This window comes from Notothenia rossii (genome assembly GCF_949606895.1).
Source record: "Notothenia rossii genome assembly, chromosome: 2".
In the NCBI taxonomy this organism is placed as follows: Eukaryota; Metazoa; Chordata; class Actinopteri; order Perciformes; family Nototheniidae; genus Notothenia; species Notothenia rossii.
The window spans coordinates 9,999,546-10,118,139 of record NC_136904.1 but is presented as its reverse complement, the minus strand read 5'-3'; the positions used below and the strand labels follow the sequence as shown (position 1 = coordinate 10,118,139).

The window sequence follows — 118,594 nt, the reverse complement described above, 5'->3', positions numbered from 1 at the left end:
ATGTAATTTGTTATAAAAGTACATCACTGCAATAATCCCATCTCCTGTGTGTAATGTTTAGTTATTTACTTCCTCAGCAATAAACTTGCACAAAATCATTAGGACATAATAGAGTAAGGCAATGCACTCAATGACAGTTTGGGTGGGGGTCAACATTAACTGTCACACTTTTTTTATCACTAATAAATGAAAAATCATGTTTTATCCCCCTTTCTGTTTCTCACCCTTCTCAAATCTCAGATTGTTGGTCTTCTCTTAAACCCCAGCATGTAATTGGGGCTGTTTTTTTACTGAATTATATTAAAATAATGGGGTTATTTAAAATCACTACTTGTTCTTGACACTATCATATTAGTTACACACAAACATTCATTTCCGACATTTGTCCTTGAAACTGATTCAATTCTGTTTTTTATTCAACTCGAAATGCCAATTTATGATATAGTAATCATAGAGCATTCGGATCAAAATGTTGTTGTTTATTTGTTTCTCAATCTTACAAACGCATATAATTATAAGCAAATTGGGTTGCAATGTTAACTATTGTTTGTGTTTCTTATAATGCTCTGAAAACCATCCTGTTATTCACATATTTGTACACTAGATGGCAATGCAGCTGCACATTATTTCTAACCGACATTACTGATTATCATATGCCATCCTTACAGACACTGCTTGTTCATTTGCTCTTATTTCCCAAATGTAAAGTTATGCTCTTTAATATGCCATCTTTTCTAGTTGAATGTCTTCATTTTTAAAGAAGGTGTGGCAGCAGCCACATAAGAAATTTATTGATTTAACAGTAGTTTGGTTAAACCACTAAGTCCGACAACGCCACCCCGGGAATTTCACCCAGGGAAATATAACAAGTTTTAAGTCACTAGGACACAGAGGTTCGGTTACTCATGAAACAAGAGACGTGTTTCAATTATCAAAAATAGAACAGTTTATTTGTGTACAATAGTAAACATACAATTTAAAAACAGTCACACAGAGCTATATCCACAAGGGAGAACTAACAAGGGGGCTGAGGCTTACCAGTGGGGAAGAGGGTCAACGAATGAGTGGAGGGATCCCGCAAAAACAAACCTACGTCACCCCGGATACACGTGTCCACAGTACAGAAAAGATCCAAAAACCCGGGGGAAGCACAGCACACGGAAAGGGGGAAGCCACCACCTCGGACACCAACAACACCACCTTCAGCTCTCAGTAACTAAAACAGGAAAAAAGGGAAAACACAATAAGTGGGGGGCAAAAGCACAGAATAACTCAAAATGAAATTAGCCAAAAATTAGCCGCAGCCATAGGCCTATACGGGCAATCATGCGGCATAAACAAAACTATGCAAAAAGCAAAGAAAGAACCTAAACAATAAACAAAAATGAATTGACCAAAGATATATCGACACTAGATGTAAATAAGCCAAAAGTAAAGAAAGAAAATAGGAATAAACGAAATAAACTATTAATGAAAAAGAACAAAGTAAACAAAATAGTTTAAATTGGTGAAGGAAATAATAACTAGACAGAGGGAGTTAGGCCAGCAGTCCAGTCACTAGAATCCCACTAGGGGAGCGGACCTACAGAGTAGGCAACGCTAAACCGGCCCAACCACAGTAGCCAAAAGCGAACAATTGAGGTAGCGTCCAGCAGCACAGGATCAGGTGATGATACTGCCGTATGCAATGCCAAACCGGACCACGATAGCCAGAAGCAGACAATTAATTAGCACTTAGCAGCACACAGAATCAGCAGTAGGCTACAGGTGATGACCCTGCGTCAGAAACCCGTCTTTTTCGGTGCAGCAAAACAGAAGCGGTTCTTTAAAGCCGGCCCTAGATTCATAATAAACTAGGGCTGCTCAATTAATCGTATTTGAATCGCAATTAAGATTATGGCTTGCAACGATTACGAAAACAACGTAATCGAAATAAAACGATTATTATTTTATTATTAGCCTACTTTTTTTTTCAAATGCATTTTATTTTTATATTGGTTTTTCAGTTGAATTATACTTAAAGTTCAGGGTAATCAACTGTTAAAAACATACTGTTCAAAAAGATTTTCTCCAATAAATTGATGTTTTCAAAGTAAATGGATAATCGTTTTTAATAATCGTGATATCAATTATTGACCCAAATAATCGAGATTATGATTTTTGCCATAATCGAGCAGCCCTATAATAAACACACAAGTATAATATTAATGTTCAGAAAAGGTGTGGTGAATGGACTCAACAAATCGCCGTACATACCGATCAGGCAGAGAGGAGAGAGTTTCATACTCTCTACGTTACGGCCACTTTGCCAGGAAGACCCTCCGCTATACAAAACGAAACGTGACTACACGTAAGTATGATGGAGAATTTGCGGAACTTTACCTGAAGCCAGCTATTCTCCTTCAACATACCTACGCCGGTGGCGGAAGCAAAACACGGCAAGAACGGAAGTGGGTAGGTCTCTGGGGCTGGGCACCAACGAACAAGAGGCCGCCAGCTAGAAGCCTCTGCCCGGTGCGCCCTGGCGTGATAGGCTTAGAAGAAAATGCCTTACAACAGCATTTACTACTCATCCTGCTACAAAGGCAATAGAGAGGCGAAGTCCCGCCCTTCTACTTCCGCCCCATTGGACCTTATTTCATAAAAATTATGTGTTGTAGTGATCACTGATTGACATAATTCACTCATGGAACTACGGGTTGGGGGTATTGTTCCGCACGGACACATAGTTGACTGTACCTACTGTGTGCCCTCCTTTCTTCTTCTCTTCTCTTCCCGGGCTTGAAGCCGACAATATGTGTGTTTCTGATGCTCAATAAAGCTAACTTTGTTCCTTCGATACACCGCCTCCGACTCCCGTCTCTCGGCACTTCATTGGTGACCCTGACATATAAGTCTCGCAGAAGTATCCGAGACTGAACCGAACATGGCAAAAAACGTTTTTCTCGAACTGCCGGAGTTTTTGGGAGACGTCTGCGGCTGCTTCGTTCGCACCGACTGAGCCTCGTTTCGTCCTCCGCGGAATGACCAATGACGACACACGCTATTTCCACATCGTTTCGGCACTGGGAGACAGCAAGCCTTCCGACCACATGGGGATGATGCACGACCTGCTAGGTAGGGAAGAACCCGACTTCTTTTTCATGCGACCGCATGTCCAAACAGCGCTCGCTAACACGGCTTGTGTGGAGCTCCGCGCTTTAGCCGAAGAAGCTGACCGGTTCTTCCTGGCCGCCCGGTGTTTTACCCCTGAGATGCTGGCTCCGACACGCAGCGGCACCTTCCCTGGTAGAGGCACGCCACCTAGCAGAGGCTCCGGGGCCGACGACAGCGACTGACGGCTAACGGCTTACAGCTAACGGCCGTCGACAACGACTAGCGGCTAACGGCTAACAGGTCACGGCTAACGATGACGACTAGCAGCTAACGACGACGACTAACAGCTAACGGCTAGCAGCTAACGGCTAGCAGCTAACGGTTAACATCTGTTAACATCCAACTGTTAACCCTTTTTTTGTGGTGCCGGAGAGGAGGTTCGACCAAGTCTGGTCGGCCTTGTGTGGATCCTCTCACAATTTCGCCCACCTGTTTTCAGTAGTGGACAGGACGACCCTTTTGAGCTTTTTCTGGTGCCTGAGAGGAGGTTCGACCAAGTCTGGTCGACCTCGTGTGAACCCTCTCACTGTTTTACCACCTCGACGGCGGTTTCGGACGTCGCCCGCGCTTTCAACGGCGACTGGGTGGCGCACTTCTGGACCCCGTCTCCCCTCGCCTCAACAGCTTCGGACGTCGCCCACGCTTTCATCGGCGCCTAGGTGGCGCACTTCTGGGCCCGTCTGGCCTCTCCCCTGTCCACGGCTCCTTCCTCCCGGGGATACTGCTCCTGCCTCCCGGGGATACCGCTCCTTCCTCCCGAGGACTTCGTGCCCGCCGCCGCTGTGCCTTCGCCTGCGGCCGGGCAGCGCTCCTTCCTGCTGGGGACCACCGGGATATTCATGCCCGTCCCCACGCAGCACTGCGATCCAGCTTTCTACGGTGGTGGATGTTGTTTTAATTCGCCTCGACGCCTACCGCGGCCCCCTTACGACGGCCCCCTTACGACGGCCCCTTACGACGGCCCGTTCCTTGGCCCGCCACCGGTGGGGATGCCCTCGCCCTTGTTGGGGCCCCTGCCCGCTCCTGCGGCCCCCTTCCGACGGCCTGTTACATGGCCCGGCCCTCGCCTGCGCCCCCACCCTCCTCGGCCCCTGTGGTGCTTCCTCCCGGACGCGAGGATTGTCGATGGTTGAATTCTGGGGGGGCTTGTGTAGTGATCACTGATTGACATAATTCACTCATGGAACTACAGGTTGGGGGTATTGTTTCGCACGGACACATATGTTGACTGTACCTGCTGCGTGCCCTCCTTTCTTCTTCCCTTCTCTTCCCGGGCTTGAAGCCGACAACATGTGTGTTTCTGATGCTCAATAAATCTAACTTTGTACCTTCGATGCACCGCCTCCGACTCCCGTCTCTCGGCATTACAGTATTGAAGTCAATGGAGAGAGAAAACGTATCTTTCTATCCCGTTTGAATTAATTCAAAATTCATTCAAATGCATTTAAATAGCCCATTAATTTAATTATCTATATGGCGCTGGTTTCACTCAGAGTTCAAGGAATAGACGATAGGGTTAGAATTTAGGAGCTGATTCTTGGACTATTCGACTGCCGCCCTTGTTTGGCAAGATAGTAGTGACGACCATCTTGGTGACGTGTGTTGTTGTGCGAGACCAGAGATGTAGTTCATTGAGCGGTTTCACACAAAAAAAGTATTACTTCACAGTTTTACGGCAAACATTTTTTTTTTATTGAAAAATTATCTTTTAAATTGACAAAAATGTGTAATTCGTGGCACAACTCAAACGGGATCAAAACGTTTCTCTCGCCATTAACTTCAATACATAATTTTTCCGAAATAAGGTCCCATGGAGGTCCACCAGAAAGGGAGGGACTTCGCCTCTCTATATGATTGGACAGCCAGTAACATAAACAAGTAAGTTGCAGAGATAAGCTTTATTAACATCCACTGATATGTTGCTTGTCAGGGTGTTGTTTCCACTCTTTAAGCCCCATTCCCCCCCAGCCTTGTTACAGAATGCTACATTTGCTTTGTCTGCTTGTCTCCCATCAGGGTATTTTGGGGGAGGACATATTGCGGGCCCCCCTCCGCTACCTAACGTTCTCCATTTACAGTAATTGCCCTGCTTAGTTTTATTACTGCATCTGTGAATGTGACAGCTCAATCAGTGGATTGCCCTTTCATGAGCACAGCACCCAAACAGCGCTTTGTGTCCGTCTGTCCCCATTACTGCTTTATATGCATGCACACCTGCGGGCAATTTCCACCTCAAACTGCCTCCAAGGGTATTTTAAAACCACAGCTTTTCCACTGTGCTGAAGGAATCAATGTCAACAAACAATAGTGAATAAAAGTGCCATTGCCTTTCTAGTAGATTAAAAAGGAAACTGCTTGCCAAGATGAGATGGTATTTCAAACCAAGCAGGAGAAGAGTTTTGCATTTCCATTTAGACTGTGAAGTCAGATGTGGTATGTGTTGCAGCATACACACATGTTGGTGCTACTGTTTTCTATGCATATCACAAGCCTCGTAACTGCAGCTTCAGGAAGATTCGCCTTGGAAAATGATGTGAAGTTGTCATGGAGACACTACGATATGCCGTCACACATATGGTATAGAAAAGCTGTTATTGCACACCATATGTGGGTCCCTTTTGTTGTCAACTGTGAGAGGAGTATTGGCTATATATAATCTATTGCTTGAGATTAAATCCTCTACTGTGAATCCACCCTCACGTCAACATATAACTGAAATTGCAATACTCTATATCAGGGGTGTCAAACTCAAGGCCCGGGGGCCGAATCCGGCCCTCGACTTCATTTTATGTGGCCCACAAGAGCTTGCAAAGAATGTAATATGTTTATATGGTTACATGCTACTTTACAGTATATCTATATATGTTCATTTTAATTAATTTCTTATTTTATAGTTATTTATCATTTTTTTTTATCTTTGATTTATCCTTAATTTTATTAATCTGTGTGAATCTGTGCTGTCCTGTTTTTCAATCTTACCCTGTTGCTGTTAAACTACTGAATTCCCCCACGGGGATTAATAAAGGTCCATCTTATCTTATCTTATCTTACAGAAGCATGTTGCCCATAAACTATATGTCCCACCATGCATCTCATTTTGTGACATGCGCACTAAAGAGACTTGCAATTATTTGCCCTAGACTTCTGCTTTCAGATGTAGTTAATTATGAAGTTATTACCGTATCCAATAAAAATCCAATGCAGAGGCAATAATATAATATAATACATTATTTCAAATATTATTTATTTTATATAATTACAACCGGCCCTTTGAGTGCAAACATAATGCTAATGTAGCCCATGATGAAATTGAGTTTGACACCCCTGCTCTATATGAACTGTTCACTATTGTTTGCAACACTCTTTCAAAAGCTGTTCTTCAGTGTACAACCTTGCTATTCAAAAAGTTTCTATTTACTATCTTTCTTTGGAAAATCCAACACGAGATAATTATTTAGAAGTTTGTATCTGTCTTATTTAAATGGTGCTGTATGACACCCATTGTAGGGAAGTCAACTACTAACTTTGGCAACCTCAGAGGGAGTGGAATCAGTGGCGGTTCTACGGGGTGGCACGGGGTGGCAGCTGCCACCTCAGAAAAATGCCTTGCCACCCCAGCTGCCACCCCAGTTGGCAGCTTTGTTTTGAAAGAAAAGTTGTGGCTCATCGGACATTTATGAGAGAAAATCTCTAATGTCCGAGTGCAAGTGAATGCAGCACAAGACGCAAGCCGTGTAACCCCTCCCCCCCCTGGCGCGAGCTTGGAAATATGATTGGCGGCGATTTCATTTGAACGGGAGGACAGTGCAAAACGCGAAGCATTTCGGATACAAGTAGACAGAAGGAAAGAGGTATTTGCGGTCAGGGTATGACTGGGGTAGGCTACAGCCATACCAATAAATGGCTTAGCCCCACCTTAGCCCCACCTTAGCCCCACCTTGAACAATGATGTTAGAGTAAGCTAAATAAATTCCGCCAACTCGCGGAGTAAATCACACAGACAGCAGTTAGTCAGATTGATTTCAGAAGCCACTTGTCTGGAAATACCGAAGACTAGAAACGGTTTTGAAAACTTTTGTCACGTAGTGATCCTCTTCTCAATAGAACATCTTTGATAATGTCTTCTGGCCAATCAGAATCAAGATAACGGCGTGGTGTTGATGCAGGAAGTCCCGACGGAGAATACTTTTGCTGTCGTACATCTCTATATACAGCGATACAACTATAAGACCCCACGGTTTGATGATTGATAGGTGTGTGGGCTGTCTTTCATTTTGACACACAGAACAATGGGGGCTATCCACCCTTATCCACAAAGTAAAGTCATTCACACAGCCCCTTCCCTCTCCTCTCTGTGAGGAGCAGCAGGTTCAGCTTTCAGAACAAAGTAACAAATAACTAAAATGGCATTCATTTTTTTAAATATGTCGTGTAGTAATAGATTTATTTATTTTTCTTCTCAAGAGAGTACCAGAATGTGTATTTTATGTTAGTATTTCAAAAAATCTCCTGGGGGAAAATCCCCCCAGACCCCCCTGCAGGGGTTGGGTTTTCAACTCTCTCACCTGAGGGGAAATTGCAGGATTGGCTCCAGGTCGCCCTTTTTATTTACTACAAGACAAATGTGCCTTTTTATTTCATCCAGTTCAATTTGGATTGAGACAGGGAAATAATCTAAACCTCACGCGTGGCGTTTCACTGTCAAGGGGGGCGTGTATGTAATTACATTGCAAATACTGACTTGAGCCCCCCCACTGTATGGGTTAGCCCTACCATAGATTACCCAACACAAATACTCTGGAGCCACAACTGTTTGCGGTCTACTATGACAGAGAAGAGCCTGACAGTGTGGCTGTGCTCAGCATTGAATCAAAACGCACCATAGCTTTAAATCTTAATAAGTTTGTGGCGTTTTGCTGATCAAGATGGTAATCGCCACATTCAGCTGTTATAGACATGCCAACTTGATGCTCTGCTCACGGATGAGTCGATGAGAATAATAAACTGTTAAGATGATGACCTTACATGTGTAAATATATGTTTTTTCTTTGTGGGGGTCCCCCCCCAAAAAACAGTCTCAAGTCCTGAGAAAGTCAAATCAGACGGTGTGTAAAACTTCACTGCCCAGCCAACAGAAAGTAACCACTTTGATTTAACTAGGCCAGTAGGTAAGGACTCTCCACTGGATCATAACTGCAGCGATGTATGTTTGAGCTGAATACAAGTTTTTAACCCTAACTGATGCAGTTAGTCATTTCTTTAGTGTTTGTTCTTTCTGATGTAAAGTCAAGGTTGTAACTGTTTGCAGTAAAGTCATGGGGCGCTGAACTGTTCCTTTGATTCTTTTGAATTATGATAGTAATTACTGGTCTTTCAAATTTGAAGGAGGGTGAGCAAGCATCTTGAGGAACGTTCATCATTAACTCCTCCAAAAAATATAATTTATTTAATAATAACACTGAAAATGTGAATCATAACAGTGATTGACAGCTGATAGGAATAATTGTTAATATTATCATATTCATTCAGACACACATCGATGAGACAGTTAATTAATGTACTTATTGCAGCAGTCTGCATATTTGGTACCCCTGCTGGTCTAAGAGTTAAACCAACTCATTCAGTTAAAATTCATTAAATTATGTCTGCCACCTTATATATTTATATTTAAGGCTTTACTGATGTGCCACAATAATGTCACCCAATGTTATTGAGTTAAAATATCAATATTGTGGCTTTCCAAGTTAACATTGATTGATATGACTGCGATTAAATCAGCATATACTTCTGCCAGGGGATGCCACCCCTCAAATTCTCCTGCCACCCTCTGGCCACCCCATGAATATTTGTCTAGATCCGCCCCTGAGTGGAATTAATATTAAAACATATTCTTATGTCTCTTTCTCTGCACCTACCACTTGATCTTTTGAAGATAAATATAGTCCCTCTTTATTGGGCTTTGTCACAGAGAATTTGAATAGCTGTAAAGAACAACATTATTCTCCAATGTTATGAGACTTTCTCTTTGTGTTCTTTAACACCTGTTATTATAATGACGCGTACAGTAGGCTATGTGTGGAAAAAAGCACTTTTGAGCAGGAACAGGAAATGGCTTAAACAACTGGAAATATGCCTTTATAATGAATAAAGTCTGGGGCTTTGAAGCTGGCACGAATCTGCCCAATCACTCTCACAGTGACCTGAGATCCAGGTAATGAGCAAGGTGCTGCACCAGCTCATTATGGGCAATATGTTAAGCCAATAGAAAGCATCAAAGCCAGGCCTTTAGAAGTGGTGTAAAAGCTCCTCTAATCAAGCCTTCACAGACAAGCAGAACAATGACAACACTATTCTCTCCAGATGAAATCCTCCGGCGTGCCAGTGGAGCAGGGAAGGAGAAAGTTGGCATAATGCCCTCAGTGAGCTTTTGTCTTTCTGAAAGGAGGCAACTCATGTGGTATTAACATAAGGTCTGTTACCTGAGATTGCTTTCTGACTGGTGTGAGCGGAATAGGAAATACGCCTCGGATGGACACAAGGCCTTTCTATCCCCGTGTGGGCCATTCATTGCTTTCAAGCCTTGCTTTTATTCTTCTTTTTTTCAGCACTCTTTTTCTCCATAAAAGGGTCTTTGATGCATTTAATCCCAGGTGCTTTAACCCTTGAAGGAGCTTCTCTGGAGGAGAACAGAGGTAAAGATCATGAACAAACCGGTGTGAGAAACTTAAAATAGCAACTTCACTTCGTCAGGAGATGTGGACTGGACTGACTTACTGTAGGTACAAAAGAGGAAGCTATTAGAAAGACAAGACATTCAGTGCATGAGCATGTGTCAGTCATTTCTTGAAAGATGTACACTGTCATTTCAAGAGAAAAGTCTACAAAAAAACATTAAAAATTGAGCAATTATTTGTTTCATTTGTACTCACTTTTACATCATAAAACGTGTGCTATTGCACACAGACAAATGTATCAGCAGACTGTCATCACATCCACATGAAAAAGTTCTCATTGCCTTGCTATTAAACTACTTGAGATGCAGTGAATGGTCAATGTTTCCTAACATCAACCCCCTGTGCACTTCCTGAAAGCCTGCCAGATGTTTAATGACCAGAAAGTGGTGTGTAAAAACTCCCTCTGCTGTTACAATGCAACAGCTCTAAGACAAGGCACAATATTAAGGAATTTAATGTTAAAATTGCCTTCAATAGACCTGAAGGCAAGCAGGTTACTTTACATGTAGCACTAACATCCAGTGTGTGATCGCTTGTTCTTTGTAGTGATGTGTCCGACTGAAAAGTATGGTCAGTCACAGAATATAATCGTCTACTTAAAATACATCGTATGGTTTTGAAACAACCAAACCAACTAAATTATTTTTGTTGATTTAGCTGGTATTTCAATATTGCATTAAAATAATATTGATTACACAACCTAGATGGCCCAAATGTGTTTTCAGGCAAGCACACAATAATACAAAAAGAAAAAGTATTCAGTTTTTACAATAAGTTATTTTAAATAATTTGGTTTAATTTCTCCTATAATCAATATCCAAGCCCAGGGTTATTCCAGTACATTTCTTGTAGACATATTTGACAGACCTATAACATAAAGTGTTGCTATTACAAATCAACACTACTTTTCTGTCTCCTCTGGGTTGAGATATCCTCTCAATGTGTTACTTCAGGAGATTACGTTCTGCAAAAGCCAAGAATAATATACGCTTTGCACTTCATTACATTTACAGTGTGGAGAAAAATAGCCTGCATTCATAAAATGCTGCTATAAACTTTTTCTTTATTGGACAAAAGGGCAGAGAAGAGATTCCTGGACGCAGCAGGGAGCCTACTTTTACTGTAGGAAATATGGACTACTGCAGCGCACTTCAGACGGAAACACATCGAGCAAATGCTTCTGGGATGAACAACGGAGTGAAACAAATAAATGGGAGGCTACAAAGTGCATCAATAAAGGACAACAAGTGCTGGAGTACTGGCTAGATAATAGCTCTAGCTCTCTGTCCTTGGTGCAAACAATGGTCGCTCTCCATTATGTGTCAAGGGCTTCACCATGGTTACTGGTGATGGTGAAGATACAGGAGCAGCCTTTTCTCTTACTAGTAATGATGTGTTTGAAAATAATAGAACTCAGACATTATATCACACATTAACTCATAAACCCAATTTTATTTATTTTGAACCTTGATGCCTCTTGTCCCCATACATTACATTCAGTATATACATTTGGCCATGAGGGACTGTACAGAGATATGTTATAGTAGTGCATACATACGTGGCACGGACATGTACACAAAGGAAACTCATACATGCCACTTTAGCACAGTAAAGTGAAACACAAGATACACACGGGGCTGATGGTTGCTCACACACACACTCACACTTCTTTATGCATGCACACAAGCACACTTTAAGACACTTCTGAGGGAGGAGAAGGGCTCTTTCAGGTTCTAATGATAGACATATGTGAAGAGCGGGTCTGCTGATTGCAGCAAATCCCCCCCCTGTCAGAACACCCTCCCCTCTGTCTCCCCTCCTTACATCCATTTCCCTTTCTCCATATAGCTAAGGCCTCTCTCGGGGCAGTGCGGCTGTCACACACAGGCTCTTTCCTTTTAGTAGAGTCATTTTCATCAGCAGCAGCAGCAGCAGTAACTTAAGAGCCTCTACTCTCAACCTTTGTTATCTTAAACAGGGAACACAGAGGATACATCACACATAGTTTATTTCATTTGCATTTCTTCTTAGGATATCTTTTATCAAGAAAATACATAGGTCCACTTCAACAACATACCGTTCCTTAATAAAGCTGCAGAGGATACTATCTGATGTCTGCTCACTTACTACACCAACTAAATAAACGTCTTTCTGCCGACTATTCTCTTTGACACATCAAACATTCTGCTGATAAATCTCTTCCCGGTGGACATCTTGTACCATCACATTTGTCATAAACATTTGGTGGAGGCACACACTCCAATACATTTCCCTTCAATGACAGCAGTTTAAAGTTGCATAGCACACAGCAGTGTCAATAAGTATTGACTTTGTATTTACAGTGGTCATGCTCGCTTAAGTCTGTTTCTTATTCATAGTGTCTTCACCTTGGATCAAAGCCCCCCGTCATTTTCATTGTAACTGGGATTTGCTCAGTAAACCACAGAAATGTGAAACTCATAAGACTGAAAAGGGTTTCCTGTGTAGTGCTACAAACATTAGGCCCTCTGCTTAGACTGAGCTTTTTGTTGTTGTTATTAGTCAGAAGTAGTATTATTTCATCAGAGAGCAGCCCACATAACAGTCCTATGAGTTGCTTAAATATAATGTGGTTGTGAAAGAATACAAGAGGCCATTCAAATAAAACGAGTCATTGGGCTGACTTCTAGTTTCTTGATTCCAATGAGGAAAAAATACGGTTCTGACAACCTAAGACTTCAAGAAAGGGCTGTTCCCAGTTTGTACCAGCAGGATTAAAAACACTGGAACTCAAAAAGTATGCGTACACATTCTCATATGCATACATAACATTTTTCATTTCATGTTGGACGGGTTGGACACATGCATACTCATCACATTCACACATGTATGCACATCTGGTAGTAAAGGGTAGATGATTGAGCCATTTTAATGCAAAGAAGAAGCATGAAAAGTTGAAGGTAGGCATGTTTTTTTTCTGGTTCTAACAGGCTGCGCTGTGATTGGTCCGGAGGAGAATATGCGATCGTCTCTCATGTGAGGTTTGACAATCCCCTTGGTCAGGAGACACCGTGACTTGTTTCCCAAAGTCAGGCCACTGAGGCAAACGTGCGTTGAGCAGAATTTGGAACCACAAAAATGCAAAGCACCACAGGTAAAGAGGCTGGAGTAGTCCCAAAAAAACACGATCACATCGTTACAGAACAATGAGGGCCAAGGGGCCGACGGGCCATCACAAAGGATTAACACATCAGTAATAATTACCCCAGAATAAATTACAGTCACAGAACAATCGTTAAAAGCAGAACTGGAAATCAGCTGATCTAGCGGACTGATTCGACCCATGCATTATAAGGCATTAACCAAACATCTGTTACTGACATCACACAGTTTCATATTAGTGACTACTATACATACAATTGCTGATCTGAAAAATCTACTTTAGTTTTTCATTAAAAAGAAATCTTGTATTTAAAAAACATATCCATAAACTGATGATGTCATTTTAAGGGAATTGGGAATGTCATAGGGAGAGCAGATCGATGTTTGAAATCCCATTGTACCTATTGATCTGCAGATGGGCGAATGAAATTGATTTTCTGAGGTAGACAATGCAGGCATATTTCATTCTCCAGATGCAAAGCCATTCTAAGAAGGGGCCGCCGGGCTAATTTGGTCCATTTGGACAGGCTCTGGTCTCTAGCCTCGGCCCATTGTACTGTGTCAGATGAGTTGACCCATCCATCATGATCTCCTGCCTGTCTCGCAACCATGGTACTTACACCGTCATTGGTGTGATACACCCCCTCGGTGATGGATAGCAGACAGCATGTACTTTGACAAGATAGAGAGATCAGCGTGCACTGCTCACAGGCCTGTTATTTCCACACAGCTGGGGACACACTATTCATACAAGGCCAGTGTATTCAATATCCAGACCGCTGTATGAGGCCCATGTGGACAATATCCCTCAACAGGCCTCATAAATGTTGCTTCCCTTACACGGCTCTTACAATCTTCAAGTCCTCTTACAAACAATTACAGAATCAACAGAGCCTAACCAAATGAGCATACACTATTCTTATGATGTGCACTCCTAGGATAAAACATTTTCTGAGAAAAGGTACACCCCAGTGACACATGTTACAATGTTGTACCTCTCTTTTTCTATGAGTGATAAGTGCTTAGGGAAATCAGCTGAAGAATCAGTGAAATGATGTTCATCAGGTGGTCAGTCTGTGATGTGATGAAGTGGGTGTCCGTCATAAATAAAATAAAATAAAATAATAAAGCCTTCTGCCTCTTTGAGTCTGTACAGCATGTGTAAGATAATATGCAGTAGGCCTTCAGAACAGGTCTGGAATCCGTCGGCTAGTGAGGTGAGTTAGAATCAGCAGTTTTGGGATGTCACTGTTCGAATTCCTATGAGCCTTCTGGGCACTGTCCAGAGGGACAGGAAGCGTGGAGCCACAGGGTTGCCCGGTGGGTACGGCAGGGGCCTGCCGGTGACCCGGAGCACTATAGTGTCCTGATGGCTACGGGGTACAGCAGGGACATGTGTTCGGCACCCTTGATGGGCAGCTTGCGGCTAGAGTAGAAATAGATGATCTCAGGCACGCTGTCAAACGGGCAGCTGTTCTGGCCCAGGATGTACTTGCTCTCCTTCGTCCGTGACAGCTTCATGTGCATGAAGCCCTGGCTGCTCCTGGGGACAGAAGAAAACAAAAGGGAGGGACAGAAAATATTTATTTATTATATCAAAACAAGACGAAGAGACTGCTTTATACATTATATTTCATTAAGTTACAGATTTCATCTTCAATCCGGCATGAAAACCAATTATTTGTTCAAACCAAGGAGGAACCAGACGGCTCTGAGACAGTTTGGAGAAAAATGCTAATATCAGCATCTTGTTTATATTAAAAAAGCGAGAACTGCAGCTTAAAAATACCCTGCGTTACGAAAAGCACTTTCCCCATAAACCAATATCAATGCCATTTATGTAAAACTTTTGACAGGACAAGTTCAATTTATTTGTTCTTACCTAAAACTTTCTCCGAGCCTAAAAAAGCCATGTTCATGTGTTTTATCATTCTAATGTACACGGCAGAACCACATGGGGGGGAGTTAATACATTATGCAATGGGCCACACAACATGGAACGTTTGCTAGTTAGCACAAAGTAAGCTAAAGCTAATGGGAATGCGATCATTTTCCAGGTTTTCATAAACACACAATATATACATCTTTATTGTAGGTGGTGCAGAAAAAAGAAAAGTAAAGGTATCACAAAACCATTCTTTGGAACCATGAATGTCTCAACAAATAATACTCTAATCCATCAAGTAGACATTTGGACATAACTTTGACGAGCTACATGGAAATTGAGGGGATTACAGAAGTCATAAGGATACATCCTCTAGGAAACATGGGCACAAGTATGCAATCCATTTGATAGCTGATGAGATATTTCAGTCAGGACCAAAGTTGTGGCCCAACCGACCATCACTGCTGTGCCTGGAGCCATGTAGCATGGCTCAAAACCAATTTAGGGAGAGAGGTATGTCAGGAGCCCGAATATATGGGGACTCAGCAGATTGCCCTTCCTTGACAGCTCCTTCCTCATTTACTCCCAGAGTAGTCGCTCCCTACAGTACGTGACAATGTTCTGAAAGCTGGATTACCTCTGATAACTTTGGAGCTGTCATGGGAGAAGACTAAAAGCCAGGTTGCTTAAGGTGCTGGGTTTCACATGCAGAGCATAAAGAGAAAGCTAATGAACCCCCAGGATAAATCACTTAAGCTACAGCAATAAATGCACGGCAAATTAAAAGCTCCTTGTGGATTTCTCGGGGCCTTGGATCGATACATTTTACAGCTTGCCAGTAATCTCCTGCTTTAAAATAGAAAATTACTTTTTTTGGAGTTAAGTGATGCAACAGTGAGCTTTAGCAAGGATATAATTGTCCCTATATCCTGCTGTAAACATATTGTTCTGATGATCTGTCTTTACAGAAACACATTAGCAAAATAGCTTTTTCAATCAGAAGCTAAGGCTTCCAGCAAGTGATGATTGCTGCAGGCTCAAATACTGTGGACTCACTCGCTGTGATTTGGCATTATAGCCAACAGTGTTTTTTTTCCACACCACTTAACAACTTATTCTACTTCATATGTGTGACTTCCTTACTCTGAAATGTAATGCGTGTTACTGAAATGCGAAATAAATGCCAAGAAGGAGGATAATTACACTCGAAGAAAGAGAGGAGAATGAAACCCCTCCTCTAAATCTTGCTGTGACATGCAGCCAAGAAAATCAGGTAGGCATGAGAGCTGCGGACGCATTGACTCATGGGACCACTTAGTGTTATCTGCACGACACATTCTGTATGTGTCAATGACGGTGTGGAACAGGACTCTCGTGAGGAATGTGCATACAAGGTGGTAACTAGAAGAGATAATATACATTCTATCAACAAGGATGTGGGAATATCGCTCTGACAGACAGAATATGCACGTATCTCTGTTTGGATAAGATAAGGTGCAAACACGGTGGTCAAGAGTGTTGATGAGGTCCCTCTCATGCCATGCTCCTCTCCTCCATGAGTATTTGTATCTGTTCCTGATCATCATGTGGTTTCATAAATAGTGAGTACATTACAAGTGTAAATAAACACACGTATTTGTGGATGTGTCCATTATCTGGCAGCAGCAGGAACTGGGCTTTAGGCGCCTTAAACGTAAGGAAGGTCCATTCTTACTTATCTGATAATTACATGTGTAAAGCCTGCAGATGTGTTCGCTCCCTGATGCACAGAGAGACGCCGGCACAGAGATAACGCTGAAGTGGAAAACAGCTCAGAATGTACAGGGTTCAATCCAGGGACATCCATCAGGAATAAGAATACAGGCAGAGCGATAAATGGGGATCATGTCATCAGAGGAGACCAATCCTTTTCTTAATATAAGTGTGATAAATACTATTATTACAGAAAGCCAGATAAAGCTATGATCTATCTGCTCTATGAGGTTTGAGTCGTAGGTATTGTTGATAGCAGATGAAGGAGATTTCATTTGAAATGCTCACATTATTTTTCATCTGCGAGCTGAAGAGGATAGCTGCAGGCTCGCTGGGCTGTAAAACTGAAGTAAACAAAACTATAAGACTTCTCCATTACCTTCATCGCTTTTGGTCTCGAGATTTATTTGTATCATTAACAATTTAATTATGATTTGAGGAGAAGAGGACACATTTTACTCGCATCCTTCTTTCACTCTGCAAGTGGTGCCAGGAGGGATCATTTAAAAAAAAAAGAAAAAAGAAAAAAAAAATCCTTCATGGAAAGTGCATCTGATGAGTCTTCACTGTTGGAGCGCTGGGACACAGGTGTTCGGTTACATAGAGCCACACTTAAAAAGGCAAACACATCAATAGCATCATTTTTAGATTCCCAACTGATTTCCAGTCGGTGCTCATGGCCGCTTATCACGTTACAGTCCTGCAGAGACCGGGTCAATGGAGCCATAATGCTGTTGATAACATAAATATGGGGTTCTTTTTGAGAAAGCAAGCCTTCGTGGTGTTATCATATCCCGGTTTGTTTGTTGATTAATCTCACTGGGGTTTATTTGGGTTCATGACTTTGACTTGAACCCTGTCGTTCTGAGAGCAGGAACAGCCTGGCAGCACTCACAGCTTATCTCCTTCAACATATTGGATTGCTCTATGAATGATGCTCTCAGCGTTATGATTCTGTGGAGAAAGTGCAAAGCCCTCCGCCAAAAGATAATGATCCTTGGCAGAAGCAATGACCTTTTTAGACATTACTGGTTATCCTGTTCGTCCATTATTTCATATGAGCACTAATTGAATGAGTCTACCTGGGAGGAGCCCAATAATTCACAAAACACAATCTGGCATCATATCCGATCTGGTTAATGGAATATATCATGATGAAAACATGGCTTTGATCGGCTAAATATGCAAAAAAAACACACAACCTTAACATTGTTTTGTGTTATATGCAGTTATTTGTGTCGTCTGCTCCACATAAAGGAAATCTCTGACACCATAAAAGCATGACATATCCTGGGAAGAGGAGTCAAATCGAAGAAGCAAATACGTTCGGGTTGTTCTTAAAAATGGGTATTTAGTTTCCGCTTGTCTGTGTTGTGGCATCAAACAGATTCTAAAGGATAGATGTTATTCTAGCACTAACTGTTTCTCTCCTCAGCCAGTGGGAGCCTGCTGTGCAGAGCTCTCTCGCGAGCAGAGGAACAGGATGACACTGTGCTCTGACAGACTTGTAAAGGGTTTAATATGTTTCAAATACCTAAAAGGGTTTCTCTCAGCGGAGACAGAAGAAAAAGAGCAAAAAGGAGTGGAGGGGCAGAGGGAGAGGGAACAGAAGAAAGGGGTTAGAAGGGCAAAAATGCTTTCCTTCAGGCCAGAGGACTCTGGGGGCTGCAGTTCTCTGCGACGGCTGTCTTTATCAATAATGCAATACACATACGTGCCACCTCATGGCTTTATACATTTTTCAGCAACCTCAGACATGGAGGATCTTCACCTTGGGTTTCTACTCATTTGCAGTGGCAACCTGGGAGACGGGCTTGTGTGAGAAAGCTGAACTCAGAGTGACCTTTGCCTGCAGTAAGGTGGCACCTGTCATTCCCACAAATTGGCCCGCTGTTATCCAGGCTGGATCTGATTGAGGCCAAAGGCACACGATATAACATTCTGTGACTGCTGGGAGCTGACTTACACAAATATACACGTGAGTCCAGCACAAAGCTTCAAGAAACATTCTATATTTAGGGTTTTGCGTACTTCTGCCTTTTGTGCTGATCAACGTTTCCAAAACTATCAAACTAGTGTTTGCCAGCAGATCACAGCTGAATACAATTATGGCCTCAAACAGCTGTGGGTAAGGAACAGAAACATTAACACTAGCTAGGGTGTCAATAAGGTGTCATCCAACGCCTTGCTCTTGGTTTTTGAAAAGAGAAGCCGGCAATTGGTAAGTAAGTACATTTGATGAATTAATGCTCATGGAGAATATGGTGAATAAACATGTAACTAAATAGTCCATTGGTAAAACCAGGTATAAAACTGTGGGATGTGAATTAGTGTGGCGACATGAATGTTATTAAGGCCATTCCTAAAATAGAAGGTTAAAACATTACCACACACTAAATCTACTCATCTCATCGTACCTGTCTAATGACAATAAAGGATTATATTCAATTCTATCAAGTGAAACTTTTATTTGAGATAATACCTTGTTCTTATTACTTTCTGTGCTTTCTGGACTTTCTCCCTCAAAAACGTTTCATTTAATTAATCTAGCAATTCATTAGGATAGGTAAAGCCCTGAGCGCTGGGTAATTTACTTCCTCACATAATGGAGGGACGGGGTGGATCATTTCGCTCTAGCTATACAAAAAAAGAATGTCTTCATAAGTTCATGCTGCAGAATTGAACAGTTGCTTATTGGAGCTGCTTTTATCACATTCATTACTTGTCAGGGACGTGCACAGGTACGGGCTAATGTTGCCCGGGCAACGGCCCGTTTGGCCTTCTTGGCTGACCTGTCCCTCTGGAGAGAGCGAGAGTTTATTTTTATTTTTTCTGTTGTGGCCGAATCAACATGATAAGCCCACAATTAGTATTGTAGCGTCTCGCTGCGGGAAACACACTTTGTCAGCGCTGTCATCTGCCGGTGCGTTAAGACCACCTCAGTGTCGGATTTTGGAAAATTGATTTTGAGTTGTCTCATGGCGCAGTTAGGGTATAAGGGACAAACCAGGGGACTTTACTTCCTCTTGATACCGGCGGTTATTTACAAAAAATGTAGGATTTATGCCATGTCTCTACCTCGGTTTGACCACCTCTGTTACTAAGTTATGGAATACTAAATAAATAAGTTATTAGATACTTTACTGTTACTGGCTGCGCTCATAAAGAATGATAAGAATAATGCGTATTGAACTGGTTTCATTAATTAGTGAGTTTATTTAAGGTAATTAGTTAGAGGCCCTATTTTATCAGTATGTCTGCACAGCAGTTACAATGGTCAAACTACATTAGAACAGAATTGTCCCCATTGTGTCTTTAATAGTTACCAACATTAGACATTTTTGATGAGATATGGACCGCAAAACAAAACATTTCTCTGGTTTTCTTTTTTAAAATCAAGTTACCGAATGCAAGTAGTCGCCTTAGCTTATTTTGTTATGAGATGTGAATTACTGTTCAATTTAGTTAATGTAATAATCGTTTGGTTTCTTTTACATTAAAAACAAGTTACAATTTTCAAAAGGTCTTGTGTTTTTTATCGGGGGGGAGGCCCTTTTTCCAGTTTAGAGCAATAGCCCCTCCAAATGTCTGTGCACGTCCCTGCTCCTTGTGCTATCACTAACTTTACCAGCATAGGGATAGCAAACTGTTTCAAACTTAAATGGAAATACTGTATAAGTCTAGTCCACTAAGACTTTGATATCTGTTTTATACTGATCATTTAACCCTGAACAATACTGGTGCTAAATCTGTATTTTAACTATTTGTGTATGTAGCTTTGAACTATTACTTTTGGTCTTGGTTTGCATTTCTTGATCATGTGTCCTTTCTTATATAGCGTGGCATTTTTAAATAAATATTGATTCCTACAGTATCTATGATTTTTTTGAGTGATATGATTACTATTAGATCCATTTGTATCTCCAAGGTACCTTCCTTTAGCTTCATGTAATGGATCATTTTAAGACAGTGTGTTCGGATACTTTAAAAACACTTTAAACATGTTATACAGTATTGTAGAACAGTCATACAGGCTTTGAGTTTTAGGTTTGTAGTCAGACAGAATGTCAGAGGGAGAGCACAAAAGGGAACCAGTCACACAAGCAAAATAAAATCATCCGTCACTGAGACAGTTAGACAGTCAGCAACAATAGCATGAAGAGAATTTGAGCAATGGAAAACATTATGTTTCCCTGCCAAGACACATAAGCCTCCAGCAAGAAAAGCTCTGCCGTAATAATGAAGGCTAATCAACGTCTCTGAGCATATTATACTTTCATCTCATCTGAAGACTGCCATTGAGCTGTGGAGATTTCTATAAATGTCATATGGATGAGCCTGCCAGGAAATGTAAAATTGACTTTATATGAAGGGAATGGGGAAAGTTACAAGGATTTTGAAACTGATGGCTCAAGCAAATTTACCACATTTAATCTTGGCAGGGCCGGTTGTGATTTTGCCAACTAGAACTTGCACTTGGCAACAAAATCATAAATAACCCCTCCAAAGACACACACTCCCGTCAAAACAATAGGAAGTGACTTCACCGCGGGGCCTTTCAGCTAACGTAACCTCTACCTAATGTCAGCCTGGACTAAACCAATCAGAGGGGCTCCTCTGGACCCTCTGCTGGATGCGGCAGGGATCATGGGTCGCTGATGGAGGACAACATTAACTGTGTTGCGGGCACATCAGCAAATCAAGTAGTGCACGGTGTCAGAGGGGTGACCGGGGGGAGGGGGAGGACAAGGGACGGGCAGGATGTAGCTGGGAGATAGAGGTCTGAAAGGTGAACATTATTACCATATTGAAAAGGTCGAGTCAGCAGAATATTGGGGGCAGGTATACAAGGACCTTTGTGAGCAAGGTGTTAGATGTGTCCACTATGTGCACTCCTGGCAAGCATGTAAATCTGCTAAAACCTTTTACACAGAGGCAGGGGAAATGCCTGTTGCAAATAATTCTTGACACTTAAGACAATGAATACGGAATTGTACACGTCATTTTCGTGACTCTAGGACCCTTTAGCAGGTGAAATCGCATTTGAAATTACTTTTGCACCCAGCTGTCATGTCCTCTTGTGCTTTAGTTTATCGTGTTAGTGGCTAATTGTTTTTCTAGGAAAAGAAAGTGTGGTCCTTACTTGAGAGAGAGGGAGTAGTCGTTCTTGCTGGTCTCGCTGTTCCTCACCAGGTAGCTGGCCTCCTTACACAGCCTGAGCAGAGACTCTGCGTCTGTCCGGCTGATCGCTCCATGGTACCAGCTGCAGTGAACAATAGGGAATAGGGAAGAGAAAGAAGAGGAACAAAGGAATGATGAGAGATGCTGAAGAGTCATCATATTCGTGTTCCTACCCTGGGTCTGAAACAGAGCTACTGGCTTTAATAGCGGCTAAAGCAGTCAAGTGCAGGGGTATTGATGATAGATACCATCTGTACCCTATTAATGAAAATGCCAGTGTTCTTTTCAGTAATTGACCGTGATCAGGGTACTACTGTGATATGTTGTGATGAATGGCCGAAGTGCTTTTTGGAATAACCCAATCTGACTCACAACTGGCTCTCCAGGGGCATGGTGGGGTCGATGCGCTCCCCGAGAGAGGAACCGCAGTGGTCCAGTGAAGACAGCTTCGTGTTGACCAGACAGTTGCTGGAGTGTCGCTGCAGCGGGCGGGTTTTCCCATCCTTGGTAGGCGACATTCGAGACTTCTCCACACTATCAAACTGGACTGTAATAAAAAGAAAATGAAACAGTTGAAATATTTGATTCTGGAAGAATACAATAAGACTCTTCACAACTCTGGTAATATAACAACATATTCTCTATGTACTGTATACTTCAGCTAGAGTTCAGGTCACTTGAAAATAATATATTGCTGTTAAATGTATCTGTTAAACTAAAACAGAGCAATGAGATGTGAGTGTGGGACCAGAAATCCAGGTCACACACACACACACACACACACACACACACACACACACACACACACACACACACACACACACACACACACACACACACACACACACACACACACACACACACACACACACACACACACACACACACACACACACACACACACACACACACACACACACACACACACACACACACACACACACACACACAGTGTAACTCATCGAACTGAAGGACATGTACACACAGTGGAGGCACACATCAATCCTTTCACACTGTGCACACATCCCAGTGAGACAACATACACACAAACTTCCTCCATAACATTCAAACAACCACAGGCATCCGTAAACACACTGCAGTCTGTGTCAGCAGTTTAAACTCTTTAACTGCACACAAACATATGTGCAGTCATGCAAATAAGCCGAATTGGAAAGTCAAATGTACAAACACACACACACACACACACACACTTGCACAAATCCCACGCACAGGTACTGCTAGTTAAACATTAAACCTGCTTTCCAAAACTCTCACGGTCAACTGTGGACATGATAAGCTGTCTTGGCAGCTTCACAGGGAAGTGTTTGATGCCGAGCGGGGGCTGGGGGTGACCTGTGCTCAGGACATGACTGCTGGAGGTCACTGAGCAGCTTCACAGCCAATCAGGACACAGAAAAACATTTACCGTAATTTACAAAAGCTAACACAAGAAGAAAAAAAAGGAGATAATGTCCACAAGGCCGAATGAAAGTGAATTCTCTCTTCTGTAAGAGGGTCATGGAGGCCAAAAGAATGAAACGTACTGTAGGGTGGGGGAGGATGGAGTCGTGTGTGTGTGTGTGTGTGTACATGTGTGTTTGAGGCATTTCCCTCCACAATCCATCACTATAATTGATGTCATAGCACTCTTCTCTTTGGGAAGGCCTATTACAGCCACTGTCGGCTTCTCAACAGCCACACTTATAGGGCAAGATATAGCTGGAGATCGTTGGCTACTTAAAGGTTTTAGATCTGAGGCTTCGAGGAAAGGAGTTAATGTTTTATGAAGGTCACAGCCACTGCCTCCGTCTTTCCAGCTCCTGCTAATGGTCGTTCTTACGTCTAGTGCTTAATTACCTGGGCTGAACATGGCAGGTACTGTCCTGACAGACGTGCACTGTGATCTTCACAACATGTCGATAAAGATGGGTCTGTCTAGACTTAGTATTCCAGTCAGCGCATTACATTACACTTTACAGTTTGTGAGCTCGCCAAGCGTTCCTGTATCAGACTGAGAGTAAAGGCTGACAGCATCGATCAATCAATTTGGGCTGGACGAGACAACAGCTTGTCGACAGATTTCATTGAGATTGTGGACGCTCCTAAGTGGGGCCTAACAGGAAAACGAAGGACCTTTTGCAGATACTGTAAATGGTTAAACAGAGATAATAGAATTAAAAGCAAGTTACATGATGATGGAACTGGACGAATAATTTCATTAACTCCAACTGAGAAAGTAACCCTGTACTAGTACTGCATCTCCATGAAGTACTCTATACCTGAACTCCATCACATTTGAGAGAGAAATATATAGAGTTTTTAACTCAAAATGTTTGACTTGTGGCCTATGTCGAAGGCTGCAGTACTTACAATAATTGAAGACGTTATAAGGGTCTCCTTCTCCCAATAATTCCAAAAGAAAAGTAGAAAACAAGTTTGTCGGTCATAATTAATAATCTCACTACAATTCAGATATAGCGTGTGACCCTTTGGAAGGGGTGTCAGCCCTAAATTAGGAACCACAGAATATATTATAGTTTGCTTAAACTTCCATGTCATCAAAAAAACATATACTATTTGAAATCATAAAACCATGTAATGTACAACACTTCATAAGCCAGAGGGCCCATTTTAAGTATGAGTTATTATGATACTTTAAGTAGATCTTGCTCATAATACTGTACTTTTACTCATATTAACCTTGATGCAAGATGAGATGCAAGACATTTTGAATGGTGTTATTAAGTTAAGGATCAGAGTACTCATTTCTATGGAGTATGATTTAACAGAAGGTATGAACATTGTCACATCGCTGCTGTTTCAGCTCTGACCACCAGGGGGTCCCCTTCATCTCCTCTCAACTCCACGTTGAACTCGCTGGCCTTGAGCTCACTGATGCATTTCCCTAAACATCATCTCATGGAAGTGATTATTCCAAATGACACCGCCTGCCGTTGTTGTCTTGGCTTCTGCCCTTTTGTCCGTAATAGGTCTGCGGCGAGTCTTGAAATGACAGCCAAATTGTACTGTTGCATGGCGGCTGGGGAAATTGTGGCTCTAACCTCAGACCTGGGGAAGACTATGATCTGTGTCTGCACTTCCTCTGGGTCGGATGCTCGGACTGTGGGCGGTCACATTAGGATCCCGTGTTGCAAATAAGTCGACATGAAAGAAACCATTAGTCCTCTACTTTTTCATAAAGTCCATTTGAACCACATGCTGGCTGCTGGGAATACAGTGCCAGTAGGATGCACATACAGTACATGTTTAAGAGTACAAAATAGCGTTTCCATGGAAACTGACCAAGGGGACAAGGGAGATGCATGTTTGCTCTGCTCATCCCTGTCAACGCTGACAGATCACAACATGAAAACGCAGCCAATTGCTATCTCTTTCTCTTCTTCGCTCTCAATTCCTCTCTTTCCTCTCCTCACCGTTTCTTTTGATCTTTCCATCTCACTGACTACGGTCCTGTCCGTCTTTCTGTGTTTTTGTTTATCAAGGACGGGAAAAGATAGTGGGAAACGGACTGTGGAGGAATGTCTGGTCGTCTGATAGAAAGAAAGGAGACAGAGCAGTAACAGCTTTGATCTGTTATCTCCACTGTGTGTGATGGACCTAAAGCAGGGCTATCAGTCACTCTCTGATCCTGCAACAAACATTTCAAACTTTCCATATGTACATTAAGGGTCCATATCAAAATTGGTTAACATACTTTGAACATGATTTTTTTCTTCAGGTCCCACACTGATCTTAACAAATGCTGGAAAAAAGTATCTGCTAGTGTGGCATGAGGATGGGTGTTGCTATCTTGGTTTTCCCACACAGTCCATCTCTCAGTGTATCTGTAGCCCACTCAGCCATCCGCCTGACCTCAGCTCTTCGCAATTTCAACATTCTCCCAGTGCCCCCACTAATTCTTCCCCTTCCCCTGATTTAACACAATCAGTGCTTTATTTGACCATGGTTAAACCCTTTTTCCTTCACCTGCTAGAAAGGGTTGAGTGGCTTTTCTCAGAGGAGCTCACCCCATCAACCTTACCTGTCAGAGCGGAGTCTTTTCCACAGACAGAGTGCATCGTTCTACAAAAAAGTATTAACCTTAAGGGAGGGACAGCCTGCAAACTAAGGAATAGCTATCGGTATATGTGCTCAACAATTAATTAACTCATGTCTGCTTTGATTGTCAGCCATGTTACCAACACTATAGCTTTAAATAGATGAAGAACTTTTTGTAAAGGCTGAATATCAGGGGAGTGAGCCAAACTCATTCCCCTTTCACTCTCTGGAGCACAGTCTGAGACATGGCGGACAGCAGATTGACGAGAGAATTGGCCCTGAGGAGAACAAAACCCCGAGAGGCAGCTTAAGAGAGACAACACACACACACACACACACACACACACACACACACACACACACACACACACACACACACACACACACACACACACACACACACACACACACACACACACACACACACACACACACACACACACACACACACACACACACACACACACACACACACACACACACACACACACACACACACACACACACACACACACACACACACACACACACACACACACACACAAATGTGCAGGGGCATCTGTGTGTGTTATCAGTATTGTTGCTTGGAAAGCAAAGCAAATGGAATCTGCGTATCAGATTGAACTGTCAGTCAGATGGTGACGGATGGCTGGAAGACCTGCCCCCTTTAAACACAAAGCTTCCTTTAGAAAGATCCATAAAACACAGCGGAGGTTTAGGAGGGAGAGTGTGTGTGTGTGAGAGGGAGCTGATTGGCTGGGACACAGATAAACACAGAGGTCAAAATGACATTTCCATGATTACACTGCAACCAATACACTACATGAAGGTCTGCAATGTTATTCAGCACAGCACAATACACAAGACGCAATAATGTCATAGGAATATAGACAGAGAGACTGATAGAGGCCATAAAAACACCGTAAAAAACATCTTAAATAAAGAAAGACTATTAAACGTAATGGGATTTTGTTCATGAGTGTTCGGGCCACAATATTAAAAAAAATAAAGTAAGATAAACATTTAAAATGAAGCTACAATAAAGGGTACATGAGGCTTTTGAACAGCCTGACTACACCTCTTCCTCATCCGCACACATCCCTGAGCAAATTTCTCTAATTAAGCTGGCTAATTAATTCTCATTTACTAATGGTACTCCTATCAAAAGGATGACTAGTCTGAAGGGTGAAGTGTGCCACCGACCGCCGTATTGTGAGGTGAAAATTAAGTTTTACAGCTAGGACGTGTGAGAAGATTATTGGTCTGCTTCTCATTAGAATTTACCGCACACTGAATACAGAGCTCAGCGTGGAACTGGCAGCTTTAAGAATCACTCACTTTTATGTTGATATTAATTATGTGCATCAGGAACTCAAATAATGATTTGTTGAAATTTATTTTAATAAGATATTTTTTTAGAGCCTCTTTGCAGCTGCTGGATCCAGTAAAGCTCTAATGATTATGCCATCTAAGAATACGCTTTCTTCTTTTACATAAATCCCCCCAAATTATCTGCTAATAAGGTTTCTCAAGAAAAATGTAATGACCCTGCAAAGTGACAGCTAGTTTGAAATTATATCGGGATAACTTTTAATTACTTTGTTTTTTTAAATCCTCTCAGATTAGAGGAAGGAGAAGGTAGGAGGAATGCTTCAAAAGCGTGGGATAATTCATTCATGTCAAAAAACAAAAGCGAAAAGCTTCTCATTATACTCAGAGAAAAGAGCCCTCCATTTATATGTAGATGTAATATCTGCCCTGTCGAGATGCATTTACATTTTGATAATGAGGTTGGACGGCTAAGCCAGATTTCCCTGAACTCTAATGGATATTGTTTTCTCCCAGTCTCTATTGGAGCACACCTCATACATACACATACATAACCTTAGCTATTTAACATGCCGAGCCAATCTGGAGAATGTTAGCAACCTGGATGTCTCAGTGTGTGTGACTGAGGGTCTGCCTGTACGACGAGGTCAAGAGAGTGCATTGTAACTGTATTCACCGGGGTCACGGAGGCCGCCCCCCTCCCTCTGTCTGCCACACTGGCCTTTGACCCCCAAGATGTAGAGTGGGGCCATACTGGCTCAGACAGAGAGAGGATCACTTTACAGCTGGACGCCAATCTTAAACCCACTGACATCACAGAGGGAACCAGAACCTTTCCCATGGATTTATGGATATAAATCAACTTCTTGCCCTGTCCTCGCCTTTAGCACACAGCGGTGTCCTCTTACACGGTCTCACTGCAAGTCTTCCCGCTCTTCCAGGGGGAAATCCCATTCCTGGCATTCGTTCTGCTACACGTCCTTCTTTACCCCGGGTAATTACAGCAGCCAAAAGTGTGCTTTCAAGAATCAACTGATGGCTCAATCGGTGTTGACAAAAAACACTTTGCGTTTTGTTTGTTAAGATGGTAAATTACAGTAAAAGCTGAGGTAAAGAGACTCAAGTCAAGAAGTGTTATGGACTCTAATGAGCTTCATTTTTCACATCATGTAGACCTGTGGAGAACATTGAACCAGGGGGACATCTGGGACAGTTATGAGTATGTTGACAAGAGGAAATGGGGGTCACAGCGAATGGCAATTACGCATGCAGAAGGCAGTTTAGTACAATTAAAACTAATGAGCCTTCAGCCCTAAAAACCTGCACAAGAATCAGTGATTTTCTGCCACATGTAATCCAGATGGAAGAGTGCAGTCATTACTGAGCTGCTACCTAAAGTCACGTTGCGCAGTTCTTCTAGAAGACTCTGTCAGAAAGTACAGTAATAACGGACTTTAGTGTCGGCGCATTAGACGTGAGAGAATTATCCTAAAAACTGTTTTGATTGTACATTCTACATTTATATATTCAGTTTAATATGTAATATTCCATCCCTCACATACTTATGCATATATAATAACTTGCTTTATATTTGTGTTTATTTTTAAATTCAACATGAATATTTTCAACTTTTTTGTTTGTTTCTAGTCTTTTTAATTGTTATTGTAAAATGCCACGTCTTGTAGGCTGCCGCAACACAAACATTTCCCAAATTGGGATAAATCAAGTCCTATCTTATCTTTGATTCCCATCCATATCACCTATTAATGCAATAATAGTATTGGTGATATTCTCCGCAAGCCAAATATAATGTACTTTACCTATATCACCAGACTGACCCTCGCTAATGGAAACAAGCAAGCAAATCACCAACATGACTTTTTAAAGAATAGGCCTTCCGACTCCCCCACCCCTCACAGAGCACTGACCATAACACACAGCCTCTGCCATCCCCATGCCTCAACCTTCACCCCTCTGGTTGCATTTACACACTACAGCTACTCTGCAATACAACTCGCTTTGGCAGAAGATTTGACCGCAAAGTAACATGCTTGTGTTATGTTGTTGTGATGTTCTTCTTGTTGTATACACCTGTATCTGCCAGTTATATGTTGTGTGTTTTGAGAGTATTCCGACAGTTAAAAAAAAAAACACTCTCTACAGAGGACGAACAAGAAATGCACAATAAAGAGTTCTTGTTGTTAAATTATTATCTACTTTAAATGCACGGATATGCAACACATTGCTGATTTATCGTACACATGCACACTCTTCACCAGTCAAACCGTTCCTCAGATTTACAGATAGATATATAATGACATTAAAGGGATTGGATGGATGGATGGATGGATGACTGGATGGTTGATGGATTGGCGGATGAAAAGGGTTGGGGGGGGGGGGGGGTCGATGATGGGAAAGACGCTGGACAATGTGAACACCAACACCCACCATGGTGGTGCTGGTCACAGCTGGTCTGTCCTGGCGAGGGCTGAGCCGTCTGCGAGGGAGACTCCAGCCCCTCCACCAGGGGAGGGCTGGTGTTGAGCTGCCCGACAGGGGGGGGCCACGGTAGGTCCTTGATCACTTTAATCTCTACTGCAAGTGTCGCCCCGAGTCACCAGAGGAGAGATGGAGGGAAGGAGAGGACAGCAACAAGAGGCATAAATGGACAACCACAAAGGAAGTGAGGAAAGGGAAGTTATGGCAGGAAACAAGGAGGAAAAAGAGAAAAGGAGGAAGTGAAAAATAGATAGAGCATTGTAGTAGAGAGCTGGTAATCCAAGAATCAGCAGTAGATGTGGAGTACACAAGGAGAGGAACACAACAGGACTGGAAAAAGATTCAAGTTAGTGTACGAGTAAGTAGGGTTGGGTTTTGATAGCAGGTGCCTTTATGGATTTCATTTTAGGCCGATTTCTAAAGGGCAACGGTGTAATGGTCAACTGGTATTTACTAAGGTTGAAACTTAACTCCTAGAAGGAATGTTAAAGGACTGAAAAACCAAATTTCAAAGCAGATTTAAATTCTATACAGTGCTAATAAACCCCAACCCTACCTAAAGAGTTCCCCTTTCCAATGGCTCTCACTCGACAATCCTCACAATCCAGACTGAGGATCTTAAGTCTCACCAGAGATACATTAGAAACATGGCAATGCACAGTTCTCAATTGCTACTCTTATAAGAAGTAATGCAAGCTGGTGCTGTATGACAGACTTACATAAGAGGCAGCCCTCAAGAATGCAATGCTGTACTTCAAAGTGCAGACTATGATATATAGGAATGCCTTGAGCTCAGCTACAGATGGTCACTGATACAGTTCAGCATACACTCTGCTCTTACTCTTTGAAAAGACCTAAGGCTTCTATATTAAGATAATCAACAATGTAGACAACATCCTTCACTGGAATTCACCTCACAGCAATCCATCCTGGCAGTGGACACTCCCCGGCTTTGCCCTTTAAATAATGCATGCCTCGTGTCCAGCCGGGGTATTACCGAGGTAAATTGAGCGCCCTAGCAAAAGCATATCTATCACTGAACAAGCCACTTGTTAGTAGCTGAGCACACTTTATAAATAGGATGGAGATGGGAAGGCTTTTCGTCATCCTCTGAGAGTTAAGTGGCCGGTTTAATTATATCATTATTTTGAACATAAATCTTCATACACTCATCTCCCAGTGAGAACAGTTGCAGTGATGTCACTGTCCATGGTGCTGGAGATGTTACTACAGTAGATCAAAGAAAATAGGGTGAGTGTGATTTCGTCAAAACAGTTTCTACTGATGGTAGCCAATGCCTTTACAGTATACACAAACAGTTGGAAGCTTACAAAACACTCCAAGTTTCCAACCAAGTTGCAGAAAAAAAGAACAACAAAAGAATAGAAACAAAACTACAACGGGGAAGGGACCACAAAAGAAAAACTCATAATAATATACCAAGAAAATGTGGTTTCAACCCAGGATAACTCTACAAGAAGTCATGGCCAAAAGCTCTCATTACGCTTGTTGGAGCCATTGAGTTATTATTTTCTAATAGTTAGGCTTGATGATAATATAAATTAGATTAAACTCACCGTCTAAATGTATTTTTGTGAGTCATACTATGGTTTTCAAATGTATTAATTTAAGGCTGACTTATTATTTGTTATGTGCGTCAGTATCACGTGCATGGCTATATGCCTATATATGGTAGATTGATAGGACACAGCTGATGTTGATGAGACGGGGAAACGGAAAAGTATTTTGACCGTGTTCTTTTTGTTCTGTTGGAGATAAGCTTTGAGTTACTATGAAGCGAAGAAATGTGTCCTCCTGTAGCCGTGTGGATCAATGAATAAAGCTCATCTGATTCAACTACGCTGATCCTTTGGAAACAAAGAGAGGCGCGTCAAAACCCACAACCCCGATAGAGGTGGCTATTAACATGTAGACAAGGATTAAAACGCCACCACAATGCTTGTTAATGAAACAGATAACTATGGGATGACACTAGCAAAAAAAGCCTTCAATGTTAGTCTACCCTTGTATCTGAAGTTTCTGATAGCTATATTGCACCTGGCAGCCGTGTTGGACGAGGTCAAATTGACGGAGAGTAGCAACAGATTGGCAGTTAAGCAAATCAGCAAGAACATATTAAATACAGGAGCACTTTGTGTCAATACAATCTGGAAAAAAAGTTTTCCCCCTATAATCTTTGTAGATTTGTTCAGCATTCATTGGTTAGAGAAACATACACGTACATAATAAAAAAATATAAAAACTTTGTGAGTAAAAAAAACACAAGATTGCTAATCAGTCATTATTTTCCACTGAGTATCACTTAAATTACAGCAATTACTTTGTCAGTGCTCCTTCAGTTAATAGGAACATAATGCATCTGTATTCACAATAACCATTAGTGTGTCTCTGTGTTCTAATGTTTCGTATAGAGGCTAGTTTTCAGTGCGCAGAAGAGCGTAATGTTAGAGACGTGTTTATCTTCAACCCTACGAGGAATTACAGCTGCAGTGCTACGGGACATGCTAATGAGAAGCAATATCAGCGGGTTGGATGAAGGGGAAACTGGAGAATATTCAATCCGACAAGCAATTAAATAGCTAGGCCCGCGGTGTCAGGGGGATAATCTGAAGAAAGGTGTTTGGGAGGAGGAGCTGCTTGCGGTCTGAACTGATGGCAGAGATGGGAGAGTTGTGGCTGGAGGCTGGGAGACGGAGACAGAAGGTCAGAAACTTTAGCAGCTAATATAACTTCCACTACTTTGGGGGTGAAGTAGGGGACTCTCTTCCTATGAGATTAAAAGCCTAATACTCATTTCACATTGCAGATTAGCGTGTAATTGTTTGGGGAGCAGAAGGCTGCCTCCACTCTGCAGACTCACTGTGAGACGATGTGGGCGAGTGTGGCTTGGATTCGCTCCGTGGCACAGCTGAATAATAGTATTTAGAAATGTGGAAATTAAGGCAGGCTGATTCAATATTCTTTTTTTTTTTTTTTAAACTCTAGGTGGCTGCATTCTCCCTCACCTTGCAACACCATTACAAAATGCTGCCATCCCCTAAGGTCTGGAATAATCATTGGCTTTATATGCGTAGGTGCCATATGGATGAGTGCTTTTTCACACCTGTAGCTATCTATCTGAATTCAGGACTTAGGCGACAACAGCAGATCAGTCAAGCTGATTCACACATCAATATACAAGCTATCATAATATCACACAACGGTTTACAGCTGTTTTAATCATACAGATTTCGACTATATATCAGCTCTGTGGATCAGAACAGTATTGGGTTTAATGCGAAGTATGTTTCTACAAGGAAGGAGGTTGCTTTGGTGTATAATGGTGCCAACATAGACAAAGCAAAGAGAAATACAAATGTATAATAAGATATAAGCATAACATAGGATTAAAATAATTGGAAATGACAGGGATGGGACTTAAGTCAAGTTGAACTGGATGTAAATATCAGTGGAAAAAGTTAATTCCACTCACGATGAATCTTGTGACCTTCTGTATTTTAATTGGTTGGTAATCTTTTCATTGTAAAGAACTTGAAGCCTAACCTATGTAGCACAATATAGCTGTCCAAATATATGAATATTATACACAATCACCCGGATTAATTTAATTATTGGCAGCAGTGTTTGTGCTTCCTTTTAATGAAAAGACACAGAAATAAGGTTAAGCCAAATTAATTAGGACCTTGTATAATAGATTTCTACAACTCTGTCATGTCATCTGACTGCATTTGGATCAATATGCCATCTCTCATCTGCATTATCCTGGATCTATACTAGTACACATCGCCTGCTGTTGACATAGGGAAATAGGCTGTTAACGATTCTCAAATTAGAACACAGTGTGTTGCTTTGGAAACGTGTGTTGTTAGCTGGATGTCACGTGGACTGGACACAGGTTGATCAGCAGTCTGATGGGAGGGGGGGGCATTCAGTCAGCTATAAACACACTGCAACTGATTAATTATTTGTTTCACAGCATGTGTGTTGACTACAGTTCATCAACAGAACCAGAGAATACTTGAACAATGAACAATGGACCCTTTTTAATCTGTGTTTACCTTCCCTTTGTTCTTCCAGGAGAAGATCTATTTTGAGGCCAGGTATTTGTTTACCAAGGCTTTTCATTAGCCCATGGCACTTCATCACGGTAAACAGTGCGGCACCATAAATCACCAGCTATGCTTGTTTCCAACAACGCCATTTAATTTAGTTCTGCTTAATTTGGTTGGCTAATTGCATGCATATTCAGAACAAGCTGGAAGAGTGCAATGTTTATGCTTCACATTATGAGCAGAAAACAAAACCAGCCTCTTCTGAAGATGTGTTTGTTCCACCCGGCGACACCCAAATCATCACAGATAACAACTGTGTAATGCTCCGGGGGAACTGAAATGCCACCTCATAATTCTCTGCATACTGTATCCGTCACATTATACGGTCCTGCTCTCTTTCAAAGCACAGATCTGTTTTGAAAGACTGTGTGTTTGTATTAAAAATCAAAAGTGGCCTTTGCCTTGCTCTTCTATCTTGAGATTGACGGAGGAGATGCGTTAGTGACGGCTGGGCAGCAGGAGCTTTCGGGAGGGGGGGGGGGGGGGGCTCGCTGGAGGAGCATCCATACTTTGTGAGGGAAGTTCACAGTGTGGTTGTGTGTGGCCAATGTGTGTGAGTGAAGATAAGACGTGTGGCAGCGCTGGGTAAAAAGAACGCAGCGAACGTTTGAGGCTCATGAAAGAAGTCTGTCAGGAAGGTTATCAGCAGGGTGTTGCTGCAGAGGCCAGGAGGACGACACGGGGCTGCTGAGTGACAGACAGCGTGGGGATGCAGAGAGAAACCGAGCCATGGCACCCACAAAACAGCTGGCTTTAGCCCAGGTGCAAAGCCAGCGCAGGACTGTAACTGAATCAATTATTTATTTTAGGACATTAGACTTAAGCCTCAGGTTTCTGGGTCGTTAAGCCCGTGAAGATTCATTAAAAAACCATAAAGCTCCCCAAGACCTGAGGGAGCGAGCCAGAGCGCTTTCTCTTATCTCCCGTGTTAAATGCAGGGTACCCGGCTGGCTGGGAGCCAAGGGAAAGGAGTTAGTAGCAGGTAACAGAGGGCAGGGAGATTAAGTGACAATGGCTCTCGATCCCAATCTTGCTGTGATGAGGCTCAGATTTCCAATGGCGGCCTGGCCATGTCTGGGACTGTGAGTGAGCGAGCCATATGCAAAAAGGGCTCACTGACGGACATGCGAGCCCACATGCGGGCTTCGCCATGTGGTCAAATTCTAATGTGTCTTCCTCACTCCTCATCCCAAGGCTCATCCATCACCTACTCAGCAGCCATGAGGGAGGAGGAGAGAGGCTGTGGCGAGTGTGGGTTCAGTGTGTTGGGTTGGGGGGACAGCGGGGATGAGTGATTAACCAAACCGCAAGTACACAACCCCCCAACACCCTAACAAGGCAGGGAATTTAAATTCCATTGCATACCTGTCAGTAGATAGCCCGGCAGTGAATAATAACGTAAGTGTTGTGAAGAGGCGAGTGAGGCAGCGATAGAGACGACCGAGGAAAAAGGCTGCATTAGTCTGCTCTCCTTCCTCCATCATTAATGAAGACAAATAGTATTTTACGCAGATGGTATTAGACTGTGGTGGGAGGGCGTAGGCAGCACTTATTTGATCCCCCACCCCCCTCTGAAACCACTCAATGGCTTGGTAAGGTTGTGCATCTTTTTTTATTATCAGCTAATACTTTGTTTGCAGACACTTTCATTCCCCACGTAATTGTTGAAATATAAACTGTGAACGTTTCTGATGAGCGCAGAATAGTGCCCCTTAAATCCAAACGGTGAGCAGTATCATTACTCATTGATATTACAGTCATAAAGCGCCTACACACATAACCGAGGGGAAATTGCTCTCTAGAAACCTAACACAGGGAGCTTTGGTTTAGTTTAGTGACTTTCTGCCTACAGAAGTGCTTCAATCAGCCTGAATTAGTTGCCTGAAAATATTTGTATATTCTAACTTAATTGCTGACATCTGGGGACACGGAAAAATCACCATATTGGAGTACATAAGGTCCAATGAAACAATAACGCAGCGTCCACATGGCGGCGAGCGCTGAAGCTTGCCGGCGGGCGTGTCTGAAACTCAACCAACAACCAATCACATGAATCTCCCGCCCCGGACACACAAGCACGCGGTTTGATTGGCTAGAGCTTGTACTGGCATATGATTTGATTGGCTGGCGCTTCCGTCGAAGCTTCAAAAGTTGAACATTGCTCAACTTTTGAAGCAAGCAACGCGAGCAAAGCGAAGCGACGCTCCCACAATGCAGTTCGGCAAAGTGTGACGTCACCCCATTCAAAGTGAATGGGCAGAAGCGTTGAAGCTTCAACGCACGCCGCCGTGTGGACGGGCTGTAAGGGCAGTCAGATAACCACACAGGTTGTCAAGAAATCTCAATGAACTGAAATAAAGGGTAAACAAATGATACACTAATGTGTTATCATCCATCATAAATAGGTGGTTTATGTTATATGTTCACATCTTTTTTTAATTTAATTGCGCTTTTGGTGTGTATCCTAAACCAAACTCACATTAAGCTTTTTTGGTAATAGTCTCAAAAGGGACTACTTTCCTAAAAAGGGCTCAAACTCCTAAACAACTTCAGGAAATGTATCTCTGAAAAAGCCTAACCACTAAATTCACTTAAATTGCCTTAATTTGAGAGACCAAAAATATCTAGTAACAGATGTGTCAACCGAAAGCAACTCTTAATCAACCATAATCCAATCCCAACTTGGATGTCACAACTACTTGGGCAAACATGTCCAGACCCATCAAGCTGGAACTTAAAGTAAAGCCTATGACCTCATGACTGCAGTCTAACATTTCATAAACCCCAGATAACCCTGCTTTGAGTTCGGATGCAAGACAATTCTATACTGCCCCTATGAGAAATGTGATACCAAAGACTTTCAAGTTTTTATGACATCAACTTCTAAATCAGAGTTGTGAAACAGCTGTTCAGCCAGTTTGTTCTTAATGGTTTCTGGTTGTTAAAGACAGGGACGGGTGAGAAGGGTTTGATTGGTAATCTGGGACTGTCAACATTGCTAAAGAACTGGCTCACAAGTGGACTTAAATGCTAAAGTAGTGTATAATTTCTTGACATTTGAAGGTAAGCTGGTTGCAAAGATCAGAGCCTCGGGTGCAGGCGCATATGCTCGAGCCTTGAAAGGTGGGAAACTTTCTCTAAGCCTCTTGATGTCAGGATCCAAGGCCGGTCTACACTGACACCTGCAACAGAAACAAGCCCATGTTGACAAGGCTTGTCCCAAAGAAGCCTTTCCCATCATCCTTCCTCTTTCTGTCTTCCAAATAGAGGGTAATTATGTCTGCCAGAATGAAACACAGAATGAAGACGTGCAATAAATCAAAAAAGGACTCGCGGCTTTCTTCTTAACCTAAATACGTATCTTCCCCGATTCCCAGCCAACACTTTGACATCGAAAGGAAATGTAATTAATCATCATCAAAAGAGGGACGCTATCTGTAAAAGAGGGGGTTGAAAGAGGGATGTGTTAGTAAACAGCGCCCTACACAAACTCTTCTGAGGGCTGCTTGACAGAAAAAGAATGAAGGAGAGGAAGAAAGCGATTAAGAATGCAGCGTCACTTATTTAGCTAATCATTGGCAGAGGCAGAACAGAGCGACTCATATGAAGACCTCACTGCCAAGATAGACACAGGAAACACAAATAAAGGGTGACGAAAACATTAGTAAAAAATAGAACAATGGTAAAGAATAGACAAACATATGATGTGTGCATTCAGAGAGATAAAGCCTGCTCTGGTTCTTTCCATCTGAACAATTATAAGATGACTGAGTCTTCAAAAAGGGAAAATCAAGTTATCTATTCTTGTCGGTTTTAAGTAGTGCAAGTATCTTTACGTTACGAGGTACGAGGTTTGTATAAAGCTCATCACTTGCAAGTATGCACTAAATACTCCCTTAAGCCTCCTGTTTTGTCTACACTAAATGAGATTGATGAGCTTGCTACCGTGTAATGCCACATAAGAGACTTCACACACATTACATCCTACAGTGAAGACCACCATATCTGCCTCTTTTCCCATTAGCAGCTAGCAACTGAAAGTAACAACTAATAAAACAATATGGACTCACTATCAACCTTCAAATCCAGCCTGAAAACACACCTTTTTAAACGGGCAAATTCAATATCTTAATAATCTTTTTCTAAACTGATAATTTGTTTTTAAGTATTTCTTTTTAAGTCTTGTATTACTGTGTGATCTTCTTTGTTGCTTGTTTTTAATTATGCTCTGTAAGGTGTCCTTGAGAGCTTTGAAAGGCGCCCATAAATAAAATGCATTATTATTATTATTAAAACATACACAAATTGAGAATTATAATCATAAGCCAGCTCAACAAAAGCAACAACATTTCTATCAGGGGAGCCAAACAATTAAAAGATCCAATTGTAAATGTTTGGATCTAAATACAAAATTAAGCTAAGAGTTGAGATTAAAAAATACTCATATTTAAATACATCACAGTGGGGGGTGTTTTAGTGTCCTTGAGTTGGTTTTATAATTTAGTGACTCAAGGATTTTGAACATTTCTCACAATATAATATAAATATTTTGGAGATATTACCCACCAATATGTACTATATTTATACAATGATAGATCCGACTACATCCAACTCACAATCAACACCTCTGGGGTTTAATCTCGCTCTCATCCTCTCTACTAAAACATGTTGCTTTATTAAAGTGTCACAAATCGACAGAAAACAGAAAGGGAAATTAAAGGAGACACACGAAAGACACAAACATGGAAATAACAAAACAATTGTACAGTAGTTAAAAAAATAATAGAATGTCATCAAAAACATAATGAAGAAAAATACCCATTATTCTCATATTGTGTCTTGCTCGGTGAGATTACATTTACACCTCGGAAAAGCGCAATTACTCTTCCAAAGAGTAAAGAAAAAACTAATCACAAACTTGGCAACTTATTTCCCCAAACGCCTCAGCTGTAATTAAAAAGAAAGAGTTCATTGATGGATGATTTAGTCTTCCTGGTGAGTTGAGCACAAGTCAGGTTTGTGTGCAGAACATCCCAATAAAAGTAAATACAGTTTCAGTGTTTCTTTAACTTAAGTGTTTTCTGTCCACAATAGCCTTAAAGTTAGTGGGGTCAAAAGTTCAGCGACAGCACCAAGAAGTTTTACTTGTTACACTTATTTAAAGAATATGCCTACACTTTAGTCATCTTAAAGCACTCGGCAATCACAGTGGAAGCATCCTGATAATGTCAATTCAATCAAGGCCATTTGAAGTGGCTGACCTTTTGTTAACATACTGAGCTGGTAGATTTGAATTTGATCATTTCTGAAGTGTTTAGAAAACTTTATAACGGCTTATTATCTGCTTTTAACATCAATTCTAAAAGGAATTAGTGCCGAGGATTTCAGTACAAAATAAACCTGAAAAAGCAAGATTCATCACGACCCATAAAAGGTGCAGACATCAAAGTCTAAGATGAGTAAACAGACAGACAAGAGACACTCCCCAGCCCCGTCTCCAATGGTACCTGTGAGGGGTTTAGAGTTGCAGTCCTTTCCTCCGTGGGGACCTGATCCAGTGCCACTTACAGAACCCTCGTAGCTAATGCAGTCATAACAAAGCAGAGCTGTTCAAGGATAAAAAGACAAATATAAAGAAAGAAGGGGCGATGAAAAATCGAGTCATGGGTTGCTGATTTTCTGTTGTTATATCAGTTAAAAGGCTCTGCTTTGTTCATCATTTGGGGTGCACTATTTATACTCCAAAGCCGTTTTCTTTCCAGGAACAGCCCTGTTTGATGTTATGGCTGTGTTAGCCATGCTGAAGCTCTAAAACCACAGCGACTACCTGCACCTACATGCACCTGCACCATGCCCCCCTGAGCAGTATCATCTTAGCTTAAACAGGCAGCCATTGGATCAAAACAGCAAACAGAAGACCGGACACCTGCGAGAGGACTTAGCTGGTGCTTTGACAGAGGCAGAGAAAAAGAAGCGTTAGCAGGGAGTGTAAAAGCAGCAGCAGCAGCAGAACCCTCACAACCTGACAGAAGCCAAAATTGAATTTGTTAGCGCTGGGAAAGCAGACACCTGGGTTAGTGAAGCAGAAAGTAAACTGTGTTAAAAGCTTGAAATTGAAAAAAGGCAACGCTTACAGAAATGCAGTCATCGCTAACATGAATCAGTTTACACGGTTATATTCGCTGTCTAAGCTTCTGACAAACGTACGGTACTTATTGTATGTAAGAGGAAGAGCTGAAGGAGTTTGCAACTATTTAAACTATACATGTGTTTTGATTGGGATTTAAAAAGCTTGTTATCTGTATGTTTCAAGAACAAATCGCTCCTGTTATGTGTGTGCATTATGAGCGAAGAGTGTGTTTTTTCTACAGTCATTTTGTTTTAGCTACTTCTCCTTAAGCCCAATCTCCCGCTGGAGAAATAAAGTATTTATACGATTTGGTTTCTTGTGTCATATATTATGTTAGTGGTTATTTTCGTACCTGCAAAAGCTTTGGAAATCCTCTCCTTCTTCCACTCCCAGGGCTGGTCGTACTCCTCGGGGGGTCGCTCGTCATCCTGGGGCAGCCGGCTCTCTCTGGGGCAGCGCACGTCCGGGTCAGAGTCCCCCCCGTTCTCCGCCGGCTCGTACGGCGTGTCGTACAGGGGCAGCTGCCGCACCGATCCTTCCTTATTTCCTCGCCCCCCAGATCGTATTTCTACAAACAAGGAGAAAGACTGGTCGTTAATGGTGGGTTTCTGTAATAAAACTTTATAGATGAAATGGCTCCAAGGGGCAGAACACCGTCAGCATGTGAGAAAGGAAGATTTATGATGGTAGATGCACTTACAGAACACTAAAGCGACACATTTTGCAAAGCCTGGCTTGCACATTTCTTGTAGCAATGTAGAAATGTATCTCGTAGAATGTTTGGTGATATTTCAACTGATTCGACAAAGGAGACCTAATGCCCAGAGATCCAGATACTTGCATGCTTGCTGTTCTGTAACTAAATGAACAGCCAATGACAGTTGTCAGGCTAAAGTGCACTAACAGCCTTGTGTATCTTAAAATGAGAAAGCAGCTGTAATCCAAGCAAAATGTCACTTGTTATGGCTGGTAATGAACATTTCCTGGGCATCGCGGAATAAACTGAAGAAGGTCAAAAGGGAGACACAACGTTTATAAACTATTAAATTGCAATTTTTTCGGCTAATTTATTTTGCTGAGGAAATTGAAGGTGGGGTAGGTAAGTTTGAGAAACCAGCTCGAGTGCGCTAGAATTTGAAAATACACAACCGGAAAAAATCTGCCGCTTCCTTCAGACTTCCTTACAGAGCCCCTCCTCCAACACACACGCACGTGCACATGACCAATGAGGGCACCAGATACGTTTGTGCACAGATGGAAGGCTGACAGGCAGGTAGGCCATCCAGTTATTTTAGCCGGGCCGGCTCAGATGATTGGTCGTGCTTTTTACAGCACTACGGCTTCCACAGATGACATTTTTTAATGGATTTATTGTCAAAGCACTTCAGATATTCATTGCTATCGGGATGTTACGAACATTCCATGGAATATAACAAAAAGTGTGTCTCGAGCCGGTTTCTCAAACTTATACCACACCTTTAAGTGTCCACTAACATTTTCCAAAAATGGCCAAGTGTTGAGCTGCATCAATGAAAAGTGAACGTGGACTGGGAACATGGACTGGATGCTTCACAATCAAACTATAGCCTAAATAAATAGCAAGGGATTTCAAATATTGATAACGACATAGGACTAAAGGTCCAAAGTAAAAGGTACAAAACCTTTCAGTAAAATGGATGTTTGGCATCTCTCACCCTCCTTTTATTTCTCAAATCCCAAACCAGCAACTGAAAGACATATCTATTCTACATGTTGGTTGGATGTTTGAGTGGCAGAGAAGGCGCCTCTTACATGAAGTGAATGATGGTGACAGTTTGCTGTTGCTGAACTGATGACAGAAGCGAAAGGCAGAAGTGAGAGTTGAAATAAAGGGGAAAAGACGGGGGCCTGCAGGGCTGAGCACCTGCAAAAGCACATAATGTAACCCCCCCCAAGTACAGGACAATCACACAACAGCCTGGCCCCGGGCGGCACATGCCTGCTGAGTCAGAACAGAGATGAAGAGAAAGCACTTTATGTTAAACTTGTTCCAAAAATATGTTGAATATAAATTCTCACCTGTCATGTTAGTAGTATTAATATGTTCAAGATATCAAATCAAGATAAACTAACTTGTTTCATGATAGCATCAAAAAGTTTCCCAAATCACCAAGTTCCTGTTAATAATTTAGCTTGTGAACTATGATACATTATGAAACATTACAAGTGAACACTGAGTATCATTCATCTTGCTGTATCAACAATCTGCTGTTATACAATATGTATGTATTCATTTAGTAGGCAATACATACTGAATGAGTATATGTTTTGCAGTTTGAACATAGGCATACTTAAGCCCTCAAGATGGACAATTTCCTCAAACCTTTACAAACCAAAGCCAGAGCTTAGAGATCTCTTCTACTGTATAAATATCTCATATATTCAACACAAAAGCTTGAAGTACAACCTCTCTGAAGCAGCTACTTAGCAGCGTGTGCCACTCAACCAAAGATGGACTGCAGGAGAGGACTCGCAGTGCCCGAACAGAAGTTGTTAGACGAAAAAGCTACTTGTATCTCAAAGTGACGAGGACTTCACCAACCAAAGCCCAAAGCCTACAAAAGGAAATGAGGGCATGATGACATTCACCTTGAGAAATCCTCACACCATGCTGAAAGGCTCCTCAGTACATGCACCTGGAACATTTCCACATCTCGAGTTTGTGTGTATTTGGACTTAATGTCAACTTTGTACTGTGAACATAATAAGAAAGACTGCCTTGAGGGATGCCTGGTCGCTGTGTGAAATATTTAATGTCATACAGCAGCCAAGCTTATCTAGAACATTTTCAAAGAGGCTGTGAAAATCATATTTCAGAGAACTAAAAAGTAAAGCACCACATTCAAAGACGTTTGAAAATGTCAAACTTTTGCCTGCATATGATTTCCTACATATATAATACAGAGAAATGGACTCACTAATGTGTAATATGTGAATGTATTCATGTTTTTGTATTCATGTTCTGCTGACTTAAACTAAGACGCATGCTTAGGAGTAGAAATAGACCTGATTCCTGATAAAGCACTGTGCCCTTGAAAACTTTCCTTGTCTTGATTTCCCTCCTCCCCTCTCCCCTTACTCATACAAAGTTGTTAGCAGTTTGCACCCATCCTCCTGGGCCACATGAAGCTGTTAGTGGCCAGCACCTCCATAGAGTAATGCAATGTGAAGCGAATGAAATATTATGCCACAGAACTGCATAATTGCCTCTTAGCCCAAGGGAGCTCTTGCGGAAAAATGAGCAATGCGTTGAGCCTAATGGAGCTACCCGCTGGTGGTGGAGGAGGCAGAGGGGTGGAGTGAAGTGGGGTTGCCAGGTCCCGTATCTCAGCGTAATCCCGCAACTCACACTCTCTGATCTAGCAGTTAAAAGACTTGGTATTACGAGATTCTGGCATGATTAGGCCCTACCTCCCCCGCAGAATAACAAATAGCTCTGGAAGAGGCTGAATGAAGCGAAGGAATGCTGCCACAAGATGTAAAATGAGAGTGGGATGGGAGGAGGGCCTTACTGGTGGTGCTGGTGAGTAAACCTTTTGGGAAGAACCCTTTAATTGGAGGCACGTTGCCTTCGATAAACTGCTGCGGTGGGTTGAGACCCCATGCTAGCTCCTTGGAATGAGGCACGCGTGTGCAGATAGGAGTCTTTTTACATTTCTTTCATCCACCCTTCCTTCCTTGTTTCCTTCCTCCTTTGCTCTGTCAGCTCCTGTTAAGGCCTGCTTGGTAAACTGGGCGGGGATACATCTGTCTAGGTAAATTACAGTGATTGGCATGACAGTGGGGTTGCATGTTGCAACACAGCTGCAGTCTATCTTCTGTGTTTGACCTCTGCCCTCTGTTCAGGGTTAGAGGTCAGACACCACACCACACCCTCACCCTCCCCCTCCCCCTCCCCCTCCCCGGATGTCAGAGTTCCTGTCCAGATGCTGCACTTCCTCTCTGATACCATTTGCCAACCCCTTCATTCATACCCCCAAGAGCTGGAAGTATTTAATTGAATGTCCCTGTATTTTACAAGGTGAAGAAAAGGAGATATTTCAAGACCATTTATGTAGCCAGAAAGCTTTTGCTCCAAAGTGTATTTCAAGAAACAATTAAACATCCAGAAAGTGTGCCACACTCCACTCGGCTTCAACAGTCATGTCGCAGCAGCAGCAGCAGCAGCAGCAGCAGCACTGACCACAACCATCTGTTTAGTGCCACTAGAAAAGATGTGTTTGTGGGGGAACAGTAGAGCATACTGCTGTAAAACCAAACATCTGCATTGGAGTTACAAACCGTTTTTCCCTAATGAGAAAAGACATGGCTTTCATAAAGATTCAACTGTAAAGCAGCAGCGGGTTGAATATAAGTTCCCACAAAATCAGGAGAAGCTCTGAAAGTGACAGATCCAGTCTTCCATCATCTTTCTTTCTGGTTCATGAACTAGAGAGATGTATCCTATAGGAGAGAAAAGAAAATGTCCATGCATTGAATCCAGGGGGGGTTACTGTCCCACTTACTACAAGATGTAAGATGAAGCCTTCTGGGCATGTTATCATGGCAGAGCGGGGGTAGAACGATAGCTCTGGATTAAATCAAAAACATTAACAGCAACCAACAAGGCAGCCGCATCCTGCTGCACATAAAGCACTGACCCATCCATTTGCCCTCAGCGTGCAGACCACTCTGATTCCTTCTCCATTATGGCCAACAAGTGATTGCATTTGAAAGAAAGTATCAAACAAAATGTGCTTTTATTGCCTGGCTTGAGCTTCAAATATGTAAAGGGAAAACACATTTATCTGCCTCTGTGGTTGAATGCCACCCACTCGTACTGAGCCAGAGAGAAATTGCAGCTGCAAGCGCTTGCAGAGACACAGGGAATATCTGGATTTGATTGAGGGGATCTTCTGTGCACTACTGAAGGATTACATGCGATTGACTTTACACCCCAGGAAAACAATAGCCAGAAAATATCCAGGCCTCAAGGATTTGCTCTGCCTGTTCCTCCCCTGCTCACTCACTCACACAATCTAAACCTGTGTATTGTCACTTCAGAGAGCGCGGCTATCAACAAGTTGGAACTCCATCTGAAGATAATAAAAAAGGGACATGGCTCAAGGAGTATAGTGTACATTAAAGTGCAACTGTCAATGTCTATCAAGTAAAGACTTAAGATAAATGCATTGGGATCTTTTTTTCTGATTCACACAGATTGAAATGTTCAGGAAAAAAATGACGAACCATAAATAGCAATATGATGATTTAGCAGTATTTTTGCATTATTAAAATGTTTTCTTAAATGTGTAGAATACAATTTGTAGACCGGGGCCAATAAACTGTATTTTGTAATATTTCTTCCATTATAATATAATATCAAATAATATATAATATAATTACCATTATAAAACGGACAAGTCAAATCAAGCAATCTGATTGGTTCTTAGCCGTGATATACTGAGCGTATACCACGGGTAGAATTGTAAGTTACTTTTCACAATAAGTCAGTATCCCTCCGCGTCTGAGAAACACAGTATACAGTTGGGCTGAAAAGCAAACTGCCTGCTTCGCGTCGGGCCGAACCACGCCCCTTAGCTGTGATATAATGAGCATATACCACGGCCTGTCGTGAGCTATTGCTTAAATATACAATACACTCGCTGCTATATATAACTATGCGCAATATTATATTATTATTATTATTATTAATAATGCTATGATAACGTGCAATTACGTAACTGCCACTACGTTTTATTTGTTGCACTGCTAACTACTAAATACTGCTAATAATTGCATTGATTGTGTGACCATCTATGTTTCTATGTTTCTATGTTTCTATGTTTCATGTTGTCTGTAGATATTTAATTGCTCTTTTAGTGTACAGTGTTGCTGTTGTGCTGCTGTGTTTATTGTATTTTGTTACTCTGGCACAACAATTTCCTTCGGGATAAATAAAGTCTTATCTTATCTTATTAACAAAATATAACAATATTACAATAATTGTTTAGCCCTATATTTAGTTTAGTTTAGTTTATTTATTTATTTCGAGCGTGTAAAACCAAAGAAAATACAAATGAAACAAAAGATGATACAGACATGATACAGATACAAATGAATGCAATAACAAAACAAAATATTTAATTAATAATTGAATAAACTGTATATAATGTATATTGCCCAGCAATTGTCTGATATCAATAAACAATAAAGCTTTTGCTAATTACACGTCCGAAAAGGGGTCGGAAGAAGTTTACACTTATGTAATCCGACCCCTTCTCCCTTTTTTTTAAATTTTTTTTTTTAACATCTTAATATATGTTAACATACAATATCAATGTATACTTAAACCTTCCCTAATTTATATAATCATTCATATAATATATACAGGCAAGTTAGGAGAATGGTCTCTATATATTTATATTATATATACATACACAAATTCATACAAACACAATATTAAATATTCAAAGCATTAATAACTGAACTCCTGCCTTGCTGCTGAGCTCCACATTAATAGTATTGTAGTAACCTTAGCTATGTGTGACTGTTTGAAGCATGTTCCATGACAAAGCCAAATGTTAAAGCAGGCTGCAGGGTTGATCAACAAAGCCGCTGCAGCAGGCTCATATGCGGCAGTGAGACGTTTTTATAGCTTTGATTCATTCTGTGTGAAGGCCCAGGTCTGTGAAGAGTGAGCAGAGCCAAACTCAGTCAGTGATTTGAGCCGTATCGGGGGGGGGGGGGGGGGGGGCCACCCACAGGTATTGTGTGTCAGTCTGAGATGCTGGCTGACAAGTGAAGGTGTTTGCTCCCTGACCCGTGGCGGCCTGCCGTTGAGTGGCTTTCTGCCTAGTGACTGGAGCCACGAGGAGGCTTTCTGCGCACACTATCCTCCAAAGACCACTGGGAGAATAGTGACAATAAGCAAAGACAAAACAGGCCTGTCAGCTTTGTGCTCAAATCTCGCCCCAATTTTGATTTCATTTTCACGTCTCGAGTGTTATGAAGGAACAAAAGCAGCAAACACAAAAGGAATGAATTAGCATGTGTGCTTTTGACATACGCCTGCATAATTTAGATGTTCCTTATTTGATATTTAGAGACAATTTGTACAAAGTCTGCAATTGCAGCTTAGATTTGTTGACACACTCCTGTCTTTCTGTCACAGGTTTGTCCATCTGTGTGTGTGTGTGTGTGTGTGTGTGTGTGTGTGTGTGTGTGTGTGTGTGTGTGTGTGTGTGTGTGTGTGTGTGTGTGTGTGTGTGTGTGTGTGTGTGTGTGTGTGTGTGTGTCAGTGTGCTGCTGCTTCTCCATCAGCCTCCTGCAGACAGAACAAAAGCAGCCACGTTGTTTGTTCTCTCCGTCTCCCTCTCCTTCCTGGCTCACACTGTGCCAAGCTCTCGTTGGGTACTGGGTACACTGCGAGGTCTCTGCCTGTCTGTCACATTCACACACATATTCGAATACTTTTGGGAAGCCTGGGAGTCAAAGCTCAGACAGTCTATTCATGCTTGGCCCAGAGAGGAGAATATTTTGGTCTTGTGGAACTATTTCTGGTTTGTGCTTTCTTAAAAAATGCTGTTTCTATTTCAGCTGGAAGCCGTTGTTTGTGACAGACACATAGCAGATATTGAAAGGCGCTTTTAGGCAGACCCAGAGAGCATGGTCTTAATTTCAAACACGCAACAAAAACGTATCAATTTGCTCAAAGACAGGATACAGAAACTAATTTACAGCCAGTTACACGTACTATCCTAGTAAATGCACTCGTGTTTGAGTAAATCTGCTGTTCTCCCAGATGTCCTGAGGGAAAAGAAGCTGAAGGGTGTCTTCCTCAATATGCTGACATGTATACGGATTCATTCCCTTACTGGAGCAGGAGTAAGACTAAAGAGATGACAAAACAAAAAAGAAAGAAGTAAGCCAGACAAAGTAACAGAGACACAGAGAGAGAGAAAGAGAGAGGAGTGTCGGAAGAGACTGCAGGGAGACAAAGAGCGACATCGAGTGAATTGAAAAAGGATGGGAAAGATGGAAAATTAGAGACAGGCAGGTGATGCAAGTTTGTCACTGAGGGAGAAATAAACAAAGACACTGTGACAGGAAGTCGAGGGGAGTGAAGGGAGGAGAAAGTGGGAGAAACAGACACACAAGGAGAGTGGCAAGAATAATAACTATGCACAGCAGGGAAGGGTCCTCCGTATCCAGCAGATAATGAACACACATCAGTGGAAAGCTCACTTCAGAGGAAGATAACTGTTACTTATGAGGGGCAGGACTAGCAGACCACTGCTTCTACGTGTAGTCCACTTTATTATATTAAAGGGGTGCTTTCAAAGTCTTTTTCATGTTGCAACACTTCAGTGAAGCCTTATTGGTTCTTTGTGTGATAACTTCTTGTATCTCATTCCTTTAGTAAGCGTAAAGCCATGCTAAACGTATGTACACATCAATTATCTTTAAGACTGTGTGTAAGCATGGTTCTTTAAAAAGGAAATGCCCAAATTAGAATGCTAATATGCTAACATGCTAACATGCTAACCATCTTAGTTCATGTTCGCCAGCTGTCGTCCGAATAGCAAATGCGAGGCGTGAGTCATTAGTTGTGCATTTACTTTGGTATAAACCTGAGTATTTGACAAACAGATATGTTGACCAGATCCTGGCACATAGTTGGAAGGTCAGGAGAACAATGTTTTTACAATTTGTACTCTTGGGAGCTTGAATGTCTATATCAAATGTCCAGAAAATAGATCAAACATTCACCATAATCAAGTATAGAGATGTTTCACAGGATAAGAGAACGATTTGACCTGCTGTCAGGGGATCACTAAAATCCTTTCAATCAATTCTCGAGGGAACTTGCATATCCCGTACCAAATTTCACGGCAATCCATGACATAGTTGTAGCGATATTTGACTCATGTCGACCAGTGGACCACCCCTCCCTAGAGAATGCCACTAGCTATAAACAGGACTTTTCAGAAAGGTATGAGGTAAGAAAGAAAAAGTTGGGATAGAATTTATTTTCCTGTTATCATTGAAAGGATTGCTAATGAACAAAGTCAGACATCCTGTAATGAGTGATTAACTGGATTTACTGTTTAACGGAGAATGATGTAATGCCCTTGAGAGCTCCCCTGTGATTTGATGCTGTCTGGCTGTGTAACACTGGCAATGCTTCACCTATGCAAATGCCTTCCCACTGCAGCGCCCCTGCATGGACGGTGGCATCGATCCTATGCGGGGCACACTCGCAATTACAGCTCGTTAGGATTGAGGTGAAAGCTCATTAATAGGAGATGAATGAGGACAGCTGCTTGGAAAGGTGCCCGTCTACCTACATGAATCACAAAGTAGTCCTGCCTTGCAGCTAACTTTCGCAACTCTGTAGAGAACAACAAAGAGACAAGCAGTAGATCAACACGAAGACAAGGCGACATAAGTACAGAGGCGATTAGTCATTCACCGCTGCCGTCAATTGCACTGCAGAAATAGAAATGCAATTTGGACGACAGTCAAACACACAGAAGCTGGAATCTTTACTCGACGCGCTGTGTGGAAGACTTAATGTGAAGCAGTGACTGTTGGATGCAGAGGGTCCCAGTGCCTTGTGGGAGTGGAGCTATTTTTCTGCAGGCTGTGGTTCTGAGCTGCGGCTATTGTTCCTGTGCTGAGATAAGACTGGCGGTGGATTAGAGGAGAGTGCAACCACAGTTCAGGTTGTGAATGGTCGCTGGAAGGGGAACACAGCATGGGAATGGGATTGGTTCTGGGAGGGGAACTGGGAAGAGGAGAGGAGATAAACAGAGGCGAGGAGAAAGGAAAGGAAGCACGAGTGAGCCGTGCCAGTGAGTGCCTCTTGTCCTGATGTCTAATCTGCGTGTGTGGTCGCAGAGGAGGGGGGTCTGATGACACGTGGATGTGGCTATGATGAATAGTCACTTCATGCCCCCACCCCATAGGGGGCAATAGCCCATTAATGGTGATAGGCCTTCGGCAAAGAACCACTTGCACCCCCACCACTTCCCTTCTTCAACCTTCAACTGACTCACTCACTATCCCTCAGGGGGAGTAAAGACTGCTCTTCTCTGTGGGGAAGAGAATTGAGAAAGATATGACATTGTGCCAATTTGTAGCACAAGTGGAGCGCTGTAAGAGATTTGGAGACATCGGTCAGACGGAGGTCATGTCTTATAACATTTTTTGGGGGGGGGTTTACCTTTCCTGTAGTGTGTTATATAGATTTGTATTGTAATGTAAATGGTCTGCAAAGTCTAAAAGTTCTCTCCCACGCAATTGTATTTGGAATCTTTCAGTATGAGCGCAACATCATCCTGGTGCTGGATCTCCAACGATTTCTCTCAACAGCCACCTGCAAAGCTAAGACTCAAACAAAGCCCCCACACAGCTGTACACTTTAATAGGTGTCGTGCTGAGTAGGGAAGAGTCTGATATTTTTAAGTCTATCCATCTTTTAAGTCATTTTTCCTTACTGTCAGATAATCTGATAATCTCTCCCTGCAGCACAACAATGCAGACACAAGCCGCAGCCGAGAAATCTGAGGGAAATTAAGTTCCATCACCTCCACGCTGAGCAGAGCTGACAGTCACTCTGCTCTCCTTGGGCTGCCTCTCATTAGCAGGGATGGATGCGTGCTCAAACGCTGACATGTTTTACTCACAAACTGGGTTAAAACCGAGGACAGCGGCAAATCCTTTTTTGTGGCAACATTACACAACCTGAACTGTGCATGACCTCAGTTTTACTATTTCTTCTACGCCAGCATGTCTAATCTCTCGAGACTCTTATAAATACACCCTAAGAGCACTTACAAAATAAAGCATGATGCCACTCATACTATTCCTGAACTTCAAAGCCATGGCTCATTATAAAGCATAACAAGAGGGTGAAACTGCAGCAAATTAGAAAGAAATAGTGTAACTAGTTCAACAGCGTCGCCTAAATATTAATTACATCCCAAAAAGAAGAAACGGTTGCATCTTAGGGCTAAAAGGGAACAGATACTGTAGAAAGGCGCTTGTTATTGATTTGTTCCCTTTATCCGAGAAGGCTACTTATGCTGGAGCAGCTTTGTGACCCGTTTACAAATCCTTCCAGTCCACAGGGCGTGCATGTCCTCGGGGAATCGTGCATTATAGGGCTCTAGCAATGCTAATAGTTACATAGCAGTGACCTCGCTCTCTGTTTTGACCTTCAGATTAGAGCAGGTTTTCAAGTAGGCGGTCCCCAGATGACTGTACGGGCAGTAGGTAAATACAGTAAGTGTGGATTACCACTGTAAGCTGCTAACAGTGTTTACACGACTGTGTGTGTGACCTGATCCCTGTCACCTGGAGTCTGAGCGAACAAAACCCAACATGACCGCAAACAGATTAAACAATGGGAACTCTGACACCCACTCATACCACAGGAGAGGTTAAGCCTCAACTGGCTGTTTCACAAAGGTGTTGTTGGGTCAGTGAGCAACAGATTTGTTGCCAAACATCTCAAGTACCATCATGTGGTTAATGTCTGCTTTTGCAAAATATGGCATTCAATTTTTTTAAATGGTAACTATGTATGTCCTGAAATGGTGCTCAAAATATCTTTGACACTGGAAATTATTTATGGAAGTAGAATTATATAATGGATAGAGTTAAAGGTGGGGTAGGTAAGTTTGAGAAACCGGCTCGAGATACACTTTTTGTTATATTCCATGGAATGCTCTTAACATCCTGATAGCAATGAATACATTAAGTGCTTTGGCAAAAAATCCATAAAAACATGTCATCTGTGGAAGCCGTGGCGCTGCAAAAAGCACGACCAATCATCTGAGCCGGCCCTGCTAAAGTAACTGGATGGCCTACCTGCCTGTCAGCCTTCCATCTGTGCACAAACTTATCTCGTGCCCTCATTGGTCATGTGCGCGTTCGTGTGTGTTGGAGGAGGGGCTCTGTGAGGAAGTGGCAGATTTGTTCCGGTTGTGTATTTTCAAATTCTAACCCACTCGAGCTGGTTTCTCCAAAATTACCTACCCCACTTTTAAGGTTGGGCAATATACATTATATAAAATATCACCATATTGTTTTATCAATACCTCGATAATGACATTGCAACAATATGTTAGGGTTAAGTATTGGTGCATTCACAACATATTTACAAAGTGCAATTCATAAATGATCATCAGTAGTGTGGATATAATGACTGTAAAGCAGCCTTAAAAAACATGAAAAGACAACACTATTGCAATATCATGATAATATGATCCATATATTAATATAATACCAACATATGGACCCGCCCTAAATGAAGGATATACATGTTTGAAAACCAAGCATTTCTCTGGTGCTGGATTATGCTTTTTCCCCCATCTTTGACACAATATATACCTCAATGCAGACAATCTATAAGATCGGCATATACAAATTGTATTCTAGTTGAGAATATGAAGCTAGACAAGACCCCAACTACTGTACATATTGTGAGACTGAATAAAGTTAATTTGTTCTGCATGTTTTATGGAATGTACTACATCGCTCAATGTCTGACATCCACTGCATCCAGTCATAATCTCAGATATGAGACGCTGCATTTGGCCACAGTCTAATTAAAACCTACTGAACAAATGTCTGGATCCCGCTTGAGGCTGTTTCGTTGTTTACACCAGCTTATCTCCATGTGCACAAAAGACTGAGAATGCATACTGATAAATATGATACACTTCACCTCTCTGCTGCTCTGTCTCAACAATATCTGCCCACTCTGGTCCCTGTTTTGTACCCGGTGACCAATAGTCTGAAGTGCTGGTGTGTGTGTGTGTGTGTGTGTGTGTGTGTGTGTGTGTGTGTGTGTGTGTGTGTGTGTGTGTGTGTGTGTGTGTGTGTGTGTGTGTGTGTGTGTGTGTGTGTGTGTGTGTGTGTGTGTGTGTGTGTGTGTGTGTGTGTGTGTGTGTGTGTGTGTGTGTGTGTGTGTGTGTGTGTGTGTTTCTGCAGTATGTCCTCTTCAGCCTCCATTACATCAGACATCCGACAGCCCGAAGAGAAGCTTCTTGAGTCCAGTCAGACCTCTCAGCTCTGTCCAAGCTGATTCAATCTGACAGCGCATAGAGAGCGGTGCAGGGGAGGCAGATGAAATATGACCTACCCGCAACTTTACAAACAAAACTAAACAAAGCAGACATAATAGGAAAGCTACTGATACTCAGAGAAGTAAACATATATGCATCTGCTATGAAAAAGCAGATTAGTGTTAAAAACATCAGGACATTAGACGGAGATGTTAATGTCGGTGAAGAAAATAAAAAAAGTCCTTGTGTGTCCTCCCCTGATTTGTCTAACCCACACGCCCACCAGTTGGCAGAAATATGCCAACCAAGCTCCATGCAGGTGCAGTTGAGTGCGAACCAGTACAGAGACAGACGGGAAGAACGAACACAGAGCAGCAGATGGTCATTTGCATTATTTTCTTCCGCACCAATGTGTCTCTGAGGACATGGGAGATATGCAGGGTATTGAGTTCAAGCTCAACTTTACACACTTTTAAGATCCATCGACGCTGAAGAAACAGAAAACGCCAAAATGAGTCGGTCTCGCCATAAAACCTTAATGCAGGCACCATGAGTTAGAAAAACCTTTACGTTCAGTATTTTAGCATGTTTTGAACTACTTCAACAAGAAGAATCAACATACAGTAAGAACTGTGTCCCATGCTGAATATTATATTATAGCATTTGTTCTCTGGATATAAACATGTATTGCATACTGCAGAAGGTCCATGAGAGGCATGTATTGAATTTAGTTTTTATTCAACCCTTCATCTCGTCATTCAATTCATATTATTTTCTTACCCCTGACATTTCATTGCTCTCATAAGCTATTTGATTGGTTTGTCACGCGGTATCAGAATCAAGATCCCTTGTTGGCATTTAAGTCAATATTTGACAACACGGCATGGGAAGATGCATCATTTTTACATGGGCTGCGTTTCTGAGATGTGTTCAGTATTTCACATGGCTCAGTGTTAATCAAAGGCTCTTTAAAATTCATGGGGAGGGCTTACATATCAATACTGCTGAGTACCTTTCCCTCAGGAGTAAACAAGACACAGTACGAGCAAAAAGAAAGGATGTCGCTTCGATTGTCAGGAATACGTTTATACTCTGTTGCGAATGTGTGTTGTTGTTTGGCCAACTGAGGCTGATATACGAGTAAACTACTTAACATTGACGCGTGCTTACGGTGGCATATAAAACAAAAGAGAACAAAACTAAAATCCCGCTCTCGTGACAGCATGTAACAAACATCAGTTTAGTTTCCCCCCGAATGAACTTCCTAATTTAAATATTTTTCAAATTTGCTTTATGCAGACTCTACAAAGAGCTGTCCAATAAAGGCAAACTCATTTTCCTTAATGAATCAACCACACAGCAAAACCTCCAAAAGACTGAACAATGAATGCAAATTGTCCCCAAGGGTGCCCTGTAGAAAATGAGCCCTTGTAAACAAAACTGATTACCCAGGAAAAAACCAGCTGCAATGTAAACCTTGACTAAGCTAGTTCTATTGCTGCCTAATGAGCAAATCCTTTAGCACCTCCCGCTGCACTGCTGTTCTTACACGGGAGGTTACTATGGAAGTTGATACACAGCAGGAGCACGACTGGTTTAGAGACTGCTGATTGATGGTTCTGGGAATTAGCCTTAAAGATTTTTGGCTTATTCCACAGTGACCTCGGGTCAAAGTAGTGATTTGCCAATATTAGCTTGTAATAGAAAAGCCATTGGAATTAGCATATTTAATTTTGAAGGCAGGATGTCTGTGATTGCTTCTGGCCATATGACATATCTGCAACCAAATTGTGATTACTGTCTTCTCTTTCTTTAACAGTGCTTATTTACACTATCGCTCCCTTTGGATAATATTACATAGAAATAGGTCATAACTTGGTATGTACTGTACATCTTTTTTAACTCCTACTTGTCACCTATATGAAAATGTTAACACTTGCACTAGTAATTATTGTCATAAGACAGCTACTTAATATAGTGTTAAGCAAAGTGGTCCTTCAACCAATAGGGATTGCACAATCCCAGGATTAAGTAGCCAATACCAGTTAAATAATAATAAATAACACTTTTTCTAATGTACTTCAACATGGATTCCTCTACAATCCTACAATTTCCATACTGCCATTTCAAAATGGGCCATCATCTCCTTTCTAATTTATATTTACATTTAAAAAATCTTCTTCAAATAACTCAATTTGACAACATTACATTTGAACAAATCCTGATAATGCTTTAACTGAATAGAGCTTGAACACACCATAACAACACTATGGAAACTCTGCTACTACGAGCTAACAGCTATCAATAACTAGCTTTCCACCGGCTGTATTCAGTTTTGTTGTTCAAAATGTAATCGTAAAATGTTAAGTCTTAAAAACAAATCCCTGCAGGAAAGACAAACTGATGCCTTCATTAGTCTCATAGCTGAACAATGATTACACCGTAGTATTACTATGTCAGTGTCTGCTGGGTAGGGCCGCATACCTGAGTTTTATGACGCCTCTATGTTGGCCGGGCCCCAGACATGTGGCTGCAGCGCGCCACGTGGGCTTCTCCACTAACAGCAGTCGCTAGGGAAACTCTGCCAAACATCCGTCAGCCTTTTATAGCCCAAGCCCCGAAAGAAAACAAAAAAAAACACTGCAAGAAAACTACGACTTTGTGAGAGATCTCTGCCAGCCCAGAATTACGGGAAAGTCAGAGTCACTGTTGCAGGACAGTCATAAACATCTGACTGGAATCTTGCTTGTTTGTCACGGAAATGTCCCATAGAGTATCTTTGGACCAAGCATTTAAAAAGTCAATTTCAATCCCATAAAAACACTCATGCCAATACAAATGTATGATGCTGAGTGAGTAATCTTTGCCTCATCCCCTTCCCGGATCCAATAACTTGCCTCTGCCATTGTGGAAAGAAGAATTGCAGTACAAAGTTGATAAGAGTTCCCAGCTATGGGTCAACTCCTGACTTAGCAGCCGTGGTTTATGTGGCAATACAAGTCAAAAATAAGTTGCTTAATAGTCATTAACTCATGACCATGCAGTTTCAAAATGAAGAAAATGTAGCAGGAAATCTACTTTTTGATGATTTTAAAGACAAACCCAGAAAAGAAAAGATAAAGAATATGACCCAAACGAGGTAGGTGAACATGCAGTGGTGATGTGCCCAACGAGGCTTCCATCTCTCACTGTATCCGCTGTTTCCCTCAGGAGTGTAATCATCCTCCATGTGGTCTGGCTGCATCCTTCAACCCCAGCAGGAATGCCTTCCTCAATGCCAAACCCTCTTTCATAAAATGTGGATGCAAGCAAAACCCAGCGAGGCTGACCGTTGAGCGGGATGAAGCTCATTCTGTCACTAAGGCAGAGAGCGTGTTATCACAGGGTTATGAGCAGCTGCCGAGCGTGTTTCGTAAAGGAATGCCAGTGTTGATTCAAGCCATCTCCCTCTACACGTCATGCTATACGAAAAGGAGAACCACACCGCCCATTTTCTACCATAATTATTCACATACACACAAAGAGACGCGCACATATTAAAAACTCCACCTCTTAGAGTAAAACCATCCATTACTGAGGTCTAAAATACCACGCAGGGCCTCACAAGGATACATATCTGCTGTTGGCCTGGTATAGAGCTGGTGAGAGAACCAGCAAATGGAAGGTTTCTGGATTCCTCCCCCAGCTGTGTGGGTGACTACACTCAAACAAATCTCTGTTAGCGAAAGGTCAGCCGGCTCACACACTAATATTAGGCCTGTAGTAACATGTGAGGGCACACATGACTGGCATAAATGTCCGTACAATACACAAGGTGCATACCAGGGACAGACAACCGTTCACACACCCATGGAGGGACGTCATGCTGTCGCCGCACCCCCCTCCAGTCCTTAAAGTATGCCAAGGGTGGGCTGACAAGACCCATCCCGCTCAGAGCTGCTAACACATTCTTGCACCTGCTGGCTCCCTCAAGACGGCTGCTCATCCGCTCTCTTCAGGGAGCACACACACTGGATTCCACACTGGTGAGGTGGGTGAATGTGGAACAGTCATAATCTCTCAGCTACGCGCAGTTGTGCCGTTAACCTCTGACAAGTGTAATTCTAACTCCGGTTCTCAGTTTTCTCCAATGAATAAAACATAGTTTAACTGAGAAGGAGTCTCTAAGGAGCTGACAGGAAATTAGGTACGAGGAAATGTTCAGAGTGTGTGTGTGTGTGTGTGTGTGTGTTTGGTGTGTGTTCGGTGTGTGTGTGTTCGGTGTGTGTGTTCGGTGTGTGTGTGTGTGTGTGTGTGTGTGTTCGGTGTGTGTGTGTGTTTGATGTGTGAGTCTGAATGAAAGAAACTTTTGATTTATGCTGAGTGGGAGTTTGGAGTCCATACCATGTGTCTGTAATACTGTGTGTGTGTGTGTGTGTGTGTGTGTGTGTGTGTGTGTGTGTGTGTGTGTGTGTGTGTGTGTGTGTGTGTGTGTGTGTGTGTGTGTGTGTGTGTGTGTGTGTGTGTGTGTGTGTGTGTGTGTGTGTGTGTGTGTGTGTGTGTGTGTGTGTGCCAGTCAAACACAGGCAGAGACGCACTAAAAAATGAAGGCAGAATATTCGAGCAGTGCATGACGCCGCCAACTAAACACATGGAGACTCCAGTCCTGTGGGCGTGGAGATGAAAGACTAAGAAGTCTGACTTCTTGCACTTCCTGCTGAGACACAGGAAGCTACCATAATCCTGTCAGGAACAGGAGGGGCCGTTTTCATTTCTGGCTCAGATTCTCCAGAACTTGTGAGTCTTTCCTTCACACGCTAGAGCCAAAGGAAAAACTGAGTGTACACATTCATGAAGAAAACAGCATGAGTAGTACATCGCTAATTCCTCTAAATCACAACAAGGTAGAATAATGTCAGAACGGTCTTATCACCATGCTCTCTGTGTGTATTGACATTTTCTATTGCTGTTGTGTAAATTCTTGTGGACACACTGTGGCACTGGCAAAAAAAAAATCTAAGGATAGAGGGTGTCGTTTTTTCTCATACTGATATTCTGAACAATCTGTGCAGTTGTATTAGCTGTAAAGCGTCTCTACTGTAGGCTATGTTTATGATATGTACAGCACTTTGGCTCGGACAAAAGTCTTTATAAATGCGCTATATAAATAAAACTTGATTTGATTTGATTTGAAAATCTCTGCTGGCTAAATGCTGGCTGACCTTTCTACTGGCAGCCTGCGAAACAGGGAGCTCACCAGCGAGTCCTGATAGCACACAAGGAATGGAGTGGCAGATGTGGCCGAAGAATATTGACGACTCCGAGAACTCATGAATAAACACATGGATGGATGAAATGGACGAAGCAGTTGTTGCGAATGAGGGGGGAATGTTTTTTGTTCCCTTGAAACGGTTGCATTTGAATGGCTGTCCGCTTGCATTAGCAGGCTTCATTTATAACATTCATTAGCCATTCATGGTCTATTTGAAGCACAGACTCTGCAGCCTCCCCTTGGCTCCAGTCCTGATACACTTACATAGGCCGTGTAATGCCTGCAGGACAATTCAATTAGAAGAGGGGCATTTGATCACTATTAAGACTCAAGACTCACGTCCTAAAAGCATAATTTATCCCCATCAAGGTCTATTGTATGACGATAGAAGATTAAGCGTTCTGAACATTTTCTGGAAGGTGACACATGGCTTACCAGAACTGTTAGTGGTAAATGAGATTAGCCTTGTGTGTGCCTCTCCTAAAAATGGAGCCCAGCAGAATTAATGGCACTGACTAGCTTGTTTTTATTGTTTCTCCTACAATAGATTCTGGTTGAACACGGGCCAGAGGGAGATGAAATCAATCAAAAATAAGCCTATCTGCAGACTTCACTTTAAATCATCATCAAAACAAGTCCTTGAAAACTCTCCACCTAAACAAAAAAAGAGAATTGTGCTTCACAAAACCCTTCCAAAATCAGTTTATGCTGATTTTGCCAAGTGGGAGAGGAATGAGTAAGAGTCGACAATGAAAAAAGGGAAATGAGTGAAATGGATTGAAGATGAAGATGCCAGGAAGTGAGAAAGGGCAGTGTGTGAGCGGCTCACTGTTGGCAGGTCTGCTGCTCTCAACAGTGTCCCGGCACAGAGGGGGATCCTCTGTAATTTGTCCGCTTGTTTGGATAATCCACCATCTGCCTCCCTGCGAAAGCCCTCAGGCCCATCCAACAGCCTTCTTATTAGACCCTGAATGCTAAACATATGGGGTCAAGCAAAAAAAAGAATCCAAGTTTCTCTGAGGGCGCAAAAATTAAATGACAAGACTCAATCAGGAAGACATGGTTAGAGGGAACATGGGTCTATTCGTGTCTTTACTGTACGAACACAGAATGCCTTGCTGTTTTAATGCTTTCAAGGAACCGCCTGCTTTGAAAAATGCATGATTGGGAATAGGGCTGCACGATATTGAAAAAAACTGACATTGCGATATATTTTTTTCCCCTGCGATATATATTTTTTAACTATATTTAACCGGATGAAGGATTTTAGTCACGGACGTCTGGATCTTAACTGGTTGACTCATCTTACCTTAAGTCATGATTTAACATGTCATGATAATGCATGTTGCTTACACTCAAATAAGGGGGTTCATCTGTGAATGAAGAAGAGAAGAACCTTTTCGTATCCAAAATAGTTCCAGATGTTGCTTTTCTTTTTGGAAGTAAATCTTCATTCTCGCCGGTATTGTCCTCCTGTTCCTCGCTCATTATTTACCAGTGTTTTGATGGTCTGCAAACTAGCGGGGCGGGGCCTGCTGTGATCTGATCAAGAATGATTGTGATTGGTGCTTTGCTGTGCATGCAGAGCCTGCATGTCACTCACTCAAGTACCCCTGACATGAGAGCCGCGCAAGTTTTCCTTTCGTAGCAAGCAGCAAAATAATCGTAACATGACGTTTTTGAGTTCATTTACCTACTTAATATCGCACTTCCTAAAAAAAAAAAAGAAAAAAAAAGAAAAAAAAAGAAATATAAAATTGCACGTCCCTGCGATGTGAATATCGCGCATGCGCATATCGCGGTTATCGCCATGACACGATATATCGTTCAGCCCTAATTGGAAATATTATGCCTAGAACATTTGTTATTGGAACGCAATAAGCCAAGCACTCATTTGTATTCACTATATTTCTTGAGATGTCTCCATCTGCACCAGACGCACAGTAAAACTGTTATAGGTAATCTGCACTTGTGAAAAAACAGATGTAGAAAATTCAGTTGCCTGCAAAAATATCAATACTGTGCATCCTAAGAACACATTACTTGTTAGAGTACATCCTCTACATCAGGGGTGCCCACACTTTTTCAGCTTGGGAGCTACTTTTAAAATGACCAAGCCCAAAAGATCTACCTATAGGCCGCATAAGCACATAATAGTGCGCCACATTTGCGCTTCAGATGAGGAGGTGAGGCCCCCTCATAACTGCATGAACCTGTATGGCACAATACAACTCAGACTGGCTTACCTGTATGTCAATCAAGTGGCAAATGCCATAGTAAGGATGGATTATAGGCTAACTTATAATTAAAAAAAAAAAAAAAAAAAAAATATATATATATATATATATATATATTTTTTTTTCCATGCCATGCGATCTACCCACACTACCTTTGCGATCGACCGGTCGATCGCGATCGACGTAATGGGCACCCCTGCTCTACATGAATCACCATTTCTCCATCAGTGGACAAGCGGACAGACTGTCTTTTAACAGCCTTGGATCAAAGTCTACCTGGATCCTCTGATGTATTAAACAGTTCTGTGCTTTGCTGTCGCTGATGAGAAATATAGAGCGCACTCCTGAATGAATGAATCCTATTCAAATACAGATTGTAAAACAAGTCAGCACCAGCCCAACAGAAATGATATTTTCCAAAGTGAAGGAAGCAGAAGGATAGTAGAGGATACTCAAATGTCATGGAAAACCCATCTCAGACAGGTTTGCCATACTGTCAAGAAATATTACTTTCAATTTCCTGGTTGTTTACAGGCACGGGGAACGGAGACAGACGTGAAGCTTTATCTTTTACATGACTGGGTTCTCAAATGACCTTTAAGAAATAGGAAAATTACTTTCCAAATCCTTCCAGGGTGAGAGCAGGATCAGGACAAATACTGCATGGTTGACATGGTGATATTTAAAGCAATTGTTGGATGCCAGAAATGCCAAAAAAGAAATAACCGGTTTAAAAAAAGAAAATACGGTATGCGCCCAATCTCCCCATGAGTCTATATACTGTAGAATCTCACTATGAAAAAGGAAGGAAAACAAACATGACCTATTGATATGTAAGAATGTCATTCCTTTCCCATCTTCTTCCTAATACAGATTAGTTGTTGTACTTCTAACAGCAAAAACAAAGGAACAGGTAAAATGTTTGGAGAGAAATGGAGCAACCAGAGAGACATTTTGACAATGACTCACTTTGTCGTACGACTAAGATTGCCTTTGAAACTATTCTCCTATTGTATTCCCTTTTTGACAACACTGTATTGCGGCACCGGCACACAGTGCTTTAAGGTGCCATGAAATGACAAACACCAATCTTTATTAAGGGGATGTAGTAAATTGCCAGGGGGTGTGACCGGGACTGAAGAGGTCGCTGTGAGGTGGAGGGGGGGGGGGGGGGGTGGGCTTAGCTTGGCAGCAAGGCTGAGCGCTACAAAGGTGTGTTTTAATCTCACCAACTGAGATTTATGGTCACTTAAAACAAATGACTATCATGGTAATCAAAGATGGGGGTTTCCCCTTGAGCCATCCACACCTGCTGGTCCTACACTAACATTATTCCCTGGAGGACACATCACCAAGGATGTGTTTAATCATTTGGTAATTTACGATGGCTCTGAAGACCATGAAACAAATCCCGCACAGTGCGCTTAGGAAACGGCCATCAGGTGTTTTTCAAGAGGACTGACGGAAGTATTTTGTGTGGTTTGAAGATTGTTGTGCCTGAACATTTGTGAAAAGAATGCCATCAGAACTACCAGCTACTTTACATGGGATATAAAAAGAAGATTTAGTGAACATCAACAAAGCACAAAATGGAAACGATGGTACACAGAATACAGAAAGTAAACAGAATATTCAAACCGAGAGACCTGCTGTTGTTGCTTTTCACCAACAGAAATGACTGATTGATGTAATGTAAAAGAGTGTTAAAAATGTTTATGAATATAAGACAAGTTTACTTATTCTAACCATTCATTCAACAAAACACACCACAATTCCCTGTCCATTATTAATTTACCATTCAGTATCCCGTCTCCCTTATCAATGGACAAATAGTTTGTTTACTTTTCTAACAGCTAGGTTGTACTTATTGCGTAAGCCAACACTTTTGAATAATGTTTTTCAGCCACACTACAATTTTATTGTTTGGCTCTTATGAATCCCACCTTTGCTGTTTTGTCACCTTATTTTTCAGAGGTAGACATCACAGTCACAATAAGCACATTATTAGTCAATCTAAAACATAACAATCCTTTGGTTACATGCAACATCAAAGCATTTGCATGATAATACACTTACTAGAACTGGCCTATGATAGGTGTAATGTAAAGGCAAAGGTTAGGGGGTTAGCATGTTGTTTTTGAAGGTAATGGGACTGGGATAAAAGAAAATCTGAAAGCTGTCAAACTTTTGAAAAGATTATGAAAAAATGACCTGTCAGGCTGCAACCAATAAGGGACAGGGTCAGGGGAAATTGATCTGCAGCTTTTTATAGCAGCGGCTTTTTGTAAATGATCACTAGTCTTGTGGCATAGCTACAACTTTTTTGTGTTTTGTTTCAGTGTATAAGTCAGCTGGGACATAATCAACAGGAACAACACATGCATATATCTGGATATGTGCCAGAGAGGCCTTAATAATGGATTTGACAAACACCAGTTTTTCGCGACGGACTGTTGTCCCTTGAAGAGCAGGACTGCTTCATTTTCTAAACGCTTACCGGTGCAACTTCACATCTGCACACTCCTCCAGAATGCTGAATGAGTGCAAATTGCTATAATGAAGCTATTTCATTATGGGGATGAGCAGTGCTGAATAAACAGGAACAACAAGGCAGAGTGCTTCATTGAGCCATCTGTGGAAGTGCTTTGGCAAGGAGTGCTGTGTTTACAACACTGATGGCTGGCAGGAGGACATGACTTCGAGCTAAGTGGAACAACACCATCTCCAACTTCTAGTGATTTATAAACACAACTAATGAACAGCTCGGGAGCTGGATGGAAGCTCAAAACTATAGGTCATTAATATTCAAGTGAGGTTGGTGTCATTTTGAAAAGAGTTAGTATCAGTGTGTGTTTACTCAATGTAATAACACCAGGAGATTATACCTTATCCCAACGGTGTCCATACATACTCAAAATATGCAATCCTAATTTGCTTACATTTGATTGATTTCTTATAATACAGAAAGGGCACAGAGAAAGAAACTACTCACTGGTGATGTTTTGAAATTATATACTTTCCTCAATTCTCTCAAGCTTAGAAGTTGTGGAAGACAAGATAAAAAGGTGAAGCTAAAGAACACAGTGATAAAAAAAAAAAACTACTTGTGTTGACTTCAGGGAATAGACAGCAAGCAGATAAAATAGGCCAGGGGCAAATTCAACATATTTCACAGACAGCACGAAGACAGAGAGGTGAAGAGAGAAAGCATTAACAGTGCAACACCATTGCCTGTGACAGTGGTTTTGTTCAAACTGATGTAAAAAAAAAAGGAGGAATTTCCGGGCATGTGTATTAAAAAAGGACAATTATTTGAATTCAAAAGATTTCATGTTCTCTTTGACACAAAAATTGTCGGGTAATTTTGTCCAGACTGAATGCTTGAAGGAGTCCAAAGCAACAATGGACTAATACAAAAGGCATGTCTAATGAGTGCAAGTTGTTCCCTGCTATTGAAAGACTTCAGAATTGAAATTCAGAATATGTATGAGGTAAAAGAAAAAGGATAAGAAAAAACGAATTATTTGTGAAATAGAGAAAAACTCTAAAAGCAGAATAGATATTGTTTTCTGGAATTCAAAAACAGCAGCTGACTGCACAGGATATAAATCATACTGAGGAGGCTGCATGCTACAGTATGTGTATAGAAACATGTATACATTTTTACTCTTCATATTCAAGCATGCAATACAAAAGGGAAAATCATGTTTGCACCTGTGACCTTCTGCTTATATGGTGACCTCTCTAATTGCCACCCTCCCCTCCTGTAATATTCACAAGTCACGCTCCACAGATGAGTACATGCTAAAGGCGGACACATGCCCATCACATAAATCTCTATTCTCACTAATGCATCAGTCTGGATCAGCTCATTCTCATGCCGGAGTCACATTCTCCAGACATGTCATAATTGCTTGTCTCCTGACATTCATTAAGTAACATGGTGATTTCCCTCATTCCTTCAATTGGGATTAATTGACCACTTTTAAAAGCCAAGCCAGTTCTTCCATTAGAATGAAGGCCAGACGGCTAGATGTGTCAGAAAATGAGTGTGTGTGTGTGTGTGTGTGTGTGTGTGTGTGTGTGTGTGTGTGTGTGTGTGTGTGTGTGTGTGTGTGTGAGAGCACATTCCCCTCACTGTTGATTGCTGTAATGGGTCGGGGCAGCTGCTCTCAGTTTTCCTGTCCTCTCTGTCACAGTGATGGGTTGATATGCAGCCCCACAGCGCGCGTATTGCTCTCCGCTCAGGCCTGCGTCTCATCCTCCTGTTACACTGCTAATAAACATCAACGCTTAATGAGTTACTCATTATGGGGGGGGGGGTGACCGATAATCCAGAAGTATTCAACGGTAGGCTATAAGTTAGATTGATATCTTCAAAACCTGCTCACTGCAGCAATTAATATGAGAATGACTTTCATGACGTTAACGGAGTAGCTTCATTAGCATTTTGTATTTTATAAAATGTACATTTGGTTACAAATTGCTAAGGGAGAAAGAGGTAAGCGTAACACCTGCATGGTTATGCTGCTTCTACAAATGTTTGTTATTCTACGTTGCACCTGCAACTCGCATGTTTCTCATGCCAATTAGAGGCAAAATAAAAAAAAACATAAAATATTCCTCTTCATTTTGAGTGAAGCAGATGGGCTTATTCTCATCTCAGCTCTGAACAGTTATCGGAGTAACACAATCAGCAGTTAGGGAGCCTGCCCAGTATTGCATTTCTTTGCCATTTAAACACAGCTCACCGTAATTTGTGACCATGTGCCATGTCTCAATTACACCTGCTCTCACCCAGAAGATGATGCTAATGCCCTTAGCTGTTCATATGTGCCATTAGATGTCACGGCCAATCATCCAATCATCCGATCACACAAGTTCAAGAAAGCAGAACAATCTCATTGTAGCTTCTGCCTTTTCTTCAGCATTATAGTACCATCACATTTAAATGACTCGGCACAGCCATTTTTAATTGAATGTGTCGTGAGTGATCAGATGTTAGAATGTAAAAGTGCTTAGGGTCTGTCAGGTGGCATAGTTGCAGTATAACTGTACCTGGCACGATGTCGACAAAAGAGATGAAGAAAACTGTGAGTTATTGAAAGGTGGCTGGTTCAAATTCTTAACAGCTACAGGGGGTTTGGTTCCTGCTGTGAGCTGGTGAGTAGAGGGGGGGCCACCTGGGGGGCGGCAGGTGGGTCTAAAGAAAAGACCAGGTAATAGTCATGAGTGCAATAAGCTGAGACGCTGTTTGGGCTCTTCAAGCTTTGGTTTCTCCACATGTTGAAGTGGTGTGCATGGGCTTAGCTTAGTACCTACTGTACAGATGCTAATTGAGTGTTATTTCACAGGAAGAGAATCACGTCATTGGTTAACATTATGAATGCATGAGAGGGACATTTTGCCAATATCTTCCAACACGTTCTGGCTAATTGCTAAAACAGATATATCTGCATATGTTATTATACCTCATTGAAGACTCACCTACTCCCAAGATTCATCTATAGTGGAATTTAGACATTAGTGGCGTTTACTGCTCGAGTGAAACCACCTTTCACAGATATGAACTGTTTACCTACAAGTTAAATGAACATGAAGTCATTCATATTAGAAATACATTATCTATCTATTCACCAATAATGATCGCTACTGATTTTCATCAACATTGTATCATGTTCATTTAGGGTAAGGATGTTAAGAGGTCACTAAGTTTCACCACTTGATTTCAGGATTGTTTCCTTATCGTCAGTCAGGCTGAACCGATAATGTCCTGGAGTTTATCTTGAAGCACTTGAGCAAAACAGAACTGATATAGACAAACTTTGCAAGGGCGGCACTGTTCCTGTTTACACTGAATCAATTCCATGTAAGGAAGTGACAGATTTTTCGGTCCAGCATTTCCAAAGAAGTCTGATGAAGGTTTCTCATGAAGTGTAGAGAGAGTGCAGTCAGATCAAAGCCCTCATTATTTCACTTGTGAAGTCTGATTGATAGGATACAACGGTGTTTCCTTTTACTCAGGAAATTAAAGGTCTCACTTTATCAGTCGTTGTATGAACTGTCTTGCTAGTTGGCCAACATGAAAGGTCACAGTTTTTAAGCTTACAGCTGATGTGTTTCCACTTATACGTCTTGTCCATGTCCTTCAGAAAACACGGAATTGTGCCAGAGTGGAACTATTAAAGCTGCAACTTCATTAACAACCTTCATTTTCTGGGGTTGTTGCATTTGATCTCTACACTTGCTTCCTGTATTCCAAAGAATCGTGTTTCATTGACTACTGATGGCTGGTAAAGCATTGAACACGCCAACAATACTGATCTTCTGCTAAAGTATGAACATTCAAGAACGATCAGTGTGTGTGCTTTCTGTCCCAGAGTCCAAAATAAGAAATAAGGGTTCAGTTCATGCACCATATATCTGCAACAAATTCCCCAAAAACTACAAGTTTTGTTTAATTTCTTTAATGACTGTTTTGTACTTAAATGTTCTTTTGTTTTTCCCTTCTTTTGTATTGATGCCTTCAAGGTTTTTCTTTGTTGGTTGTTTTTAGAAAAGCCTTGTTATTAAAATGTGCTGTATATATAAAGTAGCCTTGGCTTGCATTGTTATAATGAGCAAGACGATGACATACTGACCAGTTCACATTCAGATGAGGTTGGGCCCATTGTTTAGTGGCTGCTGTGTTTCTATGAAATGATTTCACTTGAGTAATAGGAATACATTATTTCTGTCATTGTGAAGCTTCAAATAAGGAGTTATGGGAATAATTAGCACGATAAAACCTATGGATAAAACATACAACACCGCTGTGATTTATTTAGAACATCTGCCGTGCTTATTCTTTATTAATATGATCGCTACATTGATGTCCATGTGGGAGGACGAGCGTTTATCAAGCAGAGAGATCAGCAGGCCGCTTCACTACAACAGGGACGCAGGCAGCCCATGTCTCAAACATGAAAGTGTAAGGTCAGGGCTGTGCAGGGCAAACTATGAATATAAAACAGCTACAGTATGAAGTAGGGCTGCCAATATAGAAACCAACTTGGCTGTTACACACTAAGCCAGATGGGAGAGAAATATTTGGTTTTATGGTTGCACTCAAAGGGCCGTTGGTAACTTTAAGACTATATAAACATACATAGATAAATAAATATAATATATATAATATATTTAATATAATGTATTATTTAACAATATTTCCTCTGCATTGGATTATTATCGGATAGGGTAATAACTTCACAATTAACTACGTCTGAAAGCAGAAGTCTAGGGCAAATAATTGCAAGTAATTGCAAGTCTCTTCAGTGCGCATCTCACAAAATGAGATGCATTGTGGGACATGTAGTTTCTGGGCAACGTGCTCCTGTAAAGCGGCACGTAACCTTATAATAAACGTATTATATTCTTTGCAAGCTCTTGTGGGCCACATACAATGAGGTGGCGGGCCGGATTTGGCCCCCGGGCCTTGAGTTTGACACCCCTGGCTTAAACAGAGCCAATGTTAAATTTGCATTATAAGATATTAAAACATGCAAATTAATTTGTGTTCCAACAAAGTATCTAAAGACAACATAATCGTTTGTATGTGTACTTTTCTTTTTGGTTCATCATTAGAATACATTGTATTAATCTGGGAATTCAAAATGGAAAGACTAATGTTTGCTGAATGGCTCTCAGGGTGATTGACGTCATGCTATAGCACACTCTTTTGAGTTTTGCCTAATCAAAAAAAGGGATTGATTGGCATAAGAATGACAGGAATGCTGCTGGAACAACACGATTATGGCTGTCTGTAAACAAACATCAAATTGTTGACTATTTACCATATTATAATATATGGTGTCTACGTGCACCAAATAAAGCTTTTATTTAGAAAGCATCAAACTGTTTTCTCTGCAGTCGTATGTCAGGTCTTTGCTTTGGGCAATAAACTATTTTTAATTGCCATTCAGCTAGAGTCACCATTTATAATTATGGCAGTAGACATACACATTGAGCACTGACACTGCTTCATCAATGTGAACATGTTTTTTTATATATGAAAACAACTGACAGGTAATTTTCCGCCATCAATTTTGTATGTATACGATGATGACTAAGTCGCAGGTGAACACACTCAAATTAACAAGCTTCTGCAAAGCAACAACCAACACGTATAAAATGTTTCGACAGCATGAATTCTATATGCAAGAAAAGCATTTCATAACAAATTGTCTAAAATGTATCTTTTAATCTTTAAACAAAGATGTGTCTTGAAACAGAGGATTTTGCACACTAGTTGAACACCCATTCATATGAAATCAAATATCACAATCCTGGGCTAATGTCGAAAAAAGTCAATGCAACATTTCAAGCAACTGCTCAATTCCCAATTCTCTATGAACACATCCTATCTGGCCTATTGAAGCAGAGTTGGGAGATTTTTCTGCACAGTTGTTCAAAGAGTGACTTTGCCAAACAGGCTCTCTGCCCATATCCTGAGGGCCAGTCTGAACTTCAGTACAAGACGCACCTGAAGCCTGTTGTGAAGCGAGAGTGCATCAATCTGAAGGCACATCTTTTCAGGGAAGGAAATAGACATGGTAGCGCCAACAGCACTATAGTCTGAGTCATCTCAGAGTGTTTGTGAGGCTGTGGCTTCAAGACAGCATAACATCTTTTGTCTTTCAAAAAGGGAAAGCTATTCTTAAACGCATAGATTATTATAAAAGTACGGATTAAAAGCCTCCAGATACTTGGCTGCTTTCACATCTCTCTAAGTGCCCTGACAGCGTTTCAGCAAGGCAAGCATTCAGCTATCACCCCATCACTCTGATTCAACGCTTTCCAAGGTCCGCCTTAGCTCGCTTAGGCTATTTCAATTATGCATCAACTACTGATCAAAGGCAATTAATAGGCAAAGAAGCCTTTTTGACTCTGTGGCTCTTAACCTTGTAAGGCCTTCAGTTCTGTTGAATAAATTATCAGCCAAAGGGATCTTGTGTTTGCATAGTGCTGTTTGTAGATTGGAAGGTCTGCTGTGTTGAGAGCAGCACACACTTATTGTTTTAGACTTAGTCAGGTCTCTGGGGGTGCTGCTGCAAGATTTACCTGCAGCAATGCCTGACTTTGTGGAAAGCGCAGATAACCATCGGCTGATCCATTCCCACACCTCCATCAGTGGACAAGCAATCCCATTAGCAAACATCATCAGTATGCTCAGAAAGGTATAAGGATCAGGGCCTTGGGGATCGACAATAGACTGTGTTTTAGGCACGAGAAGCTCAGGCAAACAGGTTAGTATTCTCAAAGGAAAGACAGCTGGAGAAACAGATGCTTTCATTCTTTGTGCAAGAGAGCAGACATGCCCTTTGTCAGTGTGACCTTGTTTCACATTCACATACACATATGACAAGCCCAAAGCAGGAAGTGTATTAAAGAGCAGCTCCTCTGAGGCAAGTGAAAGCTCGACCGTGAGCCACTCAACAGAAATAACATACTGTTGTTCAGGAATGAAAATCATATTGAAATGGGAGTTCCTCTATAACTAATATACTGTAGGAGAATTCTTTAGTGTTGTTTAAAGTAGGGCTGCTCAATTAATTAATCGCGATTACGAATATGGCTTGCAACGATTACGAAAACAACGTAATCGAAATAAAACGATTTTTTTTTGTTATTATTATTATACTTTTTTTTTTTTTTTTATAATTTTTTTATTGGTTTTTCAGTTGAGTTATACTTAAAGTTCAGGGTAATCAACTGTTAAAAACATACTGTTCACATTTTTTTTCTCCAATAAATTGATGTTTTCAAAGTTTTTAATAATCGTGATATCAATTATTGACCAATTATGATTATTGATTGGATTTTTGCCATAATCGAGCAGCCCTAGTTTAAACCGGTATACAACAGCTGCATCTGTCATCACCAATTCCACTTTGTGCAAAAAGGGGAGAAATATATAAAGCCGGTATACCCATCTCTTACATGAACTCAATTTAAAAACCCATAAATCTCAGCCTACATCCCATAAGGTTATCGGCAATATTGTTTATTACAATGGTTCAGTTCCTTTTATATTATTCTGTACACAAGGGACCAACTCTTTTGTTGAACTTTATTGCAGAAAGCACCTTCCTTTTCTCTGGACAGAAAATAATGCGGCACGAAACGACTTTGTTAGAATCAACTGGGAGGGAGAAAACATCCAGGATCATTATAGGGAGTGCGGAGACAGGCGGGATGTCAGACTTCCTCTCTTTCATTTGGTTTTAAGAACATGACCTATTTCTTTCACTGACTCCCTTGTACATTTCGTCTTCTTTCCCCGGGTACATTTCCGTGCTTTTACAGAACAGAGGCCCTGAGAAGGAATGGGAGTTTTCATTCCGGATCTCCTTTTCAATTAAAATGCCTCGCCTGCCAGGAGGAAAAGTCGTCCAGCGCTTATGCAATCCTCCTCCAAACACTAAGGCTAAGTGGCATTGGGAAGAGAAAGAATGAGAGACGGGAAGGAATGAAAGGAGTGCAGGAGGGGCGATCCTCAAAAGTGTCTGGCACTGTCTGACCCAGTGAGTGGCTTTCCTTTGTCAGGATGTGGAGAGTGTGGGTGGGAGGGAAGCTTCCGTCTCCATTTACACGCTTACTTCACAGACAGGGCCGCTCTGTCGCCACACGCCTCCACACAGCTCTCCTAATTGTGCCAGTCGACAGGTAAACACAAAGTCAGCCCACCTGGCGTCACAGGCCCATGCCTCTCAATAAAGTCCCCAACAGATTCGGAAGTTTTCATCAAGCGGGCTGCGCAGCTGGCAGAGATGGGGAAACAAAAGGGGGCCTGGTCGGAACTGCAAAGAAACTTTGATAAATATAGGGGGTGATAACACAACTCCCCAGGGAGAAGGAGAGGGGCTAGAATGAGAAATGGAGAACGACAAGGCAAGCCGCAAGGTTTCGAAAAGTGAAACTGCTGTGGTGGCTTTGCCTGAACCCCCTCCTCTTCTTCCAACCCCCCCAGCAGCCCCTGTCTGCTACCTCAGAGTACACAGCAGCTTCTGGAAATACTAGGTCAGACGCATCGGAGAGAGGCTGCTGACTGATAATGCAGAGATTGTCTGCATAGCACTTCACTGCTCCAAGAAAGCCCAAAGAGTGCAATTACTCAAGATGAAACTGCTGCCGTATGCAGATCAGCATTATAGGGAAGATGTCTACGCCAATGTGACACCACAGATTAGATTTATGCGTAAAATGTTCAAGCAATCCTGTGATGGTTTATCTATGAACAATCTAACATCACAGAACTTTTGTCTAATGTAAGGAAACATGACGAGACTTTTCGGAGTCAGTCTTTCCGGGTATAAACATGCCAATTTCAGAAGGCGCTCTGGCAGTCTGCTCTCTCTGTTCATACACCTACATAAGTGCATACACAGATTTCCCTACTGTTTGCCTGCATAATCGCTACCTGCATACATAAATGTAATAACCACAGCAAACAATCCCCATAGACTTCCAACAGGAAAAGCTCTGCAGAGAGGAGGCCTCTTAAAATGCAATGCATCTTTTAAGTAATGAGGGAAAAGGCTGTTATATTTTTGCCTGGGGATGTATACGAATGGGGCTGAGCTGCTCTGCTGCAAGGCAATGAGGAACCTAATGTATAACATATGCCTTCTACTTTCGAGCATACACAATTGTAGAATGCGAAACTAGGGTCTTGTAGTAATGTGATTATATAAATTGAAGAGGTTAGTTTATCCATCCATCTGTCCATAACGACTTCCTCCAGCTCCTTTATGGGAAGTTAATGGCCATCGTATTGTTGGCCTGCCTTGGGGTTTCCTCTGAGTTTCTGGGGTATTGTGAAAGGGAGATATCCTTCCTAATCAGATGCCCAAACTACCTCTACTGGCTCCTTTGGGTAGCCCTTACCCTAGTTCTGTTGGGTCACTACGCAAAGTAAAGGGTTGGATTCACTGGTAAATCAACACCTCTGCCTTCCAGATAAGCTTCTTCTTCACCACAAATGTATAGCCCCTGTGTAACTGCTTGACCGATTTGCTTGTCGATCTCATGGTACAAGTCCCTCTCCTATGAACAAGATCTACAGGTGGCATTTGCAAATGCTTAACTGCAAATTGCCCAGGTCGACGTAATCATTTTTTTAAATACTAAAATGAAACTAACCTTGTGTTGAGAAATACCTAGAAAGCAGTGCAGTTATTTGAGTTTTAGGCTAGTACCATCCATGTTCAAATAAACCTCATCACCTAGCCTCGACAATATCTTCTCAAGCTTTTCTTAAGAGTGGTCAAAGAAGCTGGAATCAAGTCTCTCTCTGTGTTTACTTCCCTCAACGCTGCTGGCCATGTTTATGTGATGCCCTTCAAGATGGCTTTGGTATTGTAATCTCTTGCAGTGAGCTTTGGGTGAAATACAGGGTGGAAAAGCCCATTGTTATTCTGATGGTCCTCACTCCTTTCTCTGGTCAGGAAACGACCCACCTGGTGCAATCCAAGTATAGAGGCTTTGCAGCTCAAGTGTTTTGTTCTGCTGAACACTGCGTCTTAACACAGAGGGAGCATTGGCTACTAAGCAGAGTTAGAAGAGGGTAAGGGTCTCTTCAGATTACCCCTGAGAAGTAAGTTTCTCTTCTGGGACATTCATCTTAGCACCATGCATTAATGCACCAGCAGTGGAGCAGCTGTGGGAGCATATGAGGGTATTCCAGTGGGGCGAAAACCCATCCGAGGGTGAAAAGGGAAAGAAAATGAGAGCAGCAAATAGTAGTGCGTACACCAAATGCAATCCTATAGTGTGCACAGGCATCACGAGGGAACGCAGTATTGGCTTGAAATCAGACTGCCTTTGCTAACTGCTTTAATTGTGTTTCCAAGAACCACAGGAAAAGGAGTTTGCTGTCAGTCTCTCTTCTCGTTTGATCAGTGTAATCACATTAGCCTGCTCATTTCTTCACACTTTGAGAAGAGAATGTGAGCTAACACACTGCCTGACTAATTAACAACAACACATACAAGAGGCATTGTCCACAACTTGGACCTCTCATTCAGTCACTTTCAGAAGCTCTATGATGAGTGCTGAGACCAAGCCCATATGCAAAAATCACACATTGAATTTCAGATGGTACTTGCGCTTGAACGAAAATTACTATGCATCACATCGTTTCTGGCGTTGATGACTGCAGAGAATCGTTTTGACTGAAGTTATTCACTTTGGTCTGATTTATCCGTCCCGTTTATTCTGCTACAAAATCCAAACAGAGAAGGCAGCCAGGGGACACAACGGCAGCAAAAAAGAGGAAGAAGGGGAAGACACTGAGCCAAGTCTCCTCCGTGTGTTTGTGGGTGCTGGTGAACTAGGCTGAGAGGATATGGAGAGGGTTTCCTGCAGGGCAGCAGTCTGCTCTGAATGGGCCAGCTGTTCTCCGCTCATTCGGGTGTCCCAGTGCCCACCGAGCAGCCAGGCTCTGCCAAACAGGACAGACAGAGCCTCGCTACATCGCACACAGTGACAATGGCTGTTCTTATGGGGGGTTTCATTCAGAGGTGACCAACAGGCTCCGGGATAATTGTGCAGAGCATATGTTCTAATCTGAGCTTCTGTTCCTTCCGCAGTCACACTCATCATTTCAAATGATGATATATCTCCTTGGGATATAATCCACCTACATTCACCCCTACGACTGGCCCGGCCTGACCTGGCCCGGCCTGACCTGGCACGGCTACCCTGCGGGTGACCTCAGGGTCCCCAGGGAGGTGTTGATGGGCTCGGTGTCCCAGCCTGGATGCCCCGCAAGAAGCCAGCTGACAGTGCCATGTGGGCCTGCTGACGGAGCACCGAGGGGGAGCTGAGAGGAGCATGGTGGAGCAATGTAGCTCGACATCTGTGGACTTGTGAGGGGGGGAGAGAGGGTCAACACCAAGCCGGAGAGGTGGAGAGCAATGGATGCTTTTACATTTTGTCTGTCAGCGAGTGCAACGACAGGTGCATACAGACAGAGCATAATGGAGTAATTGAGTGCAGTAAGTTCATCATTCACTTCAAAACCGAGAGTGGCATACCTTGAATGTTTTCACTGTACGGGGAATATATATCCATCATAGCAGAATACAAAAAGTCAAAAGGTTCAAATTGAAGCGTTACCTTTAGAGTCTCTGAAGGAAAGATTAATGTTTTTCAAATTAACCTTGGTTTCTTATCTCTTTGAAATGATGAGTGTGATAAACAGCATATGCTCTGATCGCTGAGATGCTCTGGAATCATCATGAATAATAACATGGTTCCAATCACCTCACATAATCAGTGTAAGGAGAAAAATAGACACAGGAATTGTCTTGAGTAAACAACGTGATTGATTATATTCACAAGGCACTAATCATTGGATGCCACAATGTAATTAATGTTTAATCTAACTTCCAAAGAATGCCATTGCTGAATCCATTTTTCATCAGCAAGAAATTACACACTGATAAGATATACTTGAGCGGCTAAACAAAACGTTATTAAATGCATAGAAATATAGTTTATATAAGAGTCCTTTGTTTGGTATTAAAGACCATCTGATACCAGATATGCTTAAGCTCCTGTATTCGGATGGGTTTGTATATTGTGTTCCTATTCGTCGTTAAAAATGTTCAAAGAGAGTCGTCAATTGTCAGCACAATACTGACTTTAAGTATTTGGTCTTTCTGTAAATTAGAATTTTACAGCTCAATATCTGAAACCACTCTGAAATGTTGCATTTTCACAAGCTGTGATGAGAAAGAAACATTTTGAAAACAGTTCAAATGGATATGCAGACCTTGTCATTCAAAACCTTTGTTCCACTAGTTATATCACTGGAAGCAAATCAATACTAGCTGCCTCACCAACAGTCATACGGACCAGCATTATCATCCCCACCGATGCAGCAAAGAGCGCTCGCCTCTGTAATTCACCTGCTGCTTGTGTAAGCGACACATCTCTTTGTCTGCCACATCTGCTCGGGCCTAATGAGCTCTGAGGCCTGATAATGATATTACTGCCTGCAGAGAACAGCAGAGGAGAGCTTTCCTTCCTCTCTGCATAAGGGACAAACCAAAAACAGACGGTCATATGCTGTCAGTAGTCATTACCAAGACCACAACGCTGATGTGGAAAAAAAGACGATATGTATATGCTCATGTAGACATGTTGTCAGCCATCTTGTCTGCAGTCATTACCCAAAATACCTTGACGTATGTAGAATGCAAAATTACGCTTATTATGCACTGGATGTCATTTTTAACAAACATGCTGATGCACTTCTTTGGATCTAGCTGACCACTGGCCTACCGTAAAGCCGGTCTTAACAGGATGTCCTTAGGCTCTCAGCGAGGCCTGAGAAGCGGAAACGTCACCAGTTGAGATTTTAAGATATGTATTGCCTATCTCCCCGCCTGTACTCCCCCACCACCAAAGCTTCAGATGCTTGTCGGGGCTACTATGAGTCACGCACAAATCCACATTTAATTCAGGATGACAGTGCTTAATACAAATATCCTCTGACGTTAATGTAGGACAGGATGTTGCATTCCATGTTTGATGTCCGGGGGTGTTGTTGCAGAGGCCCAACAAGTCCCTATCAAAAGATTGATTCATACTGTATCAAACTGTTCTTATTTATATTGGCAAACTAGACTCTTTATTTTGAGTGTTAAATATTTTAGACATATGGTATTGAGTGGTGTATAACAACATCTACATCAGCATGGGTGTCTGTATGCTTGCTACTGTACATTCATCGAATATTGGATTTGTCCTAGTAATCCCATTTATGATAGCAGCAGATTGGAGGGTATTCAGATGCTAAATTTAGTTTAGAAACTCCCCAACTATTGTCTGCGCTTTCTAGTGTTAGGCTCTGATTACAAAGCAGGAAGCCAACAACAATATCTTAATAGGTGGACAGCATGTAAATGTTTAAATAGCAGTCATGAAATGATAACATCATCAAGCCCGTTTCAGACAATAAGATGCTTTAGTACATGATGAGATCAAGTTTAAACACTGAACCCAAATGGGAGCAGTAGATGAACAGATTGCAACCGCTCAGATTTATTTACATGACACATCTTCTAGAAGCGGTCCAGTGCGACAGATTAGAGAAGGTATTAGCGTTTCTGAGAACACAAACAAATGGAATTATTTATGTAACTCAGGTCTTCTGTGCTTACTCAGCAGCGCGTATCAGTGACGCACAGCAAGAAGGTTCAAAGAAATGTTATTATATGCCACTGTGAGTGTGTGTGTGTGTGTGTGTGTGTGTGTGTGTGTGTGTGTGTGTGTGTGTGTGTGTGTGTGTGTGTGTGTGTGTGTGTGTGTGTGTGTGTGTGTGTGTGTGTGTGTGTGTGTGTGTGTGTGTGTGTGTGTGTGTGTGTGTGTGTGTGTGTGTGTGTGTGTGTGTGTGTGTTCAGCCTTGCTTGCTCAGCGGCTAGCTGAGTCAGAGCATAGATGACATGTCTGGCTCGTTAAACAAGGACTCATATTTGTCCAATGTCAGACTGATGTCACTTACATCCAAACAGCAAATTACACAGACTTACAGAGGAAGGCCGTTATTTGGCATAATCTTTGAATGTTTGTTTGAGACACATTCATAATCTGGGTGTAAAATAAATGTGCAAAAGGTTTAAGAGGAAGTACCCAGGTTTTCTTACTCTTAACTGCCCAGTGGTGCACTCCCAAAGCCGTGTAATGTGGCCTGGAGTAACTGTATGAATTTAAAATAAAGATTCAAGATCTACCAGTGACTGTCCATATTGATATCAAATTAATTAAACTGTCATTTGGAGTCGCTACAGTGTGGTGTGGTGTAGCTTCATTTCTTGTTCTTAATCCTATTTTTCTTTGGGAGGATTTATCGTTTTCTCGCGGTGGCAGTTTAAAAAAAGCTGTCAAATAACTAGGAGGTCCACTTCTCAAGGTCCACTTACTAGATATTTTTCAAAGCTTTCAAATTCAGCTCTAACAAAACAAGTACCGGTAAGTGGGCGTTGAGTTGAAAATGTTGAGTCAATTTTGTTCTTTTGAGTTACACTTCATTTCCAAGGCCAAAAATAAGCTTGATAATTCACTTTTAAGCCAACACTGATAAGCAGTGTAGAAAAGAGCTACAGTTGGAATAATAACAGCTACTGATCTCCAAGGTAAAGACATTCATTTGTGGTATGAGACAATGTGTCATAAATAAAAGCTTTGGGGAAAAAGACTAGTAATTTGACTGGGATATGGAATTTCTACAATTTTCTTAACTCAAAAATTAGTAACGATTGAACATTTGTTGTAATCAGTGGTACAATAAAATAGTTAGAAAGCGTGAGGAAGTACGGCACGTCTTTTTGATTAGCTTTTTCGTGTTGCAATATCAAAAACACTCTAAACTTGAAAGTATGTGTCAAATGTAGGGAACATTACTTTAGACTGAAAATTGTGGCTGAAAAACAACTCTCCCTGCTTTTTCACAAAATGGTGACCAAACAACTCCTATATGACAAACCAGGCTTCTTAAAAAAGAAACCCTGGTGTACACACACACACACACACACACACACACACACACACACACACACACACACACACACACACACACACACACACACACACACACACACACACACACACACACACACACACACACACACACACACACACACACACACACACACACACACACACACACACACACACACACACACACACACACACACACATGCTACTGTCCATCTTGGTTGTCTATCCCTGTAAAAATCAATACTACTGCAATCAAAAAGTCAAACTGTTCACCACAGACGCAGGTCAGACTGCCTGTGCCTTATCCCCTGAAGTCCCACACCAACAGAGGTCACCTTACTGCTGGATTTCTCTCAGTCACACTCCACTGAAAATCACACATTTTTCAGACTTTTCCCCATATTCGGTTGATCTATTTTCCTGTCCCTCACCTTCTCCCTCTGTGCTCAAACTTTAGTACATCCACCAGGTCATTCCAGTCATGACTCATCCTTCATACACAAGTTTTTCAACAACAGATGTGCAAATATTTTGATATAAAAATACGATATGATTCCATGCGAATGTGATATATGTGTTCGGGGCTCAGTGGACTTCTATGAAGTGTTATGTGAATAAAAGAGGGAGTGGTAAGATTGCATCATTCAAACAGGTGTAATAAATCTTCCTAGGCTCTGGTACTTGGCATTTGATTGCTCTTTCACACCTTAGCTGGTTTGGATGTTTTCACAACACCATTGCTCTATAAAAGGAATCTGCTTTCAACATCCATCATCCTTTGTTACATCTTCACTTTATTGGTACATGAATAATTACCAATGACATCAGCGTGCAATTTCCAAACATAAACTGTGCAATTAACATGGAGACAGAACATGTACTAGACAGATTCATTGGGAAACAAATGTCTTAAGAAGATATCATCTCGGGGAAATACACAAAGGGGAAAATAGAAATGAAAGTAAGACATGGCCAATAAAGAGGGGGACTTAAGAGAGGAACGAAACCCCTACAGCAGCAAAAAGGTTTGTGTGCAAGAATATATCAAACTAGAGCTTAAGAGGTGTTTCTTTTTTCCCAATCAGCCAATTATTTCCGAAGCCTAGATTTCCTGTGAAAGCTGCTTACAGACAGAACGTGTGAGCGACCGAAGAAGCCAGACAAATAATCAACAGGACGCAGAAAGAAACCCCAGGCAGCCTTCAGCATCCACTGTTCCACATCAATACAGCGATCGGTACTTCTAGATCCCTGAGCTGGAGGTTAACCGTCCGGCCTGAGCTCTGGACAAAGGTTAACCAGGATAGGCTTGCTGTGAGGTCCGTCGACCCGCCCTGAGGAGCCAGACTCCGGGCTTCCTTAATCACCATCACCAGATAGTCAATACCGTCCACAAGTCAATTACCAGGGGAGGAGAACTCATGGCGCCACGTGATCCGAGAGTTCTCCTTATCCAGGCCACCAATCTTCCTGACATTCAAATCATAAGCAACTTATTGGATTCAGTGGAGAAGCAGATCTTTACATTAATAATTCACTCAGGCCCAACGCTGCATCTAATCTCCCTCAGTGCTAAAGTGGGACCACACCGATGCACACGGCAGGAGAGAAAGTGCGAATGGAAACGAACCTCTCTTGCTGAACTATCTCATTCTCTGCTTCTTTGCTCCCTCTGTGCCATTATTTGTTTTTCTTGCTTCTTCCACCTCGGTATTCATTCTGGTCGAGTGATTGTGTTCCTGTGCTTTCACAAAATGTCAATGTCCAACAGCTCTTCTCTGTACCGGCGACGCAGTTGAAAATAAAAACATTAATGGATAAATGACGGCAATGACTATAGTTTTTGACTTTCATATCAAAACATTCATGTCAATTTAAAGTGGTAGGATAATTATTCTGGATAACTAAACCATGATAAAAGTGTATATGCCTATTGCTGGTCTACGTGTTATGGTTTCCTGGTGCTCTCTTCCTCTCCGGCCTCATTCCCCTCTCCACTGACCCATGCTGCTCTGCTGCCGACAGATCGAGAGTGTCTTCTACTTCATTTTCATCCTCCTCTCCAAATGACCTGTCTTCCTCTTCCATCCCCTTGCCTCAATCCCATTTTGCTCTTGCCAGTGGTATCCTGGTGGTGATGGAAAGCCTAATGTCCCTCTGTGATCTGCTGTCCCTAATGAGGCTGCTCAGCCACACAGCGTATCAAATTAACAGGCTGCACCAAACCATTATAACCCAAACCCAGCAGCCGGGCTCCAGGCGGGCCGAGCGCCTCACCTCATCGCACTGGCGCTCGCACTTTGTGATTGATAAGATGTGGTGCAAACAAAGACAGAAGGGTTGGAGACAGAGAGCTGGAGAGAGAAAGAGACAGAAGTAGCCACATTTAAAGTATACACATCTGTATTTTGGTCTGCAAGGAAACATATCAGTCTTTCCAATGAGTAATTGTCCTCTTGATGGAATATGTAATGAGGAGAAAAGGTCACAGATTGCTTAAGTGAAGAATAGCCGGTTTTTTTATTCCTAGAAACAACATTGATTATTGCAAAAGACTCTCAAGGCGTCCCTTAAGTGCTCGACTAATAAAATACGCAGGTCATTCGTCAAGCTTACGATTTGATATACTAGTATGTTGGCAGTGAAAACATCCAAAAATGCATTTTGATTGGCTCCTGACCAGGCTTGAAATGCGCCACTTCGAAGGGAGAGTATGCACGGGAGAGTGTGTTATGCTGTAACCATCCATCTGGCTAATTGGATCTTGAGTCTTGGAACAAACACTTGACATGCTCTGATAAGGTTATAATCTCCCCTGTGCCTTTATGGTGCAAATTTATTATTTTAATTAATTAGTCGACTCAAGTTTGAGCATGACATTGCTTTATAACTGTGAAGAGGGAGGGAAGTGTGCGCTCGTAAGGAAGCAGATGCATCAGAGAACATTTCATTGGGTGATACAGCATTTATTGATACAAGACACACGTGTGTTCATTGCAGCATTGAGATGTATATAGACTAGCATACATCGAGCTTCAATAATGGTTGGATTACCATGCGAGGAAAGATAACGCTCAGTGTTTCTGGAAGACAGACCCAGAGAAGGTCACTCCTGAATAAATGTCACAAATAAATTGGCTCCCAGGGAGAAAGAAAGACCCCAGGGTTGTTTTTACAAGACAACAAGGCTCTTATAGAAAGGGCTTAGTACATAGACTATCAGAGAAAACAGGAATGTCCCAGACTATTGCCTCCTGGCTAGACTGATAGAGAGGACCCGAAAGACAATGGAGAGAAGCATGCAAGCAGTGAGGGAAAAGAAAGTTCAATGTATATAAAATAGATGGGGACAAGAAGAAGTAAGCAGATAGAAGGATATCAAAAATGGGCCAGGAAGATATGGGAAAGACAAAGAGTAGGAAGCGGGGAAGAGAGAACAAAACACAATGTGAAAAAGAAAGGAAATACAGACAAGCTTAAGATGACGGCTTCATCTCTGCACTGAGTCGGATCTCAAACCCTCCTCAAACAAAGGTGTCTGTGTCAACAGGCTTCCCCTCCTTCATTACTCTCAGTGCAACAGTAGTTACAGGCTGCTCCACCTACCAGCTGAGGTTTAGGCAACATATCAATAGTGAACCATGCATCGAAATGGTAGAAATATATTTTGTCTGCAAATGTCAACAACAAAAAATCTGTCATTTTCAAACTGTTATTAATTAACATATTTAACAAAATCTCATATTGAGAATAATGTGTTGAAATGTTCTGTATCCTTTTACGATTCCCAATCTGACGTACCCTGACTGAGCAACACTAGTAGGCACCTTCTTACAAACCCTTACAAACACACACCCCAACAGGTGCACCATGTTTCACTCAACAGAATAGAAAGCCATTGGGGTAGTACATCTTGTACATGACACAGTGAACAGCCACTTGAAGTTAAAGTCAGATTGTTTGAACCACTGACAGACAGGAAGCATTTAACTCCTAGTTAATATAATGAAACCACATGGGGGAACATTTGACCTGAAGGTAACAGGTATCCACAGATTGACAGTAACTGGTATCATTGTAAGCATACTCTCTGATTACCATGTGTTCCCTGGTTTCTTGTGTGCATGTAAACGAGTGAAAGCCCTCATTCAGTAAAACAGGCTTTTGCGACCCACTAAACGTACACAAATAGCATTTCACTGCTCCTGCTATTTGCACCTTTTTAAATGAGGTAATATGCATTTGTTTGGCACATCATTGGCCACTTTCTATGCAAATGAGCCTCACAGCAAAAGCCCATCACAAACAGTCCAATTCACAAGGATCTGCCTTAACAGCAACATGCAGTTAGAGTGGAATTATTTCTTCTATGTCTTCCGAGAATTGGTAGGGGCTGAAAAACTGACATGCCAAATGCGTTTTCTCTGTCACATTTAAATTCCTTGCCTGAAGTTTTGATGAAAGCCTCTTCACCGAATCAAACAGGACCGGCAGCTAAAAAAAGATTTGTATTTTTCTCTCTGCCTCTGCATCAGTACTTTTTCACATAACTGCAATCCGACACAAAATAAAAGGGCACATTTTACTCGGCTGCAAAACTTCACGCGCATGTTTGTGCTTTGATATACGGGGTGGAGTGGCGCAGTGGGCTGTGCGTTGATGATCAGATTAAGGGGGGTGTTGGGGAACACCAGTTTGAAACCCGCCACTGCGTCAGGCCGTTGTGTCCTTGGGCAAGACACTTCACCTGAATTTGCTCCTGTGGGTATTGTGGTACATGACCGTTACATGTCTGATATGTGTGTAATGTATCTGTAAAGCACTTTGAGCTCTGGAAAAGCGCTATAATGAATGTAATGAATTGAATTGAATAAATGAGCGCCATGTCTTTCCTAAGTCAGATCTTGAGAGAGGCAGAAAATGATGTGCAATTCATGGTTTTATCAGCAGCCACAACTCATTCTTTGAGAATGTGCCCTTGAGTTTCTTCCTCTCCTATATTTTTTTCATGTAATCTCTCTTTCATAAGCGCGCACACACATAGACACACAAAGAGTCCAAGACAGGCTCTTGTGAGAGTAAGGGATATGAGTCGTGGGCTATGATTGAAAAGCCTCGTCAAACAACAAAAGGACAAGGGGAATCGAGAGGTATTGATCCTGACGCACTTCAGATGAACGTGTCCCAAACAGAGAGGTTATAAACTCCTACAATGGCTCTGAACCTGGACTACAACCATCAGTTTGTACAGCTAGATGCAATGTTTCCCCTGCTTTTATTTTGTTAACGTTTATACAAAATAAAATAGTTTTCTGATGTTCAGCCTAAACAAATCCTGGCATTGCCTGCGCGTCCAACATTGCTTAGACTTGGTAAACTTATTTCATGAAGCATGTTTGTGCCTTCTACTCCCACGCAGCCCAGCACACACTGATATGTTTTGTACTGGTTTCAGTGAATTGTGCTTTGGTGTCCGTGTGAGTGTCTATCTGGTGTTCCTGTCTCCTTTTTTATGTGTGTGCCCATCTGTTCCCGTCGTGTCCTTCAACAGCTGCAGAGTGGTAACCGCCCACTCGCATTCACTCTGATGAGAGTGTCAACAGGCCAGATTTCCACTCCAGCTTGACTGTAACCACCGTTAAAAAAACTTGCAATTAGATTGGTGCCAGCCACGTCCCTGTCTATATTACGTATTCACCAAGTCTGTCATGCTATCTCTGTCTCAGCAGCCAGTCAAATCGGACCAATCACCTCCATCAAGTAACTGCCTGAACAAAGACACAGGCTGCAACTTCAGACCAGAAGGATACTTGACATATCAAATGACATAAGTGTGTCTCTGTGCATAACAGCTGTGTATGCATGTATCTGTATTTGTGTGTGTGCATACACAGACCTCATGTGTGTGTGCTGCAGGCGCTCAGTTAGCCAGCAGCGGATATGAATTCTACCCTGTCCTCTTCTGCAGTGGCCCAGACATGGATTAATAGTGTCATTAATCTTACCTTTTAAAATGAATGACTTCAGGACCTCCAACCTGCGCCTGAGAGGCTGCCCAGTACCCCCCCCAAACCCCCCCCTCCCTAACCCACATTGCTACCCCCCTCCCCCCGGCACATTCAGCTGTAACGGATGGATAGTGGGTCTGCCATCCTATCCATCCTTGGCTTGGCACAGCCTGGCACAGCAGGACATCAGGGGCCAGGAGAATGCGCTTGCCAGTAGACAGCAACTCCTCAGCCAGTCTTGTCTTTCTGTTCTGTGTGTGTGCTCATGTGTGTGTCTATGCTAGTTTGTTGTAGAAAGTCATACCCCTTCAAAGAGTTTCTTATAAAGTTTGGCTAACTGCGGTCAAATGAGCAAATGCAATTATGGCAACTGCTGCTTCTGAGGTCTCTGTTTAACCATGGTCCAAACTGAGCGGTAGCACAGCTTTCTACAGTTTATAAACACAAAAACAAATGCAATGCTCTCTTTTCCATTCGGCCAGTTTAAGCACCAAATGTAAGTTCAGTGTCAGCATTATAGAAAGCATTTAGTAGTTGTAATAGGAGGGTTTGTATCTGAAAAGCACTTTGGAAATCACCAATTGGCTTGACACTAGAAATCAGCTGTTCAAAACGTTGTACTCGTGCTGTGTTGGGTGAACCTTAATGTGATCATGTTTTGATCAAAAGTGATACAACTAAATAAACACATTTGAGTACGTTTCAGGCTGCATGTTCCCTCTCTCATTTAGTGAGCATAATTGTGCACCTTCAAGATGTCTTCGTTTATTTAAGACAGATAAACAGCAAAAGTAGTGCTGTGCTCCAACCAGATCACACATGTCATGTGAGCTCTATTAACAGCTGTCCAGCAATAAATCCATGCTGCACAAAGCTGTGTGTGAGAAGTCTGAGCTACTGTGCAGGGCAGCGTTCATCACTAAGCGAGGGGGAGGGAGGTTATCAGACTGGAGCTGGAGATTTCTCATTTCATCAATAAGTCGTCAGTCTTCCTGCTCTTCCCCTCTCCTCCCACCTCCTCTACGTTACGCTCTTCAGCTTTGCCAGATGACCCTACACGCCACAGAGGCCGCTGGCCATTATCCAGCAGGCCGGTGACACAAACACACGCGGCCATAACCCGGTCAGTGTCAAAATCATGGAAACAACCGTCAGTTTAGCCAGGATACACAGTTACACAGCTCAGTGAGAGCAACTTATTCTTGTTCTGGCCACTCTGCTTCACATAGAAATCACCTCTCTTCTTTGGAGTAGATATTGGTGCTACATAGTAATGCAATTACAAAGTCCCCACATGGTTCTAAAAAATGTCATGACTGGTTTTCAGTTCCTCCCACAAAAACAGTTAATGAGGTGAGATGTGCTGCTGAGTCACTGGTTCAAACCAAGGGGAACAGGAAAACTGTGCTCATTTACAAAGTGTGTGTTATGTTAACGCTATGTAGCAACCAAGCAAGCTAGGTTAATATTTGTTTTAAACAGGACCAACAGTAAACGTGTGTATCAGGTTAAACCTCTCTATGAACAGTGTATAGTGAAACACTATCATATAATATCTTGATATAAATAATGTTTTTAGAGAGATTTCTAACTTTTCTTTAAGCTAAATTGAGCTCCAGTTTGAAGTTGTGTTTCACTCCACGGGGATCTCATTACCTGCTTTTCCTCTAGCTCTGCTTTTTATTACACTCTGCATTTTGTTGACAAAAGCATTTTTAAACATTACAAAAATATGAGTTCAACAAAAGCGGCAAGCCAAAACAGAAAGCACCTGACACCAGCTCTGGCACTGTGGAGCATTGGTTTTGCATCACGTACCGTGCCATGTCAGATCAGAGCATAATAACTGTCAGTCATCTCTCGTGGGATCATGTAGATGTGACAAGTGGGTAGCTCACTTCTGACTGAATCTGGCAACACGGCGTAGACGTAACGACTGGGGAGCGAGGTGGAACAGCGGACTGTTTTCTGTTAAATAAGTGAACACACAGTAGAGAATAGAACATCTTAAGAAAACAAGATGATTGCAGGCGTGTTGTTGTGAACGTGGAGCCATGTTTTTAACTACAAGGAGACTAGGACACATATCAAACGTGTCTTATGGCGCATTTCCACTGCAGCGGGTAGCTCCGTTTAAGCGTCCTTAAATCGTCCTCAAGCGGCCAGGCCAGTTTTTGGTGGCCTTTCCATATAGCGTAGCACCGGCTAGCGGGTACTTTTTCCCTCTTTTTCCGGCCCCATAAAATCGTGGTTCTATCAGGCCAGGGCTGAACTAGTGACGTCAACACTCTCGACTGCTGATTGGCTTCTGCATCTCGTCTTGCTATACACAGCTTACTTTGAAACATCACTTTCCTTCTTGCTTTGATCACTTTCCTTCTTGCTGTGATAACAAGCCACACACCAAGAAACAAGTAAACGATCGCTTCCACATCCTCCATTGTTGTGAGTGTTGTGTGAGTTGTGTCGCATTGAAGATGACGCCACTGCAGTTTTACCCAGCGTCGCTCCGGAAAATGGAAATGCGCCACGGCCTCGGATGGCCAGCTGGGCAGCCCGAGGCTTGAGCGAGGACGCTTATCGCCAAGCTTCAGACACGCCCAGCTTCAAGATTTTTTCATGCCTGTAGTGTAGACGGGCCGTGGACGGGCCGTTAGGGACGCTTTAACGGGGCTACCCCGCTGCAGTGGAAATGTGCCATTAGGTCATCATTAAACAAACTCATGCTGCACAGTTGTGGCTGTGGCCTGAACTTAGCAAGCCCTGCAGCAGAGCCAACATGTAATTACAGTTCTTCTTTTGGGGACCTTTCCTTAAATGAGTAAACTAAATGAATCTGTAAATCATGAATATAGCCCAAAATATAAATAAACATCCCACTTTTAGCTGCCTTGATAATAAAGTAGCAGTTTTTTTTCAAGATGCAATTTTAGGGTTTTGAGGTCAAGTTTGTTTTTTTGTTTAGAGGATGCAGTATATAGCCATTCAGATGTTCTGTGTGTCATTGCCCTTTAAACAAAGTGGCTCCTACATGGAAACTTTTCATACATTTTGTGCGATAAAATAAACACTTAATATGCTCTATTGTTTCATTGCATGATGTTCTTCATTATTCTGTGATATAATCAGGGAAATATTACGGTCATACTTAAACCACTATCTTTGACATTATAAAATAAACCATATAAAATGTATTGAGGTCCTTTAACGTGTCTGTACATATTTTATGACAAGAAATAAAAGCTGGCGTTAAAAAATGTAAAGGTTTAAATAATTTAAGCTGGTAAAAAGAGCAGCGGCGAGTTTGCATGTCCCTAATACATAACAACAGTTGTGAGCCATGAGAACAAAGAGCAGGGTGTTGATTATTCACCTCTCTGTCCAGTTTTCAGCTACTGGCCTTGCAGTCTATGCTTATACATAGCTGTCCATGATCAGCTGGGGTAATGCCCTTCTTAAGCAATCACCATGTTCGACGTGAACTAAACCTTAGATGAGAGGATAACTGCAGCAATATGTTTTACTTACGACAATGTAAACCAAAATCCCTACGCTAATAACACAGACTTCCAGCTTTAGAAAAAAACAAACACCTTTGAGAAGTGCCACTGTCGGTGCATGCTCCGGATGTGCCTCCAGTCACCGCTCCGGGCAATAAAAGCAGGGTTACAGGCCAAGAAATGTGCCGCCACTTGTACCTGCTGTCGCCTGGGGTGAGTTCTCACTCTTGTGAGTGAGTGAGGAGGAGATGGAAACCATTCAGCACACCATGCCTCCATTCTTCTCTCCTAAAATGTCTCCCATAAACTCACACACGGGTGCTGAAACATGAATGTGTTCCCACTCGCTCTGCCTCTAGGTTGCTCTCTATACTTTTCTCTTCTTGTCTTGGCGGTGTGGTTCTTCTTTCCACTCTCTTTCTGTCTTGTTACAACTTTTCCTTTCCCTTCGTCATCCCTCTTTCAGAAAACGCCTCTGAACTTGTTCTCTCACCCACTCAGGATTTTTATCAAACTGGTAATATTCCTGGCATCTACACGTTGGATCCAACAGGGGGCTTAGCACCACGCTATCATGAGTAATTGAAATAATCAACTCCATTGCTAATGACTCATCTCCTTGGCACTGAATGCTACGCAGTACATCATTCGGAGTGCAACACGTGGTGCCAGTGCCCGGAGACATTTCCCAGCACATTTCTCAGACAGAAAGAGGGAGAGAAATGCACATCTAACGTGAGTCAACCATTATGGAAAACATTAAGGTTTTCCCCCCAGTTCAACTCTCCTGACGCTGAATGACTGAGCATGACCTGAAAGATGGGATGAGGACAAATTGAGGTTACAACTTCATAAATTCACCACTGACGTAAAGTATTTCGCACCAGAGGGGTTGTTTTTGTCTAATTCCCCCACGCACATTCACAGACATCATCACACTAGATGCAGCATTGTGGCTCTGGCTTGAAGACTTGGCGGTCGTGTGTTTGTTCGTGAGGGCTCAATCATACAAGATGTTTGCACAACAGGCCTCCTCTGCACTGTGGGACATCTCTCACATGGTCGTCTGACGGGGAAGGATGACGATGGCAAGAGTGTGCTCATTGAGAAATGCCTTGACGCAGAGTGCATTACTAGCCCAACCCCTTCTTGTACATGTCAGTGCAACAAGTCTCAACAGCAAAAACAAACTATGGACTCAAAGACAAGCAAAGCAGAGGAGATAAAGTGACATTCAAAGTCAATTTGAGCTTTTTCTTCCGACAGCTTTTCTTGTGATTTGGTTTCGCTGCTTGTGTTGAGGTATGCAAAGAATGGCCATGCTGACAGCTGAATGAAGAGGTGTGTGTGTGTGTGTGTGTGTGTGTGTGTGTGTGTGTGTGTGTGTGTGTGTGTGTGTGTGTGTGTGTGTGTGTGTGTGTGTGTGTGTGTGTGTGTGTGTGTGTGTGTGTGTGTGTGTGTGTGTGTGTGTGTGTGTGGCATACATCTGTGAGTATTTATTTGTGGAAAAAAATATACAATAACAAAATCATGTGCTAGTGTGAAATGAGCTTTTATTCAAATGGTTCTTATATTTGATACATATGATATTGTTATTATTTGTAATGTATATTGTTACTTACAATTGTTTATGTATTATCTATATGTGTACTCTTACCTGCTCTAGCCTGTGTGGTTTTCTCTCTGGACCACTGAATTTCCACCACTGAATTTCTGGGATCGATAAAAGTGTATCTAAGATTTTATCATCCGTTTTCCTGTTATCTTATACACAGTAGGGTATGGGGTTAGGCATCATGAATATCCCCAGATATCTTAGTATAACAATCATCATACTGGTGTGAAAGGGATTATAAAATATTGTGATATACCGTTAATACCGCAACATTTCGATATGATTTTATTCATAGGCCATATCGCCCAGCCCTACATGCAACATATACTTCTTCAGTACAATAACTCAACATGCCAGAAGACCATCTGACTATGAGGGGGGGGAAAAGGTCCTCTCCCAGGATCTCACACACACGTTCGACACACTAACAAGGATACAAAGCCAGCACATGTAGTAGCTGATGCGTGTAGACATGACAAACATTTGAGGCACTCAGGAAACACACACACACACACGCAGGAAACGTTGTGAAGGCAGAGTGGCTGTGCACATGTCTTCACACATAACTGCAGGTGGAGCTGGGGCCAGAGCGGAGCAGCTTAGCGGGGGTGGGGCTGGCTTTTCAGGTTAAGGAAGTCGTGACATGCCCCTCCAACAGGCCATAAATCAGCCGGCTCAACCTCACTAAGGATGGCTCTTGGGAGCGGGAGAAATGTAGTACACACACACACACACACACACACCACACAGGAATGAACACGGGCAAGTTCAGCTCACACAGATACAAAGTCACCCACACATCCAGAACGGTTTGTGTGCCAACAAACACACACATTCAAACACACACTCTGTTATGTAAACGGCTGTGGCACTTTTCGCCCTCAGGCCTTACATGCCACACCTCCCACTATGTGGTCTATTTGTGTGTTTGTGTGTCGAAGGTGTGAATAGTGTGTGTAATCAAGGAACTATAATTATATTTGTAAAATAACACATCCGAATTCAACTGAATTTTACTTCCACTAGTAGCACCAGTTGCTTGAAAACAATGGCACACTGTTAATTGGTCATCTTGTTTTTAATCCACTGTCTCAATGCTTGGTGCATTTATGAATGATCTGATGATCATTTCTTTCAATTCAACAATAAATGTTCAGTCTGCGAACATCAACTAATGGCCAACACGTATTCACAGTGCCAAACATGACACCTCAAAATGTCTAAAGTCTAAATATACAAAAACATACAGATTGCAATAGGGCTGGGTATCGGTTATTGATACCTTTTTAGATTCTGAGCATATTAACCCTGTTGTAAAAAGTATGGATACTCCTTTTTATTAACATTTAGATATTTTTTTGCAGCCAATACGTGAAAATTGCTGCCATTTTTTGTCAGTTATCGATTAAAAGCTACACTGGTCCTTTCAGCTCTAGTCTGTATGCTTTCAAATTCAAGTTGTGGAAAAGAGGACGGAGGAAAGGAACATGGAACAAACGCAGGTGTAACTAAACAACACCGTGGCTTGAAAAGTCCTCTCTTGTGGACAATAGAGTGATATAGCATCAGTAGCTTTGAAAGACTGTAAGGATGTCCCTTCATAATTCACCCTTCAGTGAATGGAGTGAAATCAGCAGAAAAAAAATAGGACACGCCGACATCTGATTGGACGTTTATGGGGAGTGGGGATTATAGCGCTACAAGCTTTTTGTTCTCCATATAAAATGAATGGCCTTCCTGTAGCTTGCATATCATTTGAGATGAGAGCACATCGTAAAGCATAATAATCAATCAAGTGGTTTAACTCATGAGGCTGGAATGGCTCATAAAAAGCTAAATGCAACGGAGCAGAGGACTGAGAAAACAAAAGCCTTTTTTAATCAGCATATGAGTTCAGGCTGACCTCGTACTTGCTAATCACAGACTTGTACAGAAAGCACCTGCGCCAACGGCTGCATCATGTACGAATTGAGCTCATTAAACTTTAGGTTTGGATAAAAGTCTCTGTATTTGACATATTTATGGAAACCTATTGCAGTAATACCATGAAAATATAGAGGCTCTAATCCATATACACTCACTCACTGCGACTTAATAAATGAAACGTTATGTTTTTACAAGCAGAATTCCCACTTTTTCGGCTGCAATCTGCCATCCCTCCACGACCTGCACGCCTCCAGGACCCTGAGGCGGGCAGGGAAGATAGTGGCCGACCCCTCCGTCCCTGGTCACAAACTGTTCGCCCCCCTCCCCTCTGGCAGAAGGTTGCGCTCCATCAGGACCAAAACCTCTCGCCACCTGAACAGTTTCTTCCCCTCCGCTACCGGCCTCTTAATTAAACAAGGCCCGGCCCCCCCACTGGTACTTACCTCAGCCACAACGTAGTCTCTATATGCATTACATTAATGCACACATTGTTCTTACTGCTTACTGCACATATTTCTCGTTTCATATTTCATATCCTGTAAATTACTGCTTTATTTTATTGCTATTTAACTATATTTTATTACGGTGTCCTTAAAGAAATGTTGTTTTACATTAGATTTCTTGTTTTATATTTTATGTATGCGCCATGACATCAAGTCAAATTCCTCGTATGTGTGAACCTACCTGGCAATAAACCTGTTTCTGATTCTGATTCTGAAATGTAAATGAGATGGTAATGAAGAATTCTTTTTTTAAGCATTCATGGTACAGCTTAGTCACAGTGTTACTTTGCAGAGTACCTGCTGACACCCCCTGATCTCTGGGAAGTGCAGGGCAAAAACCACAAGTGATTACTCAACACTACAGATGCTAATCTGAGGCGTCCACTTCCAAAAGGTTAGGACATGCAAAGGCTTCTGCATGAGTCAGAAATATGAGCCATAAACAGGGATAGACGTGGTATCAAGGCCTTTACTGTATGCAGGACATTATAATGTATAGTAGGAGTATCTAATTACTGAGATTGATCGGAGTGTGTTTTTGTGGAACTGAGTGACTGTGTGTGAGATCCAGACCGACAGCAGTTCAAAGTAAATCTTGTATTGAAACTTGAAACGTAAAGGTCGTCTGTGAAGACAAACTAAAAACGTCAGGCGGTCATGATTTATTTTCAGGCTACTTGTTAGAATTAATTCGAAACACTTTTTACGAGAAATAATGGGTTACACACCTTTGAATTTTACAAGTTCAGACAGCCCTTTTCATGAGGAGTTAGATTTAGCGTTTTATAGATGATATGAAATTGGCTGGTGGTAAATTAAAAACTTGCTCCGACAGCCATAAATAAAAACGTTTCTCTTGTGTTAGCATGTTTGGGGCTTTTGTGTCCATCTGTGAAAGCAAGTTGTGAGAAGAGGAGAAGAGGAAGGCTGGAAGAGAAAGGGTTATCTGCAGCCCACAGTCTGAGAAGAGGGAAACGCAGGTATTGCCAACATTGCAGGTTGTCATTGAGAACCAAAGTGCCTGGGGAGGGGAAGAGAAATAGATGAGAGAGAGCAACAGTGACAGAATGAGAAAGAGAGAGACATGAACGCCTCTTGCTTCACATGAGCGGTTTGGTCATTTATTTACTTCAGTGCAGCAGCCCAAGGATTCTTTCCTACCCTTTTCCCCTACTAAGGTCTGAGAGTGCAGTTTGTGTTGCCTGACCAATACGCCGCCAGAGAAGAAGATGCAGCAATTACTATTTATTCACTGTGAGTATACCAACAAATATAGGAGATTGGATTGATAGGGAGAGAAAACCTTAAACAATATTTATAACTAAATACATTGATATCAATATTGCAAAGATACTGTACACTCTAGATGTGGATATAAATGGAAAAAGAGTGGACAGTCGGTCATTTTAGTACATCAGTTAACTGTAATGCAGCCTGCATATCCCGTAAAAAGAAACGTATGCAATGATACGATCTCTAGAATATCCGAAGGTGATATCTAGACTCATATCGCGGTTCAGATATAACATTGATTTATTGCCTGACCCTTATTTGGGGGCGGCAGGAGCTCATTCTGTAGGGACTTGGCTTAGGAACCGAAAGGTAGCCGGTTCAAGTCCCGCTCGGACCAAAAATATGGAGTCTGGACTGGGGAAAAGGTGCCAGACAGTTTGCCTAATGGGCACTGACAAGATGTCCTTGAGCAAGGCACTGAACCCCAACTGCTCTCTATAGCGCCGAACAACCTAGCAGTCGCTCGGCTCTGACACCTCTCTATAAAAATGTCTATCTTTACATATCTGTATTCAGACTTAATCCGTAACGGTCCTATGCATGTATGCATTTTTAATGTGTGTGTATACAATAACAGACATTCCCACTGGGGATTAAAAAAGGTTCATCCTTGGGCACTTCATCTTTACATTTACATGGTTGGCGGTGTGTAACTGTGGGAAACTTTGTGAAATTGGAGCAAGGTGTTGCTGAAAAAAAAGCAGTGCTTGGATACAGAAAATGTTGAATAAAAATCAGCAACACTTCATATGCTACCGGGAGCCAGTGAAACATAGCATTTTGGTTTTGGCGTTAACCATGATTATACTTTTAGATTTTCAACTACCATTATTATGTATATATGGTTATATGCATGATTCATATTACAGAACATTCTAACCCACAGTCATCAATATGGCTTATCTGACGTTCTTTCAGACATTTAATTTATTATGTGGACATTTCCCATAATGCCCTGTTTGCAGGTGAGTATATCAAACATTGTGAAATAATACCCTCTTCGAGTAATGGCATTCCTACCTTTGTGCCAGCATGTTGGAATTTCATGTACTATTTAGTGCTTGTGAAATCAGCCATCTATGAAATAAATCCATGGATCATTATGAAAATTAAAAGGATGACAGTACAAAGCCAAATAAATCCAACAGCTCTATTTAAAACAACGCCCTGCCAGCCCAGTCAAAACAGCAGACACGAAAAACAAAAAGTGGCAATCAATAGACATGATAGATAAAAGCATCCAGCCTGCAAACAACACCGCTTCAGGTTTTAAAGACAGGAGCAACAACAGGAACCCAAGTGAAGACTTCATCCGATCAAACAGACAACTGCTGCCAGCATAGTTTAGTTTGCTAGGTGTAAAACGATGTCAAGTTGAACTTAAAAAACCTGGAATCAGTTCAAGATTCAAAGTGATACAACAAAAGCCTTGTTCAGAGTGTGCTTTTCTCTACAGCTTCCTCAGCCTCAGAGAGAAGCGATAAATCTTAAGGTTTTTTTTACTCTGCTGAGGCAATGACTGGGCCAGAGGTCAAACCAGTAAGACAGATGAAAACAAGAGATTGTCTGGAGGCCCATTAAACGAAAATTGCTGAGGAGGGACAGAGACATTCATGCCCTGCCTATATGGGTGTGTGTGTGTGTGTGTGTGTGTGTGTGTGTGTGTGTGTGTGTGTGTGTGTGTGTGTGTGTGTGTGTGTGTGTGTGTGTGTGTGTGTGTGTGTGTGTGTGTGTGTGTGTGTGTGTGTGTGTGTGTGTGTGTGTGTGTGTGTGTGTGTGTGTGTGTGTGTGTGTGTGTGTGTGTGTGTCAGTGTATCAAGGTATAAGTGCTGATATCTGTGTGTCATCCACAAACATCCACTTGAGGTTTGACAGTCATACAAACATTCCTTTCCTGGGTACGAAAGCTTTTTTGAAGGGAGAGGAAAAGCAGCATGTTCTGTTCTCTCTATATTTTTCAACATTTCTCCTCTTTCTCTTCCTGCACATTCTTTGTTCTTTGTCATCGCTGTGCTAACTTTGCCACAGAATGAATGTGCGCTGTGACAAAGCCGTGTGGGGAATGTGGTTCGGCTGAAATTCTTATGTTAACACACAGCTATTGTTGGGCCTTCTTGGAAATCCCAGCATGTAGCTGTCTCAACATGCAAACAGATCAGCAGGGGGGGGAAAGCATATTAAAAAACAAAAGTGCTCTCTTCATTGGACCTCTGAAGTGTGTATTTAAATACACTTTCTGGCTTGTATGGTTTCTAGGGGCAAAGTCATTGCTTCTGGAAAATGTTTTGACAACTTTCACCGCAGGCGGGTCATTTATGCTCTGCTGCACCTGTCATGTAATCCTGCATTAGGCCATCTGAACCTCTTTATATATTCCCATTTTAGGGACATATGCTCAAATCACACTGCATACTAATGAATGCTCCACTGTGATTTACAGTATGAAAGCATCAAAGGCACAAGGTGACAGAAGCAGCTGGAGATGGAGATCTAAGAAAACTGAAATGCCATCTACCTGCCATCATCTTCTGGGCCTCGTATGGCTCCATGTAGCCGTCATTCTCCGTGGTCGTCACTTTTTCCGTGCTGGTCTGAGTGCCACCAGCCTGCTCGGCATCGAAAGGGTCCGCGTAGTCTTCGAGGATAATGAGCTGCAGAAGAAAAGGGGAAAAAAAACAAGGAAAGGTGAAATGGAGGGAGAAGTGAAAACAGCAGGAGGGGAATATTTGCTCTGTTGAACAGTACAACATAGATAGGTGTCAGGAGAGTTGCCTGACAGATAATGCTGCGGCCCAGGAGAGGACCAAGTCATGTCCATACTCCGGAGATAAAGGAGGAAACACATACATAAATTATACCCTGTGTCTGTATAGCTCTGCACACCACCACAATGCCTCGGCTTTAAGCCTTACAGCACGCTCTCTGCTACTGCTGGTCTTCCTAATTATACGATAGCACAGTGACAGGCCTACATTTCAAAAGTAGAGGAAAGGAAGACCACAACTGCTCAACTTTCTGAAGAGAAACAATTTGGCAGATTTTTACCGAGCTGGCGGCGAGCCATGGCTAATTGCAGTCTTGCTCTTTTGCCGAGCAGTTTGTGCAGTAGATGGCAATTAGGTGGATGTCCCGGGACCCAGAAATACAGCTGAAGCCTTTAGGGAGCAGAGCAACAGTCCGCAGATATAGTGCCTTGGGGGGATATTTGTTTCCTTTAAATGTTTGCTTCATCTACCAGGACACCGCTTCAAAAGTCAAGATCTAGCATTTGAAGGGAAACAGACTCCCATCTGAGCCATCCGTCCATCTAATGAGGGGGAGTGCCTGTAGGGGTTTGGGCCTGCTGATAGAAAATGTACTTTTTCTCTGTTGAGGCTCCGGAGAGTCTGGCAGACGTGTAGGGCACCGCATGTTCTGTAACTTGGAAACATTTCAGTCCGGGGTTTAAAAAAAAAAAAAAGGGAAATTCTTATGCAAACACCTAAGAGAGCATGTCGGCTAAATGCCTGGATTACACCCTATGAGTCATGTGTAAGGGGCAGGGATTTGTTCTCGTATAAATAAGGTCATCACACATCTGGTGGTTGGCGGCCGGGCAGGGTAAACAGGACCGTGCTTCGTGCCCGTCGCGCCGTTTGTCAAACAGAGCCAGCTTTCTAGAGAACAACCACTGCCCATCTCTGCCACAGAGGGAGCACACTTCCCGGAAGTTAACCCCTTATGCCGGCCACCCGGGCGGGCGGGCGACACACACACACACACACACACACACACACACACACACACACACACACACACACACACACACACACACACACACACACACACACACACACACACACACACACACACACACACACACACACACACACACACACACACACACACACACACACACACACACACACACACACACACACACACACACACACACACACACACACACACACACACACACACACACACACACACACACACACACACACACACACACACACACACACACACACACACACACACGTCAAGGCTTCAGGACACAAGTGAAATGTACAGATATCCCCCTCCAGCTCTGGTATTTTACTTCAGTTGGGAAAGCACCAACCTTTTTTCAGTAGTGATCAAAGTGAAGTGTCAAAAAATGCAAAAAAGTTCACTGGCTATCACGTGTAAGCCGCTTAGTGGCAGAGGAATGCTGGCAGGTATATTCCTGCGCAGATCATCTCCACTATACATGGATTAGGCAATAATAGCATGGAGGTAAGCACCACGGATGTGTTTCATAGCTGCTACTGTGTGTTAAATCCACCTTCTTCGATACTCCCTATCCATCTGTTTTGGGGAAAATAACTAGGACTTGTTTCTGCCACAGCATAATTATGGGTTCCTCAAATGTTTTGCTTCTGTAAATTCAAGCAGGGAGAAAAATCCAATACAAACATTGTCCTAGTTTGTTTTTGTGCCACAGCAATATACATAATTCACTCGAAATGTAATTACAATTCAGATAAGCAACATGTTTGCAGCCCCAGAGACCCCAAAACTCTGTACATGTTATGAGTTGCAGCCACAGTGTCGCACCTTGTTGCATAGTAACTCAGTAATCATGGCGTGTGCCAAACCCACCTATGATACAGTCACTGCAAACACAGCCCAAACCTAAGAATAAGTCACCCTCACTAAAAAAACATATGAATCACCTAAATGCGTGGGATGAAGGCCAGTGGCCATTTGACTGCGGTCCACAGACTTTAGCAGAGTGGCTCGAGGTTTGAGACCATAGCCCGCAAATGTGATAAAACACTCCAAACGCTTCATCTCACATTCGCTCCAGAAGCATTAGACGAAAGAGATAGTTTACATATTTGCGGTTTCAGCAGAGATTACACATTCAACTTAGACCGCCTTACCGCTTTCTGCACATTAATGAGCCAATGTTTGGGCATATTTCAGGACATAATTGCAATCACGTATTGAGTTACGTGCAGAGAGCCACTCCAAACACATGACATCATCTTTTGCCTTTCCTGTTGACATAATGTTGGACAATAAAAGGGCAGGGTGTGTTGTAAAAAGAAAATGTTGATTGCATCAGACAGAGTTCAGTGTTGGGGTTCAAATTTGTAATTAATAAGAAAAATGCAAACAAAACTTGGATTTAGTAATCAAACATCAAACACCATGCTCGTAGTTTATGCATGATATCATTTCCTTTCCAAAAGTGGTAAATATTTGTGGCTTGGAAATGTTGGTTTGGTAATATGTAAAGAAGCGTTGTAATAGATAGACAATTATATGTAAATATGTAAATCACTTCAATTAAAGTCTAAATATTTGTTCTTTATCCATCTCAAACAATCATAATCAGGCTAAATCAAAGTATAACAGCTTTGTAATTTATTATCAAGAACAGTAGGAATCACAATCAGGCTCTTGGTTGTTCTGCTCTTTTAAAATGACCTAAAGAAATATGTAATTCGACAATATCTCCACTCAAGATTTGACTGATTTAAAAAGGAAAACATATTCTAACAATGTCTTAATGATGGTACCTCCTTTGTCCTTATATACTTAAATATGGTTGTGAAGGCTCGTCTTGTAACAGCCAACACTACAAAAAAAAAGCATTTTCATTTTACAGGCATGTGTATAATTAGCACAGAGCAGGGCAGTAAAAGCTCATTTCAGCACCTGGCTTATATAGGCAGGGCAAGTCAAGTTTTCTTTTCCTATAAAAAGCCACTTTAAGCTGATGACAAACCAGTCACCAGCCTGAGTGCCCTTGGATACAAATTAGTCATCCGTCCTCTTGCAATTCTTACTTTCAATTTGAGTTTTTGGGAAACTGTGTTACAACATCAAGGAGTTGTGTGGGAACTAAGGAATCTTTGAATGTATGGGGAATTTCTCAACTGTTTAGGGATCATCATCGCAGTTAGCGCAATATTTTGTATAAGCAAATGATGTGAAAATATCGAAATGAAGTATTGTGAGAAGTCTTGTTTGTTACAGATCATCTCAAGAACAAAACACCATGATCATTTTAATATATTTCTCGTTGCTACTGTGAATAATGCTTCCAAAAGTATAATTCCCTCTAATATCCAATCGCAATTACCGTAGTTATTATTTCCAAATTGAGCAGCTTTGTTGTGAACAGATACATTATTTTATTCTCAACCATTAGCAAGACTGTCATTAACTTTAGCCCACAAGGATCCTTTCTTTGCATTTGGGGATTTGAACCATCAACAAGATGATCTAAGGCTCCGTCGCCCGGCCCCTGCAGCGTAGTTCATGTTTGGTTGGAGGAGGTGGTTCATATTTCCAAATTGTCCCAATGTGTCCTTCCTGTCCCACTATACTAATGACTCCTCGACAGCAGGAGGAGCATAGGGAAGTGAGGAGAGGGGTGCTAAGCGCGGCAGCGTCGCCGGGGGAAACACCATCTGCCTTGTGGCGTGCCAGGGTGTGTCAGGACTGCAGCCAAGCCACACTTGTCATGAAAGCAAAATTCCCCCTCAGCACAAGAGTGCAGCGCCTCAATATATCAGGTCTTTGCTAAGCTGCGCTGTAAGCCCAAATGAATCTCACAAAGCCACCTCGCAGGCTTAGGCCGAGTCCCGGATGGTAGCTGGGTCTTTCACTGGTCTGCAGCATAGAGAGAGAATTCACTCAATTACTTTCATTCCACAGCTCAGGTCCCAGGTTGCCCATGTCTTACACCTGCCACAGCTCTGGCAGCTCGCAAAGGAGAGCAGACTTTTTTGAAATGCACTGCAGCTCTTAGGCGATGAAGCTGACTTCAAATCAGTGAGAACAGAGGGGGAACATTAGCAGAGGAGGGAGGCTATAACAGGCACCTGCCACTTTGGCTCAATAATAGATCTTGATGAAGCCGGGGCTTGCGGGATTGCAATTCGATTGGGTCCCAGACTTCCATTAGAAGTGAGAAATATACAACAATGTTCCTTCTGCAGTGTTAATGGAGAGTTTCGACTGACACATCGGGTAATTAGGAGCAAAAGAAAAAATGGGATGAGTTGAAATTTGAGCATGGATGGAAATTGAGAATATTGGATATAATAATGGAAGTGGCTTGCTACATTGCTGTGTGCATTTTGAGCAAATCACATGTCTGGTGTTCACATTTTAGAACCAGAATCAGACGCGGTATAACAGCAGATTCTGCCAGGGATAACTAGATAAACACCTTTAGACATTTACATGGATGAATGTAAACACCAATCCCACTCATGCAGAATGAGTGCAGACAGGAATATGATATTAATGTCATTGCTGGTCCAGGAAGGATTGTATGCGTCACGGGCTAGTCAAGGTTGAAGCCCCCTTGAGACAGAAAAGTCAGCAGGCTGCAGAATGAACGAGGCAAAAAAAAAGATAGAAAGAGGACTGACGTGTGTGATTTATGTCTCACGCCGCGAGGGATTCCACTGATAACCTAATATAACTCAGTGCTTAGCAGCTCAATTGCATTAAGGCATTTCAAAAGGCTTTTTTTTTTTTGCTGCTATTGCTCTTTTGTGTATAAAAAAAAGAAAGAATGCCACTATTGTAAAGACAGAAAGCCACTAGAAAGAAGAAGGAGACAAACGACGACGGGACACTATTTGTCGTTTTCGTTCTACAGATAATTGCTGCCATGCACACAGTATGTTTACTTACCGTTGGATGGAGAACTGTTCAAATGTAAAACCCAAACTCTGCACGCTGAGCCTCATTGCTTCTGCTGATAGCTCCTCCACCTTATCTCTGTCTGTAAACATAGGACGAATGCCGTGTGACTGTGCAGTCGTTCTACAATAACTTGGCCACCATCTTTTAGAACATATTGGCACAACAAACACTCCCTAAAGGCAGTGTATTGAAGCAAGCGTGATCGCTGCTGCTCCGTTGACAAAATGCAGTTACTATCAATACTTTGTTGTTTCTAAGAAGCAAGCGCAAATCTGGTTTCAATTCATCGAAGGCGCCTTGTGAAGAGCGACCGCTGGGTTCTGTATCTACCAAGCAGACGAGGCAGATGGGAAATTGGCTTTGCCTCGAAAGGAGAGGCAGTGCAGGAGTGCATTTCCCACCATACAGGCCTGACATTAATGAAACTTTATTGAAATGTATCCAAAGAGGCACGGTTGCTGCTTGGGGTCCTGCCTCTGGGAGCTTGGAAGAGTAACGTGCCTCCTCTAAAGGCCTACTTAGGAGTCTGCAGAGGCAGCTAATCAAATTACTATATTTGCTATAAAGTAGCTTTTTCCCAATCAGTCACAAGCCGCTGCAGTCCACACACCACTGGAAAGCACTTCACTCCAGATAATCAAACATTCGGTTTATTTCCAGGTGTAATCATTTGCTTTGCTTTTAATCTAATTGGAAAATCAATCAAGAGAAGCAGTTTGGTGTTTGAAAGCATGCTCTTGTTTGCGGATCAGCACGACAAAATACCTAGCTTTCACACAGACAACAATTCCCACATCGCTTCAGAATGTAGGACCCGATAATTAGGTGAAAACAAACTAATTAAAAACATCCCTTCTATGTTTATGTTCTACCACTGGGCCTCAAGCCGCAAAGTGCATTTTCTTGACCATAACAGCTACCTTAAGCACGCTCAGGGTTTACAGTCTATCTCTGCAACATATTTTTTAATGGATATGTTTTTAAGATTCTTTGCACATCAATGTACTCAACCATCAGTTTCACATGTGTCCATCTCCCTCAGCGACATGTGCGATGTTCAAAGAGCGACTCACTTCTGGCTGCACACTTATGTATTACACACACCCTCCCCTTTAGGATTCAGACCACATTAAATGTTGGATCTTCAGATCTCTGCACTTTTACCCATGTGGGGTGGCTTTCGCACGGCAGTTGGGGTAAAGTCGTTTCTTTAGGCCTGTTGTTGATCATGGTGTGCATGGGAATGCTTCCAGATGCAGAAAGAAACAGCGACACTGATAACATACAACACATTTGTGGGGAAGGAGATCAGAACAGCGTTGAATGGAAAGGGATGTTAAACATATAATGCACACCTGGAGAGTACCCACATCAACACTGTAAGTATAGGTTTCTGTGCACTATGGGGCTTTTAAAGCACATGAACTCTCAAATCAGGTCACACACACACACACACACACACACACACACACACACACACACACACACACACACACACACACACACACACACACACACACACACACACACACACACACACACACACACACACACACACACACACACACACACACACACACACACACACACACACACACACACACACGGCTTGAGCAAGATAGGATGTCTAGTGTTCATTATCAGTGCTCTTTCTAATCAGACCTACTGAAGACATTCAGTCTGTACAAAGGATTACTCATGAGGTCACAGCCGATCAAAATGAAATGTCACTTAAAGGTAAAAATAGAGACGTTACAAATACGTCAATGCAGATTTTATTTTCTGCCCCAAAATATATTTCAAAACCTTTTGGAGTAGATTTCTCGCATCCAAGAACGCCCTTATACACAACTTCTAAGCGTGTTAATAGTAATGTGTTTTCTACTCTTGGTGTCCACGAAAGGAACTTCTTGCATTCTGATGCAAACGTTGGTTTTGTATAAAAGCTCAACTTCAATTCAAATCAATCAAATGTGGCTACTGCAACAGATATTGGAGCAGAGCACTTTTCTTTCTTGAGGATTTCTTGTGCCAAATGTAACCTGAAAAACCATGAAAGACAAATGCTGAGTGTATTTTTAAAAAGGTCAAAGGTCACAACTATAGTTTTGAATTGAATTACTTATGTATCTACATCCACATGAGCTGCTGAAGGATCTACACGCCCCCTTCGTACCATCAATAAGCTTTCAGGCTATAAAGGAAGTCGACGTGATCCCTCAAACAAACTGCTAACAGGCTAAACTGCACTTGGAGAAAACTCTGTGCCCTGCATGCATTCCCCATCCATTCCTTTATTTACCAGGACAAATTGCCTAGCAGCATTCACACTTTTAAGTAGCTAGATAACTCTACTTTTCAATAAAAATCCTACGCTAGCCGCCCTCCTCTCCAAATGAATGATGTATCTAACATTAGCACTGAGGCAGTGAAGCACAAAAAGCACCCTAGCTTGTCCCTAAGGACCTCTTTCATTGGAGCCCACTTAAGACCTCCAGAGGAGAAAGGGGAGGAGGCCGTGGGTTGCACCCTATGAAGGTGCTCTTAATATGCTACAGATATTCAAGATTAAGCACTCGACGACACGCTTCACAAAATCCAATTTCCTTCCTCCGCTCCCATCCCTCTGTGATAGATTTATTGGCAGTGTTTCTGCGCCGTACAGTTAGTGTGCGGCACAAGAGTCTATAATAATTCAGGTGCTACAAAAGAATGTTGGTATTTTATAAAATATGATAATCCCTAAAATAGTCGCCCTTTGAATGAGCAATTTGTCCTCAACGTGGGCTACACTAAACTCCTTAATCAACACAGGTTCAATTATTATGCAAACACCAATTTCTTTTTTAATGACAGGATGAAGTAGTAGGCTTAAAGAATAATATTAAAGTTGTTTAAACCACAAAAGTATGCTGACAAGAACTGTTAACTCCCATGAGATGCTGTTACCACAACGCACACAAAAACACTTTTGTTTATCGCGGCTCCTATAAGATAGGAACTGACACAATTAGGAAAGTAGGGCTTCGTGAAAAACATGAGGAGATCCACTGGGCACGGAAGCTTTGATTTTAGCAGAGAGATTTATAGAGCAGGGAGAAAAACAAGCCGCAGTCAGGCCGTAAACAAAGCTACAGATTGTGATTTGAGGACGTTGTGATTGTGGCTGGAGGCTCTGTGGCCTCAGATAGCCTCTGTGTGGTGAGGATGCACTGAGGGCCCTGCGTCGCCTACACTGACAATAGAGCGAACGCACAGGGTGGAGTCCTATACTGCTGCCATTGCTACGTGGCTTCCCACCTCTCAGAGCTGCAGCAAAGGGCTAGAGAAGCTGTATTAGGAGGGGTGAGGGACAATCACCACCAGCAAGTTTCCACAGAGAGCCCTCAGTGGGGCATGCAGCAGGTATGTGCCGTCACCATTTGTAACCTTTTCCGACATCCAGATAGCGCATGTCGAAGAAGCCGATAACATAAACCCTGGTTCTGGTTTAGCAAGCAAGCGGCAGCCAGAACACTCAGCCTACACACAGGGGCGAGCACAGACTTGTCAAGTTAAAAAGGGAATGTCACCAAGTTGTAAACACTTCCTGACAGGAAGGGAGCACTTCCTTAATCCTGGAGTAACCAAGCAGCCATTCCTTATTTTCCACCAAACAAACTGCAGACAGTGGCTTTCATTCTCTACATGTGTTCATATCACAAACAGTTCATTTGAACTGTGATAAAAAAAAGACATTAAAATGTGACCTCATGTGAGCAGCATACTCAAAAGCTGTTTTGTGGACGTGTTTCCCATTCACAGAATAAAACAAAAGTCTGGAATCCCACTAAGAAATAAATGGAAGTGCACAGCTTCCTGGTGGGCTGCCGGATCACGGGGCAGCTCTGTTTGCAAGACGGAAGTCTGGCTGCCTCCTGCAGTGTGACACAAAAACAACAGCCTGTACTCACATGCACGGGATAAAAGGCAAATCTCCATGACCTCTACAGTATACTGTATCTTGATGCAAGAAAGCGACTTGGTTACAGTTGCAATTTGCATATAGCTTGTAGGGGGCTGAGCTACTGATTTTCCCAAAATTAATTCTTCATATTGGTTCTCCGTTTGTGCCTCAGATGGCATGCAAGCTTCAGGCTCAATTGTTTCTTTTTTAGATTGGTGTATGAAGATCTGCCTTCCCACTAGACTCGGCTACCCATGTGTACACACACACTGTCATTACACAAAACAGAGCCATGTGTCTATAACTCCCAGGCGGCCAGAGCGGCAGCCCTCTGCAGGCTAATTGTGACCTGGTGGAATCATGTGACTGATGTTCTGGTGCAAAGCTAGAAAAAGCAGCAAACACAAGAGACTCTATCGGGACTCTTTAAATCCTCGATGAAAACTCCCAGATGGAGGGAAAGAAAAATAATAAGCAAACAATATCTAAAGGGCATCATTTCCAAGACCAATAACTTTCAAGCACATGTGGCGGGATGGCCGTATATAAAACCTAACCATGAGTAGCTATTACACTCAGCGAAGCAGGCTTACAGTGCCATCATGTCAATGTAATAGGATTTGTGGATTCACCAAAATGATATATCGATGAAAAGCCAATGCTCAGTTGAATAACCATTACATTAAGGCTTCCAGCGCATGCTCCACTACACGATGACTTCATCCTGTCCCACATGCTGTTCGGCTCTGAGTTGCTTCCTTCCTCTCAAAGTGCCCTTCCAGGATTATTTTTTAAGTCCCAGGAATTCATTGTAAAGTTTAAAAAACTGTTTAAAATGTGTTTTACATGAAAGGAAAATGTGTTTTATTCTGAGCTGTGGGTAATGAGAGTTGAGTGTCTTGTAATCCGGAACTAGTGGATGTGACTTTGAGAAGAAATGCCTTAGATGCTTAATATAGTTCAGGAAATACATGGCATTCTTCACACCTCAGTGAACAGAAGGTCAAGCGGGAAACAGAAATCTCACAATCCTACCTGCCACTCCATGCAAACGATATCACAGTCTAGACTTTACTGTTATATGAGTCAGATGTTATATGTTCTTAGGTATTTATTTACACAATTGTTCATGATTATTGCCCATTTCTGACTGTAACTCTTTTTTAATTAACAAACAACAGCTGCAAAATCCAAGACATGCAAATCACAGCTTTTCCACATTTAACAACAGTGGAAAATGACTTTAAATTATTATTATTCCCATTATGTATTCATACGGGTTGGAAGTCAGGAGGTATTAAATAGTCTTTATTCTATATAATCCGAGTACGGAAATATCCCATTGTCCCACACAAAGACTTTTACTCAGCCAATGAGCATGAAAACCGGTTTGTGTAATTGTAGAGCAAGAAGGGCACATCCTGTTTCACACTGACATCCAGCCAGGCCGGCTATCAACCCGACCGGCCTCCGTCTGATATGATAGGTAGAGAGCCGCACTTAAAAGGTGCGCAATAAGAAAACATGATGGGCTCTGATGTTTTCATCCATTTTCTGGTTCCCTGAAGAAAACCACTCTCGCAGACCTAGGTGATATTGACGTTTGTGCTCGACATTTCTCCTATCACTGGCAGAGATGAAAGTATAAAAGGCCGCTGGGATGCATTTATGAAATCCCACAGATGTCTGGAGTGCCAGGGTGAAAGGCCAGGGGAAGATATTCAGGTTTTGGGGAAATGAAACTGTGCTCTACAGGCAATGTAATCTGCGGGCCGATCCAACACGTCCGCTCTACCCACGCCAGAAGATAGTAGCTTGGGCGTTGTGTCAGGTGAGGACGTCATTCAGATTTTTCAAATGCTGCATCTTAAATAAAGTGTGATCACATCCAAATGGATTTAAACATATGCTAAAGATGAATGGAAGGAAGCTGACACCCTTTCCAGTTTCCACAAACAAATAAAGCCAGACTAAGCCAGTAGGGAAGGGTGTTATTTACTATGAAAACATCCGATCACAACCCCAAGCCCGGCAACTACACAAGACTGAAACCATTCATGTTTTTTTAATTGATTAAATGATAACACATAAACCTTTCTAGAACCACAAATGTTATTTTTTCTAAACTTAGTTTTTTGTACGGATAAAACAAACAAGATATGGTGCGTACATTTGAAAGCTAAGATAAAGTTTAGCCATACAAAGTGATTGCTGGTGTTCACAAACAGATATGAGAGTGGTATCAATCAATCACACAAACTAACTCTTGGCAAAAAAGCTTATAAGCATATCTTCTGAACCCTTAAACTATTACTTAAGGCCAAAAGGTTCAAGCAGCAGAAACAGAAGTCAAAAATAACTTTTAACTTTCTATATTATGGCCTAACTTTCCACCTGATTTTACTAAACTCTGTTAAATCTTCGAGGTGATGCCAATCGAGTGGTGCAGGGATGACGTATTTACCCGGAAATTAACTGTGCATGGGTTCCCTCGACAATAAAGCAATGGGATTTCTCGATAGGATTTTGGAAAATAGCTCGAAATAAGGTGGAAAACGAACCTGTTAGATAAATGCACGTTTTGTTCAGCCGCATAATCTCCACATGTCTACCCTACTTTTATAATTTTCTAATCATAAATCTAGTCGCCAGAAGCTAAATGCTAACGTTATGCTATAAACGAACTACAGCAGGGTCGCTGCTTCAGCGTCACGCCAACTTAAGATCCATATTCAAAACTACAGATTAAAAATTGTACAAGTTGAAGCGTTTGTTTTAACAGTTTGCAGGAGGCAGGTACTTGCTTTCAAGCAGAACACGGAGAAAAAAAACTTAGCGGGAGTGTTTACGTGTTCGGTGTAATGACGTACAACGGCCTCGACAACTTCTGTAGTCCTATTCAGCCACTTATTAACAACCATCGTTTTTCAGAAACGTAAAAAATAATCACCAGTGGGGTCACTGCTGATGTATTTAATGTCGTAGAACAAAACGTGATCCGTCTCTTAAATTTGTGTCAACAGCAGACCTTATTTCGAGCTATTTTCCAAAGTCCTATGGAGAAATCCTATTGACTCTGAGACGAGGGAACCGGTAGTGGTAAAATGCTAACTCACTTCCGGGTTTTAGGACTCGTCACTGCACCACTCATCCTTTTCAACCTCCAGCCTACTCTCTTAAAAAGCCGAGCCAGGTCTTGTAATAAATAAGGTGTGTGGTGAAAAGGATTGAGCAGCATAAGCACAGAGGAAATCTGTCCATCCAGATGCCCCTGTTGGCTCACAACAACTGTCTTGGCATCTGATCCAAAACAGTATAGATAGATATGCATGCTGGCTCTTATCGGATCCCTGCATTGAAAAGACCACGAGCCATAAAAGGAGCCGAAGTTAGATTGGAAGAGGATGTTTCCCAGGTGGCAAGACAGGTACTGATGCTGGCGGACTGCACTTCATAATGATGCCGCAGCCTGTCATTTCCGCACTACTACTTTTGTTTACACACTTCCGAGTGGAGACCATTACCACTTTAGCGTGTCCTTGAGAGAAGTTAGGTTAGTGCTGAGTAGAGCGATGAGCTGGGAGATGAGGCCTTTAATTAGCTCCAAGGCAGGATGATAATTGATCATCTCCTTCAACTCGTTCTACCATGAAGGGCTTAACAACATTAAAAACAAAACACATCACAATACCTTGAAAACTCAAAACGACGTTGGATCAAAGACAGCTCCGCACAAAGAGTGCAACTTCAAACCAACACTGAAATCCGCTGAATAAATTGACACTTCTTAGATAATGATTTGCACTAAAAAAGAACACAGAAAAGGAAAACTGGGTGATGAATTGTCTGTGGAAATATAGCATATATATTATTTATTTTGCAGTATATCATTGCATGTTTCTCATCTTGCTTTTTCCCCCTACATAGAAGCCTGGTTAATAGAAATAGAGTGAGGAAAACGCACTTGATGCCACTATTGGCATTTCAGGCATTAGGTAAGCAGTGATATAATTAGCATTCATGAGTCAAGTAATTAAAACATCAATGTAACCAAGCAGTGCTGTTAAGACACTTATTTGCTCAGCCTCCAACAGTCAGTGCAGTTAAAAAGACAGGTTCTTTAATGCAACTGACTCCATTCACTATCCACTGATGGCGTGAGGTAGGGCTGCTCGATTATGGCAAAAATCATAATCTCAATTATTTGGGTCAATAATTGATATCACGATAATTAAAAACGATTATCCATTTACTTTGAAAACATCCATTTATTGAAAAATAAATTTGAACAGTATGTTTTTAACAGTTGATTACCCTGAACTTTAAGTATTATTCAACTGAAAAACCAATAAATAAATACATTTTTAAAAAAAAAAATAATAAAAAAAGTGTCTATGTATAAATCAGTAATCTACTCATTAATTGTTTTATCATTGTCCAGACGTCAGAACACATTGTCTGTTCAATACTCTTTAAAATATAGCCTGAAGGGAGAGTGTGTGAAAACCAACTGCAAACAGTGCTACCATTGAAACAAGTGTCTTTATAATAGGACAAACTGTAATCCTCAAAAAAGTGTAAACACAGAGCCTCACAAAACTCTTTAAAGCTACTAGCTTAGTGACCAGGCTTTTTTCTGCAGACTATTCATTAATTATGAAGGTTTCTTTATTCCTCAGATATAGATGTAAACACACTCTAAGGTGGTAAAACACTTCCAGATATGCCCAGTTTAATTTTTGTGTGGAAGAGGAGGTACCGTACACCATGTATTACAAAACCTGCCAATATTTAATATTTTCACTTCAACCCTTCAGCATCTTAGCAAGAGAACCCTTAACCCCCTCTCTCGACATATTGCTTAAGCCCAGCAGCTGCCAGTACGGATTGAGATCGTCCATAACATCATTTATACTGGTAGGTGTGAGGTATTTAAACCATACTGAACAATCATCTGCCTGTCTGTTTAAGCCATATGTGCACACGGAGAGGAAAATAAGATGGGCATTGGCAACTGTATTCCTGACAGGGGGAAAGCAAATAAGCTTCAATTAACATGAGACAACTATAATCTGTTTAATCAGCTTGAACAGCTGCAGTGGCTGGGTGAAAATTCAACTTTTCTGCTTGTTTTACTGATAACACATAGCTGTATGAGTATTAAACCTGCATACTAAGTGCATGAGGGCGGCTGAAAACATGGTTTTGGAAAATAAACATTGGAATAGAAGAGCCTCTATGTTCCCAGTGTCTGTGTTGAGGGCGTGTGGGAAATAAAGGTGTTTGTAAGAGTTTTGTTTTTGTGATCAAAGCTGGGGTGAGAAAAGTGCAGTCTTCCTGTACACAACACTCTTGTGACAGGTTGAAGACACTGTCCAATATAAATAAAAGTGCCAAACCAAAACCAACTGTGAACTCGCCACACGTCCAAAGACAGGTGCGAAAGCAAACACAAGAGTAGGAAGAAGTAACGTGAAGGTGCAATCAAGATGACCGCAAAAATGTCAGGTATTGAGATGTGATCTGAGGAGGAAACAGTGGTGTGTACAGTGGGTATTTTCACAGAGCCATGCTTCCTCCTCTGTACAGAACTACGCAGACACTGAAACATTCATCCGTGGGATCACACTCATCATAAGGTATGTCCTCACGACAAATCTCAGGTTTCTCCAAATGAACCCAGTGAGTGTGAATTCCTGAGATTCCTGACATGATAGTGTTCTCCACATTCATGTTGTGTTGATGAGAGTGCAGCTCCTTGCGATAGCCAAAACTTCAAGGTAAAAAAAAAAGTGTAAGGCTTGTGCTGTAAATGCGTCAAGAGAGTCCCAAATCAGAGCCATCTATCTACTAATAATTTACATGCATGGCAATGGGCATCAGTGCAAAAATAACATTAACAAAATTGATCTCTAGTTCAATAACATTGAATATAGATATATATATATATATATCTATATTCAAATTGAATAAGCAGTCTAGATTACATTGTAGCATGAGAATAAGCTGCTCACCCAGCAGAGCAGAGTTTGCATGCACTTTACAGCAAGTTGACTTTCACAGAGTAACAACAGATCATAATTGTCGGTATTAGGCGTCCTTGGGTCTCTTGAAAGGCGCTATAAAAATAAAAATAATTATTAAATTATTATTATTAATGCAAGCCTGCTCTAATACATTGAGCTGTGTGTCAACCATAGACTGTATATATAGGTGTCAACACATGACAGACTGCTCCCTCCACAGCACTCCCTGTAGTGCAGGTTAGTTATTAGACAAGAGGTGGATGTCGCAACTCGTGTGGACAGCCGTTGTGATAACAAGTTCTGCCGGTTGTAACGATGCATTTCTTACAGGAGTAGGTCAATTTCTCCATGAACAGGCCATGTTTCAAAGATACGTAGGGGGGAAAAAATAATATTTTGTGATTTCAGAGAGAAAGCTATACTTAAATATGGGAGTTTACTAAGAATTGTTAATTTGGGGTTGTAATTGAAAGATTACAAAAATATTTAAAAGTTTAGTTGTTGCTCCAAACTTGTCCACAGACATTATAATGTTTGGACTTATTTCACCCACCTTCTCCTTGTTGTCGTGGTCCGAGGGAGGTGAAGTGGGAGATTTAACACTCCCCAGAGGAACAGCTTGGGTGACTGTGACACCTCCGCCTGGAGCTGGGCTGGGCTTTTCGATAGTTTCCACCTTGATAAGTCGGTGTTTTGGTGACACATACTTGATATCCGGCGACCCCACGCTGTTCAAGCTCGAGCCGAATGAAATATTTCCACCTGAAGTGTACGGGTCCTCGAAGTCCAGCTCCTTTTGTAGTTTGTACGCAGCGAGGATGTCCGGTTGCGCGGGGCTTGGGAAGGTGGCCCCGCAGATTGTTTGTTGGTAGCCAGGCGCACCGGGCACACCGGTGTGACAGTGTCTGTAGTCCGGTTTCGGAGGCGCCGGAGGGGGTGCTTTGGTAGTTTTGAATCCTAGGTGCTCCTTGAACCACTTGGCCATGCTGCCAGTGCATCGCTCTCAAGTCAATGAATGTAGTTTAGTTCCAGCTTTCCTGCCAGCGGAGCCCGAGTGTGTTCGTCAAAAGTGGGCTCCTCGGGTCACGCGCGGCCAGCACACCGGTGTATGAGCGTGTTGCCAGTCTCGTGCGACTCTAAGTCCGGAGAGGAGTGCGCGAGGAAATGTGAGCGCGGCCACAGGCACTTTCTGATCTGCCCTGCTGCAACTCAGTCACTGTACGCTCCGCTCGGCTGCTCTCCACGTCAGGTTTCCAGACTACGCAACATGGGAGCGCTTGTGCAAGAAGAACACACGCCCCCCCACAACCTGCCCTCCCTACCTGAGAACATTCACTGCCACCTACCGGACTTGCGAAGCCCCGCTGACTGTTGACTACTGAGAATACCAGTCACCGCTGCATGACAGTTTGGAGAGTTTTACAAAAACCACAGCTCCGAGCACCCTCTGAGAAGAGTCTTCAGGAATCCCCGGATGTGGACTTGATGTATCTGGGCCGATATAGAAAAAATAAAAAATAGAACAGCCTATAAATGACATGGTGTTTTGACTGAACACCATGTCATTGTCCAAGTTTCTTGGGACCATTTTGGCCCCTTAGGCCTACTCCAATTTGGGAGAGTCATTTCGGGTATAGATCACTTTGGGATTTCATAGAGGTTAAGAAAAAGTGTTATAAATATATTCCCACTTTCTCTGCAGAGTTAACTCTACAATATTATTGTTTTACAGAAATACCTAAGTAATACAACTGTTTACCTCAAAGACTGCAGGTCTACATTTTGTGTTTCACCTCAAGGGTAAAGTCCTATCATTATCAGTGTTCTCATGTCCAGATGGCCACTGCAGACTGTTTTAATTGCAAATTGCATTGCAAATGAACAGTAGAGAGGCATGCTGGCACCTATAATAACTCCGGGCACTGTTCTTGCTAAATTCATTACACCATCCATGAGTAGCTGAGGTGAATTGTTCAAAGCAACAATTCAAGTGAACAGTTCTCTCCAAGGTGTCTTTCAATCTCTCTGACGCAGAGCATCATAAAGTAGGTTCACCTGCTAAACACTAACTGCCTTTACAATCAAAGGACAGATGAAAAATAATCAAATTTTCCCTCCCAGAGACATACTCCAACAACAGTCTGCATTAACACGAGTCATGGCTGCAGTGCGGTGGGTTTTTATGAAGCAATATTTCTTTTTAATAACACCACACACACACACACACAAACCCCCCCCCACACACACACACACACACACACACACACACACACACACACACACACACACACACACACACACACACACACACACACACAGCCTTGAGCAAGTCACAGTGTACAGATCACACTTTAACCCTGGCAGGCTCTTGGGAGACACAACTCCATGCTCCAGAGATCAAAACAAAATCTATTATTTGTGTCCTGAAATCCTGCCATCGCTGCACTTTGTGCACACAGAGAGAAATTTGACCCGTGCAATTTCCATGCACTTTATAGGAATAATTTCACCCAAAAGCCAGCAGGGACATTAATCTGTTTAACAAATGCATTAAACCTAAAAGCTTTAAAAGAAAAAAAACAAGCACAATGGGTTCAAATGGTCCTTTGTTTACTGCAACACTTTGTTTTTGTTGCCAGCTCAGGAAACAACAATTTAATAGAAGAAAAAAGAGAAAAGCTTGTTGCAGCTCACAGTTTTAGGGCTGTAATCTTTACATACTGTAACATCAGTGCTGCATGTACCCCAGTATGTGATATATATATATATATATATATATATATATATATATATATTAAGCGCTTTGAGTCATTGATAAAGCGCTATAATAAATATAAGGATTATCATTATTATTATTATATATATACATATATTGCCGGTTCCACGATTTATAGCCTGACTCATGCTATGGGTATTGGAGGATCTGGTGGGCAGGAGCAGGCGTGTCATTTAGGTTGCTTCACATCACAGATCATTTATTGCATTGCTTACAATTACATTCACCCATTTCCTCCAGCTGCCACCCTTTAAAATGCAAATCCTGTAATCCAACACCTCAAAGGATACAAACAGTCTCCTAAGTAGCCCACGCAGGCAGATCGCTTGCCGTGAGAACTGTACTGTATATAATGTATCATGGGCTTCACTTTGTTGGAAAAGGTGGTGGGGACAATTTCTCCAGATTTCACATCAACATGCAGTAGCAGAAGACGAAATATGTTCTTCCCCTGGGTGAGGTTGAACCTTTGGCACCTGCATGAAAAACCAATGCCTAGACCTCTGCATTTTTCCAAAAATGAACACCCAACTATAGGTCTGGCTGTGATGTGATGAGCACACAGGTAGGAGGACAGAATATGATATAGGTAAAAAAAAAAAAAAATACAGGGATACAAAAATAAATAAATGTGAAAAAAATACAGGAATAAATAAATGTGGAAATAAATATAAGAATAAATAAACAAAATAAAAAATGAATAAATATTGTATTTATAATATAAGTAATTGCAACCTTTATCTGACACTATCAACTCAACTGTGCATGTGTCACATCATGCAACCTGTTACCTGCTCTTGCTCCAAGCTGCATTGCTTAAGTCTAAACAACTTCTAGGGCTCAGATTCTAGATAAAATGTATTCCATATGTTTTTCAGTGATAGAGATGTTTGCATGACATTTTCAAAGAAGATAAGCTGAGGTTTGCTTTGGGTGCACTTTAATGTCTTCAACATGTGCTGCAGCTTAAACATTTGACGTGGTGTGCAATACGTGGGACAATATTATTTGTAAGTCTGTTTGCTCCGGGGTTTCTCATTCGCTGCTGGAGATGATGCCACAGCAGAGCCACGTAATGCTTTGAGGGTTAGACATCAGAGAATAATTTATCAAAACATATCAACACTATATTTTAGATCATCTTTCGTGATATAAATGTTTTTTGACCAACATTTGTCTTTTCAGCCCTCCTCTGAAGTTGGATTTCATTTTTAAGCCTTTATTTTGTTCTAAATGTGATATCACTAAATCACTGTGCTTTTCAGTTTTGCTACACCACAATGTGAACAGTTATTGCTAACTCTGCGCTCACACAGTTTTCTTTATGTATTGCTTTGTTCTCAGCAATTCCGCTTTAACTGCACGCCACTGCAGAATGCTTCTGAATGGCAAAGTACTTCAGCAAAAGTATTTAATACTATATTAATGCATCGTGACATGTGCCAGGCTACTGTGGAAGTGCCAACTTGAGGTTTAATAGCTTTCTTTTTGACATTAAAGTGTTTCTTTGAAGGATTTGAAAGTGATGGAGCCTCTCACTTTAGATTTTTTGGGATATATCTGTGCAAAAGGGAGACATTTAAAAAATTACTTACCGCATTTGAAAGGAATCTCTGTACATATTCTGAAGTGTATGTTCATTTCCTATGTATAGAAAGCCCGCCCCTTACCTAACATTAATTGAGAAAATAATGCGGGGAGGGAAGAAAAAAGGAGTATTAAGTGTGTGGTGGCAGCAAGTAATCGTCTGTCTGAATTGCTGTCCCTCACTCTTTCCTTTCCCTCTTGCCTCTCATCACTCCTATATCCTCACCGCCATGGGTTGTTTTATCATATCATATTTTAAGAATCAAGTCTTGCAAGTCATCCAAATGTGTTTTCCTATAGGGTACTTTTTCTTACATATACATTATTTATCCAGACATTGCCTGGTAAACATACAGTTTATCACACTCCAGTGGTCTTTGTTGAAACATACTAAAGTGATTGAAGTAGCTAGACATGTAGTCAAGGCTATGACAGATGTGTGCTTTGCACCAGATGCCTGCTGTCATTCAAGCAGGTTTCTTTTTATGTTATTCTCCTGACTGGAGCATCTGTCAAGGTGTAACCATGTCCTGTCCATCAACAACTGTTTCACCAAGGTCCTTAAGCAAGGAAATCAATGGCCCCGTCTCAGGTCGGTTAAATTAAATCCTTGCTTCCCTCACTTGCGTCGTTTCCCTGCATCTAGTCCCTCCCACCAGGGAAGCATGGAGAGACCCAAGGAAACCACGAGAAGCAGGGAGATGAGTTATAAGCATCCATGGTCTAGCATAGCAGTGCTACTAAACAGGAAGCAAGCTTAACAAAACTTCCTGAATGAATGAAGTCTGAATAAAGAACAATTTACCATCCTTTTGTCTCATTTCGTTCATGTAGCCAGCAGTTTCATCTCTCATGGCTTCTATTGAACCCCACAAACATTGTGTTTCCAGGTTAATTAGACTCTAAGTAGAATAAACATCAAGGACACTAACATTGTGTTTGTATCCACCTACACCGGTCCAGTCTGGTGACAGTGAACCTGTCTTTGTTGCTTCCACCTTGTTTGGAGAATGGATTTTTTAGCATTTACTTTGACAAGTGATACACATTTTTGTTATCAAAGGAATTCTCAATTCAAATAAGTGTTCACCATCACGCAAGCAAACAGAGGAAGTTGAGACAACATTCATTTGCATGATAACAACACAACACATTCACAGTAGAGGTTTAGGCACTGTTATATTTCTGCTCTATAACAAAGTCGTTTTACCCCGTGGGGCTCCATCCATTGTTTTCCAGCCTGCAGGTATCAATCCTCCACATGTCTTCAGTCTGACTGTGCAGCTTTGTTTGCTCTACCATGCCTGTCAATCAAAATGCCTGCTGGTATCTTAATAGCAGAGTTCATTTTTAGTCTTACCTGTCGCGCTATCTATTCATTTACATTGTGTTGGTATGAGTTGCAGAGTGCTGAAAATATGGGCCATGGAGATGTAATAAATGGAACCACATCCCTCTGGGCTTGGTGCCCAAAGTGCCAGTGCCTGAACAACTCCACAGCATTTTCTCTCTCCAGATATCTACTCAAAATAAACCAAAGACATTGATCTCAGAGGTTTCATTAAGGAAGTGTGTTATTTCTACACCATCAGGAGGAAGCATGCATCGACTAATGCATGAGAGGCTTGGGATCAGGGGCGGACTGGGACTACAAATCAGCCCGGGACTCTCGACCGGCCCACTTTGGTACCGCCGGCCCACCTCGGCACCGCAAGTAAATACCGCTAGTAAATTGACAAGGTGGCGGGAGGGGTACTAGTGACTTCTCCGACCGGCCCACCTCGGCACCGCAAGCAAATACCGCTAGTAAATTGTCGACGGCGGGGTGTTACTGACTTATCCGACCGGCCCACATCATCCGACCGGCCCACTTCAGTACCTCACGAGGTTCAGGAGAGCCACTAGTCCATGGGGAGTTGCATAGATATGGTAAAAAGAAAATAGTTCTTACAATAAAATACTCACAACAACAAGGTATATGGATCATCTTGATTAACCAGGTCATGATTTCTGTAAAGAGGCGTTTTCAAAAGTATTTTCTAGCCCCTATGATCACCACAAGACAAGTGCCATCTAGTTCCATTATAATTAATTTTTCAATATGGTTTGAACTGGCCCTTTAAGAGCTACTGTAGCTCCGTCAGCTTCTTATCCAGCAACTGGCTGTCACCTTTGTTTTCTTCCAGAAAGCCTCCTCACTGCAGAGATGAAATGAAGTATTAATGTGTGCCTCTGCTGTGAAGGAGGACAAGGGCAGATTACTAATCTGATTTATGTGTGTGGTCTCCCCATTTGCCCGGCTGCAGGTGTGCATAGATATGAGCTAAACGTAGTTTGGCTGTTTTATCACAGACTTTGATGGCGACAGTGGTAACAGGTGCAGTATATTGCAGTGTAGTGAAGCTTGCCCTCTGTCTAGAGGAGCTCTGTATGTGTCTTCTCACTGAAGTGGTTGTCCTGTTTGGCCAAGAAATTCATTAAAACAGCAATACTTTCCCTGTGCTGACAGTCAGAGGTGGAAGTGTGAAAGCTGTATAAAAGCAATAGCAAGTATACTGCAATAGTGGACTGGAGTGGCTGCAACCTGGACTATTGGGATAGTTACTTTTTGACTCATTTATCAGACTTATTGCATACATCCAGGCTGAGATGGCCTACTTTTTGGGGAATTATTCCAGGCATTTCTCTAGTAGTCATAAAAGATCATTCCTCACGCACTTGCACAAATAATGAAAAGCTTTTATTGCAGAGTAAACAGAGTATGCTCGGGGAATAGATTTAATTTCAGGTGTTTGATGTTGGCCGAGAGTGACCCCTTCCTCAATTGAAGCCTCTTTCTCTTTTGGTAGTCCTATGGCAGCCCTCTGATCCAATCATGTCTCATCGGACTGTATTTGCTTTTTGCAGATCTAACAGCATGTAACAGTGAAACTTGCAGCCTTGTAAATTATTTAGAGGATGCATATCTGAAACCATATTTTCTGCTAGTCTTAATTTAGTGATCCTTATGTCACTCTCTAGTGGAAGACTATGTGCTGGCAACAGAAGCACTCCAGTCGACATGTTACCTTTTGAACTCAAGTAAGTATGTCACCCAGTTTGATAAAATCCACACTGTCAACCCGTGCAAAATAAGGATTTACTGCCTATTAACTGGGATCCGAGTGTGGAATGCTTAAGATGCTGCCAAACCCTTGCTGAAGTTGCATTGAAGGGAAATATATGGGATATATCTTGAGTGAAGTATGGCCTTGACGGAGAACATGAAAGGATGAAGCACATGGGAATTGCTGATGTGCAATTTCTGACCAACATAAATCCAGTGGGGAAATGTAAGTACTTTTCACCCTACTGTTCGTAAGTACAATTCTGAGGTATTTAACTTGAGTATTTCCATTTAATGCTACTTTAAGACTATACTAATCAACTAAATAAGTATGATGTACAATTATGGAATAAGATAATTTACTCATATTGGATCAATAATTCTAATCTGTTAATATATTGTATTTTATTCAGAAAATCTGCATTTCTTGCATGAGGAGGACTTTTAATTTTGGTATATTTTGATGCTTATAGTTTTGCACTTTTACA

At 42.0% G+C, this 118,594-nt stretch overlaps 1 protein-coding gene across 4 annotated transcripts; it reads right to left on the bottom strand.

Moving 5' to 3' along the window:
* Positions 1 to 11,322: 11,322 nt before the first annotated feature.
* shf (Src homology 2 domain containing F) lies at positions 11,323 to 111,994 on the bottom strand. 4 transcript variants are annotated; one of them, XM_079662762.1, is made up of 8 exons: positions 111,191 to 111,994; positions 95,486 to 95,621; positions 40,352 to 40,567; positions 39,377 to 39,475; positions 29,686 to 29,832; positions 22,222 to 22,396; positions 21,812 to 21,931; positions 11,323 to 14,574 (listed from the first exon to the last, which is right to left on the bottom strand). In XM_079662762.1, exons 1-8 carry the CDS (start codon positions 111,620 to 111,622, stop codon positions 14,388 to 14,390), a joined length of 1,512 nt encoding a protein of 503 aa, XP_079518888.1. In that variant the 5' UTR covers positions 111,623 to 111,994; the 3' UTR covers positions 11,323 to 14,387. The 4 variants fall into 4 exon arrangements, with proteins under 4 accessions (XP_079518888.1, XP_079518890.1, XP_079518889.1 ...); XM_079662764.1 differs by lacking the exon at positions 29,686 to 29,832 and having other exon boundaries at positions 111,191 to 111,993; XM_079662763.1 differs by lacking the exon at positions 39,377 to 39,475 and having other exon boundaries at positions 111,191 to 111,988.
* Between the last annotated feature and the right edge of the window lie 6,600 nt (positions 111,995 to 118,594).

What these genes read in the sequence shown, in the direction of transcription:
- shf (XM_079662762.1), bottom strand. Translation starts at nt 111,622, where the DNA reads ATGGCCAAGTGGTTCAAGGAGCACCTAGGATTCAAAACTACCAAAGCA. An exon ending in GGCCCAGAAGATGATGGCAG is followed by an intron (nt 40,568 to 95,485) that starts GTAGATGGCATT and finishes CCTTGTTTGTAG; the next exon opens with AAATACGATCTGGGGGGCGA. An exon ending in GATTTCCAAAGCTTTTGCAG is followed by an intron (nt 39,476 to 40,351) that starts GTACGAAAATAA and finishes ATCCTTGAACAG; the next exon opens with CTCTGCTTTGTTATGACTGC.